This window comes from Achroia grisella, unplaced genomic scaffold (genome assembly GCF_030625045.1).
Source record: "Achroia grisella isolate CSIRO2021 unplaced genomic scaffold, CSIRO_AGI_Agris_v1 utg702, whole genome shotgun sequence".
NCBI classification, from domain to species: domain Eukaryota; kingdom Metazoa; phylum Arthropoda; class Insecta; order Lepidoptera; family Pyralidae; genus Achroia; species Achroia grisella.
Genome location: NW_026712999.1, coordinates 1174121 through 1318299, shown reverse-complemented (window position 1 = coordinate 1318299; position 144179 = coordinate 1174121). Strand labels below are relative to the sequence as shown.

General features: G+C 30.5%; 1 protein-coding gene across 1 annotated transcript; it reads right to left on the bottom strand.

Annotated features, from left to right (window-relative positions):
• Window positions 1-56627: 56627 nt before the first annotated feature.
• LOC131850163 (uncharacterized) lies at window positions 56628-117529 on the bottom strand. Its single transcript, XM_059200337.1, has 8 exons — window positions 117403-117529; window positions 77055-77425; window positions 76087-76589; window positions 75446-75547; window positions 73015-73123; window positions 72293-72439; window positions 66001-66135; window positions 56628-56997 (listed from the first exon to the last, which is right to left on the bottom strand). Exons 2-8 carry the CDS (start codon window positions 77269-77271, stop codon window positions 56861-56863), a joined length of 1350 nt encoding a protein of 449 aa, XP_059056320.1. The 5' UTR covers window positions 77272-77425; window positions 117403-117529; the 3' UTR covers window positions 56628-56860.
• Window positions 117530-144179: the final 26650 nt, after the last annotated feature.

The following is a 144179-nucleotide window of genomic DNA, read 5'->3' as shown; positions in this document are numbered from 1 at the left end:
AGGGCATCCCATAATCGACATAACTTTTAAAATACCTTGAAAACCTTCATTAAAGATAATAACTGCTAAGTAGCTAGCAATTTCAACAACTTTGGGACCAGAATGAAGATGTTTAGGAGCGAAAGTCCAAATCAAAGAATTCAAAGATTCGTTATTGTTTTGTCACTTTTACAAGTTTTACATATAACTATTTCAGAGATTGCAGCAAATACAGAAACAAACTCCAAAATGCAATATGCGAAATTCGAAGCGATGGGAACATTCATGTTCATGTTATTTTTAAGTTTTTTGGCCGAAGCTGATGTAAATATCGTATCATTTTGGTGGGTAAAACGGTTTCCACTAAACTTTCTTTTTTTACTACGACCAGGATGAACATTTCCACTCGTACTTCCTTTCCGTCCACTCATTATGAAAAAAAATAATTTGTAGCTGTTGCTCTCTTCGAAGTTCAACCAAGACTAAAATAACTTCGGTAAAATATTATAACAATAGAAATTTCTGTTTAAGTCTGTAGAAACGTGTCTAAACTTGTATAAACAAATATATTAATAAAAGGGAGGCCAGGTATAAAGCCGACGGTACACAATAGGCCCGGTCTCTAACTGCCAACTCACCGCTCCGAACCGCTCTTTCTTTTACCTGCTGTACCTTTAAAACGACTTCGAATTTTCTAAAATCGCTTTACTACCGTATTCTAGACATGTTAAGGGAGCAATTTATAAAAAAAAAAAAAAACGATTTTTTCAACCCATCACATAGGAAGACCCCCTTAAAGAAATTTTTGACTAAAATTTTTTTTGTCAATCAAACAACTTGATTATATATGTCAATAAAAACTATACAGACTAAATCGAGGCGTATATATCAGCGAAATGTATCTCGTATTATATTGTAATTATAAACTAATAAGAATAAGTAACCAGAAGTTCAATAAATAAGATATAATAAATAGTAGCTAAGAACCATCTCAATCACATTCGTTTGGGAGCTACGATACCACAGACAGTAAACACAACTATTGAAAGAGTTAAACCTCCGTAGTATATTTAAGAGGTACAGGCGGGTTAAAATGAAATACGGTCATATCGACCGCTCGTTGAGAAATATTTTTTTTAAACGCACATCTTATGAATTTGCTCCTAACACCAACTAAAACTGTAACAATTAATAATACCGTTGACGTAACGTGCAGTCTGTTCACACGAATTTGGACAACGATTTTGAGGATTGTGTGGCCATTATTCAAGGGATATTTAGGTGCAAATGCCGTTGTAAAATTTGAATTAGATCCAAAGTCTATTGATTATTAGTTTCTACAAGTAGTAATACTGCAAACATATCAAAGATAGGTATATTCTAAATTTAAATTCTGTGCTGAAACAGCACTGAATTAAAATGCTCAATGTCCAAATTGCACAAACATAGTTTTACTGTATTCTGAACATTAAATAGTCTGGATTCGGGCTCCTCTTGAATTTCATTCATCATAATATACTCAGACAAACTCTAAACAATGAATCAACAAATTTCATCTATGTAACAATTCTGTTATTTATACGAAGTTACTACTGTAAACTAATTGCCTTCTTTTTTTAAAATTAAAGTCACAGAGTTTGATTTGATAAATTCTCGATATTTTATATAATATATGTAGATAACAAGACTAAACTATTATTTATCTAACCTTTCTATTCTACATATAATTCTAAAGACTTTATTTAAGGAAATTTACATAATACATTAGTACAAATAATCACATAAAACAATCATTGTAATCCAACGCGGCACATCGAGGCAGCGTACCCAAGATACTGGCAGCGTTGCCTCTTTGAATGGCTATACTTAGCCTTTGGGCAAAGTAGCTACCAGCAAAAACAGTAAAAAAAGAAGAGAAGAAGCGTCCAGATACTAAATAGCAGGGAGGTTTCTTCATTTTAAAGACAAACACACTGCAATAATTATAAGTATATAGAGATATGGGCCGTATGCTTGATTGCCACAACAGTAGTATAAAAAAAAATATAGACTTTGCACAAACTCATCTGCGTGGGTTTCTTATGTCCACCTACTTTAGCTGCCAACCAGCTTGCTTCGTAAGTTTCAATTGAAGGGTAAGATAAGGCATTGAGATTACAGAGTGAAGAATAGAATAGAATAAAATAGAAAATCATTTATTCAAATAAACTTAATTTAAGTACTTTTGAATAGTCATAACAATTTGTTTTTTATCTGAAGATATGACATCTTAGTTCTCCGGAATGGAAACACACGCTCGTGCTACCAGCGCAGAGTCACATAATGATGTGAGACTGTGATACTGTTCATGTATGGGTGACGGTTCTGTTTATGATCAGTTCGGCACGTCAGGTTGTTATGCAATGCATTAGAGACATTTACTTACCACTCACAGACTACCACTCGTTTATAAAAAGCAGATTTAGTTTTTACTAAATTACCAGCGCAACTTCGTTTCCATCACATTTACTTGACATATATCATTAAATTTTGCCCAATTTACATAATATTTTTTTAAACTATAACCTATATGTTATTCTGATGTATAAGTTATATTACTGTAAAGTTTCATCAAAACTCATTCAATAGTACTTGGGTGAAAGAGTAACAAACATCCACCCATCCATCTATCCATCCATACTTATAAATATTCGCTCTTATAATATTAATATGATAAAAGTGTTAAACCAACTTAACTAATAGATGCAGCATAATTGATGTTCGATATAAACTACCTATGTCAATTACATTCAATATGCACTATCAACAATGCGATAAAACTTTATTTTATTAATTTGCAACACCGAATGTGCAGTTAATGCGAAATATTGAATTAAGAGCGATAATTTGTGTTTAATATCTACGAGTAGCTTATGTACATGCATAAATCGTAACAAGCTGATCAAATTGCTGATTGTATTATTAAATCAACAAACTTCTCAAATTTTGACTTTGACCATTCTTACTGTGAAACAAACTTCTTACAAACATATAACATTCCATGGATTTACCATACGGGAGCCGGGTTCATTGGGTGTCATCAGCCACCTAGTACAACTTTAGATACACTTTATGGTATGTAACTTACTGTAGTACTAGATAGGTCAAGATCTTTTAGAAGATTGTAGAGATATTTCATTGGTATACTTCTCACTCCCACTTCGACCACATAAAAAATATAAATGCGAAAGTTGTCTGTCTGTTTAAGGTTGAACGTATTTTAATGAAATTTAACATGAATATAGATATCACTTGCATATGTATGTATTATTAGTAGGCATATTTACGAGTAACAAGATTATCATTACAGTGAGCGAAGCCGCGGGTAAAATCTTCACTCTGTATGTTTTTTAGCTTTCACGACTAAACGGATGAACGGATTAAAATTTAATGTGAGGATGGACTGTTCAAGTGTATGTTCATCCTATATTATATCCTATATCCGTACAATTACAATAACCCGTCATTGTAACATACGGATATATGTATATAAAACATAGAACAATCATAAGGCATGTTTTTTCTAAAAAAAGCAGACGAAATCGCGAGTAATAGCTGTTATCCTATAATCCGATAACCATATACACAATTTTGATGCCATATTGGATCTCCATAATATATTCAGTAACATAAATAAGAAATAAAGATGCCGTGTGTCATAAAACTTATGTTTCTATCAAATATTATACATATTGACGGTGCTGCTAGTACAGAATATATATTGTAATTTTTTAAATGTATACATGTTATATTTACATTTACATGTTATATGATACATTTGACGACCTCGGTGGTCCAGCGGTCTAGTACACCGCTTTACGACCGATGGTCGCGGGTTCGATTCCTCGCACGGCACAAACATTTGTATTCATGAGTATGATTGTTTGTATCGGTCTGGGTGTTTTCTATATATAATATGTATGTATTTACAAAAAAAAAATATCTATGTATTTGTATCAGTTATCTAGTACCCGTAACACAAGTTTTAGCTAGCTTAACTTGGGTCTAGATGGCGCTGTGTGAATTGTCCTAAGATTATTATTATTATTATATTCGTATAGTATAATAGTAGTTTCTAATGACTAAAACTTTGTGGTAATATTATGGACCTAATTATATTAATATTATAAACGCGAAACTTTGTGATTACGGAAATGTATATTTCTTAATCTTTCGCGCAAAAACTACTGAACGGATTATGATGAAACATTATAGTAATATATATTAATTACATATAGGTGATAATTTAAGAAGAATAATATGTGAATTAGGCGAAATATAAAAAGCTAACCCGCGAAGGTAGGTACTACATACTTATGCTTACTCCGTGAAAACACTAACGAATTTTCTTTAGTAGAACGAACTCTATACGTCCTACTAAAGAAACATACCCTATGGCTTGTATGATATACCTTTTTATTTATTTCATTTAATCAATCAGAATAGTATCTGATATCACGTTGTGATACCAGCGATACCATTTATTTGTTGGTTTAATTGTTGGTTTATTATTCTAGACGATTAGGATGTGATATCTCTTATTTTATTGCATAAGCTGCACTATACAACTGAAATACAACTTACAAACTAAGCTTATTAGCGGCTGAAACAGGTGAAACTGATGTACCAACGTAGACGAGTTTTTACATTCTACCTCTTACCTCTGAACTTTAGGTATAGTTAATATATATCGTCTAAGTTATTCTCGATAATTTAGAAACCAAAAAACGGTTTGAAATTCTTCTATTATGACCATAATTAATTAGATGACAATAGTGACCAATCTATTACAAATACCTATAATATGATCTATATTAGAGGTATTTGTAATAGATTGGTATATTATTGAATATTTATATCGTAATCGAGCAATGTAAATTATACATTATGTCTTAGTATTAATGTCATTAATACTAAGACATAATGTATCATATTATGTACACTAATATGGAATGGTAAAATCGAATTCCGAAGTCAACCTGTTAAGCCATTCACAACGTAATATTCCCACAAAGTGTTGTACACCTCTGCATGCCACGAACACATTACTGCAAATGTTCGTCGCAATCCGTACTAATGGCGAATTAAAGGAGCAGTCACTGTTAACACTTCAGGTGTAGTCAACACGCGAGAATATTGATTATATAATGTGTACTCTTGAGAATATTGATGTATATGATTATAAAGTTTATACTTATTTATTAATCTGTAAATAGTATAAAGAAAAGTAGTTTTTTTAGCTTCTCTGTTCCTGTGCTAACTTGTTATAAATCACACAAAGTATTTTGGTACATGTTTCGCTACTTTAAAGATTTCTTCGGGAAGGTTTAGATGTATAATTCATAGATACCCATATGACCTCCATGTCATGCAGAGCAATATAACAAACTGGTCGCTAGTGCACATTATAAAATAATATATTCATGTAGTGCACTCAAAACTAGGAGGCGTTGTCTATTAGTTAATTGGGGAACCAGAGATATAGATACGCAGTGCATCTGCATTTAAAACATCAGTTAAATCATATTTGTTGAGCAAAGCCTAATTACTCACTAAATAATTACTTAAATGACAAACGTGCATGGCAAAAGTTTTCATGCACGGGTAATATATAATGTAAATTAACTGCCTTTAAAAAAATCAATCGAGTTTCTTGCCAGTTCGTCTCAATTTAATCTATATACTAAACTGGATTGTAGGTAAAAAATATGAATTGACGTTCATAAGCGACTAAAATGTCCTGTATGAATAAATTATTTTTGATTTGATTTGATTTCATTTCAATCTATCTGTTTGTTACTTTACTTAGTCTATTAATAACTTGATGGCCCAGTAATTTATTACTCTAACAGACACCGAAAGATTATATTTCTGATTGACTTTCTGGTGATGGAAACACCAAATTAATCCGAGAAAAGATGACTCCCTGTCTTCCAAGTTAGGTTCAACTATAGCGAATGAGCATTTCATGTAATGCGTTAATTGTGATGTCAATAGTCATCAATATCTTTGACTATAATACCTTCTAGGAAGTCTTAAAGATACTACTTATACCTTTAAGACTTATCCCATTAATGTGGACAAAAACCTCACTTTATTGACTCAGCAAAGAATGCGTTCAGGGTAGTACTTATCTGTAATCTCACTATAAATGATCATTTGGATTCCCTATGGTACAAGGTAAATTATCTGTCATTAGGTACCGTTCCAAATATAGAATGCGGTCGTAGGCATCAAACGAAACAATTATTTACATATACATAGATAAACTTTAAAATAAAATATTTAGAGATAAGATATTATATAAGGGAAATTAGCATATTTTTCTGTTACGAAATTTAAAAAAAAAATAACTCAATTTACAGTTTACTCTGTATTTTTTTACCCGCCATCAGTAGACCATTTAAGAGACTACATCTCTTAAATGGTCTACTGATGGCGGGTATACTCATGTCAAATTGTTCACGATTTCGCTACACACGAGACGAACTAGGAATTGATCCGGGGTGCTCCACAATATTGTTTTGATAATGATAATTGATAATTTAGTGTCGTGTGTAGGCCATTTTAGAATTAATGTGTCTATAATCATAGTAGATCTAGGTTTACCTTTAAATTAGTTGGATGTGATCGATTCTTCTCTCTTTTGTTACTTTTTATCTATTTTTATCTTTATATTGGAATGTCGTTATAATTTCATAGACGCAAATAATCCACACTTTTTTATATATTGCGATATATTTTCTTTATATTTTTGTTTGTGGATGATAATGGAATGATGTACCCGCCTGCGCTAACGGTTTACGTTGGCGGGGCACCAGTGGATAATGATAGAATGAGCATGAGGTCAGGTTAGTTAGCAGTTAGTTAGTCGTGACAAGTTCACTAGGAATTTATCAGTATGGTTTCCAGGGCGAACTGCGTGGAGGTCAACCTGACATGGGACATTGCTAGTAATGGGGTCATAAATCCACATTACTAACAATCATCATTCCCGTCTCTGTATATATTTTATTTCTAATATTATACGATATTCTTTTAAAATAATTTTAAACTATTTAATAATAGTAATATAATAATTATATTACGAATGGCAGTCTTGTCACTATAAATAAATTCTGATAGACTCCTATATAACCTGTGTTCAATCCCTCGTTAATGTAGATACTAAATTGACATAGCAGGGACGAGACAGAATAGAATAAATTAGTACACTGATCTTTTATAATTGAATCTTGTACCAAATTAATTGAGTCGCTAAGTGGTTCAACGTGTGATGGGCCGACATGAATGTACTTTAATTTGATTTTACCGACCCCTCGGTAACTCTAATCTAATAGGCACAGGTTATTGTTTAGGAGATATTAGGAGTTACACGGAATGTTAATTTATTGTGACAACCTCAGTGGACTTGAGCATACCGATTTTAGAGACCTCCGATAATCGCTATTTCGAATCTCGATCGGTACAGACATGTAGTCAATATAATGATTTTTTTATATTTAGGTGTTTTCTATGAGTTGTGTAAAAAGTAATATATTACAGACAAGATCGCGAATCTCACTCGGTACAGACATGGAGTGATTATAATCATTGTTTATGTCAGGTTAGATGTTTTCTATGCGTTGTGTAAAAAGTAATATATTACAAACAAGATCACGAATCTCACTCGGTACAGACATGGAGTCATTATAATCATTGTTTATATCAAGTTAGATGTTTTCTATGCATTGCGTAAAAAGTAATATATTACAAACAAGATCGCAACTTACCTGCTGGAATGTAATAATGGTCGCATCGTTGTCTCATAAATTATCATAAACTTATAATAGCTGGAATTATATAAAATATTATTATTAAATATACCTATTATCATCTATAACATTGTCAACATTCCCAAACTCCTGTAATACGTAACTAGTATATATATTTAAGATTGACGTCGTACATTTTCGTTTTCCTGTTATGTTGACGACATTAAAGGAAGAACTATTATCAGGATTTTGTTATGATTTCATTAATATATTATCACAACTTATCTGAAACGTATATATTACCGACTAATATGCGTCGGTCCGTATTTTCGTGTTTCTTGCTGAAAAAAATTGTAATAATCCAGGATAATTGTGGCATCTAAACCAAATCTGAGTAGAGTCTGTACTATGAACATTAACCCATAGAAATATTTATATAATACGCATATTAAACATTTATACTAATACAAATATCTGTATTTAAGAAAAATATATATATTGAACACACTGAGAATAGAACCCACGATACACTGAGACCATCAAATATAGACGAATATTTTATTTTTTTCCTTTATCTATTGCAAATAAAACAATCAAACATTCCACAATACAGTATTAGTATACATAAAAATATTACTTTGACTGATTGATCGAATCCATTAAAATTTATTCCAATATTAACTAGTGTTTCAGTCTGTCTGTTTGTTTGTTACCTTTTCGCGGCTAAACTACTGAATGGATCTTAATGAAACTTAACACATATCATAAGGATGGCTTTGGGCTATATTTTAGCTGGAAAAAAAAAAGATCTGAAAAGGGTGAAATGACGGGATGAAAGTTTGTACAGGTGAAGTCATGGTTTTGCGTTTAATAAAACAAAAATCTTATACCAGATGGGAGTTTCAAAATGGAGTTACTTAAATTCCTAAGAAATTAGGAGTTACTAGCAATACCGAGATAAACAGTCATTAATAAACGAAATGGAAAAAAAAAGACATTCGAATGTTACTCACAAAAAACAATATCACAAACAAAACAAAAGGTGTAAAAGGTAACATTAGAAACAAAATTCATCGGGTAAACGAAATGGAGTGAACCTAATTGAATTTTCCTCCATGAAAAAGTTTTTGCATTTCGCCGTTGACCTTTATAATGGCAAATGTCGGTTGTTTTATTAAACTTAATATATAGGTGTTTAAATCTCTAGAGGAAGTTAAGGTGTTAAAATTACATGCTACGTGGGCTGTATTCGTAACTGAGTATATGGCGATATTAATTACTATAAGTATTTTAAAATACTACTTCATATACACTATGATATTGGGCCTATGTGTGTAAAGAAATAAAATAAAATGAAATGGTATTTATTTGGCACCATCTAGTCCCAAAGTAAGCAGAGCTTGTTTTATGGGCACTATACAACTGATAGACGTATTTTGTTGTAAATACATACATATAAAACACCAAGACCAATACAAACAATGATACTCATGAATACAAGTGTTTATACCGTGTGCAGAATCGAACCCGCGACCATCAGAAGTAAAGCACTGTGATTAGCTGCTAGACCACCGAGACTTTCAAAATTTAAGAATAGTAATATGACGTATTAAGAATGATTGTATACATATTATTATATTTTCAATATTATTCCCTATTGAGGTCAATAGCTTGTATTCGTACGTTATATTTAGACATAATGATAAATAATGTTGGTAAGAAATGACTCGCGCTGTACCAAAACGGTGTAGCACCTATTGTTAATATATTTTTCATAAAACGCCAGGTTTTGAGTTATGGAAACCTCAAAGATATATTTGATTCTAGATATAGCAAGATAAATAATGAGTAAAACGGAATAGGTAGTAAAAACAATATTTTAAATACATCTGAGAAGAAAATAATGAAACGTGCAGAAATCGAACTCAAGACCGCGACGCAGCAAAAAAACACTTCTTAACATATAAGCTGTGTTTTTTTTAATGGGTGATACACTCGTCTGCACGGATTACGCTGGCGGGGCATCAGTGGAGGATGATAGAGCATGAAGTCAGGCGAGTTTGCTCATCATGGCAAATTTCCAGGATTTCCCCGTGGAGGCCAACCTGACATGGTCATGGTCTCCACTTCTGGAAATTTCGCGGAAATGTTGGCAATAGAGTCCACACTACTAACAATTCTCTTCCCTTCAGTTAAGGTGTATTAAATTACTATATATAACTACGACCATCAAATGAACAATGAAGTTCGGTCAAGAAGTTGTAGCACAATCAGTGAATTATCTTGGTCAATACATTTTCACGGGACATTTCACACCCCAAGTGTAATGAAGATGTTGATTAAAGGGAAATCTATTATTAACTGTTTCATAGCTACATAGCCTATCTGCCAATTGCATTGTGAATAAGTACAATGTTACTTAAATCTAAGAAACGTATCAAAAATATAGGTTTATTACCCAATAAATTAGTTTAATTTACGAGTATTTCTGCATTAGTTGATAATCTCTACAAATAAATAAAATTTAAGTGTCTGTTTATAATTTCAAATTATCAGCTATTCACTAAATGCAGAAGAAAGTATACTGTACGGTACTTAATACGAAAATAATTTTTTTTTCTGTCTGTGTGTTCTGATAATTTATGAAACGGCTCGACCGATTTTGAAGGGATTTTCATTAGCAGATAGCTAATATTATAAGAAGTAATATTATTCTAGAAATTTTATGTCATCATCGTCTGCTTCTTTTTTATTCCAATTATTTGGATTTGGTACCATTTTTTTTCTCTTCCATTCATCCCTGTTCGCCGTCATCTCGTTATTTACTCCCTTTCTTACTATATCATCTTTCACACAGTCCATCCATCAATTTTTTGTCCTTCCTCTGCCCTTATAACCATTCAAATTCATAAGTAACACCTTCCATAACGATGTAACGGTGTATTTTATTAAAAAAAAATAGTTAAATTCCATGAAATTAATAATAATAATAATAATAATCTTTATTTACTGCTCACAAGGAAACTTACAATATTAAACAAAGTAACAAAAGTATGTATTTAATCTTGTGAGAGTCTGGAGTCTGAACTAAGTCGAAACCTGTACTACAGATCTCCAGGCTCTCTCCGAGGACTTACTGTTATGTAATAAATCTAATAAATAGTGAGGTAAAGTTGTATAATTTGTTACTAGGTGTAGTATATAATGTAGTGAATGATATGTGTGTGTCTGCGTGAAACCTTTCTGTGTAATATAATTAACAGCTATATGTTAATATAGTGGTACTATACATATTGAAGCTTAATAGCCCACCTGATACAAATAGAGTTAGACTTAATACGAAGTAGTCTACGTGGGTACATCTATCTTACCTATTTCTGCAGCAAAACACCTTGTGTCATACTCGTGAACGAGTGCTGCTTGTAGTCTGGTCTGGTCTGGTCTGCTCTTATCACTACGACTGATTTAATCTTATTGTATATTTATATTTGACCCAAAAAATTAGTGCTGGTTGGTAGTTTGTATTCATACGTTTCAACTTGTAAATGCAAACTTACAAGGATTATTTAAAAGAGCAACACACAAATTTCTTGCTCGTTCTGCTAGTGATGAGACAGCTTTCCGAACGAGCGGTAGATAAAAAAAATTGTTATAATTATTCAAAAGTGCTTAAATTAAGTTATAAAAGAATAGAATTCTTAAATATTCTTGCTTTGTAAGCTGTTTTGGTTGAAAGGTGAGATAAGGCAGTGATATGACGAAGTATAATGGGCATGCTTTGTAAGCTGTTTCGATAAGGCTAGAAAAGGCAGCAAAATGTCAAAGTACTACGGTATAACATTTTAGTCTTCGGGATTGGTACGAAGTCATATCAAATCAGATCGTAACGTGATTTGTATGGTGATGTTCATGTATATAGGCGATGGTTACCGTTTATCATTACCAATCAGCTTGTTTTCCATTAAAATTATACAGAAAAAACACTTAAAAAAACCTGTCTCTAAAAAATGTTTTAAGTTATATCCAGTAAAACTTTACAGTCTTAGCAAACAAAGGCGGCGTTTTATATCTACGAAGCGGTAAACCATCGCACCAGGCACCAAAATAATTATTTCTGTTGCTAAAACCTTGTGGAAATAAGGTAATTTTGTATGGGAAAGCGGTAGTTGATAATACTATTTTGAACAGCTTACATCACTATTATTGAAGAGCTCTTGAATGAAATGGGCAATTTAGTAAAGTTAGTAAACAAAAATTTCAATTGATCAGTATATTAATATGCATTTGGTTTTGTTTATTGTATACTACGACACAGCTCGACTTTGTACAATTATATGTGATAGTGGACTATTTATATACATGTATTGTCGTCCTCGGTGGTCTAGCTGCATAGTATACCGCTTTATTTCCGATGGTCGCGGGTTTGATTCCTCGCACCGTGCAAAAATTTGTATTGTGTATGATTGTTTATATCGGTCTGGGTGTTTTCTATTTATATTATGTATTTACAAAAAATAAATCTAAGTATTTATATCAGTTGTTTAGTATCCATAGACTAGATGACACGGTGTTAATTGTTTAGGGTTATTATTAATATATCAAACGCGCTCAAACTTAGAAATTAATATATATATATATATATATATAAATATCTCTAAGTCTAAGTCTAATTAACCATGTATTAATTAGACTTAGACTTTAGACATATGTGATTATTACAGCTTATCTTCAGGCTGTACTACTGTTAGTCATTAATATAAAAACAAATATATAGAAAAATTAAAACAATAAACAAACATAAGTATAGGTTGAAAACATTTGAAATGCTCATCTATCTCAATCCAATATCTCATTCCATAAAGAAAAGACATCATAAATTTTGAATCAAAATGTTATATCGTCTGCTACATAGTTGACTTCGCAAGTTTTAAAGTTATAAGGACTCACTCCACAAGTTTTGGCGAGAATTGTCCTCAAATTTCGCTGAATGTCTGAAATTAAGATACTACACTGGATACCAGAGAAGAAACAGAAGCCGCATCGGACCGGCTATAAGTTGTATTAAATTCATGAACTTACTGAATAGTAAAAACAAATTTTACAAGTACAATAAAATATGACCCAAAGTTTAATACTAATGATGACGGCGTCGTCGGTACTCTAGCGGTATAGCATATCGTATTACTTCCGGTGGACGCATTTATCGTATCGTACTCATTAGCAAAAATATTTATATCGTCTGGATATTTCTATGTATATTATGTATGTATTTACATGATTTGTATAGTATCCATAACATAAAATCTATTTAGATTGGGACTAAATGGAGCTGTCTGAATTACTATTCAATAAGAAGATATAACGAGAAGATAAGTGGGCTATCTTTTATCTAAAATATCATAGAGGTTGAAGGTTATAAAGTTGTATAAATGAAAAAATATATTTATTCCCACAATATCATATAAATATATATCACCGTTTTATCTAAAGCAACACAAATGTTGTCACATTTGAAAGTAAAGTTTAAAAATATATAAAAATATTTTTCTTCATTATTATTTTAAATTTGGATATATGTACTAATATTGGTTTGGAAATAACTGAAAGGTAACAAATGCACATTCTTTATAAGTACTATTATTCATAAACATTGTATAACAAGATATACTTTGTAAATATTTCTCTGAGTACATTAGTATCACTTTCTTCAACCGCCAAGCAGCCTGCTTTTGTGTTTCAGTTGAGATAAAAGAAGAAACATGAGATCGTGATCCTCAGGAATATATGAGTAGTATCCAAGCATCACATATTAACCCAATGGCCGTAGTGCTGTTCATGATCTCGTATATAGGCGACGGTTACTTACCACCCGGTCGCCCACCGATCGATCCCAAATTCAAATTGCAATTCAAACGTGGATCAAAATTACAACGATCCTCTCAGACTAAAGTTGTGTCCGTCAGGCAGGAGATGGCCTTCAGCCACTCCATTAGTGCTTCTGCGAGATTGGAATAACATCTGCACTCGCCCTCTATCGTTTGGTGAAGCTGTAAAGGCTAGCTGCAGTTAAAAGCATTAGAGTAGTACGAAAAAATTGCAAATTCAGCTTGTTTGCAATTCTAATTACAAAATAGATAGTCGTCAATATAAAGTTTTTAAGTCCGGGTTTAAAGTTACTAGTAGGAGAGTTTCGAACCTGGTATATTAAATTATACACATACCTACAGATACACCTTTTCAATAAATCTAATACACGCAAGGGATGTTACGACATGTATAACATATGAGATTCGGACCCAAAATTTACCTGTAACCTAATTCTAAGGGATTCATTTGGCTCAGATTTATAAGCGGAATTGATGGTCGGGTAAGCAAATCCATGAGTGTTCAAGTATTAATTAATTTAATAAAAATACAGGCCCCTTCGAGCTATACTACAATAAACATAAAGTATGTTTATTGTAGTGTTTAATGTTTACTGTCATAGATAATGAGAACTTTTGTTATTTACTTATGCCAAAATGTATAATAATAAAATATTTTTTTGTACTACGATGGTGGTGAACAATCATACAACCCATCTGATGGTAAACGGTTACCGTAGCCTATGGGAACACCTAAGACAGCCATGGGTGTCACGTGCGCGGTGCTCACCCTTAAGAAATCTTAATTATACCCTTATTGAAGCCTCATGCTGTACTCACTTGGGGCACATTATTTCCTCTTTTGCTTTAATTTGGATTGTTTTTAAAATATTAATACAGTTTTCAGAGGTAGATTTAGTTAAAAGTCATCCGGGTAGCTTTGTTTCACATATTTCAGCCGCCAAATAGCTTGATTTGCAAGGTTTCGATTGACGTCTTCATGACGTCTTAGTTCTGAGGAATATCAACGTATGAGTGGTATCATTCACAATACAAAATAACGTGATATCTGCGATACTATCCATTGACTTGTCATCCTTTCGAGTTACGTAAATAATAGTTTGGAATCATTAATATTATTCATTTTAAACACTACGATCTACATTGAGTAAGTCTGTACGATTTACGTTTTTACAGATACTTTATATCAGAATGCTGATTCCAATTTGTTTTTATATGCCGTATAAACATGCCGTTTAGAAATTTTCATTACATTAGTAACTAAATGGGTCTCTAAGGCTTTTGAGAACATAATCTTAAAAGATTTATTATGCTTACTTACCTGAAATATTAGAGTACCTTACTAGGTACTGCAGCAGAATTTCAGGTCTAAAATCTTACTCTAGAGGTTTAAACATTGTTCTGGCGAGATCTATTTCAACCCTTACAGAATATTGTATACAAAGGTTTATATGTAACTAGTGTTAGCTTCAATACCTAAAGAACACTCGGTTGACTAATTTGTTACTTACATTTCATTCATTAAAAGCCATAGTAAGTCACGTGAAGTTGGTGGCGTCACGATTATGCCGCCACCAATAGGAATAGAGATAAAGAGGCCGGGAACAAGGAAGGAGCGGGCTGCTCTCTTTGTTCGAGGCGACCGAGACGACCAGTCGTGAATGTACAGCGACGCAATTTATGTGGAGTGTAATTTGAAGAAAGGAATAAACTAAATGTACTACTGTATCGACATATCATTTCTGAAACTTCCCAATAGTTTCAGAATTGGGATCAACAAGATCTATATTGGATTCTTGCCACGCCTACAAATGCAAGTAACATTTTTATTTTCTTTCTCCATAAGAAAAGAAATGGTTAGAATTTATTGTACACTGAATTCAATAGTGACGCCACGGAATGTTCGAGAAGTGAAAAAACAAATGTATAACAGCAAAACGAAATAATATCAATGTTCCATGCGTGACGTTCCAAATATGACTTTTATAATTTTATTTTTAAATTCATTATTTGGCTATTTGCGATTGCATGATATAGTATCAGTTTATGGACGTACAGGGATGGTTACGTTTGGATCTTACCAGGGCTATTCTATGGCATGCAAATGCGTTGTGCCGTAAATCTCAATTCTAAAAAGTTATGCACTCTAAATCATAATTTATACTTTCGGGTCAAGTGAACCAGCCTGAAAATAAAGTATATTTTTTTTAAAGAGCCTTCTTAGTAATGATATTTGTGAAAACCGCTAGAAACATACGGCAAATACTCGTAGATGGACTACCCTATAGCATTATACAATCGTCCTTTAATATTGTGAATATCTTAAAGATGGTACACAATGGGAAACTTTATGACGGTAGGTTGCGTTCTTTACTTTTGGAACAGTAATTTTATAGTGTTGATAAATTTATTAGTAGTAAAAACTGTACAAATGCTAACACATTGTAATATGTTATTAAATAAATAAAATAATAATAACGTCTAAGATGCGGCGATGGCCGGTTCCGACAGGATACCAGGACTCCCTGGACAGTAGTTCGCCCGCCATCATGCGGGTTGTGGTAATTGAATATATACATATATGAAATATATATCGCGGTGTCTTGTAATGGGCACAATGGATTTTGTTAATATCAATAGAAGCAATAATAATGTTTATAAATTTTAAGGTACAAAAATAATAAGAAGTACCTGTTGAACGCGATTAGAATTGATATGATAGGATAACGATTGTGTGGCTTTAACACACTGTTCATTCCATCAACCGAACTATCATATTGTTATTCCTCCTTAATATTTAATTCACTTTCTCATTGATGTGTTCGTAATTTTATACAGTTAACATACGTGATATAATTTGTTAAAACATTTAAAAATATATATAAATTCGAATATGTCTATGCCCTTAAAGATAGGATTCTTGCGAGTCATTGCCTCTCAAATGATTTGGCCGTGCTTTTCGAGAACAAGCTAAACTTTCGGGACCATATGACAACATTGTCAAGTGCAGTTATCGTTTTACTGTCGTCATTACTACATCTACCACACATATTCGGCAGCATTCTTCCGATAAAGTTTATTTGCATTTACTACACACGCGACGCTACCTAGTGTACTTGAATATAATTCAGATATGGAGCTATATTATTGTATGGTACACATATAATTCAAAATGTTCAGACATTGATTAAAGACTGGGATATATATCTGGGATTGCCAATTTGCAGATTACAATATATGTATATGTGGAATGTTTCAATTTGAGCCTTTTATGTAAAAGACAACATAAACTACCAAAAATTATTAATTGCGTTGCAGTACTCCTATATTATTTATTTTCCATATACATTTGATTATTTAACGTTATTTACCGTATTGAATGTAAGTTCTAGGTATATTGTGGTATGGGTCTACAATCCAGTATTATACTAATTGCAGGCTTTTGGAAAATTCTTGTAATGGTAGTAATTTTATTTTGTGTGCAAATAAATAAATAAATTATTGACACACTAAACGGCAATAGAAAATATTTGTGTACGAAATAGACCGTGATTTGTCAATATAACAGTCTTTGATTCATTACTTAATAGGCCTATATTATTTTGTGTATAATTTTGCTATTGTGAGCATGTTTGAGACCACGTATGTTGAGTGCGGAAGTCTGATCACTGCTACTGGGAGCGTTACGACCTTCTTTATTAGTGATGGAATTTAGACGGATCGACTCGAAAGTCTTGTGTTAGACTATTCTGCGAGTAAACTGCGACAATAGAAGTTTTGTTATATAGTTTTATATTTCAAATTAAAAAAATGCATCAATCCATTGGGCGTAGTAACGAACGTCCAATCTTAGTGCTGGTACACTTTGAATATGGACTTAACTAAATTAAATGGAATATGGACGAAATAATTCCTCAAACATAATTACAGTTTGTATCAAAATTGATGTATTACTATGCAATATATATTTTAAACATACTTATGGTATATTCAATTGGACCGTTATATTGTGTACTGGTATATTGTATAGACTTTTGCTATTGCTACCCTTATGAGTTTTCATAAATAATGTTTAACTGCATAGTAGACCCGCTAAAACGAAGAGGAAGACTGGTTCATACTTAAGTGGTTATATATGTGTATATTGTATGCGAAACAGTGTATAATGGATTAAACTTTTAAGTTTCAGTGATGGAACAAGACGAATTGTCCATTGGAAAATCCAAGCAAATCGATGAGGTAGTTGGTGGATACGATAATGACCCAGGAGAGCCCAGGTGACAGGGACAGGGTCCAGGTGATCAGGGTTGACCCAGGAGTACCAAAGCGAAAGGGCCAGGGTACCCAGGAGTGCCCAGGCGAGAGGGCCAGGGTTGACCTAGGAGTGCCGAGGCGGGAGGCCTAGATTTTACCCAGGAGTGCCCAGGTGAGAGGGCCAGGGTCCTAGTAAAGGAGTAATCGTGTAGCCTCATGGTCCTATTTTGTATCGGCGAAGTACATCGCCGTTGGGCAGCGCTGCGAAGTGAACCGAAGGAAGGCGTAGCTAAAGAAACCACGGCATCAAATCCAGCTCGTCATTTAAAAGTTACGTATCACCAGGTACTCAGTCATTGCATATGCATAAACAAGTAATATTATAATATAAATTACAATATTTTAATACAAACCCTGGTTAAAGGGTGTATGTACTAATAGTATAAAGGGTGTAGTAGATAGATAACCTATTCTATGTTAATATCACAAAAACAAATCTATTTGTTATGGGTTTACGACAACTTGGGTGTTAACCAAATTGAACAAGACAAGTCCTCTGTAGAATTTGTTTAGCGCTTGCAGTAGGTATGTTACGAATACGTTACTGAATAATATCTTCTTGTAATTAATAATTGGATTGGGAGGACAATCTTTTAGTAGCGAAACTGTCCTACAGTTAACTGTTAATAACCGGAAATTGACTATTAATGTTTTGTAATACCTAAGCTGTTACACTGAACTTGAGTGACGTGTAATGTATGTGGTTTATAATGATATGATCATTCTTAAACAAAGACGGGATTATTTAAATAATTTCTATAAACCATATACCGTACACCTATAATTGTAATAAATTGTTTTAATGTTAGTAAAGAGGTCGTCGTGATATCAATGGTTACCATTAGTTTTCAATATTTTTTTGGATCTCGTTTAAATCATTAAATGAATTATTATCACATTCTAAGTTACTACAGAAATAATTAAACAAAGCACATGAATAATCGATTGTAATATCGATCTGTTGAATCTGACTTAAACTACCTAAATTACTGATTTTTCTTATTATAAAATGAAACACCGCTGAATCTAGGATATTTTTCACTGTATTAAACAAAAGTACAATTAGCGCCATCTAGCGAAAAAACACAGAATTATTCCCGACAGTATGATTTCGTAAATATTTTTATTCAAATGTCATATCTCGAAACTAAAATTGACTAGTTACTCATAACTATCAGCTGTAATAGGAATATTATCTAAGTTACTAGGTCTCACCACTTAAATAGTTATTTAAGTAAAGCAACGTTTACGCGCTGCTTATATTCTGCCATACCTTTAAGTCCTTTTAAGTTAGAAATAATCCCTTAAATGGAAATCTATTCATTATCTTTTACCGTAGAACAAAAAAAAAAATATTTGCAATATTTTCCACTGTTCGTGCTATTAGTAATCTGGAATTTTATTTTGCCAATTTTGAGGAAATTACCATTCATAAACATTCTTCAGTTTGAATAAATATCTTAAATGACATAAATACTAAGTTGTACCTATCTCGCGGATTTTCAGACGACTTTCGATATATTATAGATGATCTTTCTCTGAGACTTTTGTTTAAAAATTAATAAATATGCTTTTTCAATTAGTGTAGAAAATCTAATCCATTAAATAATTCTCTTTTCAATACAATTAAATTATTTATTCAAGAAACTAAACGTATAATACTGGTAGAGCTCCCTGTGTTATGGAAAACAAATACGAGTGAAACATGTAATAAGAACAAATAAATATTAAGAACTAATAATCGAATTAACGAAATATGACTATGCGGTTAATCTATAGTTATGGTGGAAATGAGAAGTAAACCAGAAATCTCACGACGATCTTCCAAAAGATCTTGGCCTGTATAGAACTATAGTGAGTTCTATACTGGAATGTGTAAACTTGCATTGGCAGGTTCCTACCTGATTTGGTTGGGCAAAAAAAAAAGAGTCGCGAGGGTTGAGGGTGTTGACGTATCCGTCGACAAAGGGGTCTCTAACTGCTCGGAGAAACCCTCACTGCCACACGATGGACCAGGTGTCCTCACGGTGGTGTATCCATGGAATGTTGGTATCTTTTAAAATTGCTCTAACCTCTTTCATTAATATATTATTTCTAAAGTTCATGAACCCCACAAATGTCTGATATATGCATTTTTGTATATAGACTCCACTTTGCGTATAACTATGTATATAACGTGACACTTCATATAACTATGTATATATTAAAAAAAAAATGTTATAGGTTTATTACTTTATTAGGTTCTAGTTTGTTTTGTTATTTAATCTTCTACAAATTTTCGCAAACTCTTACAATTTATCAATCGTGTGCAGATCAATGTAACCTAGTGCCGACGACTAATGATCTATTAGTATTACGGTAATTCCTTGACAATGGATTGAATGAATCGTTGACTTTCCATGGGTACACATCTATGTATACGGAATTGCGGATGGACTGAAAAATATAATATGTCTATTGGATGAGAGAATTATATCTTTGTATATTTTATTATTATTATGTATATTTTAAACAAACTACAATTACTAAGCATATTTCAGGAATCTTGAAAACATGTGACGATTTACATGATAACTGTTAACTAATTTTCATGACTGTATTAAAGAGACAGTTATTTGACGTTAAACAACTACAAAATAGGTATACCGAACTAATTAAAATGTTAATTATGACAATCTTGCTATTTGAAAGTTTGTATTCGCACAAGATCATAAATATGTGATGCTGAGCAATTGTTTGAAAAAGCAAAGCGCTGGTTACTTGCTCGTTCTTTTGACGAGCGAATTGTTGTGACTGTTCAGGGGTATTTGTGTTGGGTCTGTATTTCTTATTTGTTACATTGATCATTTTTAATTTTACATTAGGTATTTTATATGGTTAGATCTGTAGAAATCAATATAAATATAAAGACATTTAACGATTTACTAAGATGTTTAAAATGTGTCTAGTGTGTTGGAGGTTCCCCCTCCAACATACTGGCTTTTGTGGCACAGATTTACCTAATTCGAAAGTCAGGGCTAAATATAATAAATTATTATATATTTGTTAATAAAGATTATCATTACCATATAAAAAAGGGAAATAGTTGTTCTTTTGAATGTTGTATGAACTTACCAATTAAATTGGCACACCTCATGAGATAATATAAACGAAATATATAGCAAAACTGTTGTAACACCTTATTGATTATCCATATTTGCAAATAAAAGGTTGTTATTATTATTAAGGAAAATAATATCTTTGTTATTCTATTATATAATTGTTTATAAATGTTTCAGTTTATATTAATTTTCGTATAGTGACGTTTTGAGTATGTTAGCGTTATTGTTGTAAATAATAAACATTACATAATTGTTCAATTTATGCTGATCATAAACATGCCTGGTCGTAATGGCGCGCAGGGACTCGCTTCGAACAGGATGGCCGAGCTGTTAGCTTCAATACCTAAAGAACACTCGGTTGACTAATTTGTTACTTACATTTCATTCATTAAAAGCCATAGTAAGTCACGTGAAGTTGGTGGCGTCACGATTATGCCGCCACCAATAGGAATAGAGATAAAGAGGCCGGGAACAAGGAAGGAGCGGGCTGCTCTCTTTGTTCGAGGCGACCGAGACGACCAGTCGTGAATGTACAGCGACGCAATTTATGTGGAGTGTAATTTGAAGAAAGGAATAAACTAAATGTACTACTGTATCGACATATCATTTCTGAAACTTCCCAATACTAGTTGTTACCCGTGTCTTCATCTGTTTTTATTGAGGTAAAAGATCTGAGATCTGTTTTTATTGTCCGATGGAGGGAATTGTTAATAATGTGAGTTACCTTTCCTTCCTCTAGTAACACCTAGTTGAATTGACTTTATCCACATCTTATTATCTTCCACTGCTGCCCCAGTGAAGAAAACCAACGCAGGTGAATGCACCATTCCATTATCGTCCAATAAAAAAATATTCTATGTCCGTCCTTATAATACAATCTATTTTCATGTCAAATTTCATTAAGACTTGTTCAGTTTAGAATAGACAAATGTGACACCTTGGCATTTATAATTTTACTACGAATATTGTGTGTATTTATTAGACATGTATTAATTAAAGGAACAGAGAACATTTTTAATGGTACCAATTATTTTATCTGGTATATAAGGATGGATTTAAAAATAATTTATTTTGTTAAAGAAGTACAAATTAAATGAAATCGTGTAAAATCCTAAATCAGTAAAGTACCTTGTCTTGTGACCTTCTTCAGCAGCTCGCGAACATGTACCAAAGACCAAGTTCAAACACAGATAGACATGTGTATATCCTTTAAAACTATTAAATACCTACCTACCTACACTACCTACCTACACGCAATTAGGTTAGGTGTTTGCATATAATGTTAGAGGTTACTTTAAAATTGAAATACAGACTACCCACATTATTAAACAATTTCTAAAAAGATTTATCATATAACCTTTAAAACATAATATTACTAATTTACTAGTAAAAAAAATGTTCGCTGCTTCACGAATGGAGCTTTTATACGAAATAGGGACTATTTTTAATATATACAACATATGGTATAAAAATATGAGAAAATGCCAAAATGTAATGTCGGTAAAGTAACAACCTTGAAAATTATTGAAGGAATATCAAATATTATAATAATGATATTCATATTAAGTACTCTATATATTTATTTTAGAAGATTAGCCTTACATATAAATAATCAAGTGTAATTATTCTACGCCATTGAGTAATCTAAATAAAATAAATATAAATAAATAAAATAATATATTATTCTGATACACTATGTATTTGTGAAAAAATAAGAATTAATAATTCTATGATAGATGTGAGATCTTTTCTAATAATATTACTTCAACCAAGAAATTTCAAATCAGTGTGCAAATTTTTAATCAGATTTTATTGAAAGTGCGTAGTTTCTCAAAGAATATGTAACTGAAATTGCGAACAGGTTGATAGTCCTATATATCAGATCGTCGATTAAATAGAAAAATACATTTTTAAAATTAGATGCTAGAATTGCCTCCTATTATGTAAGTCAGTTAAATTAACTACGCCGTCTTAATCATTATATAAATACTTTTAAAATGATATATAATACTTCTGTGAAAATTTAAAACTTTGAAGAAAAAATAATTTAAATCAATTAAAAAAAAAACTTTAAAGTCCTTGTCTTGTAAAAATGTACATTTTGAATACTACCATTTTTCTATTTACTCGACGATATGTACATGAACAGCATCATGAACATCATGTTATCATGAGTTAACCCATTCGTTGAATTTTGAAGGACGAAGATTTCATGCCTCCAAGACCTGTAAATACTACATGAATGTCACTGCATTATTTCAACCTCATACAACCTACATAGACAATTTACATACAAAGCAAGTAGCTTGGAGAATGATGTAGGCGATACAGAGACGACTTTTTACAATTAATACTTTGTTGAACAGAAATAAATTCAAATGAAATATATAATATATGTAGATGATATTTTCTTTACCACATTTCTACTCATTTAAGCACAAATATTACACGCTGAACATTCATTCGTGCGAAATAATACCTTCATAATATATAAACCTTTCCATATTCAGCCTAGCATAAATTGCGAATGTATCAAAGACAACACTGTTGAATGCGTTCGGATTGATCATCCATTAGTTCCGCTTTGTGAAGACTTCAAAGATATCACTGGAAGAAAGACGCAGGTGAGTACAGGTTTGACCTGGTGTCGCTTTTATGTAAAAGAGTTTATTCCATTTACATCACTACGCCGAAGTAGAAATCATTTGCAGCGTAGTGATGTAAATGGAATAAACTCTCTTATATACTCGCTCGCTTATTTCTTGGTACATGATACGAGTATAATGCTAGAATGGTGCACCCGTCTGTGCTAATAGTATACGATGGGGCACTTGTGGAGGATGAGGGTGTAGTGTCGATTGTATTTATATAAATAATACTAGCTATTACTAGTAGTTTAGCACATCGCTTTACTTCCGATATTTGTATTCATGAGTATGTATATATATAAGTATATATATAATATATATGTATCCGTCTGGGTGTTTTCTATATATAATATCTATTTACAAAAAAATATCTAAGTATTTATATCTGTTGTCTAGTACTTATTACACAAGCTGTGCTTACTAAGGGACTAGATGGCTCTGTGTTTATTGTTCAGGGTTAAAAATAAATATACTCTCGACTATTCTATATTAATATTATAAAGAGATACTTTTTACCACGATGATGGTAATCAAGGATAAGGGCCGGTTACTGTAGCCTATGGACGCCTGAAACACCTGGAATGTCACATGCGCGTTTAATATACGTAATCACATAAACTTATAAATAAATGTTACTGCATGTTTATCATGATTACTTAATACTTTCAGATTGGTCACACAGAACTTCAATAAAATCAATTTAATAATTTATAGGTAATTCACATCAAAATAAAAGAAACTTACTGATTATTTTTTTTATTTTCTTAGAGTTATTTGTTTTTGGTACTAAATATCCTTGTATGTATCCGATTTAAAACATTGTATATTTCAAAAGGAACCTTTATGTCTCTCATCCATCCTTGTCCATGAATCCATGGGATAGACCCTAATTAATATCTGTTAGCCAAGTAATCCCATCATTTAGAGTCTCGTCATTCCAAGTACTAAACCACTAATCGGATTGCAACATCCTTAACATTTGTTATTAATTAATTGAATTAAAAAATAAGTTCTATTAAATTCGTAACTTGCCTCTTTGACTTCTAGAAAAGAAATGAGCTGTGTGAATGAGTTTCTTTTTATGTAATTATAATGAAAAAAAGACTTGACTGCCCATTTGATGGAAAGCGGTAATCATCGCTTATATATATATACACATATATACACCACGTATTACATGAAAACAACTTATATTCTGCTAGTCTAGAGGACTAATTTGCCATGCTTGTTATACGGCATCTAACTGCCTGATCGTACTCGATAGCGGAAATGCAGTTTAGAAAAAAAGATTCTTAGCGTCTGTCAGACGCTGCATTTCCGGTGCGACTGACGACTGTTTACAGACTACTACTTAATATATTATATCTAATAAGATAAAGTCCAGAAAATAAACAAACGACTTTTGATGTAGCTCAAATAGCGTAAAGTTAAAACTCATTATGTGTGTAAATATTTGAAAATCGTACATCTATTTACATTGTTTTTTCAAAGAAGCCATTTGAATTCATCGGTTAAGGTTTCGAGGAAGTGATTTACTCATGCAAAATGGAGAGGCATTATTCCTGATTCAATTTGCGATTGTATTAACATCCCTACAGGGATATACCTAACTGCCAGTATTTATAGACCAGATAAACGCGAAACATTTGTATATCTTTAGGAGTTACAAGTAGTAATTCTTTTTTCTATTTTAAAGTAGACAAAAAAATACTGATTATGCAATCAGTCTTCCAGACGGATTAGTTGATTATATCAAATCTCGTGAGAGGTGATTCTCCATTGAGAATCCAGCCTCAGATAGTTCAACTTATGCCAGGTTGTTGAAGTCTAGTATTTTACGTCTCTTAAGACGTGCCATATAATCAGGCAATGTCAGTTGAACAGCAAGTTTATTCGGATGTCTGTCCAGTTTGATTTAATATTTTTTTATTGTCTGTAAGATTTTCTCTTTGACAGAGTTGAGAGTGACAAGTATTAATTAGTAAAAATTGTGGGAATCACATAGATAATTAATATACATTAAAAATACAATTATATTTACAAAGTAAAAGAAAAAATAAACAAAAAAATTAGCCGTTTTCGTTATTTACATAAAATTTTATTAAGTCCATATAGCCGTTTTGTCATGTAAAGGTAATATACAGACAGACAGACATACTGAAACATTTAAAACGATAATTATGTATGAACGAGCTTTTGTACCCGAAATTTGTATTTCGATTTCAACGACTTGAATATACGAGTGCGAGAATTATTCAATGGAATCCAAAGAATAATATTTATATCGATTCGGCTGATGATGAATTAATTTTGTCGAACAAATTGGTGTGAATTTTATTCTACGAATTTGTACACATTCGTAGAATAAAATGATTAAAAATTAATTCATCATTTACAAATTAACTCGTGTAGACGTGATATGATTATCAATCATTGATAGAGTTATGAACGTTATTAAAACTGTTATTTTACGCTTGTTAAAATCAAATAATTTATTGGGATAACATTCTTACCTAATTTATTAAAATAAGTTATATTATTTCACGTCAAGAGTTGGGCAAGAACTGCTAACAATACAGACTACTGGATACAGTTGGAGGAGGCCTATGCTTGTTAGCAAACAGATATATGTATATATGGTAGAAAATGTAAATGTAAAATAACAAATATCTGAATAAAGGTTTTATTATTATTATTTCACTTCAAACTTAGTTAATAATGCTTCTACCCCATGTAGAAGCATTATTGACTATCGAATTCGTTTAGTTGTCATTCCCAAATTTCGCTACCTATATTTGAATCCAACGTGATAATTTATTTCAATAAATAATGTAGACTTTTTATGAATAAAATGGAAGTTGATATTTCAGACGCGGCGAAAGTATTATTATAATTCTTATTGCTTTGTTTTATCTTTGTCTGAAAGTCAGAATCCTAATGAAATATCGAATATAGAAGTCTATATGTATAATATATTTTAACTCCTACTTATATCAATAATCAAAACTGTATATCGATTTGTTCCTAATGATATACATACATAAAATATAGAACTAACTTAGACGATACAGACTTGCCTTAGGACTATATTGAACTTATCAGAACCCCAATATTCTAATAAAATCTCCCACTAAAACTATTGTTCTCCCATTATCGGAGATCGGTGGTGGTATTATGGTTATGAAGGTTTCGGGTAAAATCAAATCGTCCCTAAAGTCTTAGCATTAATGTTGATTTTATAACAGAACCCCTGTTTTATGACTTCATAAAAGTTAGCAAAACGTCTTCCAATCGTATAAATTTACCATTAATTTACTGGAAAATTTTAGTGCCTACTCGTTAAAATAATTTATGTTATTTCCGATCGACTTTCTCATTGGACGTAACTGTCAATACTCTCTTCTTTAAATGGGTTACCTTTATTCTGATGTGTCATAAATGGGAAAGTATATTTCCTGTACTTGTGATGTTTCTTCATCGGTGAAAAAGGTAATACCACTGACCATCCTTTGAACCTTCATCTCATGATTCCTAGTATTCAAGCTTTAATATAATCATTAGAAACTATATTAGAATACCTTCATGATCTTTATACTAAAGGGGGTTGTCAGAGGCCCATACCTTTTACTACCTCTATTTATCACTTGACAAGTTAAATGTTTGCATTATGGTGTATGGGACACTTTATTTGCCCACACTTCGCGGGATTTATGTATTAAATGCCACATAGCGAGTCTCCTGCTATCTGTCGAGTTTAGTTTATTATCAGTTTCTATCACTGGAGCTTTAGTCATCTGTAAATCAAAATAAACATATTTTCTTTATCTCTGCCAGATTAGAATTCGTTACCTTTTGGTACTTACACCCTAGTGGATTAGTATCAATGGTCATGAATTATTTGTAAAATAGAAAATTAAATTGTGCTGTACTTAGATAACTTTCATTTCAGGGTTATTTGTTTATACGAATTTGTTTAATAGTTTTATGAGTATTGAGAGTCTTTGAAATGGTTTAAGAGGAATTACAAAGGATTATGAAATAAGTGATCTAAATATAATATTTAGATAGAAGCTTTGAACATATCTGTCTAGGGTATAATGAATCAAATATTAATACCAAGTAAGACATTTCTGAATGTCTGTATAAAAATTCTTTAAAATATTTAATTTATAATAATAGCTTCATTTTATTTTTACAATAAAAGAAATTGCTGTCAAATCGAACAGAATGATGGAAAATGTCTTTAAGGGCAGTTTTGCTTTCAACTAATTCTTTAATATTTAAGTGCCGCCTGTCATCTGCAAAGATATATAAAGAAAAAGAAGCCATTTAAACCAAATGCTCGTCGCACTTTAATAGATCTACGCTCCGGCGACCTAAACCCAAACGTGAAAGAGCCCTATCATCGTTTACTTGGAAGTGTTTTTCTTTTCACATATTGGAGCAAAGAAGTGTCTAATTAAAATGGTTATATCTTTTAACGATCTGGAGTCCCTTGTCAAGTCTCAGTACGGTGTAATGGCGGAAGTTCTACTAAGTTGTACCATCAATTATTGACGCTGTAAGTTCTTGGTCCTTTAGTTATAATGAGGCATAAATGGTTAAGTTGTAATATTTATTCCGGAATAAATTACGAAACTAATAACATAAGGATATATTCTCTTTTAACTGTGATAAAAAATTGCTATAGAATTATCGTCTTTAAGTTACTGAAATATATAAAAATTATCTAAGTACCTGATCTACAAATTTACAAACAAACTCCGACGTAGTAGCATTGTGTTAGTTTATTTATTATCAAAAAAGTTACCCATAATTAAAAAAATTGTATAATACACTATTGTATTTAAATATGTATGTGTCAACATTTATAATATCTAACCTAAACAGTTATTCAAATCAAATTAAATTAATATTATTTGTACTAAAATGGCAATAATCTCATTTATCTCTATGAACTATTGTCCATAGTTTGAAAACTATTTCCTGTAGAAATTTTTACACCGAAATTTAGCTTGTCAGTGTTTTTAGATTTCGGTGTAGTTATTAAGCATGTAGTCTCACTGTTTTACGTGTATAAGATATTGGCAAGTTATATGCGATTTGAAGTAATGGTACATTATTTAGATATTCAGATTGATGGTAAACAAGTTAAAGGTTCTAGTTACTGTAAAAAAATATAATAACCTACGTAATTCAAAAGTATTTAGATTATAAATAGATTAAATTCAATTTTTTATCACTTCAAATTTAATATTCGAGTTCATCGATTTTGGTCAGGCTTCGTATAATCATTTCACGGATCGTAATGTAATCCTTTGATTAGTTTAAAACTAAGATTAGAATTTTCTCTAATCGCTATTGCTCAGTACAGGTATAATCATTTCATGGATCGTAATCTATGACTTAGTTTAAAGCTAAGATCAAAGTAATGTTATTAATAAATTATATATATACATTAATCAAGGTTTTCTTACTTCTAATAACCAATATATACTTGGTTATGCCTGGACATCTCTGTATCATCATTTCTGCTAATAACTATCTTGATCCATACGTATTTTTATTGAAAGTGAGATAAGACCTTATATATCTAGTAGCACAGCCTCTTTTACTGAAATATATTCAAAATTGGGCAGACGATGATAAAGAAGTTCAAGTGATTCCACAACATCTGTTTTACATATTATAGTTCATCCAGTAAGGACTTAGTTAATAAACATCATCGTAAGATTGTAAGTTTTTTTTATATAGTTTACGTCGATCTAGAACCTACGCTAGTAGTTTAGGAGTTTATAATATTAATACTTTTCTCATAGTAAAACCTTTTCTCTTTTTATAATATTAATACATTATTAAATCTAAAGTTTAAAGATCTATTTCATAACAATATTCTTGTCTTCGAACGTATTTATTAATATTAGGTAGATACTTGATCTCGTTTTACCATAATATAATATAATATATTGAAATTCACTTAATCTTAATAATATTAGAATTATATAGATCGTGTTTACCAAAACCAAGTTTAGATTTTCATTCATTCACTGGTAATTTAACTCAAATAATTTAAAAATTATATTGAAATTTTTATTGATAATTTAATGTTAAAAGAGTTCAATCATGAAATAATCAAAAGGATAACAAGAAGAGTTAACTGTTTAGTTTTTTCGTCTGATTTTAATAATTTTATTTAATGTTGACTACAAAATAACACAACAACAACCGTTACTTATAAACAAGGTAGTGATTTATTAAACATTATTTTATGGTGGATTTTTTTATTACAGTTCGGACTACGTTGATCAATTTTGTTATTATTCATTCATTCACTGGTAATTTAACTCAAATAATTTAAGAAATATTTGAAATTCAATCATGAAATAATCAGGATAAGTTGTTTAGTTTTTATTTTAATAAGTAATGTTGACTACAAAATAACACAACAACAACCGTTACTTATAAACAAGGTAGTGATTTATTAAACATTATTTTATGGTGGATTTTTTTTTTACAGTACAGGCAATTTTGTTTTTATTCCCATTATATTCCTATTATATTGTCAAAAATTTGATCGATGACTATTTGACAAGTGACTGCTGCTTTAATTTCGTTTAAGAGTTAACCGTAGAAAATCATGCGTCTTGAATTTCTAAACGAGTTTAGAGAAATCTAAGTTCAGATTGTAGTGGTGAAATGCAAAATGAAGCATTAAACTCATGTAAACGTTTGAAATGAGTTCAGTTCGACTTCGTAAACTCGATTAGTTTATTTGATGAAATCCGGCCTTAATAACACAAGTATCTTATACTTCATATTATATTATTTTACTTCCAGAAAATCTATATATTATCTAGCGAATTTAGCAAACAATAGAACCATCTAAAAGTGATTCTTTAGTAAAAACCTTAAGAGTCTTCCAGTTAGCTCTCAAATTCACTTTTCTGGTCTAAAAAATCCTTCTTGGCGATAAAACAGACCGTAAAAATAAAAAGCTCCACGCTTAGAAAATAAAAAACACACTTCCAGGGCTTATACAAATGAAAACTGTTTTTGTAACGTTTTCCCAAAATTGTATAAAAACAGGCTATGATAAACTTGCTTTATTTACAATGTAATTTACAATGTTTGTCATTGGATTTAATTACAAAAGATAAACACTAATTAAGGATTATCCTTTACTTTGGTGTTTACTTACTTTTTCCCTACGTATCGAGTATACACATATGTCACCGTAAGATTGTGATCTGCATTCGTTATTTATTTATAATCTACGAGATTGTAATTAAATCAGTAATAAATTGTGAACTGTACAGAACAATATTTGTTTTTATTGTCATTAGGTTATAAATAAAAATAAAAATAAATAACTCGAGACTATTAACACAATGCCATCTAGTCCCACGGTAAGCAAAGCTTGTGTTATAGATACTAGACAACTGATATAAATACTTTTTTTTTTGTAAATACATACAGAATGTACATAGAAAACACCCAGACCGATACAAATAATCATACTCATGATTACAAATGTTTGCACCGTGCAAGGACTCGAACGCGCAACCATCGGAAGTAAAGCAGTGTGCCAAACCGTAGACCACCGAGGCCGTCAACAAAGAACACAATAGGTCAGTTATTAAAAAAAAATGTGAATATCAAAAGGATAATACAGTAAGAATGTTTTACATGACGCTTTGAAGGCATATGTCGTCTTTTCAGTGTGTAAATGTAACAGGAAAACAGAGCTGTCACCCATTACACTGGGGCCACAAGAAAGGATTTTTTATTCAAACACCGAAGCTGTATTTATTTGCGGATTTTTTCTTTTTTCTTATACAATATTGAATTCTCTAACAAGTGAAAGGTCGATTTTATTTTACTTTTGTTACAATGTTTTATCTACATATTCCTAAAGTAATATAATGAATGTGAAGATGTCTTCGCGCTTTAAAACTATCGTCATAATTATGATAATGTACGTATATAAAAAGGGATGAGGTAGTTTTTTATTCCAATTAATTGAATTACCTCAGTCATCATCATCATGTAGTAAATCAGATTAGGGTAAATCATTATCATTGGAATTATAAGTGCCATAAATTATAGCTGACTGATGTAGCAGCGAATGTCAATGTTGTTAGATGGTGGCAATTTGTTCAACCACCTTCACTAGATTGTCAGTCATTTTAATTTTCGCGCGTTTTCGTCGGTCAACTCATGACCAGAGCTAATGTACCCTAGACGAAACGTCGTGACAGGTAAATACTTTTATTTACCATAAAATTATTCGAGTAAACACTGTTTAACTATATCTATGTGTCCTAAATATGATCGTTTAAAAATAAGTATAGTAAGAATGTATCTGAAAAATTTGATGTGAATTATTTTTATGGAATCGAGTATTTTTTTGAGTTTACAAATAAACGGACGGAAAATTATTACATATAGGTATATAGTATGCTGCAATGATAAATATACTATAATATGTTTGTTTCATACGTGAGTAGCGTAAAAAACGGGGTAATTTTGACTATGCGTGTAATTTTTTACCCGGTCTCCAGGGAAATATTTAAAAAGCAATATTACATTTAAAACGATGGTATCTCACTATGATTAATTAACTTTAACAATACATACCAATTACTATAAATCATATTGGCCCAATATTGAGACAAAGTTCTGTTCAAGTATCTATCTAATGAAAAAACTTTGGAAAGGAAGAACTTTCGTTAGGAGTTTGGAAAATCAGTACAGGGTTGTTAAGTATCTGTATTAACTTATAATATTACTACTTATGTATACAATGAAGTTACGCAAACAAATCTACTAATGTAAAGCTATACATATTCGACTAATATAAACATTGTATATATATATTTTAATAATTTTTATATTAAAATCTGTTCTATTATTATATATGTAATAAGTAAACATTACCTATTTTACTACAGAATTCTCCACCATACCTGTTCTTTTGTCAAAAATTACGTACGTTAGATTTTTATGTGTTTTTCATTAATCAATAAAATATTTTCTAAGAAAAGTTTAGTTTTATAATACGGTATGGTTTTGTGTAAATTAAATAAAAACCCGGAGCGGTCGTTAGTAAGTATTTTAATATTTTAATTAATTAAATTTATATGTGATTAAATTAATTTTCAAATTAATTAGTTACATTACATACGTAATTAAGAAGATTAATAATTTTGATGTAAAGAGTCATGTCTCTTTAGATCGCAATAAAAGATAGCTATCTTTTATCTGGAATATGTTGAAAAGGCGATGATGTTTTTTTAAACGAACTAGCATGTAACAACTAGTGCATAAAACTTTCTCCATGTGATTTTCAGAGAAATATTTATAATTTTTTGAAAATAGTAAAATTAAAATATTAAAAATGTATATTAAAGTAGAACAAATTTTTGAAATTATGAATAATCCTGCTTGCTGCCCTTCCGGCTCTCACGGTTATGAAAAATTCCTGACGTAACAAAAAATTCCTAAAGTGAGAATCATGAAATGATTAAGTGTAACACCCACACATCTCTGTTAGGTTCCGTATATCGCAATAACTATATAAATTTAATTTATAAAATATTCCATCTTTCTATAGCATTAAACAGAGTGAGGTTCTCAATTAATGATATGATGCTTATTATGGGAAAAAAATTTATTATGAGAGCAATGATAATAAACTAGTTACATATCACTATTATCTATTGTCACAATGTTAGTTACTATACTTATCCGAAACGGCTTGACCGATAATTATAAAGTTTTATATTCATGCTTAGTAGGTCTGAGAATCGGCTACTATCTATTTTTCGTACCCAAAGGCATATATTTTTTATATGTTCTACATGATGACATGTACAAAAGAAAAGGTAGATTTTAGTCCTGCGATATGAGTTACGGCGTCGTATGATCACATGATATCCATGTTGCTATTCATTTACGCTACGGTTACCACGTACTATTAGTTACAATTACATGAAAAAACCTACCATGGTTTTTTCATGTAATTGCAAGTAATATCAGAAATGCTAAAACAGGTTTCCTAAAATTCCACTGTCTTATTTTGACTCTACAACTGAAATTCAAGGCAAACTGCGACGACTTCTTACAAAATCTCTCGGTCATATTGTCTTTAATCTCTAAGTTTTTGTAATAAGTGTCAGTACTTGTTGACAATAATAATGAGGCTAGATAATTTCAGATAATGCAGAACCCAAAAAAGCGAAAGGTTTTATAAGGGGTGGGCTTTCAAATATGTTCGCATGAACCAAATATCAGTATAATGCGGCAAAGGGTTACCTACAAGTTCCGTTGCAAAATAACCCTTAAGCTATATATTTATAAGAATCACTCAGTAGGTAGTGAGTCCTTTATTAGTTATAGCCACCATTATTGTCCGTACTTCAGTACTTTTCTCAGGAACGTAGCTCACCTAAAATATTTGATAGAAACATAAGTTTTTTGGCACACGCCACCTTTATTTCTTGTTTATATTTCTGACTGAATATAGTTTTGTAGTTCGAGTACAGCATCTAAATTTTGCATATGGACGTTGAATTATTCAATTACTATAATTTAAAACTAGTGAATATCGCGACTTCGTGTATATTTTTTAAGATGGCAAATATTGATGGATCAAACGACAACATTCAATAAAACTTTTATATGAAACTACCTATTTATTAATAAACTTAAAATTAGTATTAAGTAGTAATAGCAAAAATACATCCCAATGGCATGAAAATAATTTTATAAATAGTTTCAATTCGAATTAAACTTATTTATAAAATTTTGTTTTTTTTATAATTTCTGTTCTGTTTAAAACTATAATAAAATATTTGTTCTCAGCTTTTTTTAGTTGACTCCTATTTGATAACGTAATCTTTTATTTTATTCAAATATCTCCGGTAGATTTTATGCGAAAGTTTAACATATAAACATACAAACAGATAGTTTTCTCCTCGTTACGATTTTACTAATATATATATTACATGTAAAGATGCTGGTTTAAAAAGCTATTAATAGCAAATTTACTTATTTTTAATTAAATAAAAATATGTCACAAATACTGTATAATTGCGCCACCAGGTTATGTACTCATGATATAACGACTGGATAGACTCGCCGAGCGAGTTCTCAGCAGTTACAGTATTTAAAATTTATTTATGTAATTTCAATAGCAAACAAGCCTACAGTCCACCTTATGGCAACCGGCAACCTTCGGCTCTATACATGAACAGCACTACGAACATCATATTCAAATATCATTTATTCATGTAGGATATTTTAGCCGCTTATGAACGTCAAGTTATTACATTATATTTTTTTTCTCTACCGTCCAGTTCGATATGTAGATCCAATTGAGAAAAACTGGCAAGAAACTCAATTGAATTACTTTTTTTTTAAAAGCTAGCTTATTTATAATGCATAGGTATTTATATAGGTGTCTATGCCTAACATTAAATGAAAATCCCGTACATTAAAACTATTGCCATGCACGCTCGTGATTCAAGTAATCGTTTAGTGAGTAATAGACCTTGCTCAGTGAATATGATTTAACAGATGTTTTGAATTTATTTAAGGGTAATTCCAATATATCCAATATATCCATATAATATGATGTTGAAATTCATGATACTTCTCATGTGTCATTCATATGTCATGCTTCTTAACCTATAATTTCATACTTAATTTATTCCTATAACCGAAATTTAAAAAAAAATCTAATAAATATTATTACAATAATTATTCTATTATTAGTCCATAGATAATAGAGCCTTTAGAATTGTAATTTCCAATTCGGGCTGGGATTATAAAGATATTATTAACCGTTGGAATTGCCGAGTTCCGTTTTATCCATTGAATGGGCTTGTATCATTGAATAGTAACCATTCATCATACTGAATTGTGTGGTTTGTAGTTAAGTCGATTGTAAAATACCTACTTGATTATTAATAAACAGTTATAGTCATAATCAGTTGACTACCTCTGTAGTCTAGTGATTTAACACCACTCTTTTCAGCTCTTTTCAGTCATAAGTTCGATCCATCTATAATAAAAACATTTTGGATTCATGAGTCTCTGTCTGTCTATTTGTACATCTCGTCGGTTAAATAGAAAAATGGCAGTATTCAATATGTACACTTTTTACAAGACAAGCATTTAATGTTTCTTTTTTATTTATTTAAATTATTTTTTTCTTTAAAGTTTTAAATTTACATAGAAGTATATCTATCAAAGTATTATTATCATTTTAATAATATTTAGATAATGATTAAGACGGCGTGGTTAATTGAATTGACTTATATAAAAGGAGGCAATTCTAGCTTCTAAAGTTGAAAAATAACATTTTTCTATTTAATCGACGATCTGTTATTTTCACATATAAAGCATTTAACAAATTTTGATGTATGTTAGTATATAGACAGATCTGAGTTTGCAAAGGATTTTGTGTGCGAAAATAAGATTCATAGTTGTTGAAATAAGGGATGGAAAAGATTATTCTCAAGTACTGTATATTGTGATATATACAAGCAATGTGCCTTTAAATATATATATATAAGTAGATATAGAGGTGGCTGCGTCTACCTAATAATAAAGTGGTTAACAGATCGTCTCTGTGTCTGCTTATTTTGCCCCCGTTTATAACAACAAAATAAAAAAAGCAAATTTTTCACAAACAAAGTCAATCAGATAATCTATATGTTTGAAAACGTACTATCTGTTTATCTGTTTTTTTAATTTTTACGACTAAACCGTTGATCAGATCTTATTGAATTTGTGAAAATAGTTTGTATAGTAAATACGAAGATAAACTGTCTTTTATCTCAAAAAATAAAGGCGAAGATGACGGGAATTATTAAAGTTATATAAATTCCTTTTGTATAAGAATTTCATATTACGTGCAATTTTAGTAGTATATAATTTACAGTAAAACATACATGGACATGAATATTTTTGTGTAAGAATCCAGCCACAGAAAACTAAATGAGAGTACTAAATCTAAAGTTTAATCAAAAACAGGTGCGCAGAATGGTTAGTTTGCGGTATAATGCCTAGCTCGTAGATTTTAACTGAACGCCATTTCTAGACACTTGTGTGTTCTTCACTAAGTATCATAGATTTTTTTTATTTCAATATTTGAGCGCGTTTGACAGCAATCGCACTTAATGTTAAAAGATTATGCGGTCTAAGCACGCAAGCTCAAATAGTGCGAAATCACTCTTGAAAGACCCAATGTTGTAGGAGGCAGAAAACACAGACGGTGTGAGAGAGTTTCACTCCTTAACTGCTTGCATAAGGAAAGATGATGCAAATCGGTTGGCACGAGCATCAGGGGTGTCAATGGTGTATTGGGTGGAGTGTTACAAGTAGAGGGTGGAGAGGTATTTTTTTTAATGTAATCATGTAATGGGAGGAGGGAATTCCTAGTCATGAGATAACTGTATTGTTAACAACGTAAGGCACATCTGGTCGCTCTTCACAAGATCGCCATTTTTTTACTCATTTCGACATGTTTTTTTATAGGACAATATTGTCAATAATTTACAAAATACCTTCTTGTATCCACTGAATTCTTAAAACATATTTTTTTTATTAATTTACAATTTAATATATTAAAATCCGAAAATTATATCAAAAGAATTCTTGTCATAACTGAAATGTTGCTGGTTTTATAAAATATACACATCATATAGGAGTACAGTTTCCATCGTAGAATGTAATTTTATATCTAGCGCGCTTTGAAGCAAATTGAATTTTAGTCGTGTACTTTAGACCTAAAGCAATAAATAAAAGTTAGTTTAATATTACAAGGGACAGCAAAAATTGCTGTTTTTTATTTTCATAAAGATTTATCACTACATATTAATTTTTCAAAATTTACACATAATACATTTTTAGTGTATTATTTCATTTGACAACGACGTGGCTTAGTTGTTTACTACTCAGGCTTTGACCGAATGGTCTATAGTTGGAATTCTGTCGACAATATTAAACTTTGCGTCGATTTAGAAATATTAACACGTTTGAATAGTAATATTTTTTCTATTCGGAATACAGACTCATCACAAGAAGAACTAAAAAGAAACTTGTGTGTTCTTTTCTGAATAAACGTTATAAAAAACGCTTAAATATTTCTAAATCAGTATATGGTAATGGAAACACCAATAATAAATTAACAGTAAATCCGTGAGACCGCGGTAGGCTCGCTTCTTGCCACGAATACAATCAAATATGCATTGCGAGATACGGGTATCAAGTACTTCGTTTATCTGGATGTCGACAGTTGACTACCCTTTTTAAAATAACAGTCGTCATACTATGTTATCATTTATTTATGTGTTTTTTCTTCTATAAAAGAGATACCTTTACCTAATTGGTAATAGGAGGCCAAAATTTGTTAGGGTTCGTTTCTAGAGCTCAACTTGCGGAGAAATATCGTTACTTTCAATCTTTTCACCAAAATCTTTGTATGTCAATTTATATTTCTGAATTTCTGATGATAAATACACTGATAAAAAATAATTTATCAGCGAAACGACAATAGATTTCTCATTATTGTGAATTCAATGCTTAACATAACTCATTTAAACGAAATCATGTTAAATTTTCCATTCGCAATGATGTCAACAGAATTGTCTCTAACTCTGGGTGACAGTAGTTACAGTCAGTGAAAATGTTATAAATATTATATTTCTTACACATGACATTACAATTCTTACTAATATTATAAACGCGAAAGTTTGTGAGTATGGATGAATGGATGTTTATTACTCTTTTAAGAAAAAACTACGGAACGGACCAGAATAACACATAGTCTATAAATTTCATGCAGCTGAAACCGCGGGCACACCTGGTCTGATATAAAATTATTATATTCACTAAAGTTTGACGAGCCTATTCGTAAATAAAGTGTGTATTTATGAGTCGAAAATTGTAATTGTAAATTTCATTTGCGGCAATCTGTATTTTCCGACTACAATAATAAAGTAGACATAATTTTGTACACTGGAATCAGCGACAATGGGTTAAGGTGAGGTGAAAATTATGAGGTTTGTTGTTACTTGTAAATTGTTTCCGATTTTACGTCGAAAATTTGCCTCGAACTTTAGAAAATCTGAGTTCAACAGAGATTAATGTACAGAGTTCGCGTTGTGCCTAAATGGGATCGTAAGTTATAAGCTTAAAAGGTTTTCAATTAACTTAGTTATTTAATACTACTATTATTATTTGATGACAATGACAAATAAAATATTCAATCGGTAGACGATTGAATATTTTATTATATATATTTATTATATATATATTTTATTTTATTATATATTAGCATGTAATTTGAAGAATTTAATTATAGTTAGTATTATCTGATGATACTTCCTATAATAATAACCATAATGCATTAATTAATTTTATTTCTATTAATTAGCTCGGTAAGTACGAAAATTAGATGTTTATTATCTAATGAAACCTTGATATGATATAAAATGTAATTTATTATTACTGGTGATCCTTCCTGGCTTCGCACGGTTGCATTAAGAATCTTTAAATTCTCAGCTTTTCTATACTACTATATTATAATACGAGTATGTATGTGTTATACACATATAAACCTACCTGAATCACTATTTGTTTCTAAAAATTACAATAAAATCCGATCTGTTATTTAAAAGATGAAGTAGAAGGCAGCGCTCACGCCTTTGTTTAATACTATTTAAAGATTATTAAAAAAGTATTAATGTTCTTCTTTATTTTTTATTATATCTATGCTATATATGTACTCGATTTATATGATGAAGTGTTTGATTTATTAACATATAATTTTTGACTATGTGACATTAAGGGAAATAATATAGGTGACCATATTCTCAAAACTATGTTTAATAGTTTGATTTTTGTTGACCCTATGATGTCTATACACGGCAGAAAAGCAAACTAGAAAATATGATTATAATAATAATATTATCTCAGGACAATTCACACAGCATTATCTAGTGCCGAGCTAAGCAGATATTGCTTTATGCGTACTAGATAACTGATATAAATATATATTATTATTTTCTAAATAACATCCATATATCCCAGACCGAAACAAATAATCATACACATAAATACAAATGTTTGTAATATGCGAAGAATCGAACCTGCGACCTTCGAAGCGAAAACGCTCGCATTTTAGCTCACTGTTTTCATTTGAGAACAGTTCATTATTTAATGATTTTTAAAAATTGAGATTTGTATAAATTAATTACTAATAATAACTCTCTCTTCATTTGTACCTTATACCAAACCATAGGTCAAAAGTTAAGGTCGACAGGGGTTCCAACCTTTTGCTGTGTGATGGGACATTTCGAGTTTTATTTTTGCATCTAATGGTTTTTGTGTTTAATTGTCCTTCCAGTATTTTGTTTGTTACAGAGCAAATTGCGCAAATTAAGTGTATTAAATTATTCAAATGAGCTTAAGTGAGTTATACCTTAACCTATACTTTTATGTTCTGAGCATGATCGTGTACTCTGATGATTGGGTTTCTTTTAATATAATAATCTTACTGATCTTGTAAATACCAAAATTTGTCAGTATGGATGGATAGATAGATGAATGGACGGCTGTTTGTCACTCTTTCACGAAAAAAAAAAACTAAACTTTACAGTACAGTAACAATACAACTTATATATTAGAATAACTCATAGGCTATAAATTTCGTGCAGGTAAAACCATGGGCAAAGCTAGTAATAAAATATCTCCTTTAATAATACACTAATAACCAAAATTAAACTCGTTACAAGATAGGTAATGAAATCAATAAAGAAATAATTAAATTAAAACTTTAAGGTATGGCCGATATAAAAGTTTCACAAATCAAGTCATCACTTAGAAAATGTATTGATATTGTTTTAAACATCTGGCCAGATCTTCATAAGTAATAAATAAAAATAATCACGATCATGTTGGTTTTAAAAATACTCATAAAAATCGGTCTTTTTATGAGTCTTATTATATAAGCAGCAATTGTGTTAGTTATTATTTGAGACAAATAAAGATGATTATTGTTATTATTATCAGATTCATCTAGATGATTAGGATGGTCTGATAGTTACTTGCGCGTAGAACGATGGTGAAACTCAGCAACTGGTATTACTGAACGATTTCTAAGAACGCTCTCCGTGATATACATATATATTAAATGTTTATTTCTCATTCCTGTTTATCTGGCCTCGTAACGTGATAAGGCATGCCTTATCTTAGGATTCAATACGAAAGATAGGTTGCAGAAAAATAACTTGATAGAAAACATAACCATAGCATGTACACACTCAGACATTGTCTCTCCAGGAAATTCCAATACAGACTTTGTGCACTCATCTCGTTCAGTAAACATATGTACATATATACATACCATACTGTGCCTACACTAGAGAACTTGATTGAAGTTACGTTGATGGAGAGTAATCACTTTACAGATGCCGATGTGCCAACTACTTACGAAGTTAACTGGAATAGCCAATGGCAGCGGTTTTGAGTACCTTTGAGCATTTATCTTGCGTATAATAATAATATTAATTTCCCTGGACAATTTATACAATGTCATTCAGTCCCAAGCTAACTTGAGATTATGTTATGGGTACTAGATAACTGATAGATATTTTTATAAATACATAGGAAAGACCCAGATCAATATAAGAAATAATACAAATTTGTACAGTATACAGTTTGTAACCCGCGACCATAGGAAGTAAGGCAGTCTGTTAAACCGCTAGACTATCAAGGCTTTCAAACTGAACTGAATTGTTTATATCAATGGAGTTTTATTTTTATTTACATTTATTATTATTTGATTTGATATGATATTTGATATACATGATCAATATTATGTCGACATGTGATGCTCGTGGCACGTCCCATGTGCTGACATTCTTGAGAACTAAGGTTTATCTACCTGTATCTACGAGTATATCTGTATTCTGTAACTTCGCCAAATCTAACCCTTTATACTGAAAAGCTTATAAAGCACAATTGCTTTATAAGCTTTTCAGTATAAAGGCTTAGCTTAGCGGCTTATACAGGTGACATAAAAGCTACACGGGCAACTTTATACAAAGTGTATTTCTACCAAATTTATTGAATGATTCAACTTATCTATATATACGACTCGAAGCAACTGAACGGGATAATCTACACCGTGGCTAAATACGATTACCTTAATGGTGGAAGATGATTAGGGAAAACGTTTTCGGCGCGATTTAACACGGATAATTTTGAAGGTTGCTCATTTTGTTTACTTCTACTCTAAATATAGAATTCAATGAGATGAAAAACGCTTTCTTTATAATGTGTCCTATATTCAAAATAATATTAATAAATTTTGCCACTGTAGTCAGATTAAAATAATATGTTTCATAGAAATCTATATAGGATTAAAAAAATAGGTCATAATGATTTTTTTTTGGTAAGTAAGTAGTTTTTTGCAATTGTAATAGAAAATAAACTAAAACTTGATGGTGAGTGGTATCACGATATATATAAAAATCACGACATGATGTGTCGTCCGTAGTCCTCATATCTTGGCACTATGAGAGGCCAAGTTATTCTCTGTATTCATGTCATTGTTATATAATATATAAAGATAAGGAAAAATCATTAAAACTTTAGTTCAAGTAAAATAGTACACTTATAGCTAATATCCCACAAGTTGGTAAAATCATTAAATAGAGCAGTATTTTTTTCCCTGGTCAATTCACCCAACGGCATCTAGTCCCAAGATAAGCAGAGCTTGTGTTATGGGTACTACACAACTGGTATTTGTCAGATAATTGTTTTATAAATACCTACATAATATACATAGAAAGCATCCAGACCGATACAAAAAATCATACTAATTAATACAAATCTTTGTGCAAGGAATCGAACCCGCGACTATCAGAAATAAAGCGGTGTGCTAAACCGCTGGACCACCGAGGCCTTCTCATATATTATTTAATAAAAATAAATATGATGATATTTATATATTTTTTGCATACGTAACAAAATGTAAAGGTACATTTGGCGTACTGGACATCTTCCGGCGTTTCATTCAATCCAAAATTAATTATCAATACCAAATTACCGAGTGCTACTGACAGCTGAATTTTCGCAACGCGTCCAAACCTACCCGTAAGTTTTGCACGTTCGTCCACGGGTCTAAACATTATAATATATGTTGAATTTCCAAGCTAATTTACACGAAATTTGCACCTAATTGCGACTGAGTTGGGATGTACAAACACACCTACAGTACGGATATGTATGTATATTTCAATTATAATTTCCATCTGTTGAAGTCACAGGTGTTTTTATAAGTATAGACGTGTATTGAATATGGAAATCGTTTGACGAATCTAATAATATGTGGATTATGTCACATGTTATTATATTCAATAAACGATTTTCTTCTACGACTTCAGTTCGACTGGCGCATTTGCTCATATTCGGTCATTATTATCATATGGCAACTACCTGATCTTCAAGTATCTACACCACTAGTATCATCACTATAGCTATGTATATAAATACTTTCACGACAGTCATCCTAAGGGGGGTAGTCAGGGACGTCGATGTCATATGCATAGTTCACATTTGAATCCAACATTAATTAATTGAACTACACCATAGACATCCGGGTGCGTTATTATGTGTTTCATCGTTTAGTACCGCTATTCCAGACTAAGGTGTTATGCCTTCGTAATTCTGTAATTTTACACCTACAGCTACACATATCCCTGTAATTTTGACGGCCTAGGTTATCTAGCGGTGTAGCACACCACTTTACTTCCGATTCCGATCCGAACAATGAATACAATGTTTATACCAGCTTGATTCCTCGTACAGTACATATATATTATGTATGTATTTACAAAAAAATCTAAGTATTTATATCAGTTGTCTAGTACCTATAACACAAGCCCTGCTTACCGTGGGACTAGATGGCGCTGTGTTAGTTCTCCAGGGTTATTTATTTATTTAGTACTCTGAATTATTTCACTATTAATTCGACCCTTCAAATACAATATTCAGTATGCGTTACACTTTAAAAAAGATTAATTTAGAAGGAACAAAATTTTAATTTTGTCTACTGTTTTTGTGTCACTCATTTTTATAACATGTTTGAATAAACCTGTTTGACTAAATCAATGGCAATCCACGAGAAAACTATGAATTATGTTTTTAATTAAAACAGGACTAATAATTTCTTTACAAAGTCAAAGTCATTGCACTATAATATAGATAAAATAACAATGGAATAGAATAGAAAATCATTTATTCAAATAAACTTACATTGAAGCACTTTTGAATAGTCATTACATTTTTTTAATCTACCGCTCATTCGTAAAGCTATGAAAGTTAGTGAGCATGACTACTCAAACCACTAGACCACGTCAAAGCTACTTACAATTGCTATCTGATAGTTATAGTATTCACATTTTACATAAGAATGCATGCGGAAATCAATACAAAAACCGCTACGCTTTGATATTTATAAAATAATTAAATCAAGAAAGCAATGAGAAAAATAAATTATAACGTTGTATGCTAATAAACTAATTATTTACTTGATATGTTGTCATCTATGAATTCGTCTACCCTGTAATAGGCTTTCTTACATAAAAATTGTTTAATATAAGATTTGAATTGCCTCTCTGTCAGATTTAGTGCAGATTCTGGCAGTTTATTATAAAACCTTACGCAATTACCGTAGAATGAATTACTAATTTTGTGCAGACGGCATTTAGGTATAATTAGCTTATTTTTATTGTGTAAGTTTCTACTTGTACAGTTTTTGAGTTTTTTAAAACTCTCTAAGTTCTTCCGTGTATACATGATATTTTCATAAATGTATTGTAAAGTAACGGTGAGGATATTTGATTCTTTAAAGCACTGACGTAATGACTCTCTTGAACCCATACCATAAACAGAACAACATAATAGTTATTCATATACGAATATAGCTTGAGACTAGATAGCGCTGTGTGAATTGTTATATATCTGTATTTATATTTATTATTATATACGGGATTTTAATATAATGTTAGACAGTCACTTATTAATTAGATAACGAATTGTTTAAAAAAAAAAACAGTTGAGTTTATTACCTGTTCTTCTCGATTGAATCTATAGAATCGAATAGAATCTATATGTATCTAAAGAATAGAATATATATCCAATTCAGGACGGTAAGGAAAAAAGGTTAATAAATTAAGAGTTAAATAAACTTTACTTGTATAAGTGATTAAAGTTTGTTCATGTAGGACACATGAATAAATTATTTATTAATTTTACTAATTTACCGACCTTCTCTCCCCTTCCCCTTTACGTATAACTTAATTTATGGACGCCCCCTAAACTCTAAAAGGTATACGTATGATATGTATATAGTATCAAAACCAAATTTCATCAGACGCAACCGTATAAGTAGTCTTAAGTATATATTTATAATTTTAGTAAGATTAAGGAATATTAGTATTTATGGAGCAAAACACTAAAATATTCACAAAATATGATAGATATTCTTGAACACGGTAATGATTGAAATCACTATGAAATAACATAAACCAAAGCGGAAGTTAAAGTAACTCTACTATCACAGATAATCCCCTCTTATCTCCTAAGCTACGGGTTTTCGGTTTTAGTTACTGTCTGGTAGAAAATCTTGTTTAAGTTGCTTGTATTATTACGAACTGATATTAGATCTTTCATATTATTCTGTTTACTATTTATTATTAATCTTTCTTTATGTTTATAACAAATATAATATTATTATTTTTTATTAAATATAATATTGTTATTATTTTAAATTTAATATAATTTATGTCATTTGTATTAGCAGCGATGTAATAGAAGTTGATCTAATCAATTTACATGATTACGGTGCACTTTACATTCGTTCGCTTAGGATAATTGAAATTTTAGCTTTAAGTATCAGACCCTAGATATCAGATATTACAAGTAATGACAATAATACTACACACATGCTAACTTTAAAGTTCAATGAAGCAATACAAGAAATATTTGGTTTTGGATCTGTAATACAATTTCTAAACTCAAAAAATATTAGACTGATTTTAAAAATTATTTCAACTATCCAAAATTACATAATCAGCGAGTAACCATAGAGTTTTTCACGCAGAAAATACCACAGTTTACGACTAGTTTGTAACATTAGTAGATATTTACGTAGTCGATCGTTATCGACCTATTTTAATAAGCGAGGTCGAAACTCTGCGACGTTGTTCAGCAATAAATCATGCATTGTTGTTGTCGACAAAAGAAGTCATTTTTGGTTGGAAAGTGCCCCATTCAAGAAAGGTGGCTTATAATGTTTGCTATGTATCACAATGCTTTGCTTTCCCTAAGGTCAAGCTTAATTCAAAAGATACAATGGTGGGGTTTAAAACAGTGGTTGCTACAAAGGAATCGATTCGCGTGTTTGACGTCTTCCTGATTTATCTAATTTGTAGGAAGAAATTGGCCCCTTTGCCAATAATGTACCTTTTCAGGTATAACTCTATTATACTTAGCTTTTCCTGGAAATCGTCGAGGCAAATGCAAGATGAAATTAGATGTCAGCTTAATGCTCATTTTGCCATCCTTCACTGGCGTTCCACTAGCGTATAGCGTTAGCGCAGATAGGTGCAAGATTCTTTAGAAGTCCACAATTGCCAATCTGGATCTGCTGATAACTGGATTGAGTTTTATGCTCCTGAATTCTTCTCCATAGATCGCTACTATTACACACGAATGGTACAGGCTATCAGACTTTCTGATTTCAACCAGAAAGATGGATTAAAACTATCATCTGCGTGGAATACAGTATAAGTAAATAGTAATAAGTTTAAATAAAGTTTGGAAGTATTAGTTGATAAGTGTACCGTTACTGCGAGTGCTGTATGTAGTGTATCTTTCGATGAAAAATATAGTGACAGTAGTTGATAAAACAGCTGATACCTACCGAGATTGACATCACTGTTCTCCAGTCAGTTCATGGCCACAGTTTGAACTAGCTAGTAAGACACCATGAGAGGTAAATGCCATTGTTTATCATAAAATTATTCCTATTAAAATACAATAAACTCTAGTATTAGTACCTTAAAAATAGGTTTCAATATAAATAAATAAAAAAAATTAAAACAATGTTTTCCTGTCTTGATTTGTAGCTACTAGTAGTTTCACAATACCCTTGTTATTGACATTGACATCCACTGGCACGGAAAAGGCTCGTTTTTGGGAAGTTTACCCACCTGAGATTTTTATACAATTGAGTCCTCGAGTGAATTTAAGGCGCGTTTAACATAAGGCAGTGATTTGAGGTTCAGCGAAGCGGATGATCGGTATACGGGGGTAATTGTGTGAGCAAAACAAAACACTTATTATACTGTTGAACTGAGATCCGTGGAGGATATTCGTATTAAATCTCAATAAAAAAATATTATTACATATGAGTGTATTCATAAAATACTTATTCCCGTAGAATATATAAGAGGAAACAGTTGGAAATTTGTAGCTAAGATAACATGGACAATCCCTCCGTAAATATTGCAAAAGGGATTTTTTTCATGTAATTGAAATGACAAACTGACTGACTGTTTGGGAATATTTGGCGCGTTATAATATCATCACCAACATCATCATCAGTCCACAGCAGTCTACTGCTAGACGTAGGCCTCTCCCAAGGCACGCCACTGGGCACGACCTTCTTTTTCAGTACCCTTTCGCATTTACCTATTCGCGGTCTCCACTCGAGAACACGTCTACTCCAACGATCATCGAATCTGCGATAGATATAACCCACTGCTACTTCAACTTGCAAATACGAAGAGCTATATGTCGATGACCTTAGTTCTCTGGCAAATTACTTCATTTCAGATTTTATCCCTTAGAGAAATTTCAAGCATACCTCTTTCCATAGCAAGTTATTATATACCCCGTATTATTTAAATAATTTTTATTTAATGTACGTAATACAGAAGTAAAAAGTATTATTGCGGACTCAACACCTAGTGGCATTTTCTACCAGCAAACCAAGGGTTATATAGAGATAAGCTGTTGGTGGTGCAAATAATATTATAATATATATTTTATAAAACATACACAAATAAATAAATAAATATATATATATATATATACATACAGAAGCATACCATACATAAATATATACCTAACAATTTAGCAATGAAATAGTGATTTCAACCGATTGTAAAAACATTTTACAACGTAGTAGTTGATACAAAAAAAATATATGTTTAGCGTTGAAGTAAACCTATATAAATGATAATATGTATAGGTACACAAAATTTTCATTATTTGTCAGAATTTCTCCAAATTATTGGTACTATTTATATATTATTTATACTATTTATATTAACAGAATACTGTCACAGTCTAGACCTAGGAAATATGACTTCGAAGATGGTCACCCAGAGTTCTCCACCACAAACACTTTGGAAAGTGTATTTCATAAAGCTTTTGTACAATAACAGAACGAAGTAATGACGACATCATTATTTATTGAAGTCGTAAGTACATACATGGCACGGAAACAAAATTTATACTTATGAATATATTATTTTAAATTAGTTTTTAATATATATATAATACTAATATTTAATATTTATGAATACTATTATTTCCTGATAAAATAAAAATAGACCTTCACGACTGATATCTTAAATATGGTAGTCAGAGGCATTTACACACATATACATACATACACATTTCGCTGTGTATGTTTGAATCCAACTTAGCTGGAAAGCGAGCCTATGGCTGTATCTCGGTTTGGTTCCTTATTGATATTTTTATAACCAAAAATTGACTAATAATCTCAGGATTATTGACACAGCGCCATCTTGTCCCAAGTTAAGCTTGTGTCATACAAACTACTAGATGACTGACACAAATACGTAGTTTTTTATTTATAAATACATACATATTATACATAGAAAACACCCAGACCGATACAAACAATCATAGTCATCAATAAAAATGTTTCTGCCGTGCGAAGGTATGAACCCGCGACCATCGAAAGCAAGGCGGTGCCTTGCTTTCGATGGTCGTGGCTAAACCGCTAGACTACCGAGCCGTCAAAAAAGTTAGAAGTTAACAAAAAAGTTAGTTTATAGACACTCAAAAGTTTTATTTTGTGTTAGCTAGATTTGAAACCATGACGATTCGCTGTCTATTAAATAAAATATATCATGATCATCATTCTCTCTCTCTCTCTCTTTGTCCAACTCATGTCCATCTCCTGTATATCTGCTTCTGAGAACTCTGTTCTGGTTTGTCTGAGTATTAAGGTTGTCCTGGTCCATCTACTTCTTCATATTGTTCCACCAAGTGGCGCGTAGCCTGTGGCTACCTCTGGTTGAGTTTGGTACCTTGAGCACTTTCTAACCACGTAGTCGTCTTCGCGTCTTTGGACATGGCCTTACCAGCGTAAGCGATATATCCATTTTGTCCATATCTATCATGAATTAATAAATATTATTATTTTAGTTTATAGGTCAACAGTTTTCTATAGGTATGTTATAATATACGTCAACAATACGTTTTTATACCCATAATCGGCTTGCGTATTCGGTTTCGCTACGTAGAACACGACACAAAACCTCGTATAATGAAAATTGGCGAATATTTTATAATATCCGCTTCGAAAGAGCATTTCGTTCGCATCATTTAACAATTTATATTTTTACTGAACTTTAGTTATTGCTTTCACAAAGGGCTTTTTACAATCCAACCTACATTTACATGTCTGTATAACATTTGCTTTACAAATAAAAAGCATAAAGAATAATACCAATTTTTTTACGAGCTATATTTTATTAAAGTCTGTTTCAATAGTAATAATAACTAACATTGAATATACAGCAGAAAGGTTTATATGTGATACACGTTCTAATATAGAACTTATTTAGAGGTATATTAAAACATGAAAATAGGTACCTTCTTTTCTTTTTAGAGTTATTTGAAAAGAATGTAGATATGGAAAAGGATTTATGACAACGTAAATCAGTATACACAATTATTTAAACAAGTCATGTTTCTAAATCACCTTAATTGACATTCTGAGAGGCTTCTCTCGTTATTATCCGACAAATTATGATCGGAAACCTAATTCAGCTTCCCCGTTTTAAGCGAGAATATCTTTCAACGGTCCTGAAACTTTTGTCGCTGAAACAGTTTCTTAATAGAGTTCCACCAATTCGAGGTACCTATTACACTAATTAATGAACACGCCGACACTTTTATTTTCTAACTGAAACAATGGTTGATGCTGACAAAGACAAATTACTTGCTCCCAGGAAGACGCTGAACGGATAATGGACCCGAATTTGCGGAAGCAGAACGAAGGTATTGGGTTATGATTGAAACTTTTATATACGTATGTTTTAAGATTTATTGCTGTTTAACAAGGTTAGTATATTAATTATAGAAATCCATATTAAGTGTCAATTTTTAATAACAATTAATTATTTTTCACGGCCATTGATTCCTTAAAATTATTCATATACAGGGAACTAAAAAATTAATTAAAGGACATTAGCTATTACACGCGACTATGACTGTTTTTTTTTTAATAAAAGAGTAACCTATGTTTGTCCAACTTTTATTGAGATCTGTTTAGCGGTTAAGTCGTGAAAAAATATACGAACAGGTAGATAGTCATACTTTCGGATTTGTGATATTAGTGTGGAATAGTATATATAGCATCTCTTTCCAAAAGTTCTATGTAAGTAATTGCTTTGGCGATAAGACGGCCTTTTCCACTCAATTTTATTTTAATAAATTTAAAAGTATATATACAAAATATTAAATATAAAATTTTACAAAAAAAATTGTTTCATTTTCATAATACAAATATAATTTGTAACTATTAAGTGAAGATATTATAGTTTGTAATTAAAAAAAATAATTGTACAGATATCTTTCATTTGTGACAATTATAATTTAATTTTTACATTATCTCAATACTTGCCTGTTTTCTAACAATTTTCGTATCAACATGCAATCTATGGAAAAACTATTTTATTACTATTTAGATAGTACTGTCAGTTGTCTAATATCCATAATTTATAGTAAATTGTCTATTTATTTTGGTCTAGATGGCACAGTATGATATGGTCAGGACTAAAAGAATATAGCAGAAGTTACAGCGAATATCTACTGAACAGACGTGACCTTCGATTTGTCACGCAACATTGACATTACATGGAAATCAATACAAGTTTTGCTGAATGTAACAATTCATTAAAAATTCAACTCTATGCAAACGTACGAAGGTTTGTCCCTTCCATAAAAGCATAGAAATATAATTGGTGAGAACTGTATTTGTAATCAAATGTCGAAAAATACTCGAATATTTTCAGGGTTCTGCACCCAATTTGTTAAAACTCATAGCTTTGTCTCATTTCTCTCTAAGTTTTTATTTCAGTAAGCTTGTGCTTGGTACTTTTCTTTTTTTCCTGTATACTTAGTTTTTTCTTTTTTTGTTTTTATGCCATGTCTACTTGATACTGTTTGATGTAAATTCATTATACAGTTTTCTTAAAAAGACTTGTTTGTACTGTTATTAGGAAATTATCACATAATGTAAATAATAATGCCTATATTCTAGTATATAAGGTTGGTACAATCTGTCAGAAAGGTCGGTTGTTTGCTATTCTAGTTACATAAATAATTGGTGTAATGATTCTGGATCTGGAGATAATGGAACGTGTTTATTTCACGGGGGGTATCCTCCGCGCTTGCTAAATATAATAAGTTTGAAACATGAAGCCAAGTCAGTTCAGTTACCAAATCATGGCGGATTCACTAAAAATTAACCATCATATCCTGGAGGGAAGGTATAAGATATATGGAGGTATTTTTTTTACAAATTTCCTTTTGACATTGTAATAGCAGATATCGGTGATCCCTATACATTATATTCTGTCTAACTTTGAATTAAAAAATGAAACTGTATATTTGGAAACAGGCACATTTGAAAAAAATAAGAGCTGAGTTTCTTGTAAGTTCTTCTTAGGTCGAATGCTATCCTAACTGACGGTAGTTTATGATATATCATAAGAGTCTGTAATCCTAGATTAATAAAGATATTTTGAATTGATTTGATTTAGTATCGTACATTATTAGTAATGGGACCTATTACTAATTTTGTTACCCCTGAATCTGTATATCTATAGTAATCTATACTAAGACCGGATATAATAAAAGCGACACACTTAAAACTGAATGAGTGTATATATATAAAGACGTTAATCTGTTCAAACGGGTCAATCCTTTCCCCACAAAGCACCAATTTACGACACCAAATGGTACTTACATTAAATGAAAACCAAGTCAAAGTTAAACTGTCTTTTTATGGGTTTGTAATAAAAATAAACCCATGGCTGGCCAACATTTAGCTGTAAAGTTTCAGCATTTTACTCTGATGCTCGTAAACTTGTTTTGTGGGCGATGGTGTTTTGTAATAAATTATTTTTCGACGTTATAAATTAAATTATCCGTATTTTTTTATATTCACATATTAGTAAAATACTTGGTATAAAATGAATTGAGGTTATAATATCGATCGTCACAATCCAGCATACGACTTACTTGTGTATGTGTTTGTGTAATTTAATTCTAAAAGCTACAAAATTTCAAAAGGATTACATACTTTAGCCTCTACGTATACATCGGTTTTGGAACTGTCGAGTATAAAACATCTATAAACAAATCAATTGATTAAAGTTTAAATAATATTATTAAGCAATAACATTTTAGATTAGGTAAATATACAAAACGTGTCGAAATTCTAATTTTAAACTCTATTTTGAATTTATATTTCTAAAACGATGTTTACAATTACTTTCTAAATTAACCTAATATAATGTTTTAAGCGTTTTACTGAGAACTCTGTGGAGTCTTTACTCACCCAAATATATAAATCTCAGAGTTCTTGAATTTACCAAAAAACCTTTATTTATCAGTTTATATTAACTGAATCTTCGGTGATGGAAATATCAATAATATATAGCACCTGACAAACCCAGGTACTCAGATTTCCACGTACGCTCAGGCTGCCTCTAAGATTGTAAATTTACTCTGTGTGATGAGCATTTGTTTTCTGTTTTTAGTAGTCTGTGCCTGTTGGCGACATACCTCCTTTTTATATCCCTTTCTTATTTTGAACCATGTTTTTTATTTTCAATTTTTTACATATATATTTACTGTTTTTCTATTGCTGTGTCAAATATGTGTATGAAATATATCGGTAAGGATCGGTTAGTAATTTATTTATTTTATTCTACTATATTCATCGCCGTATTAGTGCTGAATAGCATTGTGTAGCAAAGAGCTGGCATCTTTTGTTTATTATATTTAACTAACTGTACCCGCGACTTCGTTCACGTAGAATTTAACAAAAAAGTTAATTAGAGAATTTTTCGAAAATAAAAGTATCCTAAGTTACTCCTTATTACATCAGCCACATGCCAAAAGTCCCGTCAATATCGGTCCAGCCATTTCAGAGATTAGCCGGCACAAACAGACAGACAGACAAAAATTGTAAAAAATGTTATTTTGGTGCATGTACCGTATTTATATTCATATACATGTAGTAAAAACTGGTTATTTCAGTATTACAAACAGAAACTCCAATCTTATTTACATGTATAGATTATAAATAATTTTATGAAATTTTAATAAAATAGGTACCGAAATTGAAGAACTATAAATATATGAACTATGGGTATGTAAGCGAAATATAGACATGCCTTTTCAATTTTAAAAACAATTCTTTTTATTTAGTTTTAATGTTATTTAACGTTTCAATTTTATTTAAGTTTCTTTCTTCATTTATTTTTAATTTTTTTCTACAAATCATCTCTTTCCAAAAGTTCTATGTAAGTAATTGCTTTGGCGATAAGACGGCCTTTTCCACTCAATTTTATTTTTAACGTTTTAACTTTTTCATGTCCATTCTATTTTGGTGCAATAAAGTATTGTATATAAATAAAAAAAACTGAGTTTCCTGTATTTTAGATTGGTTATATATTTTCCGAGTATTTAATAGCTCAACAATGGCATTATAAGTAAAGCACTTACAGCTACTAGGAACATCTGCAGTGCAGTCTTACTGGGTATCAACATTGTATTTTCTAAGAATGTATTTATTTACAGAGTATAATACTATAAAGGAATACTTATTTTTTAGTCTTAATAGAATAGAATAGAAAATAATTTATTCAAATAAACTTAATATAAACACTTTTGAACAGACATTTTTTTTTTAAATCTACCGCTTATTCGGAAAGCTGTCTCATCACAAGAAGAATAAACAAGAAACTTGTGTGTTGCTCTTTTAAACAATCCTTGTAAGTTCAATACAATTATATACCGTACTGATAACGATCATCTAAGTATTATACTTGTTAAAAAGCGTCTGTGCATTAACTACATGTAATTTTTTAATGAGACTTTATAATACATAATTACACAAGCTATTCTTACCGTGGGACTAGAGGGCGCTGTGTTAATTGTGCAGGGTTTTTTATTATTAGTTTATATATATAGGCGATGTTTAGCACTTACCATTCAACTGCCAACTTGTATACCTGTCTAATTACATAAAAAAAGCTTATAGAAAATTATAAAATTTATACAGCTAACCATTGATGGGAATAATAAATAAAAAAACGAACTTGGCACGTTCAATTCAAAATTGTTATTTATTCATAATAGTCCAGAAAACACGTCGACAAAAATGATAAATATACATTTTGAATAATAAGCAACAATATTACATTTGTGAGTACAGAATAGTTTAGAAATTACAAATAAATAATTCAATTTTAGAATGGTTTTAACTCACAATTAAGAGGGCCTCTTCCATAATATGATATAATAACTCCATAATATAATATAAGTTTCTGAAATACATAAAAACTGTATTTGATTTGTAATATAATATTAAAATATTAATTAAAAGATTATTATATAATTTTTGCAATTATATTCAAAAGTCATATATTTTATTCTGTTATATGTTTTATTTAAGTTCAAAAACTATTTTTTTTAAAACATTTTAAATGTCATTTTAGTGACATAGAATTATAGTACTAACGTTTCATGCGAAGGACCCTCTTAGGTTTATTTTACATTTACTTTATATGACGAAATAAATTTCTATTTATATCTTGTATATAAACTTAAATATTTAGACAATATTTGGTAATTCTTGATAATCCTCACGAAACTAGGAGCATCTCTACAATAACATTTCTGGTGCTTAGTATTTGCAAGTCATATACTATTAAAATATCTGGGATTACGATACAAATATGAACGAACATTTTTCAATTTTACAATGTGTAAAATAATACAAAAATAATTTATTTCAATAGATGTAAAACATTTTGTAGCTTTTGAAATAAATTATTTTTTAGCATCAACTTGCAGCTTAGTATTTTAAACTTATATAAGACAATTTTAAAAATATGAAGACAACGACAAATTACATTCTTTGCACATAAATGAGGTTTTAATGAAATTGTCCAACTACTTTAAACTAAACGAGGACTTTGTAGGCAAAATATAACATTGAAGTTACTACAGAGGTTTATCTCAATGTTTCCGGTATGGTGCGATGCGGTGCGATATTTCAGTAACGCTTCCAAAATTATTTAAATAATCGCATCTCACCGCATCTAATCGCATTCCACCGCATTAGACTGCATGGCGCTGAGATGTCCTCTTAACATATTTTTTGATATTACTGGGTATAATGACGAATTAACTGGACTAATTCATATGACAGATAATTACATTACTTATACATGACTTATGTATTATATTACACATTTTATTTACATTTATTATTATTGTACTCAATTGGTATACTTCTTATGTATTTTTTTCTTTTTCTTTCAACTGTGACAAATTTCAACAGTTGAAAAAAATATTGAGCAGTTCTTAACTAAAGGCAGGTTTTATACAATATTTTATGTATAATTATACATAAATACTCTTTAATACTCAACAATAATACTTTACAATAATTCACAAAATTAAAGTAATTATATAATTTTATGTACATTCTACTAGATGTTTAGGCGACTTGTGAAGACTCAATCAAATTAAAATATCGAATACGTTATTGCTACAATTTTAATTAGTAATATATATATATATTAAGAAAACATTCAATAAATAGGCGGGAACAGATAAATATAAATCCATACTAACACACATTAAGAAAACCCTCTTTTTCTATTCTAAAAATCAGCAACATATCTATACTAAATGTATCCTAATATAACCTAAATTAGCTATAATAATATAATAGCAAATTTAGGTTACATAAAAAAATTAAATCATATACAATTAAGATATAGTTAAGATATACGATAAATATATACAAAATAAAAATAGCTAAAATAAGAAAGTGTTAAAAAAGACATAAAAATTTGTCTCTTCGGAGTTGTCCATCTATTAGAGTTTTTAATTTTTTGTTCAACGACAACATAACATGTACTGTTTATAGTATTTGAATTAATGAAGTATTAAATAAATATTGATATTAAATGTTCACTTACATTAAAAGAGAATAACTAAGTATTTACGTTAGGATTAAAAATATTATTTTACCGACCAAAGTAATACAAGTTAAATACACATTAATATTATATGAATCGCTGTATACTGTTGTTTTGTTTGAAAAACAATACTAGTAACATTTTTTTAATAAAATAGTAATTTTTTAATATAAAATTAATACGAAGTTAGTAAACAGTAAACAATCATTAAACTAATTCGTATATATATTAAGTATTTCAGGAATATTTTTTTTTCTGAGAATAGGTTGTTATTTTTTAGGTGTTAAGGGTGGGCTATTAAGAAATAATGTATATGACAAAACAACGGTTGAATAGTTAACTAGTATTTTAATAGAAGCCATGCCAAACTTGTTAATTTACTCAAAGAAAACAAAAGAAACTAAATTAGACTGTTAGCTACAACCCCGTAGTTAGACTTACCTGTCTCTAGTTAAAACTGCCTTTTGTATCTGAGTGATTATTATCCACAGTAAACAGTTAACTATAAAGGGAACGTTATCCAAACTCTTGGTAGTTCTGAGTTAAAATTACTGCTAGTGAAACCATTATGGTAAACAAATGTATTAGAGAATGTATTTGTTGGATGGTCGCGGACGAGTTATTCCCATGTTGCATGGCTGCCGGAGTCTCACCTGGAACAAAGAAGAATATTAGTCTATATTAGAATAGAATATAATAGAAATCATTTATTCAAATAAACTTAAATTGAAGCACTATTGAATAAACACAGTTTTTTTTTTTAATCTACCATTTATTTAGAAAGCTGTTTGACCACAAAAAGAACAAGCAAGAAATTTGTGTGATGCTCTTTTCAATAATTGTTGAAACTTTACATTTTTAATTATTAAAAAAGCAATAAGATTAAATCAATCATAGTGATTAGAGCAGACCACTTTTTAAAATCTATTTCATTTATTTAGTACGTTAGTTTGTTTTTATTGTATACACGCAATTAAAAAAATTAAAACTAAAAACTTAATACTAGATCAATTCTTTGGAATAAGTATACAAATGATTCGGAATACAATTAAAAAAAATAGAAAGAAACTACCTTTTTTAAAGTTAGTAAAACATAAATCGCTAATATCAAATCAAGACAAATGCTTGATGTAAGTCAGGCTGAAATTCTCGCCGTCCGAGGCGTGGCAGTGGACTTAATAACACAAGTCACGAAACTTTTTTACCGTCGATCCGGAAATATTAAGTAAATAATAAATGAACATCACAATAGTTATACTTAGTATTGTGAAGTATTAATTTTTATACTAATTACATGAAGTATTAAGTATCTTAGAAGGGTTTGAATTCGAAAAATTCTTTTAGTATTCTATAGCTCATTTATTGTTTATGGCCAAGGTCCTCACCATATTGTCCACCTGTGCTGTGCAAACATTTGCAAAAGGGCGAAAGTTTGTTCCTTTCGAGAGAGATTTTTCTCTCTTATTAGTTTGAAGTAGTGTAGGTCCGGTTGGTAAAAATATTAGAATAAATTTTATCTGTATTGATTATAGTTTATTTTAATATTTATGACCTTGACTAGGCTAATAAAATACTATTTATTCTCATCTGAAGCTTCCAGTTTAATATTTACTGAAGATAAATTATTGATTATATGTGAATTATTCAGACCAGAACTTTCTAACGAAGGGGGCGCGCAATTAGCAGGGCCTAGATGTCAGGGGGATGTAATATGTTTAAAATTTCCGAATAATAATTAACTTAATGCTTAAATTGAATACAATAAAATTTACCTAATAAGTTTAGTAACATATTATTTACGTGGAGTTAAAAAAAGAAGATACAATAATTTTCAATGTAGACCTTCTTAATTGATTTGAGATAGTCTCAAAAAGAAAGAGTCAATATCAATCTAAAAAAAAAAGAACTTCGATTCCTCGCACGATGTAAACAATTGTATTCTTTAAAATATATATATCTAAGTATTTAAATCATATATAATCTAAGTATTGTGTTAAATCAAAGTTTGTATTGAAAATTGACATTTTTGAAACTAGAACATAAATACTTTTTATGTAAAAAAAAAACAAATATCTTTGATAAGCTAATCTATACATCTATACATATAAATAAAATTGGAGTGTCTGTTTGTAATATTCTTATCTTTCTTATCTTTATTGTCTAAAAATTTTTTTTTTACAAATACAAATACTTAAGAAGTCCCTGAATTCTGAGGTAGGTATATTTGTCCTGGATTTGTGAATTATTTATTTAATTAATTCCATAAGAAGTTCATCTAAGAAGTTTCAATACAAATGATACATCGTAATATAATAAAAATTATCGACGTAATATAATATGTTATATCTGCATACAATAACATAAATGTAGAATCAGCAGATAAATACTTTATCTATAATTTTTTATGGATATTATTACTGCCTAATTTACAGCAAAAATATTATCTCTATTATAGTTAAGTTTAATAATAAATGTCCCTATTCTAATAATATTACTCGTAAACTTACCCCGGCTCTCTTCTCATTAATCATAGAAATAACCTAGGTCACTTAATTCAAACAATTTAATTACGTAAATCGAGGAACAAATTACTTTGTAAATAAAATTTACTCGACCCTCGGGCGTTATAATAAAATGTGCCTTGTTTCTTTACTGAATTATTGTAATAACAAAAACAAAGGCGAGACTAAATTAGTTTAGGACCATCACTCATTTGTTGAAACGAGAATACGACTTATTTTCTGTGCAATAGGGGTGATAATTATTGTATTAATTCTTCAGTTACAGAGTCCGTTATCTGATAGCTTGATGATCTAATTATCCTGCTTTACTGTTGAAATAAGTTAATACCTAATTAAGATGGCAGTCCGTTATATTTTCAGAATAATGTTTTTATTGATAAAACTTCAGTAATATACTGTATTACTACAATATATAATCAATAAAAGTACTGCATACTTTGTCTGTACAATAATTTTATATAATCTATACAAAAAAAAAATACTCATGTCATGATGTTTGTCCAGGATAAAATGTACAATTATGAGCTTTAGGTGTTTTACAGTACTTTATAGTTACAATATATTACAATCTAATACTAAAAAATAATACTAAGTATTTCTTGCAGTTGCTTAGTACCCATAGTATAAACTATGATGAGTTTGGTGGTAGAAAGGCCTGTGTGTACATGTTTACCTGGATTATTGTTATACTATTCAATCAATTTTTATGATATTTCAACCATTTTGTAATTTGTTTCTTATTAAAACATAAGTTTTTGTCCCGATGAGGGACTTCATATTTTTTATAAACAAATAATAATAGAATAAAGGCGACCAATAAATAAGTAATAATAAGAATAATGATATATATATAGAATAACAAAGGACAATTTACACAGAGCTATGTAGTCCCAAGTCAAGCAGAGGTTGTGTTTTATTTATCGGTACTAAACAATGATAGAAATTCTTTAATACATTATATTACTATCTAATATTACTATATTCAGTTGACCTCCACGCGGTTCCCTGTGGAAAACACGGAGATAAATTCCTGGTAATTTGCTATCATGGGCTAACTGACCTGACCTCATGTTCATTTTATCATCCTTCAATGATGCCCCGCCAGCATAAACCGTTAGCGCAGGCGGGTGCACCATTCCATTACCATTATTAAAAAATATATACCTATACCTGTAGGTACATAAAAAACACCCACACCATTGTTTATTATGGATTTGCTCACACAAACTCATTGTACATGGATATTTATAATTTATTTCTTAGTGGACATGAATGATGATGATGTGTACAAAACTGGTATAAAATAATTAACCGTATACTTTAATATATTAAAATTATCAGGTAAATACTTCACGGATTTGCTATCTTGTTGGTGGCGACTTAGAGCGTAGTTTAACAAAGCAATTCCGCCCCAACAACGGTGTTACAAACTAACTTCGTACCGGAGGACGCAATTTGAAACTCGAGAGCTTATGTGACAATAGTGATTCCAGTACACTACACGGACAATTCGTCTGAGTTTAATGGCATGTGAAGTCATCGGGAGTATCGTCAATGTACAGATAACAAATTCATTCATAAGTATTGGAAAGTAATGGATTACATTGTTTTTAAAGTTTTTTTTATCAAATTTCTAACTGACCGGCGCGCGGCGCAAGCAAGTAGGCAGCGCGGTAATTTAAAAAAGTAAAACGGAGGGAGAGCAGCAGTGTGCATAAGAGTTTTATGGCTGATTTTATTTAAAATAAAGTGTGTTGAAATACGTCGTACGCCATACGTGTTTATTTAACTTGTAACGTGTATTGGCTCTATTATGCCTTCGCCTTCGACTCGGGCTGAAATTCCACCTCGCGTGTTATAGTTATAACCATCATATCGCTCTTATATCATAATATAATTTTAAAAGATCACAGTGTACATATATCGTAAGCGCAGTAGTGAGTACCACTATTATCCATAAAAATCATACCACGAATCGATTTAATAGAATGGGTTCGCGAGGCAAAAAGTTTTTATAATAAATGTATGATGGAGACTTCCCATATATCCAGATGGTATAGATATGGAATGATATTCTTTATTTTGAATTGTATGTATTAAATCCTGGTATTACAATATTTATGTATTATCTAATTAATTAAAAATATCAGAAAACCATATATGCTCTTTTTAAAAATTGTATGAATTAAGTAACTTTCGGGTTCGGAAAATCAAGATTTTTCTACTATTCCGGCCTAAATCAGCGAAAGAACTTCATGTCAATAATATGAGAAGCGACAAATTTATAGCGACTCATTCAAGCATTACAATAAAGTAAATTTACATAGTTGATTCCTTGTGAAACCGTAAGCTTCTATCGCGAGCTATTAAGTACTGTTTACATGAGCGCTTTCAAACTACGAACCAGGTCAGCGCCATTAAATTTTGCGAATGTCGTATTCGTGTATGCCGAGCATTAAAAGGTAAGCACAATACTAGCTTTATTGACTTATGATTGGCCTAATAGAATATAAAAAAAAAATGTAGCTGAAAGTTGTTATCATAAACGATTTAAGAAAATATATTCCTACTAGAAATTAATAAGTTTTAAGAAGTTATGTAGTATAATTAATTAGTTATATAAATTAAAGTTTTATTCCTAAATTTCTATATGTTATGTTTATCAACGTGGAATTATATCTCCCACATGTAAATACTATGACTACTTATCTAGAAACCCTACCAAATACCTTAGTATTTAATTCAATTACTAGTTACTACTACTACTAGTTTAATTCAATTCGAGGAAATAGTTTTATCCACAAATTCTATAAATTTTAGTATTAATCTTAAATTTCTGTACGTTAGGAAGTTCATCAATGTGATATCATATCTTCCGCATGAAAATATTGTGTCTACTTAATTAGAAACCCTACCAAACAAGTAAGTAATTTCTTTCGAGAAATCGTGGTTTTATCCCCAAATTCCTATCTATTAAGAAGTGCTCTGGCTTCATAATCAGCTTAACATTGTGCGATATTACTCTGCGATACATTATTGTTATTATTACATTAAGTGCGTCAATTCTGAAAAATAGGTTTACAATTGACTATAATGTTGATGAAAATGTATAAAATAAATTTAAATAATATCATAGATTTGTAGCGCAGTGGTAATAACCTTATCACTGTAATATTCTGTACGATCTGATAGGGTATCGCTACATGTTATATTTATTTATTGTAGTCTGTAGGTAGTGAGTATACCGGTGAAATAATTGTATTATAGACTGTAAATTAGTAAGTTTCAAATAAGCCATGTGGCTTATCAGTAACGCGTACATTTGATATGCAGTCGGTACGAGGACTGACTTTACACTTAACTTACACTTAACTAAATTGCTAGCATTCATGTATTTATATGGGGCTATATCCTCATTATTAACAATCCCCTATCCCCTACTCCCAAACGTTTGAAATAATAACATCTGTCCAATAAGTTCTCGGTCATTTTTGTTAATTAAAAGAAATATACTAGACTTCTTAATTTTTAGGTGCAATCATAATACATGGACGTCCAGACGCCTCTCTAATTAATTTTAGACAAAAGCACCGAAGGGTGCTCGCCCTTTCTATTCTGACCGAGCTCTCGATGAACCTTTTGTAAACAAAAAGTCCTTTCATCTGGACTTCAGTTTACTTAAGTCGAAATGAAATAACATAGTTATAAAGTCAGTAAACTCAATTACTTACATCTAAATTAATTAGCGCCTGCACCTATAACTTTATATAAAACTGAAATGTAATTAATGACATTCTAGTCGATTGTAGTTTTTTTGTCTATTTTATGGGACTGGAATGATGAATAAACTTACGGCTAAAATATGTACCTATATATCCTGTGTTAACGTGATATCCGCGGTGATAACATTGATACCTTGATAAGTATTGCTATTCCAGAGAAAATCACGTGTACTAATTACTAGTTACTTTAAATTTGTTAAATCTTACTAATAATATTAACGTGAAAGCTTATGAGGATAGATGGATGGATGGATTACTTGGTGATGAAACTTTAGTGTAATGTAGCTTATTCATCATCATACATACATACATAATTATACAAATGTATAAAAATATACCAAAACATACATAAATTTCATATGGATAAAACCGCAGGCACAGCTAGTATTATATGTTTCTGGTAATCCATAATAATTTAATTAATTTGATAATAATTTAGTATTCTAATTTTGGAGAATAATGTTAGAAGCACAGATAATAAATTTAATTAATATATGAAGTTTTTTGATAGATTTTATTTCAAAGTTATATAATTTAATAATTATCGTCGATATATTTCATCTATCTATCTATCTATCTGGAGATTACATATACGTATACCCGTATACATTTTTATTGGCGAATTTACATAAATTTATCTTGAAGTCATTTATCACTATTCAAAACTCCTAAATGAATATACCTATTAAAAATAAACAACAGCTCTTCAAATAATTCTTGAGAAGCAACAGCTTTTCACTAATCTAAACGGATCATATTACATTTGACGGTTCTAAAAAGAAATAGTGTACCGTTAACAAAACACCAAACTTTGCTAATCTATGCTGATCTCTTAGCAACTTCGGCCGTGACGCCATCAAAATTTAATGACAGTTACTTAGTCTGAAATCACCGACCACTTGTGAATTATAAATTGGCGGCAGGTGTGTAATTTCGCACAAATTGACAGTAATTATGTTCGTATCTTGACGACCTAGGCAATATAGCGAAGTGGTTGTATTTTATTTACTAGAAACATTCACGAAAGTTCGAATCGCATATATCTACCAAATTACGCAATTATTATTTAATTAGCTTTTGCCCGCGGCTTCGCTCGCTTTAATTTATCCCCTTAGTGGTGGAATTTATCAAAATGCTTTCTTAGGGGATGCCTACATAGTACATAGTAGCTTTATGAAATGAAATGAAATGAATATTTATTACTTAAAAAACATTTTGTCATTTTATCACACATTATACATGCAAAGTCTCAGCCCGATCGATTTAAAATTGACAATTTTCATATAAACTTTCATCCTCTATTTTATCCCCTTGGAGGTAGAATTAATCAAAATCCTTTCTTAGCGAATGCCTACGTCATAACATCTACCTGTATGCCAAATTTCAGCCCGATCCGTCCAGTGGTTTGGGCTGTGCATTGATAGATCACTATGTCAATCAGACCTTTGAGTTATATATATTTACATGGTATTCCCGTTTAGCAATGATCAAGTCGTGCCAGGTGATTTAATTACTTCATTGTACTTTAATTTTATATACGCTTCTTATTAATCTTACAAATATTACAAACACAAAAGTTTGTGAATATGGATGGATGAATATTTATTATTCTTTCACGCAAAAACTATGAACGGATTTTGATGAAATTTTACAGTAATGTTTAATAACCTTACACATCAGAATAATACATAGGCTAATTTAAAAGATATTATGTAAATAGGGTGAAATATAATAAATGTCAAGTAAGTGTGATTCTATCATAATATTATTATTGTAAAAACGTATAATCTTATTTGAAAAGAGTAAAGGCAGAGCGTCGTGTTAATTTCTCTAGGCTCGAAACTATAATACTTTCCTAACTGACGGTAGATTTGACATACAACGCCCAGGAGAGACGCCTTGCCTCAAATTCACTATTCTTAATTCTATGATTTATGTATATAGGTTTATAAAGGTGACTGTACATCAGGAGGAGAGTGGAAACACACTCACGATAATACCCTAAATCCCATAATAGTTCATTGACCGAAATCCGTAAAGTAGATTGGCAAGGGGCTGTTACGTTCCGAGTAGTCTATTGATGTGTTATATCATCAAAAACAACCGAGTATATTGTTGTGAATAGTTGTATATTCAATTAATTTATAGGCAAGTTTACTAAAACTATTCATAATTAGGAATTGTAGAATAGTTTTAACAAAGGAATTCTACCAAAGTACAACTTTGAGCAAAGTAGACGACTTTGCGTGGGTATCACAGTATTATCTATTTCAATTGGTTGATTTCGAGAATCAGATATGGCAGTGAAATTACATGGTACAGCGACATGGGATTTTTATCCTCTAAATTGGCAACACATGAGAAGTATCACAAACAACATTTGATGTTGGTATATCTCTGTGGTGTGTTTTCCCATTAATCATAAAGTGGCCCATCAATTTAATTGCTAGTTTAGTGACACAAAAATACAGAAACCATAGAGTAATGGTCATGTTAAAACTTCTAAATGAACTCTTCACAAAAAAAGGACTTGAATAAAGTAGTCTATAAAATATTGCGTGTATGACATATATGACGATTGTAATTTTTCATCAGATAGACCATCACTACGTTTCACACTGCAGTTACATAAAACAAAATGCAAAAATTAAAACTATTGTTTTAAGCGGAGTTCATTTTATGTGGAGTTGTATATATAGTGAATTTATTGGCAAGGCAAAACTACTCATCATTATGTATTGTAAAAAGTTTGAAAAGAAAATTTTAATTATTAGTTTTATTATTGATCCCAGATCCAGCTGCATTCTTTGATCTTTGGTTTTTGTAAGAGTTCACTGAAGTGTTATTAATACGAGAAAATGAACTTTGATGTCATACTTCGATAGCTTTAAGTAGATAATATCAAGTTTATATTGTGCTTGCTCTTAATTTTCTTAGCCCTGTTTGATCAACTAAAACTAATTTACAAAGGCCTACCAACCTGCAATGGACAGAGTACTATAGCAATTTACTATACAACTTTTTGTTACTTAAAAAGGTCGTCTGTGCGTGGGTTTTACCTCAGTTTTACCTATTTCAGCCGCCAAGCAGTGTGTTTTGTAAGTATGTTTCATATATAGGGTGTGATTAGCCAATGAAATTACAGAATACTAAGCATTACATCTTAATCACCCGACTAACACAAGCATACATATGATTAAAAATGTCTGCATCGTGCGAGGAACCCGCAACCATCGGAAATAAGGCGATTTAGTAACCGACTAGACCACTGACTCTCAAATTAGATCTGTGAACTGCTCTGAAAAATTATGAAGTATCATTAACTCGTATAACTTGTAGAAATAATACTCACTTTGTACAACGTGAACGGTAACTGAAGCAGCTTTAGCATTTGCCGGCACGCAGGTGTAGTTACCAGCATGCTTCGGTTCTGCTTTCCCGATGACCAGTTCGCTTGTCTGCCGTCCATTGTGGACGTTGACTCCATCTGAACGCAAATAATGTTATCATTAATTATGGTCGCGAGTGATTGACATTCCATCATTAATTATTAAAATTCTAAGGAGATTCTATTGTCAAAGACTATAAATAATAATTGTATTGTAAGTATTGTAGATTTATATACGTATCAATAGTATAAGAATATGTAATGTCTTATTTAACCTATTTATAAGCATTATTATAAAACAGTTAACTTTTTAAGGCAATAAAAAGAAATATATGTTTTGTAAGAACACACATAATTGTGTGTACAGTGTCAACACTCAGATTGATATAAACATACATCTTTATGAATACAAATGTGTATATAATGCAAGAAACCAAATCCGTGACAATAGAAAGTAAAGCTACAAAGCTTTACTTTCTTTAACATAAGTTAAACCGCTAGATTATCGATTTAGTTAAATTTAATACAATAGTTCGTTGTTAAGTCATAAACGAATCTATCAGTTAATACGCTTCTCGTCTAAGCATCCACAACAATACTTAGAACTCGATCGGTCGAGTCTATCGCTTTGAGATAACGCATTGTCTCTAAATGCACCAAGTTTGCCCACCTAACTTCGGCTTAGCTTGTTGCAATAACTCTATACTGTTATCGGGTTGCGCTTTTGATCGATAACTTGTAGAGTTAAGTCGCACTAGCTCTCATTTATCAATTTGTTAGAATTCTAAAGGTTGACTCGACGAATTGGGTGCCAAAACATATAGTACAAAGGCGCTTCGCTAAAATTATAGCCACAAACAAAGACTTATATAATCATTATATTATATAGATCGCTCTTATTTAAATCTCTTATCTCTAAGATTCTTACGATGAAATACAATAGAAAGATATCTTCATATTTATCTTTATTATAATCTTTATATGTATATAAAGTCCTCTGTTTATCTACTTATGTATTTAGTTATTACGTAAAAACGACTATAGGGATTACAAAGAATATTTCATGGTTCAACATATAGGTTAAAGATAGCTGAGTAAATAGTAACCCTTACTATTATTCTTAGTAATTAATTTCATTTTAAGAATGTATACAGTCTTCTTTATACTTCAATATATACTCTATACTTCAATACAGCAGAATTAATTTATATTAAAATAGTTGATGGAGTCGTATAGTTGCTTTATTTATGGTCATTGTTCCATTATCATCAATCAAGACATCAAGGCTTCTACCAAAGCACGATTTCGCGAGCAATACGACTAGTACTGATTTATACAATGTCTAAAAAACGGAATATTAAAGTCAAGTTCAAACGGAAGTCAGTCATAACTTTTACGTTCAATGTTACATATATATCTTATATGTTATGACTATAAATAGAAATTAATATTAAAATAATCTTTATTCAAATATACTATAAGCACCTTTATATAGTCATATACTTTGAGTATACCGCTCATTAGTAATGAAAACTTAACACAAAAATAACGAGAAAGAAACTTGCATGTAACTCTTATAAATAAATATACTCAATACTCAATATTTATTACATTACATAATATAACAATGAAAGATGTTCATAATTCGTTTTAGATCATTATGGACCCTGTTAGGGCACACGACAATAAATTAAAAAAAATTTAATCAGTAATGTTGTTTAACATTACATATTTAAAATTTTGTGGTAATAAACACTACCAGCTACTAACAAGATTTACAAAGGTAAATAAACATAATATCTTGAGTTACAAAATCAATCAGTTATAGTTGCGCGGAGCGCGAAGAGCAGATGGATCTTAGAGGTCAGATTTGCACTCTTTGTAACGATACTCCCCGAAACGGCTTGACTGATCGAGATTAAAATTTCAATGACGCTCGACCTACGGCCCTCTATCGTTTACTATGAAAAAGAAATCTGATCGGTCATGATTGAGTTTTTAAAAATAAACTCTCTCCGCTTAACATGTGACTTAGTGTGTAAACAACATACCAGTAACAAACTTAGTTATCAGAGCAGACCAGTCTGTACAAGCAGACCCATTCACGAGTGTAACTGGTGACACTGTCGATGAAGATCCCGTTTCAAATGAAGTATATGTTAACAATATGTTAATAATATATATATATATATATATAACCGTTCTGCACCTATGTGTTGGTTACTTTGTATGAAACGCTCCCAGCTTAGTTGAATGATTTAATTGTTTAGTTCAGTGAGCCAAAGGGTATTAAATGCGGGCATTGTTTCGAGGGGTGAATGTATTAGGGACATAGTGTTAACTTACTAATAATATAGATGTAAAAGTAGTTATATGGCGATATTTGAGCGTTTACAACTGAATCTCATTTAGACCGCTAATGTATATTAGAAATAGTTATAGATCTTTCATTGAATAAACTTAACGGGCTAAGGAAGGGGTGGGAGGATGTAATTGTTAGAGACATGATGGAGTGCGCGGTCTCTAAGGTCGATGGCCGTGACAGGGTAAAGTAGCGAAAAAAAAAACAAGGAAAGCTGACTCCACCACCATATGGGATACATAGGTAGGAAGAGAGAAAGAGGAAAAGAGTAAATACTATTGATTCATAGTAATAAATGTGTAATTTTTTTTAATGGATGATAATGGCATCATCCTGCGCAAATGGTTTACCAGTGGTGGATGATAAGATAAGTGTGAGTGTGAGTTCAGACTTCAGACCAGTTAACACATCATGTCATATTCATCAGAAGCTTATCATGATCGTTTCCAGGAGCGACTGCGTGGAGGTCAACCTGACATAGTATATTACTAGCAATGGGTGTGTCATTAATAAACATTATTCACAATCTCATTTTCATTAGTGGAAGTTCTGCGAAACAAATAATAGTAATAATAATAATATATTTCTTGCCAATTCGGTCAGCGCACTCTAGTCCCAAGCTAAAAGCAGTGCTTGTATTATGGATGCTGTACAATCGATATATATACATATACATAGCAAAAACACCGGACTGATATAATGAATACAAAGTTTGTACCATGCGGGAATTCAAACTTGTGACCATTGGAAGGTAGGCAGTGTGCTAAACCGCTAGACCACCGAGGCTGTCAATGTAAACTGATATTATTATATTAATAAAATAAGAGCTCGTCATATTTTGTTGCTTTTATTAAACAATTCTATTTCAGATATCTATATTCTAAGAATATAAGAAAATGTTAAATAAAAGGTATCTTGTTTCTAGTTATTTTTAAATTTTCGCATTTAGTACAGATTATTGAGATCCTATTAAGTACATTAATAATATAATATTTCAGTAGATTAATTTGTAAAACGAAGTTAAACTGACTTATTAATGAACGACCAAAAAATGAGAAAATATAAATTTTTGCTCTTTGTATATCATAATAAGCAATAAAGAGATCAGAGGTATACTTTGTACAAAGACGTTTGCGGAAGTACCTGTGACTCACCTAATTCTGTCGCTAGCAGATTGTTTTGAAATCTATCTTCCGGTTTGACGGTTAGGATGGTAAAAAATATAAAGTATGAATGGAAGAAGGTCGAAACAAATAGTAATAAGAAATAAGCAATACTGTAACACGTCTTCCTGTATTATATCATAACCATGGTGGTGCTCATGTATATAGCTCTATTGCCAAGTGGCATTTAATTTTCCTAGTTATAGAAAGTTCTATGACTAGGAAAATAAAATTATTGCTATTAAAATTTTATAAACTAAACCTTTACACATTCACCCTAGCACGGGCCACCGGTGATCTGCACTAGACTGTCTCATAGGGCGATGCGGCCCACTGATGGCCCAAAATAGTTCCGATGCAGTCAACAGAGCAACGAGATATAGAAATAGAGATGTTAAAAATTAAACAGCTTTGCAATAAAAATTAAAATAATCAATAAGGCAAATAATAAGATAAAAATTGATGCTATTAGAAAAGAACTATAGTTTTCCTAAAAAATAAACTATATATCGCGCGCCTATGGTTCTAAAAATAAATCCATAATAGTAAGTTTCGCATCATATATAATGGAGGAGTTTATAGCACCGCGCTCACAGCATTGGACATCGGATTCTGTGGAACGTCGGAACGTAATGGAACGACCATCTTAGTCGTGAACGTGTTAATGCCTCGAAAGAGAATGAGATAGTCAGGAAAAATACCAAAAATGACAAATCACATGTACATTATTAGCAATGGGATTTAAACAAGTAATTAACCTGTTGTATATAATATAAAGATTAATCGCATTTAAAGAAATTACAATGTTTATAAGTATAGAAAATTTTTTCACAATCAAATATTATTTGTTAATAATAATCATTCTATCACTAGCCATGTACCAAGTGCGCTATTGTTCTCTTATCGGTGAATGTTACCGTAGACCACACTGGAATACACAAATATGAACCTAATTGCCTTATTACTTAGAAATCATCATATAAACTATTTTATATTTATTGATAAATTCAATTATACTTGTGAATTTACTGCTGTCTTTACACTACACTACTGATGGACGAAAATAAAATATCACACTTTTTTAAGTTCTACCCACTTATCATTTATTTCGTTTACATTATTTATGCCCATTATTAAGTAACTATTTATTATTTTGTTGCCAATTATTAATCGATACAGCAATAGTTGGTGTAGTGTTTTTATTATGCTTTAACACAACAAAAGCTTATTTCCGATGGTCGCAAGGGAAAATGGGCCGCGTCGTGAACGTGTTAATCCTCAGGAATGAGATAGTCAGGAATACCAAGAGCGTCACATGACAACATTACTATTCAGTATATAAATAAAGTATGAGAAATGTAGTATCCATGTACCAAGTCAGGTTGACCTACACAGTTGTTTTAAATTAATATATATATATATATATATTGTTGCCAATACACGGTCTCGGTGGTCTAGTGGTTTAACACAACGCTTTATTTCCGATTGTCGCGGGTTTGATTCCTCGCACGGTACAAATATTTATATTCAGTAACATATGATAGTTTGTATCGGTTTAGTCGTTATATATATACATAACTATTTATATCAGTCATCTAGTACCCATAACATAAGCTCTGCTTAACGTGGAACTAGTATGCGTTGTGTAAATTGTTCAGGGTTATTCATTATTATTATTATATTATTTCCACTACTAATAACTTTTTTACTTACTTGAACTATTTCAAAATCTCTTTATAAAATACTAGCGACCCTTTCGCACGGATACATTACAAATCTTTGAATTTCTCGGCTTGTTCTACGCTCTCATATTATGAAAACTAACTACTAACCTTCCTCTTCAATCACTCTATCTATTGCTAAAAACTGCATTAAAGTCCGTTACATCCATTAAAAAAGGCATCCATTTGTCATTAGAAAACTTTAGCTTGTTATTTCAGTTAACTACAAAATAGGTTTGTAGATATAATGAATAGGCCATAATAAAACTGTTGTCTCAAGTTGACACAATAGCGCCATGGCATCACAACAGTCTATTGTGTATCAGCGAGAATGTCGTGAATTTCACGAAGTTGCATCTCCGTACGCTCATTATATGAGTACACGTAGCGCATTTAGAATGGTTGAAATGTAAATATCATTTGCAGATGTTAATAAGTAAAATACAATGGTTTTTACTGCATTATTTACAGGAAATAAGATGATATAATTTATAAATTACAACTTTGTAAAAATAATGCACACTATTCTAGCGGAACCTCTGAAGGTATAAATAATGACCGTGTCGAATTTCAAACAGTATACATATAAATAAATAATATCCGCATCCTATTCCCATAATATATTATCGCAAAATAGTATATTTCGATTATATAGCATTTTTTATTTTTAATAACTATGAATATGAATTAGTGCTAATTGGTGGTTGGGTACACTTAAACTTAAAAATGTAAAATAATAATAAAATTATTTAAAAGACCAACACGCAAGTTTCTTGCTCGTTCTTCTTGTGATGAGACAGCTTTCCGAATGAGCGGTAGATTAAAAAAATGTAATGACTATTCAAAAGTACTTCAATGTAAGTTTATTTGAATAAATGATTTTCTATTCTTTTCTATTCTATTCTAGATCAGCTTGCTTGAAGAAAACCAGTGTCATTCTATACTAGTCTAATTTAGAAATCAATCAGATGATATTGAAATATTTAAAACAAGTGAGAGGTAAGACTTACTTAAGTCGTAGTTGATCATCCTGTTCTCGAAGTACCAGAAAACATATGAAGGTGGTTCCGTAGACCTCTTCACTATGCACACTAGCCTCAACATTGAGCCTTCGTGTATTATCTTTTCTGATTCTCCAACTATTTCTGCGTACGCCGCTGTTAAACAAATATGTTATCTATTAATTGTGTAAAAAAAATTAAATTTGTGTAACATTATAGAATATGTCTTGATATACATTTACAAAATTACAATATTTAAGTATATATAAATTATATATATAGTAACTGATTAGTTTTTCTTCCTACATAAAATAATATTGTAGCACTTTCAATAAAAGTTGTATTTCAATCAAAGTAAACGTTTAAATGTTGTTAATACATATAAATTTATACATTTATAATAATATCTCTTTAGCTCTATATACATTTTATTCGCTATATTATTTTTAATACCCATATTAATTTTTGTAATAATATTTTATAACTATTAACGGGCGTCAGTACGTCAGTCAAGATAAGACGTTGGGATGAATACGTCGCTCTCACCCTGAAGAAGATATCCAGATGAAGTCGGAATAATTATAGAGAAAGATAATAATATATTAAGTTCATTAAATTCTCGTACATAGTTATAATAACTACAAATATACAAAGAGTATTAAGTAATCTACAAAAGGTATAAAAAAGATCTTGAAATCTAATATAAATTGTTATTAAATTAAATTACTTACCAACAAGTACAAGTTTAAAGAAAATACTTGTTGGTGGATGTGTAGGGACTTGACATTCATAATATCCGGCATCCGCTGATGTTGCGAACCTTATGTGCAGAGCCCAGTCCTGTGGCAGAAAAGAACGATAAATTTGATCAATTAATTGATTATTTTTTACGTAACTGGAATGGCAATTAAAATTGACAAATGTTGCCATTTTATATGAAAAGGATGAGGACATCACGTCTTTATGTGCATATGTTATTATTCCTATATTGTTATTCCTGAGAACTAAGTTGTTATGCATACGTGACCTATAATTTTACTGCTATAACTCAATCTTTAACAATACAGCTTAAAAAGCGACCTATTTACCAATTTACCAGAACTTGGCGACAAAGATACCCAGATATCTTGGAGAGGGCCGGTAAATTTTGAAATTCGATTCCCATACTTTGAACCTTATTTAGCAACAAACATAGCAAATAAAACAATTTCAATTTTATTGTGATTACATTAATAGTATCTAAATAATGTTCTTATAAAAATTGATCTAAACTCGTTGGCTACTATATTTCAGCTATTTAACTGTTCAATGTTGTTATTTCTAACTATTATTAATTTGAAATGTTAATATTGTGATTTTACAATCATAATAATGTCATATTATGGTTAATATGTAATAAAACTTAGTTTTTATCAATGACTCGTTTCGTCACAATCTATAGGTGAATTTTTTTTATGGCTATCTAATATTTTTGACTATATCCAACAAAAAAGAAACATAAAAAATATTTTCAGTATATAGTATTAGTACATAAATAATTATTTTGTAATGAAAATTATATAATCCCTATATGTTAATAATTATTACCACTTCAAACTATCCTAATCGATACACTCTATAGCACCCAAACATAACAAGTTCTAAGCATCAGCTTCTGTCTTTCGGCTTTGGAACTTCTAACAAAGGCATTTCAAGTCTTTTACTTTCAACTTCAAAGCTATAGCATTTTGATTCAGTGTTTGAAGTTGTTACTTAACTTTGGAGGATCATTTTCATAGAGTTCTCAACTAAGAAGAATGTCGAAAACAAGTTTATTAAAAATTAAAAATATTCAAAATATTCATTTTTTTTCTTGGAGAAGCAAGAGATAAGGCCTCCTTCATGCATTATTACAAGATTACAAAACAATCTGTTTAGCGAAACGTGAGGTTCCACGTATCCACGTAGATAAATTTTTACAAAGACTGGATTACACTATGCTTAAGAAAACTGTTTAGCGACAAAAATGGGAAGTATCTACGTGGATATATTTTTACAAAATTACTGGTTTAGAAACCGAAATCTACATTATTATTACATTATACTTTATATTTTAAAATAAAGTTATTTATAGATATGCAGATATTTACTTTATTTATATGTATATAAGTATCTTACTACGCGTTTCCGTATGATTAACGTACACTGACATTATTACACAGATTGGTGCTAATAAATCACGCAACACAAACAGACGTCGTCGTTTTACTTCCATATATGGACGAGAAAACCGTATATCAACAAAAAATACATTATGTATTGGATAAACCTATCGTTAAATTCAAGTTAAAGTCTTATTAAATGGTAGTGAATTAAGAAGATAAATAAACTCAGCGTTATTTGATCATGCATCTGTAATAAAGCTGTTTCTGCATATTGGAATAAAGCACCCAGCGCTTGTAAAGTTGTATACTAACTTGTTAGTATACTATGAGTGCAATTTACGAGTTCAAACGAGTCTGTACTAAAAGTATGAAGTACGTTAGTAACATCGTGTTTTCACTAAAACTAGCCGTGGTATGCGACGCTACTTGTGTGGAATACAACCATAGATATACATCGATTTTATAGTTTGTAACTGTATCTAGATCGAAGAATAAAAATCTATTAACATTATTTTGAGTGTGTAACAAGCATATATAAATTATACCTGATTATATTTTTAACAAAGGCTACCTATCATATATTTTAAGAGTTTATGACAAGTAAACACATTCACTAACTAACGATTGTTCCATCAACTCAAAGCCGCTCAACGAGATATAGAAAGAGCTATCCTTGCAGTTTCGCTAATTTGTTATTTAAAATAAATATGATACTATAATTATGATAATATAATTAGCTCTAATAAGCATTTGAATTACATCATCACCTTATATTTCAGGTAACGCTTCCAGTAATAAATACAAAAATAGCTATGCAAAAATATAAACAATGTAATATTTGCGTATAATTACTTGCACACAAATTCATTACATTCTCCCATGTTTTCTTACCGAAAATTAAACTCTTAGAAATTAGACTCTCCAATTTACATTCGTTATTTCAGTAAGCAACAAGAGAAAATAATTCATTCCACAGGGTATATAAATACACATAAAAGCTTGTCAATGCCCGACTCACCTTGACATGCCTCCCATGGGCTGAAAAGAATCTGCTATCGGCGCTGTATGTCACAAGTCCCACTGAGAGTAAGGAATAATCTTTCTTCCTTATCCACGTCACCTGAAATTATCATACGTCAATGGATTTTCGAGATTTTTTTAGAAAATGTATTTTATGATTAAGTACCTATCAATAATTGTTAAAAGAATAAGATTTTTATGCCATATACAAAAGTAAAGATTTTTAAAGGTAAAAATATTTCTTTATCAATCTATTCAGCTGTCACTTGATATCCCCAGACACTGAGAATAATACGTGAATATACTTGTACTTAACTTGAAAACATTGCAGTATTTTATTCATTGGTATATACATTAATATTGTAAGCAACTGAATGTTCATTTATATATTATTCCATTAAAATATAAAAAATGTATATTATATTGTATGAATGAATTTTTTGTATGGAAATGTTATAAATAATTATTCATTAACATTATTTTTTATTATACGATCTCATTGTCAATATGAATCAATTTACGATCGAAAAGTAAAGTCATATCTATCTTTGTCTTAATTTAACTATTAATTATACATAAATTTTCTTCATTCAGCATTAATCATTGATTTCATTATCACAGCGGTTAAAGTATACTTACAGTATTTTCCGTGATATCACTAACTTCACAGTGTAATATAGCTGTCGTTCCTATTTGAGCTATAACTGTAGTACAATTTTCAGTTAAAAAAATCCCACTTTTCGAACCTTTACCATTTACTTTATTAACAGCAAAAGCCGTTGAGTCTCTGTACATTTTTTTAACTTTATTCATAGACTTGGACAATGATTCTTCATTAAGTTCTTTGAATGTTTCTTTATTATCATATTTTCTATCATATTTCATATGATATCTTTCTCTATCTATTAGTTGATTAACCTCTTCTTTAATTATATTATCTATATTATGTACATCATCACTGTAATCTTTATCTAAAACCAAAGATGATAATCTTAAAGGTTTCGGTAGTCTTGGATATGATTCAGTGTTCAATATACTTTCTGTTGTAGATTTGTATGGTTCAGTCGTTTCTTCATCAGTATCAATTGTTGTGTACATTACAGTTGTTTGAGTTGTAGTTGTTGTTGTTCTTCTTCTATGACCTATAAATAAACAAATAATAATATACCATTCCCTAAACAAGTATAATATAAATTTTGACTCAGGCTTTTCATGAAAAGTTACTAATTGTACACATTATACAAACGAGATGTTTAACATGATAATATTATCTACGAAATTTCATTACATTCCTAGAATACAGAAAAAAGTAATTAAAATTAACAAATTTTTACAAATTTCAGTAAGGAAAACGGTTTCAAGTTGCCCAACATCCAATGTTAGGTGTACTTATAAATAAGTATATTTTTTATGTAACTGGAATAACAAACCAACTGACAATGCACGTGATGATAAGTGGCAACCGTTACCTATATATGTACATATATGAAGAGAGCCATGTAACGCCCGTAGAGCCCCATTCGGAAGATATTTGTTATGCCCCCGTACTCAGTAATTTCATTGCTTATATCCCTATATTTTAATTATAACTAATGATATAAATTTACCTTTTTTATGATGTCTAGTAAAATTTCCAAATACACTCCCTAACCGCTGCTGGTTCCGGGACGTGCACAATTCCAATGATTTCAAATCATCTGCATTCTGTGCGACTAATATGGAAGACCTCTTTGACTCCATAGCACCTGTATTCACTAGTAACTCAGCTTCAAGTAAAAGAACAACAGTGGCGTACAATAGTTTTAGTTCTTTACAGCAAAACATTGTTTTGGCACTATGTGGTGTAAATGTCACATTGGTATTATCATTTTTTAAACTCACTTAAGTTTATAGTCATTTTTATTTGCACATTTATTTAATTAGATGCATAAGCTATCTGCGGCCGCTCGCGGAGATGACATCTCGTTGACACACCATTCTGAAAAGATAGAAAAGATAACTTTATTATTTTGATACAGAACACAGTGTCTGTGTTTACATGAAAGAAATAATATTTTATATATAAAATCTTATAGTGATATATGTATATACTTATGTAACAAAATAGAACAGTCGTTTTTTATAGGAATTTATAGTTTTATTTTGATTAAAATCGAATAATAAGCCTATTCCCAATCTAAAAGTAATTAGAACTTATTTGTAACAATATTCTCTCCCGAATTCCTATTAATTTTAAAGTTTCCATAAAAAAATTCATATATTTTCTTTAAAGCAATGTAGTGATTTTTTCTATGAATCTGAACAAATTTCATGTAATTATATATAATATAATAATTTCCTATTAAAGCAGGCTGATATCTATAATTAAATCTAGTACTTTTTCGATTTTATATTTTATAAAAGAAAGTTAATAAACACAGTCATTTAAAATTAAATTACTAGTAGCAAAATTACTATTAACTTGTCTCTTATTTCAATGAATGATATTTATATTCGTAACTGGAGTGCAAGTCGTTACATGCTCGTTTACACTTAATATAATTAAATTTCCATTAACAACCCCAAGTTCATCCTTTCAAGAGCCACGACCTTTTCTGTTGTCTGAATAGGAAATTACTTTCGCATTTCTGTTGAAATGCGTGTTACACTTTTATACTAATTACATAGTCTTTACAGTTAGTTTATTTAGTTTATTGTCCTCTAAAATTATTATGGCTATATTTGGACAGAAATTAATGTATTTGTTATTTGCTAATTAACTTCTTTATTTATGGTCAACTGATCTTAAAAGTTATTCTTTTTAATCAGAACTAGCGACCCACCTCGGCTTCGGACGGATGTATAGCATATCTCTGAATTTCTCGGTTTGTTATTTATTAAATTTTTTGACAGCTTCGATGGTTTAGCACACAGCTTTACTTTACAATTGTTGCAAATTTGTTTCCTCAAAGGATGCACACATTTGTATTCACGATTTTATAATGTAGTACAACAAATACTTATATATTTGTATCGGTTTGCGTGATTTCTATGTTTCTATGTTATGTAAGTAATTATATTAATAGTTTAGTACTCACAACACAAAACTCTATTTAGCTTGGGACTAGATGGCACTGTTCAAAGTATATTCTGTACTGACGGTAGACTTGACTTATCATAAGTGTTTGTAATTATACTGTAATATGACATAAAGGTCACATGATGTCTTGTACTTAGTACTTGTATGTTGTAAGTTTGTACTTGTATTTAGATTTTTTGACATACTACACCTACTCTAAATAGTGGAATAAAAGCAAGGCAGTGACGAATTTTCTATGTAAAAATCAAATTTCTGCTACATATTTAATGTAAAAAAAACGATATGCTTCTTATTTAGAACACTCAAATACAAACACAAACAAATAACAATTGTTCTGTATATATAACACTCATTTATCAAGGTCAATAAAAGTTTGTAATACAAAAATATATCCATACAATTATTATAAATGCGACAGTATGTCTGCTCAAAGGAAACTGCTGAACTGATCTTAATTAAATTTTAAATGAAGATAGATTATACCATGAGAAGATGCGACTATTTTTTGTCTCAAAAAACAGACAAAGTCGAGGATAACAGTCTGTAATAGCGAATACGTAACTATCTCATTTTTACTCGTATTTGCGACTAAACGGTTGTACGAAACGTAATGGAATTTTATATGAATCTTTATTACTTGGACGACCATGTAGGTACTAACTGTTGTATGAATAACAACATTATAAATACGAAGCCTAAAGATCTTAGTGAAATTTGATTCGAAGATGGATAGATATCTCGGGTTCGGGTAGGCTAGGCTATCTTTTATATAAAAAGTAAGGACTGTAAATAAGGGATGAAAGTTGTGCAGACAAAGTCTTAGGTAACAGCTAGTTGATTATAGGTATAAATATAAACCAATCGATTTTATTTTCAGTACACATCGCCCACTCAAATATTCAGACCCATGTTTGTATTTAAGTCGGTTGGACGTATCGATGTCGATTTACGAGTTATCGAATAGTCATTTCGATACATCGAAGGTCGAAACCGAAATAAATATGATTGATGATAATAACATGTTTGAATATTTTGTATTGAATAAGGTTTCTGAAAAATAATTAGTTATAATTAGATCGTTAGTAATGACCTCACCGTAAATTAATATTTTAATTGTCAGCTAATATATAATAATATAACTCTTTTAGAATAGAATAGAAAATCATTTATTTAAATAAATTTACACTGAAGCACTTTTGAATAGTCATCACATTTTTTTTAATTTACTAACTACTACTACTAACTCTTTACTTTATTGTGGACATTAAAAAAAATATTTTCAAAAATAATAACGAAGGAGGCCTTGTCGCTGAAAACAAACAACCTAAAAACTACTTTTTAAAATATTTATCCTGAGGTAGACTATAAAGTTAGTAGTTAAACAGGTTTTAATTTAAATTAATTCTCACGAACTTTCATCATCAAGCAGCTTTCTTTGTAACTTGTGTTTGAGTTCTAGGATAAGATTAGACAGTAAAATTACAGGATAAGAAGCATATCGTAATCCTACTGGAATGGTATTGCACGAGTCATGATGAGTATCACAAACGTCACATAATAACTTGATGTCTGTAGTGTTGTTCTGAACAGCAATCTCTTAAATTAATTTAGTTTGCTGTTGGATTTTCATTAACGGAGAGTTAATCAGAAATAGGAATTGATAGATAATTTTATTTTATATTGCTCACTTTGGGTCTTGGGGTCAGCCAAATCTAATCAAGATATAGTAAAATGAATGAATGAACCGTTTGCATGGAACATGGTTTAAGATCTTTATTTAAATTCAGACTAATTAGAAATGTATATACGTTACTTTGGATTAAGAAGTAACTTTATAATATTGAAAAATTACAATATAGTACTTGTAAATTATTAAATCTCTTTATTTTGTTACATTCATAAATACCTAAATATGGCAATTTAGAGAGTAAACGATGCCAGAATCTTGCCGTAACCGCATTATGATGATTATTATCGTTAATGTTAATATTTAATTATTAAGTACCTAAATTTAGAAGAACATATATGTTAGATTAAATGAAGTACCAATAAAATAATCATTGTATACCAAATCACAATACCGTCAGAGTCTCTCCGCATTGCGGATGAATTTTAAAATTAGACTCCATCAAACTCTTTCTGTACGTCGGCATTGGTTGATCAGATATTTGAAGATAACAATTCATATTCTTCATTATATATTTGTGTTTATGTAAATAATCTTTCTGGGTTTCCAAAATGGTTGTATAGTTTTATAAATACATTTTTATTTTTCCTTTTCATTTCTGTTTTATGTAGTTACAAGCTACCCGCCCCGACTTCACACGTGTGTACATGTATTATACATATAAACCTTCCTCTTATCTATTATTAAACTGCAATAAAATCCGTAGCGTAGTTTCTTTTAAACTATCTATATATCTAAGCGAACAGACAGCGGAACCGACGTCATTTTATACTATGTTGAGATATATATATATTTAACTTTATACTAGTTACAATTAATATATTGATATACGGTCTATGTTGGAGGGGCATAAGATTAGTTAGTCATCGAGGTGATTCTCTAGTAATTAAACCCGATGATTATAAAGAGGATTACCTGAAGGGTGACCTGGCAAAGAGCTCATAACTTCAAAATTATTTGAATGAAAATTAAACTACATATACAGAACTATTAAAACAAGCTGCTGTTAACGCTGAATCTATATCAACTTATATAGATATGATAGATATGATATTAGATAAGATAGATATGGGTTATAAGTAATAGGAACTAGTTATCCCATTGCTAGCAATGCCATATCAGGTTGACCATCATGCGGTCACCCATAGGAACTATCGTGGTTGTTTCCTGGTGAATTCCCATTGTCAGTTACCTGACCTGACTTCAAGTTCATCTTTTCATCCTCTACTGATACTGCTCCAGTATTCTGTTAGCACAGGCTTTATTATTAATCATTAAAAAAAAAAGTGAATCTACCCAATTTTATAATTTAGACAAAAACAGTTCGCTAGTGGTTAAGGTGACAGTAAAAATAATATAATAAAAAAAGAAGTATCAATATGTATGTATTAAAAATTGGGGAATTTTCGAATCGTGTGTTATGCACCACATACCACCACTACACACTACTATACCTACATTGTACTTGTATATTTGTTTATATTATATGCTCTCCGTCAAGTTTTATCTACTGAAGCACGCAGCCATAGAAATCGAATTTCGAGAGACAGAGTACATTTATTTTTATTTTTATTTAACTTTAATGCAAACAATATAATATATAGTACAGTACATTTGGCGGACTTAACACCATGCGGCAGTACATGCTCATTAGTAATTTTATATGAAACCACAGAATAAAAAAGTATTAAAGAAGTAGATATATAGTTAGATATATTTATCTATATATCTGTCTACATATCCATCTATCCATTTATCTATCTACTTTTAATGTATGATGATTAGGCCATTTTAACGAGATTTATTGTACGATAAAGTTATAGTCAGATCGTTAGGCCATTTTAACGAATTGACTAAGATATTACAGATTTATTGAGTTTTTTAATAGCTAATATAAATATAATATTACAATATTTTTTATATCTGTGTCTGATCTAAAACTATCATAATCTTCTGAAAAAAAAATTGCTATTGAAAGAAGAAGCAGACTTTTGCACCTATATGTTTATCTATATACATATAGATGCGAAAATGTGTAAAGATATAGATCATATCTTCACATATTTTTGCGTCTACACGGCTCAACAAATATAAATTAAATTTGCTACACAAGTAGATCATATTCTAAATTTACACATTTTTACTTGAATATTTTTTTCCACGAATTGACGTTGAGTAATACCGCGTTCATGCACGAAAAAAGCGAATTTAATCATATAACTCATAACCAACTCGTCAAATATTGATCAAATTTATAAGGGACTAAACGAGCACCAACTGATTTCAAGTAAAAGAGAATCATTAAAATCGGTTACCTCAGAGTGAAAACTTTTCTTATATTAAGCCGGACGAAAATGAACTTGTATACGAAATCTTATAAAAATGAAATCAGTGCGCCCTTGGAAACCTTTTATGCGTTACAAACATCACAAATAAACAATGGTACATCCTGTCCACAAAGGGAATAATCCGATAACAGTGTCAAAATAAAATATATATATATATATATAAATTTGAAGAAAAATTGTCGGTCGGTCGAAACAATCATGTTTTATTCATGCACGGTAGTAAGAAGCGGAAATACTGTAACATATTCGTGTACCATTTTGTGCGTGGCACTCGTGTACAGTCGAGAAGAAAAATTGTATGAATACGTAACATTATTTTTATGACGCAACCCTTGAATTTATACCATACTCGTGTTTGATGTACTGCTATGTATTTCTGGGAATTTGTTTAAGCTTCGTCATTTGTTTTAATAATACTCTTTATTTCGTTATGGTATATTAGCTACAGATAAAATACAAAATTAGAGGTGCAATATTTTTTTTTAGGTAAGTAGACGGTAAGTCATTATCGTCATCGACGCCAATGTTATGTCTGGGCAACATACCCTGTCATTTTACTACCATATCTTATCTTTCAACCGAAACATAGTATAAATAACTTTCTAAGAAGTCTTTCTATACAGGCTACTTCAGTAAAACATTAATTTCATCTTAAGTTTTACTGTACCACAAAGTATTACAAACAAACAAACATTTATACTCATTCATGTTTATGATATTAATACACATAAAGATTAACAGTTTCTGCATAAATTGGTCCCCAGATGGTAATATCGTAACAATAATTAAGAAACATTATGCATTAAAGTTTATATGGCGTCGAGCAATCTGCGGTCACATTGGCAAATAAATGTCATAACGAAGACTATAAACGATCACTGAAATTAAAATCATATATACAGTTTACTAGAGTAGTCTTTACTCTGTGAGACTGCTTGACCACAGGCTGATAATATTTGACATTACAATACACTTTAACTGTTTTGGTTTAATTATTATATTTAAAACTTTGTATATATATATTTTAAAAAGTTAATTGTATTTAAGGTAAAATATTAGTCTATGTTCAAGCAGTCTCACAGAGTAAAAAATATGTCTAATAAATTGTTGTCATAATAATATTCAGAGTCGCGATATGCATGGATTATAGCTAAAGAATATATATAATAATATATATTATATTACAAGTAAATTAATTAAATATTTTTATAAAAATCATTATACAAGCCCGAGCCTAAAAAGGATCGAAATTAACATTAAATATGGGTGAATATCTGGGCACTATTCTTGTTTTAAAACTGAGAGAAATAACTAAACAAATTATTAATACATTATAAATATTTTTAAAACATTATATAATAGTTCATTCATTCTAAAAAAGGAGCGGGCACAATAACTCACATGTTGCAAATATGTTAACAATTAAATAAAATATATCTATGGATCTTTTCCTTTTTAATATATCTAAAAAAATATTTCTCATTTGTGACGTAAAAAACCTATAAATATACATAATCTTATTCTAATTGTTTACAATAAAATGTCCTACATGAATGATTGATTTGATTTGATTTGTAGGTATACAATTTAATACATTGTTATTCACATAACACAACACATTTATTTTTAAACAACATTAAAAAGTGTTTAAAAAATAAATGTTATACAATTTAATACACTGTTATTCACATTTATCCACTGTGTTTATCCCACATAGTGAAACATTTATTATTATTATAATAAAATTATTAATTAAATTGAAATGTGAAACATTTTTTCAAACAAAAAACGAATGCTAAGTCTTGATACAACACGCCGAGAGAAATGCAAACCAGCCGCCTATAAATTGAAAGGGAACGAAATGCGCAGACTTGCAAATCTCATTTCGTTCGTATTTATCTTTCTCTACTAACCTTATTATATAGTAGACCTAGAAAACTAACTGTATTAGTCTACTTTTTTAAAAATGAAATATTGTATTAAGAATTAATGATAGAGGGTCATTTCATATAGCATTATATTAAGATGCCTTCTACTGTTTAGTCGTGACAAGGTAATAGACAGACATTTTCGCATTGGTAATATACTAGTTATATAATATATAATATCTCGCAGTTTTTCTTGTAATTAATAGAAAAGAAAAGGCGATTACCTACCTCTAATCTTCACGCATTTCATAATTTGCCGGCAGTATAATAAATAGCTATTGCATTTTTATAATTAATATAAACCAGTAAAGTTTAAATCAAGCTGATTTATTTTTGAGAAATATTTTTGAAAAATATTTTGTTTATTTAGGTAATCAATAGCTGCGACAAATTATAGACATTACTTAGTACATCACTATTAGTAAAGAGAAAAATATATACCTCATGAATTAATCAAAATGTATAATCAGAATGACAATTTCAGTTACATTAAATTTTACAATACAAAATATAACAACGTTTTGTGTAACAAAAACAAAGAAAAATAAGTTGATCATTTAAAAACAGTCGATGCAGTTGAACAGGTCAGAGCCAAAAGTCATAGGAGAGGGCGGATAGAATAAATAAACTATGTTACAATGTAATACATAATGGTCATCCATATATACCTATACTAGCTTTTACCCACGGCTTCGCTCGCGTTAATTTATCCCCTTAGGTGTGGAATTTATCGAAATCATTTCTTAGGGGATGCCTACGTCATAGTAGCTTTATGCATGCAAAGTCTCGGCCCGATCGGTTTAAAATTGACAAAGTTTCATACAAACTTTCATCCCTTATTTTAACCCCATGGGGGTAGATAATTAATCAAAATCCTTTCTTAGCGAATGCCTACGTCATAACATCTACCTGCATGCCAAATTTCAGCCCGATCCGTCCAGTGGTTTGGGCTGTGCGTTGATAGATTACTATGTCAGTCACCTTTGAGTTATATATATTTAGATATACATACTTATAAAAAGTCTTTCTGTGTGTCAGTTTAAACTACTACAATATCACGATACCTCAAAGAAAGTACTACATATCTAGCAACATGCAAGTTTTTAATTAATTTTTCCTCTTTGTCATATTATTTATTAGTATAAATAGACGACAAGAACTTAACGTAACATAGCTTATATTAAGCGCACGCTTTTTGCTTTCCAATTCGAGTGATAAACTAACACAGTGTCTAAAATAAACTTAGCACTCGCTTGAAATATTTTCCGAAGCACCATCGAAGTTTAGAGCCCTCAAGATTCACTGTATGTATGTATGTAGTCGCGAATTCGCTCTGCTCTAGAATACTTTACTTTTTACAACTTTTTACACTTTACTACAATTTTTTGCCTCTGATGGTTTGCTATTATAATTAGAATAACAAACAAGCAGACGGCTCACGTTATTATGCATTATATCTGTCATATCTCTAATCCTGTAATTTGGGGGGAAAGGGGATTATCAGTAAAGAGGACTGATGATCCCATTACTTATTAGCAATGTATCATATCAGATTACCTCCACACTATTGCCCCTCGAAACCATCATGACAAATTCCACCAGGAATTTGTCATGATGAATTTGCCAGGTAGGCTAAATGACCTGACCTCATTTTCATCTTTACATGCTCCACTGGTGCCCCGCCAACGTATCCCGTTAGTGCAGGCGGGTCAAATCTATTATCATCGATTATAAATCCTGTAATTTTACTATATATATCTACCCCCTACCGAAACACGGAATAGATGGAAATATCTTAGTCGCTGGCCAAAATAGTTAAGGCAAAAGTATCTAAAGATCTCCTTAGGAATTCCTGTCTTACTTTGTACAAAGTCTAATTCAGGTAAAAAGATTAAAAAAAAATTACACTACAAAATAAAATATTTTAAATTAACCAAAAATTGACTTATTGTGCGATAGCCGTACATAGTTTAGTATTTGACAGAACTAAAATTAAACATAACATTTTAAATTATCGTGGTCGAATTTTAAACCATGCCAGCGAATCCTAGTAAATTGCTAACAAAAAATATATAGGTAAAATTTCCGATAAAGTCTCGTTCCAATTCAATTTCTATATTCATTGATGCAAAAATCTCTTGTTCCGTTAGCAAACTTGCCACCCACTGTACTGGATTTAAGATTTTACGCTACTTTCACTTTTTACTGAGTTTCTTATTGTTAACGGGGATTTAAAAGTTATTTTATGGACAACATCAAGCGTATATTTTGCTTCGATTCTTCAGAAATAATGGTCTCGGGATACCAATTATGGTGTTTCCTGACCAATAAATTTCACAGTTAAAACTCTTTTGTTTTCTATAAATTTGAATATATATTTTTTCAGCCTGAAAGAAGTTTTTATGACCTCAATATTAGAATTATTTAGCAACAGCGTTGTGTGGTAACTAGTATAACTATAAAGTAAAAGAATTTTATTAGCTACTAGTGGAGCTCGCGATTTTGTAGGCTTGTATATTTGGATACGCCATTTATTGATTATCAATCGAACGATAACAATAAATTAAACAAATGATACTAGACACAATAAAACAAATGTTATCCTAATTCCTTTGGCCCGTTTTGCTCGAAAGCTTAACACACAAACAGACAAATAAATGATTTTCATCTTTTCACCAATTTTACTATTTTATTAAATGTAAAGATATAGATATTTATTAACATGAAATATTTAGTAATATTTTAGCAGCACAATATTATTTTATAATGTATAATATACAAAAGGATGCCTAAAATTATTGCATGACTGAAATTATTCTGATAACATGATTAATAAATAAACATTTCTACATTACAATAATGGCTTCAATGGATTTGTTTATTTAATAATTCTGTGAATATTCGGGGCCATAATGCTCAATCTAAACTAGAAATGCACGCGTAAACTTCAATAGAATACAGATTAATTCTATGAAATTTGAATATTGATTATTTAGTTCGTGAGATGTGTAATAACACAACTTCTGATTGAGGAATTTAGGATTAAGTTGAGAGTTCCTGAATAGCACTCGTCATTTCATATTGAGCTACGATCGTAAACAATGAAGAGCATAGTCTACAACTTTATAGCTGGCCGCATAATTGCAGATTAACGTTATAGAGGTTGTAGATCTTGCATTCTTATAGAAACTTTCTCATAGATTGAAATTTCTTGTTCTAAGATGAATGTACAAGATTTTCCATTAACAGATTGTTTATGAAAGGTCATCATAATGGTATGAAGAAGAATTTGCAGTATTTAATAATTAATCTGAACTTATATAACAAAGAGGAAAAATTTCATTTTTATTCGTAATAATTTGAACTTATTTAACTATAAAAAAATATTTAGTGAGTAAAATCAGCTGATATTTATTTTCCTAAAATTAGAATACTTTTTCATAACGGTACCCTTTTTATTATAGCGCAGGGTACAAACGAGCTTGCGGCTCACCTGATGGTAAGTGATTAACAAGTGCATTGCCACCCATTTAAGAAGGTATAAGCTATTATCTTGAAGGTTTATATATAGCGTAGAGGATCGGGTATATATTAGCGTATAGGATCGGATAATCCATTGCTGGAAGGTGATTCCACAATAATGATTGTGCGTTGCAAAAAGTTGAAATCCCTATCCAAAGCCAGTCAAAACCTTACTTTAGTATATACTTTAGACTTTAGAGATACTTTGTTTGCAGATAATCAAATCGATTGAGAGTATTACAGATTATATGCACTAATTGAAAATCATACAGGTATATATATTCTTCTGTAGGTGCTATCTCCTATCGGAGGTTGGGGATTATTATTTTGTCCACGGCAGTCCTGAAAAGGGACCTAGTGCTCATCTTAAACCGCTGCCTGAGGTTTTCGACCACTAAGTACGGCGTCTGCCTGGTTTTCGGCAACCCTGGATTTTTCACTGTATGATTAATTACGGAAAACTGTGTTGTAATTTGTAATAGTTAGTAGATAGTATTGTTCTGTTAGTTATCTTTCAATCGTCAACAGTTTTAACGTATCCATATTTTTATGTATATTATGTATCTATTCAAAAAAGTATTTAAGTGTGTATATCAGCTGTTTAGTATCCATAACTGTGTTTAGCTTGGGACTAGATAGCCATGTGTGAACTGATCAATGCACACTCGAATTTTGACTGCCGAAACGTAGCACTATTTTCTTTTTTTTTTTCTCTCTGGCAACACTGCCGATAACAGTCTTTGTCAGTTGGCTCTTATTTATTTATTGTTTTTAATTTATTACTTGTGAAATAACGATACTAGTGTATATAATCAGTGAGTTTTGGGCATAAGTAACGTCGATTATTGTTGGTGTGCAAATCTGTGATTTCTTTGTGACAAAAATCTACGTTACAAAATTTGTGGGACCGCCAACTGTCAAAGTATTGGTAATTTACAATAGAAGTCTTGGATTTCTATTGACTCCTTTAATAATTAAATACAGTTATTACACTTCACTATTACTATATCCGTTTACAAATAAACAATAATATTAAAGTTAAATATTCGATAGTTATGATCGGTTGTTGTTGTTGAGAGGAAAAAAAAAACTACCCACTAACATAAAATATTATTGTTATTGCAATACAGCTCATAAAATTTATTTATTATCATATTGATAATATATTCCAAATAGCTGTGCGAAACTAAACTTATGTATTTTATTAAATAACAATACAATATTAGTAATCCATAGCCATTGCTAGATATCATATGACAAATTAAGACATATTTACTGTAGTGGTAATATATAAGATTAATTATTTTTTTGTAACAGTATTGGTATTTAAAGTTTTTACTAACAATATTTATTTATTTATTTATTATTAAATTATTTATTGTATTATTTTATTGAAGGGAAATAGCGCACTTTCAATTATTATTTCTTCTATTGAATAATATTCATTGTTGTCTTGTTTCGTAGATATTTAACATAATAATTAAAAATGATGTCCCGCAGAGCATGTGATCTTGATGCTAAGCTCAAGGTGACACTCTTAGAGTTAAAAAAATCCAATGAATTAAATAAGGCCTTATTACAGGAACGAGATGAAAGTGAGATTGAAATTAAGTTGATGTCTGATAAATATGTGGCTCTGAAGAATGACCTAGTGAAGATCAGTACAGACTTTGAAGTTCTACATATCGAAAATGAAAAACTTCAAGAAATTGTAAATAAATATGATCTGTGCAGAGACACATATGAGTCAGCATTGCAGAAAATCACTCATCTAGAGCGGCACCTTGAGGAAGTTCAATCACAAAATAAATCTTTGTTGGATCACAGGCGGTTGAGTAGTTATAACGAGACCATGGATCTGTATACAGAAATGTTAAATACTACTAGTGATCAAACATCTGCTCTGCCCCTTGTGACCATAGATTTGACAAATACACCAAGCTCCTATAGTCCTAATAAAGTACCTATTAATAGTAGTAAGAAGTTAAAAAAATATGTAAAATTAAATAAATTTATTCGAAAATCAGAAAATTTAGTGAAAAGTCATAAAAAGTGTTTAAAATCAATTATTACTAGGAAGCAAAAAATTGACTTATCAATAGAATTAAATAATTGTAAAGAAAAAATATATAACAAAGATTTAGAAATACATGAATTATCACAAAAAATTAAACTATTAGAGAACTCGTTGTCCAATTTATCTTTGAAATACGAATCAGCTAAGAATGAAATACATGAATATTCTGATCAGTTGGATAATTTAATAAAATTAGGTAACTACAACATGGAGCGGTTTGTTTCTCTTACGGATAGATGTCACTGTAATTCACCAGAGTCTGATAACTATATCCAACCGTACCATAATCAGTTGAACATTGATATCTCATCCGTCACGGAACCAGACGTTTCATGTTTACCCACACGAAACAGTACAAAAGTAAATAAATGCAGCACTGTACATGAAACCATCAGGAGAACAATTATTTATTCAGATGAATTTGGCAAGGATTTAGGTAGTTTATTATCGAACTGTCTCTCGCAACAAGTAATAAATAATTGTTTTCCGGGATCAGGTATATATAAGATTATAAGAAATATAGTAAATGAAAAATATGATATACACACGACCCTAGTAATAGCGTTAGGGAATTGTTTGCATATGCGTAAATCTGATATAGTTAATTTAATAAAATCATTATATAATATAGTGGAGCTTGGTATAGGTAAAATATTATTATGCGCATTTCCCTACTCTCAATCCCTGACTAATGAACAGAATAAGTTCATTTATAGTATAAATAATTTAATTTATTCGATGACATATCATTGTAATGATATATTTTATTTTGAAAGTAACAAATTTGTTACAAATTATTATATGACGGGAGGTAATTTTTATCTTCCTAAAAAACAAAAAAAGACTATTGCTAGTTTACTAGCGTATAACATTTATGATCCCATTATAAGTAGTATAACGGATTTAATTAGTAATATTAGTAATAATACTAATAATGTGACATGTGTTAATTTAAACTAACATCTACGACATTGGTTAAGCCACAGGATATGGTCATTATTCATCAAAATATTCGTGGCTTCTCCAGCAAAGAATTAGAATTAAGTCTATTCTTAGAATCTAACAATGTACGGGTGTTATGTCTGACAGAACATTGGCTTAAACAATATGAAATAATTTGTCCTTTTGAACATTATAATATAGCTAGTTTTTTTGCTAGGAACAATGCCATTCATGGCGGGTCAATTATTATTTTAAAAAATGATGTAGAATATAAAAACCGTCAAGACATTGTAAATATTTCTATTGAGCAAACAATTGAACTATCTTGCGTAGAATTAGTTACCTGTATAATAATTTGCGTTTATCGTCCGCCATCGGCTTGTTTTGATTCTTTTGAACTGGCTATGGAGGAAGCATTGAGACGAGTCGCACGGAGGAATAAAACATTATTTGTATGTGGCGATTTTAATGTTGATTTATTATCGGAATGCTCAATAAGCTTAAGATTGATTAACTTATTTAAATCATTTAATTTGCACAATCTTTTTTTAGAACCCACTAGGGTCGCAGGAAATTCTGCCACTTGTATAGATAATGTTTTTTGTAATTGTGAAGTAAAGGTGAAAATGAATTTCGACTGTCTTGGATCTGATCATTATGGACAAAAAGTTATAATTGAAACTAAGGGATCCAAAGGGACTCAAACAATTACATGCAGACAAATAACACAAAAGAATTTGGCACGTTTTAAAAATAAAATTGAACATAAAATATCTAGTGTCATAGTACCTCAATATGACCCGGACATTGTATGTGAACATATTTTTAATTTAATTGAACATGAAGCTAGCAGTGAATTTAAAACAAAAACCTTTTCAACTAGTGTTAAATCAAAGTTTTGTGACTGGGCCACGTTTGGTATTTATAAGTCTAGGGCTAATCTTTACGAACTTTACGAAAAACGAAGCTATATATCCGATCCCTTATTTCATGAACATGTAAAATCTTATTCGAAAATATTTAAAAAGGTTTGTCATACAGCTAAGTCTCTCTATTTAGGTAAAATAATAACTAAATCTAAAGATAAAATAAAAGCCACTTGGAAAGTAATAAATAGCGAAACTGGAAAAGTTAATTTTCAAAATAGTAAAATAGCTTTAAATATTAATAACAAATTGGTAAATTCCGACACAGAGGTCGCGGATACATTCGAATCTTATTTCACTAATATTCCATTAATTACGACACAGGCTCTAAAATCTTCCCCGTCTGCTGCTGAAACTTTACTAACAGACAATGTTAGCAAGTCATCAGCTGTATTTAACTTTAGACATACATCATCAGTAGAAATAATGAAAATATTCAAACAGCTTAATAATAAAAAAACAGAGGATCTATGGGGTATATCTGTTAAAATACTAGATAGTATAATGGAAATTATTGCGCCCTCTCTTGCTTTTATTTTCAATAAATGTATAGATGAAGGTAAATTTCCTAACATAATGAAAATTAGTAAAATCATACCGCTTTTTAAATCTGGAGATAGGAGTGACCCAATAAATTATAGACCTATATCTATACTCCCAGCACTCAGTAAAATTTTTGAAAAAATAATCCTTTTGCAGCTTGTCAGTTATTTCAATTTAAATAATTTAATCCACAATAGTCAATTCGGTTTTTCCAAAGGTCGTTCAACTACAGACGCAGGTACAGAGTTGCTTAGACACGTATTTGCTGCATGGGAAACTAAAATGGATGCGATAGGTGTTTTTTGTGACCTTTCTAAGGCTTTTGATTGCGTTGATCATAATACATTGCTAAAAAAACTTACTTTTTATGGCGTCAAAGACAATGCTTTAAATTTAATAAAATCTTATCTATCTGATAGAATACAGAAAGTGAAGGTTAGCAACGCTACGTCTGACGGGTCACTTGTGCAAATGGGTGTACCTCAAGGATCTATTCTCGGTCCATTTTTATTCCTAGTTTACATTAATGATCTCCCATATGCCATGCAGGATAGATGCGGCATAGTATTATTTGCAGACGATACTTCATTGATTTTTAAGTTAATAGAATGACTAATAATTATGACGATGTAAATAGTGATTTGCGGCGTCTCCTGCACTGGTTTACAACTAACAATCTTATGTTAAACGCTAAAAAAAAAAAATGTGTTAATTTCTCTCTGTCTAAAAGTTTTAATACTAATTGAAATATTAAATTAAATTAGAATCTCTCGAATTTATAGAATCTACTGTCTTTCTAGGAATCACATAGATAATAAAACACAATGGGGTGCACAAATTCAAAGCCTTGCAGCGAAACTAAGTTCAGCAGCTTTTGCCGTGCGTAAGGTTAGACAGTACACTGATACTGATACTGCTAGATTAGTCTATTTTAGTTATTTTCATAGTTTACTCTCTTATGGAATATTACTATGGGGAAAAGCGGCAGATATTAAAAATATATTCATATTACAAAAACGTGCCGTTCGAGCGATCTACTGTATGAAGAGTCGTGACTCATTAAGAGAGAAATTCAAAGAGGCAAATATTCTCACCGTTGCTTCTCAATTTATATATTCAAATATCCTATATGTTCATAAAAATCTTGATTTATTTCCAAAAAACAGCAATATTCATAATATTAATACAAGATTTAAAGACAAACTTGCTGTCCCCAAGTATCGTTTAGAAAAAGTTAATAGGTCTTTTATGGGAATAGGTATAAAAATTTACAATAAGATACCAAAGGATATGTTGGAATTACCCTTAAATAAATTCAAAACATCTGTTAAATCATATTTACTGAGCAAAGCCTATTACTCACTAAACGATTACTTGAATGACGAGTGTGCATGGCAATAGTTGTTCATGCACTGAATTTTCATTTAATGTTAGACATAGACACCTATATAAATATGCATTGTAAATAAACTGGCTTTAAAAAAAAAAGTAATTCAATTGAGTTTCTTGCCAGTTCTTCTCAATTGGATCTATATACCGAACTGGACGGTAGGGAAAAAAATAAAATTATAATGTAAAAATTTGACGTTCATAAGCGGCTAAAATGTCCTACATGAATAAATGATTTTTGAATTTGAATTTGAATTTGAAACAATTTATAAAAATGTATACAGAAAACATTTTCCAAATTGTTTAGTGCAACGAGAGATAATGGATTCCAACAAATAAAGCAGAAAACCGTTTGAAGTTTCCCTCTTTGTGCATCGACGAATATTTTTGTGCATCTTTTTTCTGTACCGATTGACTAGACATTTTAAGCATATTGCCCTATTATTAAGCATCCATTAAATCAATTGAATTTTAGGGAATGAAACAAAAGAAAGTCAAGGAGTGAATATAGGGATCGTGAGTCTATACTTTCATACTAATATTATAAATTCGAAGGTATGAAATTTTGAATGATTATTAGTCTGTCAATTGTCACATTTCGTTGTCAAACCTTTTTACGACTAAACGACTTAATTTGACATAAAGATAGATCGTATCACGAGCATGGAATTGGATTTTATAATAAAAATAATATAATTTCATAAAATATTATATGAAGGGGCAAATTAGGGGATGAAAATTTGTGCGTCGCGGTCGCGGATTCTAGCTAATAATTATTAAACAAGCAACAACTGACGATAATAAATATTGATAAAGTAAATCATATTCTACAAATTATGTTTTATAATTTTATAAGGCCACATAATATACCAATTGGAGATATACATGTATACTATATATTTACTATATTCTGAGTATTTTTTTTATAATGACATCTGACAATTGACAATGATAAAATGACAATTTTTAACCATCATGACAGTGTCCATTTCATGGTAATATATAGAACACATCGTAGAACTAATTAAATGGTTTATTTTCTTTCTGCTTTTACTCCAATATACTGGCAACAAGAAATTTAATGAAACCGTAGTAAGGCCCCATTTTGTTAGCCAACATTTTAACTGCTACTGTCTCGCTCTAACGCATTTACAATAATAGTGATAGCGTCCTATTATTCCATGCCATTCTCAGATGCACATTGACGGAATCGCTCGGAGCTAGGACCCGGATAAAACCGGTTTAGTCCGGTTCGCACGTCCGAACGATATAGCCAATCGCGTTGGTAGGAAATTCTGCTTCATTGATGCTAGGAGATTAAGCGATTATGGAGATTATTGCTGGTGTCATATCGTGAAATTGTAACTTAGCAAATTGGAAACGAATCTACTCTATCATATAGGGCAATCATATATGACGAGCGATTTTTGAATATAGTAATTTGGAATCACATTTCTTTTTTTATTAATAGAAGAATGGACAAATAGAATCACATGAGAAGTTTTACAACTTTAAAATAAAAAAACCATTAGTGTAAGAAAGTTATGAGTCATAAAAATGGAATCGAGAACCTCCTTCTTTTTCGAAGTTGGTTGAAATAGACCCTATTTTATATGTAGTTGATTTTAGCGCGGAAGTAGCTTTCTAATACTCCTTTAAGGACATGGCCCTGGCAACGGCTCTATGATGTAATAACTTTTCATGGTATGGGTTGGTTTGACACCAATAAAATATAGATAAAATACACTCTATTTGTAGTTTATGTACTGTATGTATATAGTAAAGAAACCACATAGATCCCATATAGTTATCGTATATAGAAAGTGGCGTTACTGAAAGTAATCTAAAAAGTGTGAATTTATTATAATAAAATTATTTATTTTCTGTTAAGCACTTAATAGAATAACTCTTCCTTTTCAAGGCTCTCCAAAATACGATCCTCATTTTGTAATCTGACTTGAAAATCTAAAAATAATATGTACTACATTATAAATCCTTAAAATATGCTCAGTAGGAAGGCCAGATAAAATATCGTCATATATTTTTGCCCGTTATGAACCACTCCATCATCATAGGTTCACGTTTACAAAGATAGGAAAATTAACTAACTGATTTACAAGTTAAAAGAGTTCATAGGAAATAAGAATATACTAAATGAAATCAGCTTATTCTTCTTCGTCTTCTTTTAATTTAAACGGCTTCCATCAATAAACTAGCTTAAATAATGTAGTAGCTTAAAGATGTATCAATAAAAGAAGAAGTAGTGAAAGAGAAGAATAATGAGACTTTGTACTTCTTTATCCGTGTTCTACGTTTAAACGTTAGTTTTTGCTTTGTTATACAAACAGCTATTAAAATGCATATTAATTATACTTTGTAAGAGACTAACTTGTCTAAAATATGATGCTCTTCATTCTTGTTCTAAGTTTTACGTTTTTGTTTTGATATATAAATGAATACTCGATAAAAATGTATATTAATTATGCTTCGTAAAATACTAATATAACGTTTTAGAAAAAATCTATTATTCAATATTTATACTTGAATATAACTTCGATCCAGTATTTATAACACAAATAAGTAAATTGTACTTTTCTGTTTAATACAAGGATTTTCGCTTAATACAAATAAGCTGGAATGTTAGATATAATTCATAGAACTTGAACCTGTTGATAAATCTGATAAAATATATGAAAAAATTACTTAAATTTAACGCCTATTAAAAAAATAAATTCTGATTCAAACTGTCACTAAAAATGCCAGCAATTTATTTATTTACTCAAAGGAAAAAACAGTCTTTATTTTTTTTATATTTAAAAACACATTTATTGAAAACAAACTTTGGGAAATACATGTACGCCCATTACTTATACCAAACAACACCTTTCACTTAACAGCCTTACGGGATCAAACAAACTGCGTAGATACGCACTCCAGGGAGAGATGTGTTTTAGTTAGATTGAATTTTATTTCGCACAGGGATTTCTTTTAAATACCAAAAACTGGAAATATTACACGGATGTTGGGCTAAATATTTATTTACATTTCTAATTTAATTAAACTTAAACTGCTAGCTATATATATTAGTCAAATATTACAACATATTTAAATATTTCTTCTGTCTTTTCTCCTCCACCTTAAGCAATAAGACCGCCATTTGTACCTTCTTCTGAAAAAAATACAACAAACACAATTTATTATCTATATATTGTATTTGCTGTATTTTTCTAAGAGTAATAAATAAAGAAATAATATTTCTATCAGTTATCCAATACCCATAAACCAAGCCGTGCTTAGTCTGGAATTAGATAGCATTCTGTAAATTGTATCATTACAATTATTATACAGTATTGAAGTAAATAAATTACAGCAAAAAAGTATATAATTGCTTTATACATGATAGAACTGCGTCATAATTATAATAAATCAAGTAATTAAAACAAAACTGACATGTGTTCCTAACTAATTGGAAACTACAAACAGTTTGTAAAGCTATTTACTTGTGTCGCGAACTTTGATTAGCTCTGTTTCACTGAAGCCTCTGGAGCTAAATTGTAATTTGAAATTGTTATTGGAATTTTGTTTCATTAACAGACCTAGATAAATTACTGACTGCGTCCAAGATTTACTATGTGTGGTATTCTGATAAATATTAGGGGTTGTTTTTTTTATTTGTAACACAACAGCAATACATTCATCAAAATCGCATTAAATCATTTAAGCCATTTCTGAGGTTAGCTCACGTAAAGAGAATCCGACAAAAAATAAAAACTATGACTTAGGTAATAGATGCGTGCAATTTGTCTTTTTTCTCGTTTAGTATTTTATTAGGTACTAGTATCTATTATCTATTGCTAAAAATTGCATTAAGATCTGTTGCATAATTTAAAATATTTAAGTGAACAGAAGCGAGCTTATTTTACATTTTATATTATACAGGGTATATAGAGAGAAAAAAGTTGTATTGATTCCTGTACTCATACACAACACTTATTTTTGTTTCTGTATTGTATACAAAGGATTCTACACTTACTTATTTATCTGTTTGTTATATATATAACGTTATGTCCACTATATGTACACACTATATTTACTTTATGTTGTGCTTTAATCTATGCTTGTCTGAAATGCTTTTTAGTGATAATTGTTACTTCTTAGTCTTGCATATGTTTATGTAAATGGAATCATACAATCTGATAACTTATATATGTACATCAACAACACTACGAGCATCATGTTATCATTATACCACTAACGCATTATCATCAAAGATGCCTCTTATCCTGTAATATTATATATTTATACATAACAGTGTATTAGACTATATACAATCTATCTACAATCAATCTATCTACATAGATAGGTATTTTTCTATGGGAGATACAATAAAGAGTTTTCATTCCATTTCATATAAACAGAAATGTACCCACAAAAGAAACAAAATTATCCCCAAGAACTAGTTGGCGAACCTGAAGTGGCAATTGGCCGGTCACGTACCACCAAGAACCGATAACCGATGAAGAAGGTTCACGAGCGACAACTTCAAATGTGTAGGCAGCAAATTGATTGCGAAATTCGCCGAATATCGTACCTCGTAGTTGTTTTAAAGGAGGCTTATGTTCACAAGAGAACAATGTACTCGTATTACAGATTACATATGGAATTTGGTACAGGAAAATTCACTCTATAAAATATTTCAAATCAAAAGCAGTTCTAGTACCAACGCAATACGATGCAATTTACCTTACATGTCGCTTTAGCGAAACTATTATTGCAAAAATAAACTCCCGTTAGGTATATATTTTCTCTTTCAATTCTAACTATTGTAGTTACATTGTATGTCACCTGTGTGTATAGTAATAATAATACCTTTGGATAATACTCACAACACCATCTAGTCCTAAGGTGAGCAGAGCTTGTGTTATAGGTACTAGATAACTAATATAAATACTTATATTTTTTTTATGTAAATACATACAGAATATACATAGTGATATACAAAATCATACTCATGAATACAAATGTTTGTACCATGCGAGGATTCAAACCTGCGACCATCGGTGTTCTAAACCGCTAGACTAACGAGGCTGTCTGATAGTGTAGGTACTGTTTATTTAGGTCCCGGCAGCTAGCGCCTGCCAAGTCATATGCATATGTAAGGTGATGATTATGTCTCAGAAGTTATTTAACATCACATTCAGGGTTAATTGCATTTGCACTAAGATGATAAGATGAGGATGACAATAGGCCAATTAACTTAATAATCAAAATTTAATAAAAATTAACCATGTTCATATCCAGGATAGCACGCGTGGAGGTTTCATAGGACTTTTAATCCGTTTAATAATAATAATAATAATAATCTCAGGATAATTCACACATCTAGACCCAAGTTATGCTAGCTAAAGTTTGTGTTATGGGTAACTGATACAAATACATCGTTCGTGCCGTGCGAGGAATCGAACCCGCGACCATTGAAAGTAAGGCAATATGATAAACAGCTAGACCACCGAGGCCATCATAGTAACCGTCGTCAAACAATGTATTCCACATTGTTATTAAGCGGATTACGAATCTTTATTACAAACAATGGCCTTCAGCATAAGTAAATAAGTTAAATTGTAATATTTTTTTATGTGTATTACAGAATATAAAACGAAAAATACGAGTATATCCCCAATATTGACTTTACCATATTTTTTTATTAAATTTCTTTCTTGAAAGGTTTTAATATCATTTCCTGTTCTACATAATTGTCATATAATTTTTCAATTTACAGAGTAAATGAAAATAAATAGGAATATTTTTGTTTACATTATTATACGTGAACTACAATATACACAGCTGGCTGGAGAAATATTATGTAAGGAATTGTCTATAACGTAACTTTTTAATTGTCAATTTATCTACAATTGTTTGTTGATTCTATTGTAGTATATATATATATTATATATTTATTATTACGTATTTATTAAAAAAAATATCTAAGTATTTATCAAAGTTGTCTAGTACCCATAACACAAACTCTACTTACCATGGGACTAGATGGCGCTGTGTTAATGTCCATGGTTAATTATTTATTTATTTAAAATAATTCATTTTTATTATTACAGACAGTGTAGATTATAACTTAAAAATTCTATATTCTTGGAAATCTTACACTGAAATAACAACTCATGCAGTTATTATTTCAAAGGAAGACTTTAAAAGTTTCAAATTTCCAATACATTCCACTCCTTCCGAATAACAGATGAAAGGAATTCACTTCAAGTTTTTTAAGGCTCCAATCCATTTCATTGAAATTCATATCATACAAGCAAATCTATAAAAATACTCGTTCAAGAAACTCGTAATACGATTATTGAGTTTTATAACTTATAAAAATACTGTCGTGAGCATAGAATATTATTAAGTTAGTAGAATTTCTTGAAGAATGTACCTAAATACTTTGTAACAGGAAATCATACATGAAAGTAGTCATAGAAAGACAATTGTTTCGTCATTATATATAATGGATCTTCAAATCCATCTGATGGTAAGTGGGAACTCTTACTGAGCGACGGTTACTCCTGAGCATTACGTGAGCCGTTAGCTTGTTAGTCATTTCAATTAGATCCGAAAAGAAGGTAAGTATAATCACATAAAAAATGTCTTTATTTTAATAATTAACTCTTAATAGACAGTTCATGTAAGCGACGCACTACTTATATATAATTTATTGTATATTTTTATGTCATGTTACTCTTAAGATGTTCTTGTTTTGCCCTATTGTTTAGAAATGTATGTATACCTGTATTACGCACCTACGTATGATTTTTATTAAAGGTACAGGTATGTGCAATGACCCGCCGTACTGTCCGTATGCAAGTCCCCACCTAATTGCTTAGTAGCTTCCCACCAACCAACGCGAACGCGGCTTTTGCACGTCCTAGTTTTAAACTACGTATCTTTTATTTTCATTCCTTATAATCTGAATCTAATAATAATACAATCATGTTTGTAACACCTATAAACTCACAATAAAAGAACACGACATTAGATAGTGCTAGTGAACATGTGCTCGGCTCAAGCCGCATGGTATGCCGAGCCCCGCTAAACCCACGGCTCGCAGTGATATTGTTCATGACCGTAAAATGTCTACATCGCGTCATACTATCAAGAATGAATCGGTTGTTACCAAAGAATCTACGTCGTTAACTCGACGCAAGCAACTGGAGCTGGAAGCTGCCAACGCTAAAGCTAAAATACAGATGGAGCTGATCGACAAAAAGCTGGAAGTCGATTTGGCTATGCTTGAAGAAGACGATGGTGTCGAGTCTAGATGTCCATCCCGAATAAGCAGGACTAGCAGCCGGAGGAAGGCGCAGTCTCATAACAGTGGTTATAAACATACAGCCGACAGAATTGAGGTTCCAGAGGCGGCAGCAACGACGAACGAGGCAGGGCTGGCAGCTAATGTTAAGGATATAAGCCATGTTCCTGCTCAAACAGTATCTTGCAGCTAGCTCACACATTGAAGGACATCATTATTAACCGCCTGTTGATTGTCCACACCACGACCATCTTTATAGAATATTTCAAAAATGCTTATATAGAATCCACTAATACATGCCGGTTTAGTGATTCTGAAAATTTGTGGAGACTATCGAGTGAAAGGTGACGCCAAGGAAGCCGTCACTGACTTATTGATCGGCAACACATCACCAGAATTTTTCCATCATTAGAGATGAGGTTTGGGCGCCCTGATGTCATCATACAGAATATAAAACGAAAAATCATCATGACCTAATTCATTTTTCTGTTAAAATAAATAACTGCATTGCAACGTATTGCATTCAATCAATTAGATTATTTACGCAGTCCAGAATTATTATCTTTTATATCCAAGTTGCCCAATTCTTATAACTAAATGAAAATATGCTTACAAAAGACTTTTAATATCACATTTTTAAAGCAGGAAGCTGAGATGGTGATCGTTGTTCACAGTATAAAAAATCAGAGTACAAAAAGATTGATGACAGATCATAATTTTTTACACTACATAGATTATATTCTGTAACTTTTGTAACAAGTCCGCTCATTTCCTAACCGATTGAAAATAAAAAGGACCGGTGGAGATATGAATATTTTTGTTTACATTATTATACGTGAACTACAATATACACAAACAAATACACAGCTGGCTGGAGAAATATTATTAAAAGTGATAAAAGGAATTGTCTATAATGTAACTTTTTAATTGTCAAGAGAGTTTATCTACAATTGTCTGTTGATTCTATTATGTACAAAAATATATATATATATAATATATATTATTATTACAAAATATTTATTAAAAAAAAATAAAAAATCTGTGTAGTGCCTCGCTTAAGTATTTATCAAATGTTGTCTGGTAATGAAAATGAACCTTATGCGACTCGATCGATACTGACCATAGGACTAGATGGCGCTGTGTTAATGTCCATGGATATAATTATTTATTTTTTATAGAAATAATTCATTTTTTTATTATTACAGACAATGTGTAGATTATTTGTTAAAGATAATTTTATTATGCTGATAAAATGCACGATCTATATTCTGCGCCTACGCATATAAGTATAGAAGGGAGATAGACAAGCTGTTCCAGCACTATGAAATAACTGAACTCTCATAGTCACATTTGGTACTTTATTTCAAAATCCAAATAAACCGGACAAGACTTTTTGAAAAAGTTTCAAATTTCCACTGGCCCTGACCTATATAATTCATTCATGTTACGTTTTCGTGAACATAAGTTTGTTATAATAGGAGACATAAAGGATATGTTCCTTCAAATTAAAATTCCGAATATTACGTTTTCTGTGGCAACAGATGAAAAACGGAACCGAAGGTTCACTTCAAGTTTTTTAAGGCTCCAATCCATTTCATTGAAATTCATATCGATTGTTTACAATAGTGAAAGTAAGACATTCAATTATTGCGCGAAATAACATATATACTATAAAAATAGCAATCGTTCAAGAAACTCGTAATACGATTATTGAGTTTTTATAACTTATAAAAATACTGTCGTGATTATTATGTCGGTACAGAATATTATTAAGTTAGTGGAGTTGAGTGGAATTGCCGCATCCATACCGACGAACATGAATTATGCGATTTACTTCCACGGTGCTAAATACAGGCGACTGGACACGTTGTATGAAAGCGAGCAATGTATTAATATTAGTACAATAGTTAGACATGATATTAGTACAATTGTCATAGAAAGACAATTGTTTCGTCATTATATATAATGGATCTTCAAATTCATCTGATGGTAAGTGGTAACTCTTACTCAGCGACGGTTACTCCTGAGCTTGTTAGTCATTTCAATTACATCCGAAAAGAAGGTAAGTATAATCACATAAAAATGTCTTTATTTTAATAATTGATGTCTTAATAGACAGTTCATTAATTCCATATTATACTCCCAAAGTATACTGATAGAGAATAGTTATTTTAAATGTCAATTTACCAAATATATAAAGGTTTCTTTTTCTGTATGAAAATATTAATGACACGTAATTCTACCATTATCGTAATGTATGTATCTAATAATAAACTCTGTAGCATGGAATGCATTTCAAATCCAAAAATCATTTATTTCTATACTACCTTCGGCCGATCACAGAAGACATGACTTTATATTACTAACTCTATCGTCCAATTCAGGTATTAACTTCAATTGATAAGAACTGGCAAGAAACTTAAATTCTATATATAGTTTTATATTTCTAAACAGTATTAATTCAAAACTCAAATATTAAAAACTCTTTATTTATGTAGGTCCATTACAGACACTTATGACTATGTAATATATGTTTATCTATGCTTATCACAAATTTAATTATCAATTATAATTAATTTGCGGTGTATAACTAGGTATATGTGATATTGTAACGATTACACTATTACTTCTAGTAAGGGATACCTTACCGTAATAGCTAATACATCGAGGGACAAATCTTAAGTCTAATTTTACATGACAAAGACAAAAAACAAATTAATAAAATTGAGGCCGCCCATGCTTCATCACTCTTTAAATAAATAACATATTATTAATTCAATCGATAAAATAATATACTTTTCTAACATATCCAAAATATCGAAAATTCCTTATCTGACGCCAGGTCATCTCACAATTAATATGTAATTTACAAAATAATAGGCTTTATTCAATAAGTATTTCTTAATAAAAAGAGATGAAAATAATTCCTAAAATTCAGATAAAATAATAGCACCCTATATTGTCCAATCAGGGGCTGTAAATTGCTAAAGCAATGTAATCTGATTTTGTCACTCCCAGTAGATAAAATAAAATTGTGTTTATTATTTTACTTTGATATGTACACGAACACGAACTGTATTCGTATGTATAAAAAATATACGCAATTAAAAAAATGCAAGAGCTGACCGTTTTAAAAAGCAAATAAAACATTAAATAACATCGTTCTGTTAAAATAAAACGTAACATTCATATTTGCTCAGGACACGCAAAAATTGTTAATTTATTTTCAATGTAACGGTAACAAGTGGCCGTGCACTTGTTAAAAGGAATATTTATAATAAAATAAAAAAGGTTTGTTTTGGTAGTATTATTATATTATAACTTTTATTTACACGACATAGAAGCTTTCAATTTCGTTTGTCTATATATATGTATATATATATGTATATGTATCTATATAATGTATGATAAACAAGCCGTCGCCTATATAGATTAACAACACTACAGACATCACATTATCATATGACACCCGGGATACCACTCATTCGTTCTCATTCCGGAGGACTACGTTGTTATTCCTCTTAACCAGTAATATCACTGCCAAATCGTACCCTACAATTGAAACATAGCTTACAAATAAGCTTAGCAAGCAAGCCACTGACATAGATGAGAATTAAGCATACTTTTTACGAAGTCTACCAAGCAAGCTGCTTAGCGAATCACATGGATGAAACTAAGTTACGCAGACTTTTTGTGAAGTATATCTTGGTTATTTGAAATATTCCTATATTTTCAACAGAAAACGGGAATATTTCAAAGGAATTCACTAGATCGTACAATAATACTGCTTAATTTTAATTACCTATCTGTAACTCTATTATTATGGTTTCCAAGAAGCCTTAATATGAAAAGGAGGGTACACTGGTAGTTTGTTCGACTTTCCCACGCCCAAGTTGCAAATCATTAGGTATACTCGTAAAGGATTTGTAATTTATATTCCAGATTGAAAATACAGTTTCAGGCTACGAAAATCCTTCTTTAATTACATTATTAACTGTATATTAAACAGCCGATTAGATTATCTGATCAAGTTTATAAGAGACAATATAAGAAATATAAGATTTTGAATATAAAATAGTTATTAAAATTAGTTTACGTAGAAAAAAGTTAACAAAGTTTAACAGACGAATTGAGAAATTTCTGCTCCTTCTTTAAATAATGTTAAAATCCATATATAAAATGTTTAAAATAATTGCGTACGTTAAATATATAATACTACATATATAAATATATATACTATACTAATAATCTTACTGATATTATAACCGCAGAAGTTTGTGACTGTGGATGGATGAATGGCTGTTTCTGCTGATGCTGCTCTTTCAAGCAAAAATAATTGAATGCATTTTAATAAAACTTTACAATAATATAATTAAATATCAAAATAACACAGAGGCTATAAAGTTTAACGCGGGTGAAATCGTGGACACAGCTAGATTAATTCATAAGGAAAATTAAAAACGTTGAAAAAATGAAAAAGTAATTAATATAATTTAACAACTGTTGCCTGTTATCAAAGATATTTTGGATCACTGTTTAATAAATTCAGAGTTTTTACTAAGAAACGCTTGCTGACGATTACTTATTAAGAGACGACCATTGCTTATTACGAGAAGTTATTTTTGATAATTTTAAATATGTTAAATATATGCACTGCTTAAACTCTATGTTACTTTATTTAAATATTGAAATTTATTTTAGAAAAATGGTGCGGTTCACGGACGTACACGGACTAGTAGATAAAGTGATGAAAAATATTGCACATAAGTGGCCGATAGTGTTCTATATTACTGAATGAACAGCTGTTCCCTCGGTTTCACCCATATGAAAATTATAGCCTAGGTGTTATTCTGATGTATAAACTATATTACTGTAAAGTTTCATCAAAATCCGTCTTGTAGTTTTTGCGTGAAAGAGTAACAAAAATGAATTTAACTATACTCACAAACTTTCGCGTTTATAATATTAGTAAAATGAATGATTACTGCAGACTAAAATCTATACAGAGATAGCTAGGTACTTCTCAGTAAAATAACTATAAATAATCTATATTATTAATATTATAAATGAGAAATTTTGACTGACAAGCAATAGTGGTAACACGAGTATCGCATGATAATGTGATGTCTGGAGTGCATATATATGGGTATTATATAATTATATTATTTCACTGGGAACAAACAAGCTAACCGCTTATCTGATGGTAAGTGATTACCGCCGCCGCAGCACTTCCATCCGCAACACCAAGGGAAGTACGTTGCCGTCCTTTTAAGTAAGAATCTCTGTTTTTAAGGTATCTTTTTTTATCGTATGGGTTCGGAAATACCATTGCTGAAAGGTGATTCTACAAGTTGTGCGTGGCAAAAAGTTACAGGCGACGGTTACCACCTACAATTAGATAGGCCATTAGGTTGCCATTGGCATTCCTATTACATGAAATAAGATTTGAACATACAACCTTCAGGGTCACGGTCGGATATTAAACCGCTAGGCTACGACTCTCTTAATCGGATCCTCAGAGTTCGGATTAGATATTTTTTAACGTTCACCCAAATTATACTTACACGAACTTTTAACGAGTTCTGATTTACTTTGTAAATATATTGATTTTGTAATGATGTTGTTGACTCACCTTGCTATTGGCATTGCCCTTTAATACTAACATACAAACATACTCACTGCATTTTTAGATGCTGTCCAAGTGAAATACAGCTTAAATGTCCTTATTATCGTAGTTTTATAGGAATCTAAAGAATTGTTATAATAAGAATAGTAGTATTTGAGTTTTTCCTCTACAACAAACATATGAAAATAAAACAAAATATCTTTACTATATGAAATTATTAAATGTAGTTCAGTTTGTGGTAAAGATGATAAACACTATCACGTCCATGTAACATTGTTGAATATTTTTTTACATAAGTCTCCATCTTTCAAAGCAAACTGTCTGGCGTCTGAAATAAGTGAGGCTTAAGTACCATACGCAAGTATATAATATGCAAAATATTAAAAAAAATATATATAAAATTATGCTTTTAATAATTATTGATACTTATAAATTAAAATAAAATATAAGATGAGTTTCTATGTACAATAATATTTCCTTACTCTTGATTGAACAACCGGTAACCTTCAATTCATTTCGATATTTTCATTGAAAAAACCTCGAAATAATTTCAACACAATCATTTGTGCTTTCGAATTAAAATTGCCTACGGAAATTCGGATTGCTTTCGTATACCGCAATTTTTCACAATTCAATCCCGACCGATCATTAGTTGGCATTGAATTTTGTAATGTTTTTGTTAAGGCATTTATTACAACTTTATTGTAATAAATAATGTAAATAATTACCTACTAGAATTATCGACTGTATTTTGTTTGAGAAAAATGAGACCTTGAAAAATTGTAGCAATAAAAACTCGATTCAAATCATAAATAAGAAAAATCTATTTTTATTTAATCACCTTTTGCTGGTCCACGTAAAGATCTTTCTACTTCTCCACAAGACTAATTTATAAGTAAATAAAAGAAATATTAATTCAGTACATCCACTTCAACTTCAATAAAATAGAACATTTCTATTTTATTTCAGTATTATTTATGTTTAGTTAAATTAATTAACAATAATGTTTCTATTCATTTAAGAAAAATTACTTAATACATTACTGGGGATTCCGTAAACGAAAACAGTAAGTGGCAAGTAATTGGAATTTATAAAAAAAAGCATTTTTAATTAAGTATGTACCATCCTCGTTAATTAATTTTAATAATCACTGCTGTTGATATAAGATATATCTCGTTTCATGGTCTTGACAAATTGTTTTAGTTATTTTTGAGTATAGTCCATATTGAAGATTTTTTTCTGCTTTTTAGAGATAAAATAACTTTTATAATTTAAAAAGTAGATATAGATAGAGCAGAAGAAAGCCCAGCAGAGAAGTAGATGGAGATATTTAGTACTAAGATAGAATATTGTCTCTCTATCTAATCTCTTAATCTATGTTCCTATAATATTTCATAAACTTCTCTTGAGTCATCTTCATTTCTTAAACGGAAAGACAGACACACTTTTTCATTTATAATATTTATTTAGAATTAATTACCTTTTCGACTGTAATTCTGGATTGGATCGGTAATAGTTAATAGCCAAAGTAAATCTTGAACATAACGTGGCAAAAGCCGAATATAGCCGTCTTGCGGATTTATTTTGTTTGTTATCAGTACTTTTATAACCAGAGACTTAGTTAAATATCTACATTGACACTAAATGTGGTATTAGCAAGATTCGAAGTACCTAACGGGTTTTAAATAACCGACTTAATTTGATAAAAAAATATATTATCGTAATATAATAGTATAATGTGTACTCTCTGAAGAAGGTAATTAAAAGAGTTATTAAAATTAAATTAGTAAAAGTTAATTATAAGCAAAAACTTTTAATATTCAATTATTTCTGCCTAATCCGAAAGGGTCATAGCGTAAAGATAGATAAAAGAAAGCATATCTAGTTACCAGTAGCTCGTTAGATGAATTCGTACGCCCACATAAACGTGAATTATGTCTTCCACTTGGGCTGTTAACGAACTTAATTTAAAGGAAAATAAGGCAATCCCGGCCACCAGCCTTAGTAGATACAAGATATCGGAACCCAAAACGCAGGAGACAGCAGAAACAAGATAAACAGCCATTTAGTGGCACGGAAGAGAAATGTTACCTTCAAATAGTGATGTGACGTGTCGATCTTTTGGGGATTCAAGTATTTTGGTATTTGTTAAAAAATCATTATATGTGAGGTCATGTGTTGACACTAATAGTCCTATTGTATACTTACTTTCTTTAGAAAGTAATACTAGTACACATTTAATGACTGATAAAAATTAATGAAATTATAAAATTTAATATAAATTTATTAATTTATATTGATAGAAGGTGAACATCTTTTTTGGTATTCAAGTATTAGACCGTATTTCTGTAGAAGGTAATAACACAAGTAATTTTTAATGATAGAAGTGAATAAAGTAAAACTATTAACTTTCAATAACTTATGCCTAATCCAAAATGGTGCTAACATTAAGTAGATATAAGAAAGCATATCAAGTTACTAGAAAACCGCAGAAGATAAATGCTAGCTTGAAATAGTGATGAGACGGGTCGATCTTTTTTAGTATTCGAGTATTTTGGTATTTACTATAAATATATTATATCGCTGATTATATCATAAAATTAAGCAGGACATCAATACCTAATATATAATGAAGGAGATTTGGCAAATTAGAAATAAATACATACCACATGGCCAATATGCTAAGCACTGAAATTTTCTTTCATTCCAATCAATATTGATAACAGAATTTAAATGCGTAAGTGTTTCTATCTGTTAGTTTGTTACTTTTTACGACTATATGATAGAGTATATTTTAATGAAATAACACGTAAAAAAAGCATGTATGATGAGGACAAAGGTAGGACATTTATGTCAAAAACGAGTCAAAATCATAGGTACATAAATAGTTAATCTGCTATAAAGTCAAAGCTAATATAACAATAGAAAAATATGTATTTGGAGATCGAACTCGCATCCATCGGAAGGTAAATAATGTAGTTAACTACTACACTTCAAGAGGTGTATATGACAATATGATTAATCGAAAATGGTAATATTTATTTCAAGCGACCACTTAGATTGTTTAGAAATCGAAACATGTCTAACACAATAACTAATGGTTTAAGTACATGATTAGAATTCGAATTACATAACCTAAAAATAGAAGGTTTTTATTATTGTAGCTTATATTGTAAACCTGTTTGTTTGAAATTGGTCGTCTACTTACACGAACTAGACCCCGAATAGTGTTCTCCTATTGTTATATATATTCATTATATATATATCTGTCCAGAGAATTAAATTATCAAGATATATTTAGTAGAGGCATTACTCTATAGCCTGTAATTTCACTTCCATATATCACCCTAAAAACAAGAATATTGATTACAAAGCTGATTGTCGTCTATAATAGGTAAGATGGAGGTCAAATAATTTTTGATATTTGTAATTCGAATTTAGTAAAACTCAGGTATTGGGTATTCAAGTCAGTACTCGATCCGGTCTCGGCACGTCCCTACGTTGAAATGCAATAGGGGTGTTTTTGCGTTGCTCGTTCTAAGAAATTGCTTTTTAGATCAAAGGTAAAATTATAAGAAGAAAATAGAAATCGATAAGCAAAGAGGAAATGAGCGAATATATTGAATTTTTATTAACCAAGTATTGAGGCTGGTTGTAATATATTATTATTAATATGCAATAGGTTATTGTAATAAAAATTCTGTGCACAATTCTTTTGTAATGAATTGTGAATTTGTTTCGATGAAATTTCTACATTTATGTATATCAGAGAAGGAAGCCAATACGAGTAGGGAAGGTGGGGATTTGTATTTTAAAAGAACAGGCGCAAATATCTGATTGCAATAAGACATTTTATCATGAATTTGACGTAAAGTTCATGCAGCTGTCGTGTACCAATAGAACTAATGACGAAACATTGAAATATTAAAAAAAAGTTACTAAAAGCTTTTTAGTAATTCATTATATACTAGCTACCCGCCCTGGCTTCACACGGGTGTACATGCACATATAAACCTCTCCCTTGAATCACTCTATATACCTATTGTTTAAAATTGCATTAAATCTGTTGCGTAGTTTAAAAGATCTAAGCGAACAAACAGCGGTAGCGACTTCATTTTATGCTATGTAAAGATTTTCAAACAGAGAACTCTGTGTTCTCGATGGATGATCGTTTTTTGTTTTTCTCTTCACATTATTCTTACACGACTGATTATATTTAAATTATTATAACCGTATGTAATTACGATTGATAGTTTTTAATGGTTTTTAATGATTATATCTACACATATAGTTGAGACATACACTAACTAAAAGAAATAGTTTTTATATCTTTTAGCAAATATTCAAAGTAAGAGTCATGGAAGTACATCTTAATTGTAAACATCAAGAGCACGACAGCATTAAAACCTAATTTACGTTCTGAAACTCATTATAATTTCATGCATCATGCATGGAACTAGTTTCGGAACGTAAGCTTACCTTTTAAGGTGGAGTTTACATTTGTAATCAGAATACGTAATCAGCTTATGATAAATTTACAAATGTATACTTTCATGTAAAGTATAGTAATGTATTGCGTATGAACTTTTCTCTTTTTTCATACCTAGTAATTGTAGTAATAGTGGCATTAAGTGTACAGCTGATGATAAACTGTTACCGCAGGCTATTGACGTCTGAAACACGAAAGGTGCAAATGTTGATATGGTAGTGAATTTACAAGACACCTTAGTCTTTCGGAATTTTCTTCGAAATTCGCATAAGGGTAGGTGTCATATGATAATTAAAATCCCATGGTGACATTAATATATAGTGATGGTTTCCACTCAGTACCCGTAGATCTTTCAGTATATTTACTATGTCAGCCACAATAAAAAAACTTGTGAATATATTTTAATTTTAATTTGTATACATTATGGTTATTATATTATTTTAATTACATTAATGGAAGCCACAGTAAACTAGTATTACTTGAGTATTTCTATAATAATACAACATACTATTAAAAAAAATGTTGCTCAGATCAATCGAAAACGTTTCTATTCTAATTTATGTAAATTCTACTCAAGTAGTAAGTGAAACTTACAAGTTGAGACTTTAAAATATTCAAAGAGTATATTCTAAGTAAGTACTAGCAGAGCATAATCATGAAGGAGTTATCTGGAAGTCTTTCTAGAATATTCCATATAAAATACGTATATAAAAATATTCGCCCAAGACTTCCAGGAACACCGATGGTTTGCGTTGTGAATAATTTAAATTTGTGACAATTTGTGTGTTGAGTATTCTTGTAAGCTTTATATTATAATATGGTTTCTTTACACCTCTTGACAATATACTCGATATAATACATGTTTAAGAAGATTCACAAATAACTTATTTACTTTGAATATATACGTATATTTTCAGTTTGTTATATTTAATACCTTCAATGGTGTAGCAGTTTTAGATTCTGCCACGTCTTCTGTTGAAGCAAATATTTTTTTTATTTATTTGAAATCGTAAACAAGCTGAGGCATCATCTGATGGTAAGTGATAAACTTCTATATATATGCTACATAGAAAACAGAATCATAAACATCACGTTATCATGTGATACCAGTGACCCATTTATTAATATAACATGAGTCCTAATTAAGATAATACAAATGTTTATTTCTCGTAATATATGTTATCCTAATAAAAATATATACTAATAATAATAAATTGTATATAAATATAATACATCTATTATTACATTTATTTACGTATATCAATAATAATACATAAGAGACAATAATGAGAGTGCTGTAGCTTAATAGGTTATTACCCTGAATCTTTAGTATGCAAGAAAACCTTCTGGAAAAGTGAAACCTTTTGGGAGTACAGGAGGTTCAATTCTAAATGATACCAGAAACAAAAATTTATGTGTGAATTTATATTACCGACTGACTCTCCGGTGAAGACGACGGTAGATGGTAATACAAGTGGCAATAGGTAGTAGTGTACCTTTCGAAATATGGGCGTGTCAAGTGTTGCTTCCACCACGACATCGACTGTTGACAATGCCTCTGATTATCCCATCTAGGATTGTAGTGATGACAGTATATTGTTTTTTTATAGTAATATGCTAATAATAAACAGTTTTAGGAATTTCTTTTTTTTTAAGACATGTAATTTTTTCTATATAAATAATAATACTCTGGACAATACACACTGCGTCATATGGCCCCAAACGAAGCAGTGCTTATGGCAAGAGTACTATAGAACTGATACAAATGTAACACTTAAATACATTTTTTTGTAAGCACATACATAATACATATAGAAAATATCCAAACCGACACAAAAATATACATACTCGTGAATACAAATATTTACACTGTGCGAGGGATCGAACCCTCGACTGTCGGTAGTAAAGCGTTGCGCTACACCACCAAGGCCGTGAAATGATGTTCAATAGTTAAAATATATTGGCAATACAGTATATCTATTATCTATGTTGTATTTCTATTATTTTTGTCATTAGTTTGTATAAAGGTTTTTGAAAGTAGCGAATATCAGAGAACGACGACGGCCATTAAAGGAAACGACTCTGGTAGAAGAAAAAAATTTAAAGATTCGAGCAATTTTACGATTGTGTACTGTCATCAATCTTCTTGAGAATCGTTTTCAAATTTTTCTTTTCTCTCTCCGTTGGTTGACCTTTTATGTATTTTTTGCTTTAGTATCATCCATTCATATATATTTGATTTAATATTAACATTGTACCTAATCTATATCTATTCTAGAGTAGATATCAAATTTCTTGTTTGTTTTACATTTTATATAGTGATAATCTGGGACAATTCACACAGCGCCATCTCTCCCAAAATAAGCAGAGTTTATAATATTTGTACTAAACATAGATAGCAATACTAAAATACATTTTATTTTGTGAATACAAACATATATACATAGAAAACATTCAGACCGTTACAAACAAGCATATTCATGAATACGAATGTACGGATCGCGAGAGAATCGATTCAGCGACCACCGGAAGTAAGGCGATATGTTAAACGCTAGGCTACCGAGGCTGTAAATATAAAAAATAAATGAAAAGGTTAAGTTATTTTACAGGCAGGATAGAATAATGTATCTAACTAGCGCTGTTTGTATATTTTAAAATTTGTATATTTTCTATGATGTCTCTATCATAGAAAATATACAAATTTTAATCATTTATAAGTATTTATATTGTGATAGTTCCAGAACCAGTAATTTTTTAACCATGGAAATTAGGTATCCATGAAAATTTTCCAATTTTTACATTCCGATAGAATGTCATATTTCAATTTAATAAATCAAATGTGAGCTTAATGTCGAGCGAAATTTCCATAGACGTTCAATTGTTTTAAAATCGAATAATGCAATTCTGTGACTTTGCAAGTAACTTTTTAATAAAATCTGAAATTAATTTTTCACTGTTTTTTTTTTCTTTATTCAACCAACATATATATATTTTTTTAATGACAGTAATGTTTTATTTGGTTGTAATCGATAATTAAAAAAAATGTTCGACTGATTAATAAAATTGTTTCACCTACACAACTGTGACATATGTACATTATATGAATATGCAATTGTTTCAAATTTTTTATTTACCTTTTTGATAAAATCAAATATCAACCGAAACTGTACACTTTCGAACCTGTGTTCTTTACTAATAATAATAAAGAAGAAAGTTTTTTTTTTCTATATTGTCTTATTTATATTTGACTGTACATTCCGTGTTTTCATTCACTATTTTAGTTAGAAGATAGTCCGTCCGTTCTCGTTTATAATATATCTTCATGTCAAATTTTATTAAAACCCTTTAGTTGTTTCGACCTAAAAAGGTAACAAACAAACAGATAGACACATTTTAGCATATATAATATTTATATTATAAAGAAGTGTATATTATAAACCTTCCTCTTGAATCACTCTATCTATTAAAAAAATCAGCTTCAAAATCCGTAGTGCAATTGTAAAGATTTAAACATATATAGAGACGGACGGACAACGACAGCGACTCTGTTTTATAAAACAGTACTATGTAATAATGATGAATGATATACATGAGTAAACTTAATAAATCTTGAACAGATTTTAAATGACATACTTAAAAGATGTACGACAAATAAAGGTACAATTACTTTAAACTCTAATCTAAAAGTTCTATTTGATAAAACCAAATATGAATGAATTTTCAAATAGTTAGATGAATAAACTGAAGAAATTTTGAATAGATTTCGATTCAATTATTTAAAAAAATAAAGATACAATTATTTTAAATTCATATCTAAAAACCTTATAACTTTATGATAAAACCAAATATGAATTTGGAGCTATCTTTTTGCCGTTTTTCAACCAAACTGTACAGCTCCGACTGCGAAAAGCTTGAAACTAACTCGCTTTCAAATTCGTAATTGTTATGGTAATTTTGAATATCAGCTAAATTGCCGCTATTCTGAAGAGCACAAGTTTTGTTTTAGTTCGTAAAAAGCGGACTAATTTAAAAGTCAAATCCGTAGCGAAGCTAAATGGATTATTCAGCAATTATTTTGTCTGCAAAGTGAAGCGTTAACTACTTAATTAGGCTGATCTGGACAAGTTAAAACCTACTTATTAGTTTAATACGATGTTACCGAAGTAGACTGTAAAAAAGTCGTCTACGTGGATATTTCTATTCACATATTTCCACCACCAAGCTTGCTTGTAGGACAGATAAGGTGAAATTACAGGATAAGATGCTTGATATTTTAGTCCTCCTCAACACATGAGTGGTATAGGGATATCACGTCATAACGTGATGTGCATAGTCCTCATTTATCATTATCATTCATAATTACATTCTATAATAATAATAATCTCAAGACAATTCACACGGTGCCATCTAGACCCAAGTTAAGCTAGATAAACCTTGTGTTATGGATACTAGATAACTGTTACAAATACATAGATTTTTTTCGTAAATACATACATATTATACATAGAAAACACCCAGACCGACACAAACAATTATACTCATGAATACAAATATTTATGCCGTGCGAGGAATCGAACCCACGACCATCGGAAGTGTGTGTTAAACCGCTAGACCACCGAGGCCGACTAACATTTAGTTTAATATTATGTTATCTGTGGTTTTATATTGTTTGTTATAACAATTACCAATTACAAATGTATTCAAATTATAATTTCTTATAACACCATCATGAGATTATTAAGAAATACAGAAAAAACTCGGTTACTACCGTTGAAAGTAAAAAAAAAAATCCTTAAAATTATACTTTCGTGGATATATTCAAAAATAAACTTGGCACAGGCATTACTGATCATAATCTCGTTTCGTAGAGTTGTCAAACATAGATGAGTATTAGGGACAGTATTAGACTAATTAAATAAAAATGTTTATAGCATTTAGTGAACTTAAGTCCTAAAACAGATAACAGCTGTTTTATAATGATTCGTAATCATTATATTAATACATGAAGCAATAACTTTGTACCCCTTTTTACGAAAATAGCGCGAAAAGAGGAGTATAAGGTTTCGCACAATTATGTAAACTAACATAGAGAAGGAGTGCAGAATGCGAATGTTTCCTTTAAATTATACATAAAAAATACAATATTTTAATAAAAAAAACATAACACACGTCCATATATTTGTAACATGCATGCATATAAACTGTTTTGAGTATTGTTATATGTATATTTGTTATTGCTAATTCAAAGATCTTTTTGTATTTTTTATTGTGATCGATATATATATATATCATCATCATCATCATCATCATCGCAGCCCGGAAGACGTCCACTGCTGGACATCGTTATATATATATATATATATAATCCTATAACGGCCATCTGTCCTACGAACTTTGCCATACAATTATATATATATATAATCCTATAATGAAACTTATAGAAATATTTCAATAAGGGATTACTGAAATATTGCTATATAACTATAGAATCTACAAAATCGATTACTTATTAACTATTGTATAATGCGTAATATATTATAATCCCTTAACTCTAACATTATTCTTAAATACTATCTGATTCCTGCGGATTTGTCTGCTAATTTAGTGATACAATCTATCATCACACCGAATTTCATTAAGTTCTATTATGGGGTTTAGTCGTAAATAGGTAAAAAAATTACTATTATAGAAATAAAATAAAATGAATGATTAGCATATTATTCGTTTCATTCTTTATTTTTTTTATAACTTAAATATTCACAATTACTTTTCAATAAAATAATTATCACTCATGAATTAAGTATAGTAGAGCAATAGCTTAAAACCCAATACACTGTTCTGAAATAATATATTAGACGTATAATTAATATACTACCTATATAAAATTATGAAAGAATAGAATCTTCCTAAGTTCATAATGGCATATTGGGAAACTGTAAAGCTCGCTTAGTGTGACGTAAATAAATAAATAATAAAAATAATATAATAGTGAAGGGAAAATTCCCAACTGATTTATTAAAAATTAAGATGTCCGTATCGTTTAATACTTACAAAGTAATAATGACATAATTAACGAAATGTTATTACCTTCGAAACTTTCCAAATCATCTCCACAAAGTTTCTTCTTTGACAAGTAAATTAAAATCACATTAACGTCTAACACTTTTACTAATTTATTATTTTTAGTCTACACTTTTGTAATTGTTTTAAAATAATTATTAATTATTTAATTTTAACATTTCACACACTACACTGTGATGTCAAATTATACGCCCTGTAGTATTAACTGCCAGTAATTTTCACATACAAAAATAATACTGAAGAATTAAAAATAATTAAAAACACCACATTCGTAATTTAAAAATGGAAATCGCGATCTTCCATGATGCGTTTGAACGAGACGCAGCGTCTGAACCACACGGGGTATCAAAACGCACTGGGGTTGCTCTGCGGGTTGAGGTGCGAGCGAGACAACATGACAGAGGGGTAGCTGGTGAAATCTATATAGAGTTCATAAACTGCCCACAAATGTATTATTATTTATTTCTAATATTTATCTACCAAAAGAAAAATACTAAATATTTTTCTTATATTTTAAAATGGGTTAACCTATTGCCATTGAATTTAAAGAGTTGCTCAGATTGGTATCCTCCGTGATTTTCTGATTTTATTCTTACGTAGAATGGAAATGTGCGTGGGTTGTGATATAGGTAACTTCAGTTTTGCGATACGCGACGTTATTTGCTTTATCTCAAACTACGTGAATCTACCTTATGTGACATTCACGATTTTACACGAAGAACCAATATTTTCCTTCGGTATATTGAATTAATCACATAAATTATTCGCACCTGGGATAATTTATAAAAGTATTTATTTAGAATAATACTGTGGTCACTTTTGTAACATTGTGGTATTGAAATTTAGGTGTTAATTTAATTATAATATATTAGTAATTTTGTATGAAGTTCGCTTGAAATAGGCTTTGCAGAAAGTCGTCTATTTGTTAACCTCCATTTCGTCAATCTTAGCCGCAATGTAACTAGTTTCATATACTACTAGCTGACCTGCGCCACTTCGTCTGCTTTGCAGTTACTTGGCATTTATCATTATATTTCGCCCAATTTACATAATATCTTTTTATATTATAGCCTATATGCAGGTGTAACACTTTACAATTACAAAAAATTCGGTCAGTAGTTTTTCCGTGAAAGAGTAACAAATATCCATCCATGCATCCATAACATCACAAAATTTCGCGTTTATAAAATTACAAAGATACTTCATTTGGAAGGGTGATATATGGTAGTAGAACGACAGGGTACAGGGTGTGCCACTTTAGTCTTAAAGAATGGGAATGAAATAAAAAAACCTGCACCCTTCTAGAGGCTGCTGATGACCTGGTACATCACCGAAACCCAGCTTACAAAGAAAATTGCTTGGCGGCTGATATATATTTTTATAATTATTATATTAAATACTTATATATTTTTACATATTTTATATCTTATTGAAGTAAAAGTATTTTTTATTAAAATAAGCATTTTGAATATTAATATTTTTTATTATTCCACCACTTATCACGAACGCAGACTTATCACATGAAGAATATACAAGAAACGTGCATGATGATCTTTTAAATGAGATAAAGATATTTTAATAAAAACCTCTATCAATATTAGGAAAAACAAAATTTACTCAAATTTTAATCCTGAAACAGTAACTAAATTTGAACATCGAAGCCCGCTATTCCGATGCTTTCATGAAAATTGAATTCAAATACCTATTTATTTTGAAGTTATGTTTAAAATTTCGCAGAGTACTTACGTAGTTGTTTTACTACTAAACTGATGTTATAAATGTGAAAGTTTTCAAAGATATTTGGATGTTTAGATGTTTACTATATAGTAACTGTAACTTCAGAAATATATTTATGAAATATAATATTTATTTTCAGGCATAGTATACGCTATACGTGGTAGATTACTGGTATATTGATATCAGGTGTTGGTAGTGTGGACTGTAGATTGCTGGAAAAATATTATAAACTCCTTCCCTAGACCAAACTAGTTATATTCAAATCTTATATATAAATTTTCTTGTGTTACAATGTTAGTTACCACATTCCTCCGAAACGGCTTGACCAATTTATATGAAATTTTATATGCATATTCAGTAAGTCTCTGAATCTACTATTGTCTATTTTTCATACCCCTAAGTGATAAGGGTTATCCCTAACAACATTTTTATTTTTTGTACTTTTTTATTTTACTTTAGTATGACTTGGTATTAAAAAGTACATACAACTCTAAATTTTCACAAACCACAAACTACTAAACTATTTTTTATACCGATATACTTCAATTTATATGGCAAAATAACGGTTGTGGGTATAGCTAGTAACTTTTAAATTATACTGAGCAACGTATTGTATGCGAATCGTGGACATAAGCAGAGAGAAACAAATTAATGCTGCCACCCTGTAGCACTCCTGTCTTACAATATACTCAAAACGTAAAATAATTACATGATGCTAGCAATACCAGGTACATTACAGAGGCATGACAGTAGTAGTAGCTTAGTTACGTATTCCTGTTATAACATAACATGGTAACACTTAGAATATAACTACATTTATCTTGGACGCTCTTAAACAGATAAAAGATTGATAGCTCGTATCTAGAAACAATTCAGTGAAATGGGTAAGAAACAGCTTTCCAGAGAAGTTAACAGATGTCAATAAACTCTTCTTCATCATAAAACCCGTTACATGTCCGCAATTCTGTCAACAACTATATTTCCAAAATGTAAATTGTCAGGTCCTCTGCTTATTTTGCCGGCTAGGAAGCAGGGCATCACAAATTAATCATATTATCGTCAGATTCAATGACGTTGTAGAAAGTGCTCGAGAGTTTTGCAATCCTTTCTATTTAGCTCTCGTATTCCTTTCTTGATAAATAAAATAAATTCAAACTATGTATATAAAAGAAATATTCGGGTTAGTATATCTATGGTTAGATGGTTAATGTTTCAATAAAGTAATGTTTGTAATTTATAATTAACAACTGTTCACTAAATGCTTATGAAAGTACATATATATGGTACTTACATCTAGAAAACATTTTAATTTTCTTTTGTATGTCAGTCTGTCTGTTTATTCTTGCTAATATCTGAAACTAACTTAGGATTACTTTTATTTTAGAAATGTTTAATTAATAATAATAAAGTTAAGTCACGGATAACAGCTATTTTAATATATATAATATTCACGTGTTACAGAGTTTATTATGGAATTCTTCTAAAACGGTTGGACTGATTTTTATGTTTGTGGTGTATATTTGGTAGATCTGAAAAATAGGTCAAATACAATTTTTTTATCACTAAGTGTGGTTGATAAGTTTAAACAGAAATTATTTTGTTAGAAGTAATTTATATGAAAAAATAACGTTTGGCTGGTTAGCTAATAATAATATTAACCATTGCGACACTTATTGTCAACTTTCGACGTCATGGTGAACGTAACATTTGGTATACATGGCATGATGGCAGGTGGCGAGACTACCGACACCCATCGGATCAATTTGGTTTATCAAACAAGTAAGTCATAAATATAAAATGATACACAAAGATTTTGTTGCCGGTCAGATTCAAACTCAGAACAATAGGGGTCCAGTCGAGATACTACACTGCTGCCATTATTACACCATATTACAGCCTGCAACGCTCGCATAGCTGTCGTTAAATTTTTAACCTACTGCACAATATTTTAGGGATGCTTCTTGTTTGAAATCTAACTACTGAAAATGTATTTCCAAATGTTTTAAAAGCAACACGATTGAATCTAAATATAAATAATTCGTACCCTTGACACAAATATAGCTTTGCTCAGTGGACAGTGGCTTGTTCAATGAACGATTTAAGGAAGATTGGTTTGTCTGGGATATTTTTACTCTGTAACATATTTTGTTAATGGATGATTGTAGAATGATGCTCTCAAACACGTACTAGTGGAGCAGTGGTATTTGTGGTGGTAGATGGTAACATGAGGATATCATTCAGATCAGTTATAATTCATTACAATTGCATGCGATAACTACAAAATAGTAAGATCTCTTCAAGAGGTCTTCAAACGCCTTTTTATTTTCGAAATCGTATTTATAGAAGAAAAGATATTTGCGTAGTTAAGATTAAGTTAAGTTACAGATTAATATATGTAGATTACAGATATAAACTCAATACAGAGTAGACATACTTTTCTTTTTTTTTTATGTTTCTGGAAGCAGTCGTGCAGACAACAATAAAAAACTGATTTGACTTCAACTTCTCTTCTTCATCATTTAATCTTAATTCCTCGACACTCGTTTAACTATCTTAATAATGTGTATTAAATACAAAAGTTTAAAAATAACTATTGAATGGAATCCGTACCAGGTGTCCATATACTAGGTTCCATTAATAAGAAGAAAACAGAAAGGTATTTGAAAAATGTTCGCTGCAATCTTAGACTGTAGTAGGTAAAGGGATTGGACGTTGATAAGGGTAGACGGTACTTATCGTAATAATACTTGTAACCTATTCCAGGAAGCGTTGCATTTTGTTTTTCTCAACCAACTGCAAAGTGAAATTGTAAACATTATATAAACGAGATATATGTCATGATAATATTATTAATGAATTCCCGATATTTCAACGCTATTAAACGTCCTGATCAACCGTCGACTGGAAATGGAGGTGGATATAAACAATTATTACGAGCAGACAAATATGTCTACTTAATGAATTTATATTACTATTTAATGAATTTATATTATTTTGTTTTATATTACTACTTACAATTTATATATATGTAATGAAGTTATATTATTATTTATTCAAAATTAGCATGTGTGAAATCACAAATATTCAGTGCATTACGATCTACTCTATTGGTGATAAAATTCCGACCGTTATGGAGTCTACACCCATATTGCGACACGAGGCATTATCAGGCATTGAATAGAGTTCGAATATAGCTTGGAAGCTCAGTGATGACGGTTCGGCGACCAAACTGCGACTCAAATCTGTCTATCAACTTTCTTAGTCTTTTTCACGTACACTGTCACCACTACTACTGGAAAACACTTTATCACTATAGAGATTTAAACTTATTTTTAAGCACTGGATTCAATGTGCTGGACAACTTGAAATCGTCTTCTCTATTCATGGAGATCATGATAAATATCTCTATTGGTAATTCAATTTGCGTTTGAACTGAATGCAAGTTTAATTTCTAGTATTTATTAATTAATTAAAAAAGTCAAATCATAAAAAGTAATAAATACTGTACAAAAGTATCGGCAACAATTTTGTTCATAAAATATCCACAATTGTGAACAACCGAAAAATAAAAATAAAGAAAAGTGCAAAGAGGAAGTTTTCAGTTCAACGGTCAATTTTAATATCGGTGCCAAAATTCAGGGGATTTTATGGATTCCATCTGTATTTTTTCGGAAAAGTGGCTCAATTCGACTTCACTCAGTGCATATAACATATAAGCCAACCATGTACGTTTCAAAGAACGAATAATTTCTCAACTAAGTGCCTTTTTATTCCGCTTCTTTATAATATAAATGTAGATATGAACCGTGTATAAAAACATCTCAATAATACTTTTAATAACAGATAATAAAATAACTATCAAGAATATATTACAGACTGAAACATATGTATGTACAATTTTGTAACGCTACACACATAAACACAGAACCATAATAGAGTTGAGACCGATTTTTCCAACTGAAAAGACACATCAAAATTGGATGACCACATAAAAATTAGAGATATTTTTTTTTAATCTTAGATTTTTTAAGGACTTTTATTATAATATGATAGCGCCAGTCCCTTCTTTTTGACAATCAATGAAAGCTAAGTTAAAATATAATACATTGTATTAAGTAAGTGTACTTTAAAATAAGTTTATTGTATGTATTTGGATAGCAAATATGCTGATGGTTAAAGGATTGTCATTCAGAATCCTATTATATTATTATAATAATTAACATATGTAAACTCTATACCAAAGTTTTATGTAAAAAGTGTATCAATACTTGGATACAAAAGTTAACTTATAATAAAACACGAAACTTTATACAGTAAATACTGTACAAAATATACATGTAATACTATAAAAAAAATAGATTACGTGATAATAGTTATATAATGATTGCGTGAAAGTTGTAACTGGTTTTAAGTATTTTTATTGTTTCCTTTTTTTGTATACATACATATACACTGCACCCTGGGATGTGACCTGAGATACAGTAATTGAGTTCTATATCCTATAGTAATTAAGTTTGCACAATTATATGTTTAATTTTATAATTAGCAACCCCTCCCCCCGCCTCATTCCTGAAGTACCCCTCACGCGTTGCCATTTCAGAGGTCTAAGATGCCTTTGTGTGGTATTAATCAGAATGATGTCATTTTTAAATTACTTCTATTTTGTTACAATAACATTTATATAATTTGAGTGTCAAGTTACAAAGAAATTGTGAAGCGTTTCCTCTTAAATTTAATTTTGCAGTTGAGTTGTCCGGATATTACGCGACACGTTTAACGCATGCGCCTTATATACATATATAATGTTTATGTGTATCTTACGCTTCATATCAATTTATACATATGAAAACATACGCTATTTAGGCATAGGCCGTGGACTAAGGAGGTTACTTACAGTATATATAATTTCAACGAAGTTGATGATGTGTATATTTTATTCTTCTTTTGTAGGCCATCTCTTATCGGAGATTGGCGACATTATGGCGATCTTTATTTTCTCCACGGCGGTCCTGAAAAGGAACCTGGTGCTCTTCCTAAACCAGTGCATTATATATTTTCATCAAAATGCTTGTATTATTATAGCGTCCAATAGACAGACAAAGACTATCGCATTTATAATGTTGTTATGAATATAAAAATATGAATACGTAATGGCCCAGTGGATTACAAGCTGGAATTGGGCTCAATTACTCTGAGTTCGTACCTGGTTGACACCAAATACTTCAGGTTTTAATTTACATTTCTGATTAACAGCTAGTGATAGAAACATCGACATCAAACTAATTGAATCCAAGAGACCGCAGTTAGAAATTTCCTTGTAAAATATAATTTTTGTTACTTACAAGATCAATTCCGGGCTGCGATGATGATGATGACAAGATCAAACTACGTGTTCTTAGTTTTTGCCCGAAAATATAGTTCGTATATTATTATTAATTGTTATGAGCATTCATAAATTTTAATACCATTCAATTCAAAACATATAACATATTATCAAACTGAACATTCGGAAAACTTCAAATTTAATAGTTCTAAACATTCTATATAATACTATCTTATATAATTATATCTTTAATGATATTTAATAAACATATTATATTTATTTTGCAAGATTTTGCAAAAATATATATTTATATTTCTAAAAATATATTTCGTACATTAACGATTATTAGCAGCTATAAATTTAATTAATTGCCTTCAATTCAGAACCCACAATGTAAACATTCAAACTCATATTATATGTGGGACCGTTAGGTGAATTCCTCTACGTTTTCATTCAAACAACGTCCGCAATCGAATTGAGTGCTTCTAAAAGATGATTAATTGGTGCTAGAAACTGAACGATCGAGTTAAAACATGGAATATTCAGGCTTTATCTTGTTTCGATAAATTTGGAATAACCACTACATGGGAATTGTACGGCTTACCTTTTCTGTATCCTAACGATGCTATTTCAACCGTCTAGCTGTTTGCTTTGTGAATAGAATTTCGGTTAAAAGGTTTTATAAATAATATGGAACATGCTTATGTCTTAATATTTTGTTGTTTTATGTTAACGTGTATCCTGTAATATAATAAAATAGTTGTGTATAAATAAAGTAGTAGGAAACCTGAAATTGATATCCGGGGCTATCCAAATTAAAAAAAAACATATATCCCTCAAGTCAGCCCAATTCTCCTGATGTCATCAATCCTGATGGTAAGTTATAAGTATCCCTTATATACATGAACACAACGATGGCTATCACGTTATCATGAGATGCTTATAATACCGCTCACGCTGCTATTATACCGTTGCCATACCGGAAGTTGAGTAGTCATGCCTCTTATCCTATAATATACAACTTCATGCAACTTATCCCTTTTCACAATTCGACCTAAAACAGCTAACAAAACAAGCATTGCAACATTGCGGCTGAAATAGGTGAGAATGAGTTAGAGAGGTTCCCAAACTTATTTATAACCTTGCCATATATTTCGGTTTTAGGTAGACTCCCCATTTTTACCTGGTACTGATTTTTTTGTAAATTTCAACTGTAGTAAAGTTAGTATTAAAACATAAAGTAAAAACAACAAGATGACTGCTGTCGTAGCCCCTTGCAGTTTGTCATAGACCCCTAGGGGTCGATATAGACCACTTTATAAATCACAGTAGTCTTTTTACGCCTTGGTATAGAATTTCCTACATCAATATTTATAATCCTATTTTAGTGTATATTATATTTTATTACTACTACTATATACATGCAGTATAGTATACATTTTTCATTATTTTATTACTATTACTATATACATGTATACATGTTTCATGACAATTTATATATATATTAATTTGACAACTTAAAATTATATCTACGCCATTGGAATCATTAATATAAATAATTTATTCTCTTTCATTTCACTGCGGTATAGTTAAAAATATCTTAATAGTATCATTTATATTGATTTGTACCCAGGAATATCTATTAGACAGAATCACTTCGGTGTGTTTCTTAAATTACCGCTATTACAAGTTTTTTTATAGGTCTAATAAGTTGTACAAATACTACCCACTACTCCACCACTATGTCGACATACGCTTTGACCAAATATACTTTGTATTTGAAACCATTGTGTCATAAATTTTAGTAATATCGATTCTTATATACATATCTTTACATAGTATAAAACGAAATTGCATCCGTTGTCTGTTAGCTTAGATATTTTAAACTACGCAATGGACTATAATGCAATTTATAGCAGTAGGTAGAGTGATTCAAGAGGAAGGTTTATATGTACCTGTATAATATATTATGTACACCCGTATGAAGCCTAGGCGTATAGCTAGTAATTAATAATAATGTGGTAATAAAACATATCGCTTTCTGTACATGGAATGATGTATATCTGAGGAATTCATCAATTTAGTAGAACCCAAAGCAATGAGGGTTAAAATGTTTGTTTGTCTCTCGTATGCGTTTATGCGCATTAATATCAGAAACGGCTCAACCGATTTGAATGCGGTTTTCATATATTGTAAACTTCAAGTATTTTTTTTTATTCTTATTTTTAGTTTACGATGAAAATAACTATAAATTATTGTTATTCCGAATAGTATAGTTGGATACAAATTAATAATATGCTGCTTTACTATCTCCTATTAGACTCTAATATGGAAAGATGTTTCAAAATTATAATAGCAATGTAATAATAAATAATAATAATAATTAGTTAATGACTTTTTATTTTATCTATTACGAATAAACACAACATAATTTCACTTTATAATCACAGTTTATAAATTCTTTTTTTTTTTTTGGACAATTCACACAGCGCTATCTAGGCCCAAGTTAAGCTAGCTAAAGCTTGTGTTATGGGTACTACATAACTGATACAAATACATAGATATTTTTTTTATAAATATATACATATTATACATAGAAAATACCCAGATCGGTACAAACAATCTTACTCATATATACAAATGTTTGTGCCGTGCGAGGAATCGAACCCGCGACCATCGGTCGTAAAACGGTGTGCTAGACCGCTAGACTACCGAGGTCGTCAGTTATATTCAGGAACGTCCAAAAGTCGCAGATTCAACTTATACACCCTAAAATAATTATCCATCTTTAATCGTTAGCTAAAAACAACATGGCGATCGATGTTTTAAATTATTTATTATGTAATACAATACTAGTCTATTCCGGTACAATTCGGTCGGCGAATGACGGTCTGAATAACGTTAAGGATAATATGACCATTCGTCCGGTTTCAGGCGGACAATCCTTTTTATGTAATTTTAATAGCAAGTAACTGCCGGTCCACCTGATGGTAAGTCGTCCGTCGTTTATATATATACATGAATAACACTAAGGATCTTAAACACAAATTCATTTACAAATTCAGATTTGGGTCTTTCATATACATTATATTTTTTATCACTACCCCTACTAACCAGTTCAGTTAACTTCTACAGTTGAGAAGTACTGGTCAAAAACTTAACTGGTATATTTTTTATATCACTATTTTAGTTAGTTTTGGTGTTTTAATATTAGCTACATAGCATTTAACTAGTGTAATATAGTCTAACATGTTGAAAATAAAAAATCCCTTGTGTGAACAACTAACGGCAGGCAAGGTCGTCTCTTAAATAAGTATTTATGGAATAACGGCTTTATTGAATAAGTATTTCTTTTTTTTAAATAAGAGAGCAGAAGAGAGTCATATAATCAAAAACTCTTGAACCTTAACACTGGCCCACAAGAGACGAGGAAGACCCCTACTAACTTGGCAGTCCGTAATCAATAACGACATAAAGAAAACTGAAATAAACGTGTCGATGGTCCAGAACAGATGTGCCTGGCAAAGAAGGATTATGAGAGCCAAAATGAAATACGAAAAGGCTAGGCAGAGAGAGAGAGAGAGAGAGAGCATCGTTATTATTAAAATAGACCTATATTCCATATTTCAGTTAAAGAAAATAGAAATAGAAATAGAAATAATCTTTATTCAAATAAACTCATTACAAGCACTTTTGAATAGTCATATTTTGATTCTACTTGTGTGTTGCTCTTTTTAATAGATACTTTTTTTTTATATAAATAATTACAGTATAACAAGTAAGAGGCATGCGATAATCAACATAGAACTCTCTACGCACTCATTATTAATGTAATCAGATAATATTGTCAGTATTTTTAATTTTTCTATAAAAACATTATTATTGTTAAAGCATTCTTCAATTTTATAGTAAGCTTTTTTGCAAAGGAACTGTTTTATTTGACATTTAAATCTTTTTTGTGGCAGATTTATAACAGACTCTGGTATTTTATTGTAAAACCTTACGCAATTTAAAACGAATTACTAACATGACATTTAGGTAAAAAAAAAGCTTTTATTAGTGCAATCACTAACTCTTTTGAAACATATTCCTTCTGGCATATGATATTTCCATAAATGTATTGAGAAGCAACGGTGAGGATATTTGATTCCTTAAAACACTCTCGCAATGACTCGTCTACTATAAATGGAGCGAAAAGTAAATATTGTATTTATATCAGGAATAACAAAATACCATACGACATAATTATTGAATAACGTCTGTTAATTGTCTAATTTTTTAAATAAGAGAGCCAATTTAGTAATATGAGAGTCCATAACTAATCCAAAAACAGTATCGTCAACAAAATTAACCTTTATTGTCCAATACGATTTTTGAATCTACCGGCCTTACATTGGGGAGAGAAATTTGAGTTTTATTTGCATTTAGAGCATATTATTTGCCGTAAACCATTTTAAAATATAAGAGAGAGAACCGTTTACTTCGTCCATATCATCAATATGTCGATTGACTTAAATAAAACTGATCATCATAAACAGAACTATGTCAGATCTTTTCTACCATATAAGGAACGTTTATGTAAACTAAAAATAAGAAAGGACCTGAATAGAGCCCTGAGGAACACCCATTTTAATACTAGTTCCCTCAGACTTTACACCATTTATTTCAACAACTTGCATTCTATTATTTAGATATTTCATCATGCATAGTGCTTCATATCTAATACGTAATATTCTAATTTGAGTAAGAGTGTTTCATGATCAACGCAGAGAGAGAGAGAGAGAGAGAGAGAGCATCGTTATTATTAAAATAGACCTATATTCCATATTTCAATACAGAAAGGAGTTACATATGAATGTGGACGATTATAAGGGCAGGGGAAGGCCGAAAAAGAGATGGATGAACTATATGAAAGATGATATGGAGAGTAAATTTCGAGATAAATGCGAACAGGGATAAATGGAAGAGAAAGTCATATTACGCCGACCCCATAAATGAGATCAGGAAGAAGCAGATGACGATGTTTCATATTTCAGTTTTTTATTAGTACAGCTCGATAATGATAAATATTCAACCATTTCTCTTTATAACCATGAACTGGTGCGTTTATTGTACGCATACAATAAAACAATGAGGTGTCATCATTACTATAACGATCCTCATTGTTACAAATGTTTCAAGACGTAGTAACTGAACATGAATGACGCTGAATAATAAATTTGTTTACAGCTTATCAGAATTTGTTATAAAAAGGTTTAATGATTGTAATTACATATTCTTACGACTACAGGCATAGATAGGGTATTTATAATCATTTATTTGCTACATAAAACACAAAATCATTAACCGAGTAAAACTTCCTAAGTGAGTTTACTAAAAAAATGTTTTCCTGTAATAATTTAAAGGATTTTTATTCTTGGTTAAATAAAATAAAATTAAAAATTAACATTAGTAAAATCTTATTATTCTCTAATCTCATTATTGTAAAATTAAAAAAACTTATCTGAATATAATAATATTTTTCTAAATTGAAAGTATTTATGCTCATTCACATTCATTGCTATAGAAATTGAAGAATACAAGTTTTAAAAAGAATTTTACATTGCTTGGAAACGTTAGAAAATATTAACAAACTAGTAGTCAGCATCTTGTAGTGTTTGAAGAGTGAAACTCGTTGAATTAGTAAATACTGAATCAGCAGTTTCATTCTTGGAACGTTAAATTTCTTTTCGTCTACTTACTTTGTTTTGTTTCACAAGAGTTTCGCTATAAAATTTGCTCCAGTCACAAAATTATTTTATATACTCGATAACCATAAATTTAATATGCAATGAGAAATTTAGATCAGATATTAAAAATTTCTAATAGCGTCTGGAAGCGGCTTTGCATATAAACTTGACACTTTTTTTATTTCAGGCTACTAAAGGTACAAAATCCTTGAAACTTGCATTGTAACTTGACTCCAGCTGCGTTATCAATAATGTAATCAAACTTTACTGTAACTTATTCATTAAAATAACACATAAGCTATAAATTTCATACGGGTGAAACCATGGGTACAGATAGTTAAAAATAATTGTAATGTAGGTGACTTATATGACCGACATTTGTCACTTGACCTAACTGATAACCAGACATCAGCTTAAACAATTTATTTTGAATAGCACTAAAATATTGATACAAAACGAATTAAATACATCAATATTCTCTCAAAAGAAAGAGATTTAAAATACGGCTTTTTATTATCGAATAGATCCGCTGAGTGCACGGTAAAACACTTAAAAGCTAAAAGTTTCGTAAAGAAAATTGAAATAAAATGTATTTATTCGTGACTGATTAATACTAAGGATTAACTCAGATTCGACAAGAACTTTTTAACTTTTCTTTATATAATTTCATTGACCCTTCTAAATGTAGAAATGTAATAAATAAAAATGTACCCTTTTACTTTACCAGTAAGTATTTCTTTTGCAACTCGACAAGGAGTATTTTTATGCAATTTACGGCTCACCTGATATTAGGCATCACTGTAATCGTCAGTAATCATCAGATTAAACTGAATAGTACCACGTACATTACGTCATCATACAACATCACATTACTGCTATTCCTGAGTTATTTCACTGCAAAATACACCCTTTTCTATAATAAAGAGAACAAAATTACTAGACATAAAAAATGCATACAATACCTGAAATAGCAGTGGGCAGGATACATTTGCAGAATGGAAAGGATAAGAAGAACACGGGCTAAACGAGTGCATACCAATGAAACACAAATGGAAACAAGGACGACCTAAAAGATGATAGAGGGATGTTGCACAGGTTGGAGCAGACTGCGCGAGGAAGGCGCGGAAGAGATAAGTGTGTAGTTTAGGGGAGGCCTACACCCTAGAGATGACTATTGCTTAGGATATTGATGTGAATTAATCTTAATCTTAATAATATTATAAACGTGAAAGTTTGCAAGTATAGATGTTTGTTACTCTTTCTCGCAAAAACTATTGAACGGATTTTAATGAAACTTTACAGTAATATAGCTTATGCATCAGAATAACATATAGGCTATGATTTTTATTGAAATTTAACGCGGGTAAAACCGCAGGCACGGCTAGTATAAAATAAGGTTTTAACAAAATTATAAACAATAGAATAAAGGGCTTTTTTATTTATTTATACACCCTTTTCACCAAAATACAGATTACAATCAAGCTGCTTAGCAAACCCAATAGATGAAAAAGAAGTACCGTTGCTGATGACTTTGTTATTCAAAATTAAGCTCAATAAAATGCATTTTAGTAAATAAGTAGGTTATTTGATTTACAAACATTAGCAGGAATATATGTACATTTAATTTACGATACACTGATTTCAGTTGGCAGAAACTTTGCAAAATAAGTATAAAAGTAAATTTCAATAAGTCAAACAATTAGTTCGTAGCAGTGTAGAATGAACTACCTGCCAAGATTTTCTCTAGAGACTACAGATTGGAATTTTTAAGAAATATTATAGATATTAAGGTTTTTAAAGAGTCTGCATCGTACTTGATGGCATCGAAAACCTGTTTCGGGCGTCCATAGACTATGGTAACTCTTTACTATCAGACGGACTAAATAGTTAAATCGGAAACAATAATTATCGGAAAGAATACAAATATGTGTATCGTGCAAGGAATCGAATCCGCGACCATCAGTAGTAAAGCGATGTGCTAAACCGCTCAACCACCGGGGCCGTCAAAATCAATTTTTTTATGTTTAAAGTTTTTCAAATCATGAAATCGCGATGAGGTGATCTGCTTCTGTATTAATGTTTCACGTTGAAACCTTATATAGTAAGTATGTTTAAAACTTATAAATATTTTTATGCAATTCGTCAAATCTAATTGTAATTGAACCGTACCTTAAATCTGTGCCAGAAACGGACTTAAACCGGGCGTTAGACGCGACAACCTGTCATATAATAATCCCGAACCTTGATATAGGTTCCCATTGAAAACCCTCAAACCTCAACCTGGGCTCGGACTGTGTCCAATTTTTGAGAACACAAAACCATTTATCACACCGCTAAAGTAAACCTCCTGCTAGGAACCGATGTATTACAAGGGTTTGAGGTAATACTTGTTTATTTTATACGAAAAGTAAATAATTGCAATGTATGATTTATTGATGAAACCTTTTTCAAGTAACTGCCGAATAGAGACGGTTATTGTTTCTCTATTACAATGTATGTGAGAATTTCCGACGCAACAGTAAACTGTTAAATAAATTGTTATTATAATTATTCACATTCACGACTGTAATTCCAGATGATAGAAATAATCTTTATTAAAATAAATCACTTATTCAGAACGCAGACTCATCACAAGATGAATGTGCATAAATCGAATTGCTAACTTTAGTTTAACGGCAAAATCAATTTGTTATTATTACGTAAGCTTTTGTTAGTGTAATCACTAACTCTTTTGAAACTGTCTATATATATATATATATATATATATATATGATATTTTCGTAAATTTATAATCTGTGTAACTCTTATTAAATAAAAAAGTAAAAGAAGGAGTATCCTTACTTCCTTATAATTGATTTACAAGACTATCTATGTTTCATAACATATAGATTATACTTACGTCTTAATTCCTTACAAAGGCGTTTGTGAACAAAAGATCTGAGAGTGAAATATCGACTGGGTCTATTGTCCGGCTATCGTTTGATATATTGACCGCTGTAGGGTGGGCAGGAACCATAGTGAATTACAGATTTCTGTGGCGTCAGGATGAAATATGATTTAGGATTAAATACTATCTTTTTAATTAGAATTACCATTAATCATTGTGATGTAGACGTTCAGCACACCGGCTTAATTATGACTGTCGCGATTACAATTATTAAATACAAAACATTTGTATTAAAAATCAAATTAAATTTATTTGCTATAAACATAGGTATGATATTGGTTGTAATTTTAATAAAGTCCCATTATGTTTTGTCTCAATAGGCATACAAATAAGTATGTTATTTTTAATATTAAGTGTAGTAGTATAGTATAAATGCAAACTTACAAAAGAAGATACGCTACCCTCTATGGTACCTCTATGGTACAGTACCCCCTCGGTCCTACCATTTCAGCCGCCAAGAAGCTTGGTTCGTAAGCTGCGTTTCAGTTGTAGAATGAGTTAATGCAGTAAAATTACAGGATAAAAGGCATTATATATTAGTCTTCTAGATAATGTGATGTTATACGCAACATTTAGCAAATACCATCTGATGGGCCATTAACTTGTTTTCTATTCCATTTAATAAATAAATATAATATTTTAAAAGAGTACTATGGAATCTTGTACAAAACAGTAAGTTTAAACATGATATGTAAGAAATGACAGTATTTCTATACATGTTACACATAAAAGGAAGAAAATATCACAATAATTGAAGCGGTAGACGTAAGTGTCAGAGTCAAGAAATTGTTTGCCATCTCGGAATCGGTACAAAGAAAATATTTGACTTGTTATTGACCGATTCCTGCCACTTTTAGAGCCACTTTGTAACATCTGACTGCTATTTTTTTTAGTAGGTGATAATGGTATGATTATCTTGTTGGCGATGACGGTATACGCTGTGGTTGTGCAGTAAAGATGATGGGATGTGCATTAAACCAAGATAGATAAATTATTACAAGTCGAATTTATGATCGCTCTTGACATTAATCCCTAGTACTAATAATCACTTTCCTTCTGATTTTTGTTGTTATATATTTCAATAGATGTCATTGCTTCTTGGCACGAATTAATTGAGGAAATGTATAATAAATAGTATTGCAAACTCAATATATTTAATGGAGATGTTATTATAGCAAATTTTCGCGTGGCTATTTGTTTTTCAAACTTTACGTTCATATAAATCTTAGTCTACCGATTTGTTAAGCCGCTAGACTATCATAGCAGTCAAATACCTATAGCATATATAAATTGATGGTTTAAAAGTCATTAAGTTTTATCGCTATGTTATATTTTAACATTTGAACATAAAAATTATATATAAGTGGTTAATGTAATGATTTGTTTTATATTTAATCATTTTCAGAATAGAAGTCGTGGTTTGTAATATCATGTTTTGTTCTACTTATAATTTGTCAAAAGAGACTTTTATTTAAGAAACATTTAGTATGAAAATATAATTTTATTAATGTTAAATATTTGCTTTTATTTAATGTGTTATATTTATATAACAGAATTGTCTGAAATTTATTAAAAACATTATTGTTTGTTTTTGTAACTAGAATCCACTTCTGTCATATTTTAAAAAATATTTTTACGATTTTTTTCTATTATTTTTTTAGAATGAAAAAATTAGTCAAATTCATTCTCAGATTATTAAACACTCGTCTGTCTATCTACTAAGCATACCAAATCAGAGTGACTAATGTGTTATAATTTATGTAGGTCTAGATTTGTCGTACTGTAAATGTATTTAACACTTACGATACGACAAATCTATCGTCAATTTGGTATGTATTCCGGTCGAGTAGATCTGACAAGAAACTGTCCATTCTTTAAATTTGACTATTCAATTAATAATTTAGTTAAATTGCGAGTAAATAGTAATACAATTGGCGAAGGATAGTCTTAATTCAATATAAAAAAAAACTAATAAAAAAATTACAAACTCTGTTTTGAAGTCGGTTAAAGTACATTGAGAACGCAGAAAGAAAGTGGTGTACATGTAACCGATAAGAAATTACAACGACATTTTACGATGTGTCAAAAGTGATGACTCGCGACGGCTTATCGCGAATTTTATTAGCATCGCATTACAACCGTCCGTCTGTGTAGATAAAGCTAACCAACCATAAATTGTAATGGTTTCCCATCCCATTTATCAGGGAGATCGTTATTGAATCCCACTGCTTGGGAAGTACACGTACGATTTGTCGGTACTTTGCTATGATAGTATACAATCAACTGTAATCCCGCTTGCAAAACGGCACTTTATGTGACGATTATACTTTGTGAGATGCTCATATAAATCAGACTATATGTAGTTTTATTATTTCCTCCTATATCATAAACAGGAGGTTTATTATTATGATAGACAAGGTAGAAAAAGAAATATATAATTAAAATTGTATAATAGTTAAAACATAATATTAGCGTGTTGCTACCCACAGGAGTCAAACGACCTTTCACATGTCACAGCTAAATAGTATTAGTTTTTATGTTTGCTATATTTTTATTATGATGCTGAATAATGATTATTATTCTTATTAAATGCAATACAATAATAGCGTGGTGCTATCCACAAGAGTCAAATGACCTTTCAGTTGTCACAACTAAATGCAATACAATAATAGCGTGGTGCTACCCACAAGAGTCAAACGAACTTTCACATGTCACAACTAAACGCAATACAACAATAGCGTCGCTCGTCTGCAAGCGTTGTACATAATCCAAGAGGAATCGTTCACTGCCCGTCCACGACAGCGTGAGGGGCGCAATGTCCGTAATCCGAGACAAGAGCTTATTTATCATGAAATATGGTATGATACATCTCCCACCAATATGTCAGATTTGGACGACCAGTCGTTAACTACATCCAATCGAGTTATAAATTTGATTTGTGACATTGAATCTGAATAATGGTCAAGTGGACACTTCTAATTTGAATAAATAATGTCTTCTAGTTAAACTAGTAATGCATATGATGTAGTCCTAAGATAAGCAGAGCTAGCGTTATGGGAACTAGACAATTTATATAAATACTTTCTTTGTAAATACGTACATAATAATTATAGAACCGAAAACTTAGACCGATACAAACAGCCGTACTCATGAATGTAAAACCTTGCACCCTGCGGCGGAATAGAACCAACGACCATTGGAAGTAAACAGGTGTGGTGACCACGGAAGCCGCCCTTTAAGTAGTATAAATAGATTACTATAATTAAAAAATTGATTGGGGAAAGAAAGAATTTTTATTTTAGTGTTACAAATGTGAACATATTTGAAAATACATAAAAATACAAATTAAATAACTAATTGATGATTACTTGACTATGACTAATTAAATGGGTTAATAGATTTATCTTTTTATCAGTGTTTGTAATAGACATGAATGAAGATATGTTGACTGATTAATTGATATCATAATTTATCATAAAACTTAATCTTTTCATCATGTAACCGTAGGTAACCATCGCCTATATACCAGTACATTATCATGCGACACCTGTGATACCATTCATGCTTTTCAATTCCAGAGGTCTAAGATGTCATACCTCTCCTGTCAAAGTCAATTTTCGGCTTAAATAAGTGAGACTGTGATATGTTTCAGACTTTTTATAAACCCTACCTCGGGTATATATATGTACTTATAAGTCGTACTACATTTTATGTATGTAATAACTCAGATCCACAGTATGTCATATTCCGAAGCTACTTATCAAATATCAGAAGCACACACTTTGCGCTCCAAATCGCATTGCCCACATCAAAATAGGGAGACTAAACTCAAAATGACATCACGGAACCACTGTCTCCCTTGGGATCTATGCGTTACGCATGCGGTATCTATCACATTGTATTATCATGTAAACCAATGTAATGTGATCCATATTACAAATACCAATATACAGTTCGAAGGGTCTATATTGAACGGAATGGTTCCCCCATCGAATTTTGTGAGCATAATATTACTGAATGAAATCTTGTGTGTCGATTTGAGGAAATAGTGATAGTATTCTGATACCTATATGTGTAAACTTGATACATTTTGTACGTTCTATATTTTGACGAGGTAAATATAGCCATGTACTGACAAGATAATGTTAAACGAAATTTATTTTTACATTGAGAGTATCATGGTCTAGCGGACTACTTTCTCAACTTAAAGTTTGGCCGACACAAAAAAAATATATCTCTAATTATATTTATGATGGACACATGGAGAATGAACTAAAACAAATTAAAAAAAAACAGCTTTAGATTAGGTCCCTTGCATTGGATTCAAATCAACAGAGCGAAATATAGAAGTGAATATAACACTTGATATGCCTACAGCATGAAGACTTGTAATTAATATACCCTAATTGTAAGCAAAGAACCGAAACATTATTTTATCCTTCAGTTTTTTTTTACTAAGAACAGGAAATATTTAGCAAACAGCTTTTTACTTGTATGTTTTTGAATAAAAAGTTGAGGTATAGAAGTTTAATTACAAAGTATGGAGACCTAATAGCTGAGTCCTTAGGAAGTCCAAAGCATGTAGTACAACGGAAGACACACGATGACGCGACGCTACATCCATGTTGCTTATACAACTACAGTTGCCAGTGCACTTACATAAAAAATAACTAAATTTTAATTCTAATAATATGGCAATAAAATAAAAAATTGAATCTCGTTTCCTACATTTATTTCGCCTTAACGCATAGCTAACGATACAAGACGCGCGGTGGCTGCACGCGTCCGAATTTTTTGTCTGAATGTCTCATATCCCAAGATATGAAAGTGATGAATGTGACACGCGACTGTCTAACTTGTGTAAGTACGCATATGAAATATTTTGTAAGGATTTAACAAAATAATATGTTTACATGACTTCCGATGAACGTATGAAGTCCTTAAAATATTTTACTAAGAAAAAACATTCAGTAAGAATCGGATATATTCTATACCGTACACACATCTAAAACAGGAAATGTTTTTTAATATTATTATTTCTGTAAACTCTTTGCACATTTTTATATATTTATTTTTATCAACCACCAACTTTAAGTGTATTTTCTATACAGTTTTTAGAATTGTCCTATTTTTTATCGTTACTTTTGCCTTGTTACTATTCGTACCTTCATTACAAGTATTTACTATTTTGTATCCATTTTTTTATTAATATCACACATAGAGTTCATTCATTCTATCGCCCACATTTACCTTTTTAGGACTATTTCATATGGTTACACAATTTTTGTGATTTTGACTACATTAATAACACTCTGATAACACTAAATTCTTCCTGTATCGTAATGTTTTATCTAAGATTACGGCCTGTAGAAAGGAATGCTGATAATTTGGTAGGATTATATATAAAGGGAGTTTACCCTGCTTGACTGACGATCAAGGCAAAACCTGAAACCATTAGGCCCAGATTCTTGGCAGGAAAATGGCCGTGAGAAAGATTTTAATTTTAGATATATCTAGAAAAATATTAATATTATTTTTATTAATTCATAAAACTTTATAACCTCAATCCTTCGTTGGTAACCCAGTATATACTATCTGGCATATCTGCGTGAGTATCATTGTCTCACCTATATATTTATACCAAGCAGCATGCTTTGTAAGCTTTTTCTGATGTAGGGTGAGGTAATATAGCACTGAGATTACAGGGATATACAGGCTTTACGTCTTAGTTCAAGATCATCTCATGAAGGCTTAATGTTCGCCATGTTTTTTATTTATTATAGGTGACACTGACTACTTACCATCAAAGGAGACGTTGTTTATTTGCCAATTACAAAAAAAATCAAGACTTCGTTCTCTAATTGATCAGAACAGATTATACTTCATGTTGTGACTTCACACGCAGTTTTAGTAATTTCAGACAGGTGGATCCGTCAGATTGTTTGCCATTCTAAACATGGGAGTTAGAAAAGTATCTTGGAGTGTACGCAGATTTGGTTACATTTGTTTTCCTATAAATTCGTTGAAACAGATGGTGCCCAGTCCACACATGATGGATCGACATAATATGCCGCCCCTAGAAACCTTAATGCCGCTGTAAATAATAATTTTGACAGCATTACGTGTTGGAATCCTGAAATTTGGTATTTATAACCCAATCATAAACGAAATGGCTTTTTTTTATTATGTGTTTGTCTAAACCTTTGAGGTCGCAGACGTTATAGCCAGCCAGTGCCAAAAGTCAACACCTTTGCAAAATCCTACACGATTATAACAGAACGTTTTCCTTTTATATGGTCACCATATTTGTAAGAATTATAGAAATCTTCATCAAAAATGAGTAGATAATACAATAGTATAGTTTTTCAATTTCAATATATTCAGATTTAGATGGTGTTAAAAGTTATATTTATATTATAAACAATACCTTGAACGTCATCTAAATATTACAAATAAGTAAAATTACGAATTTTAAATGTGTTAAAAATTTAATTTATTATTTATTTAGTAGCTAAGATTCAGTTTAGTATAATAAAACTAAATAAAAAACCCGTATTCAAGGTTTGAACAAACATTTGCTCTTTGGCATTACGTGTCGGTTTATTATTTATTACACACAAAAATATATTAAGTTTGGAATCTACGTACTTTGAAACATACGAGTACCGTGACATGTTTAAAAAAACTTTCAAATATCTACAAATATGTGTTCAAGCCTTTTAAGTTGTCTGGCATAGGTCTACTTTAAGCCCATCGATTTTGTTCAAAATTTTATTTCGATTTATTATTGTTATTAGGCCAATATTTTCAACCTTGAATTTCCTATTCATTACTGTTTTGACACGTTAATGTATTAAGGCGAGTTTATTCAAAATTAAGTAAAAACAGTATAATTTAATGTAATAAACGTCGAAGTTTGTTACAATTCAGAGAATTTAATATATTAATTCGTAATTTAACGGTCGGTTCGCATGGTTTACATACTTTCTAATACCCAGTTAACTAATTATGTAATCATTTTGTATTTAATATTTATTTAAAAGTATATATTTAGATTTTCAGTATGACGTCGTAATAAATGACATGCAAGGCAAAATTGCCGACTTGGTTTATATCTTATGGTCTCAGGTTTGATTCTCTACTGGCTAATTTAGCAAACAAAGTTTTATGAACTCTCTTGGGTTTCGATGCTCTGATGAACAGAACGACTGGATCGATTATATAGCAACTTCTGTGTATTAGATACGACTTGAGTCTAGGGGTTTGTATCTAGATTTAGCTTTTCGAAATTTCGGTTTTCCTTCAATCGATTCGATAAAAACTAAGTTATGATAAAATTGTATAATAAGTTTAAATTTCAGTATAAGAGGCATGGCATATTAGTCCACTGGAGTAACAATGAACGAGTGGTATCATGGGTGTCATATAGTAACGTTATATCCGTAGGAGGCGGTTACCACTTACCATCAAATTAGGCCATCAGCTTGTTTGCCGTTACTACTCTTCATCAACTATTCCAATGAGAGCCTACAAAATAATATATTGTGGTAACTATTACACGTGTCTGATAATGTACTTAATTAATATGCAAATTTAATTCGCCACACAGCACTTGAGTTCAGATTTAGTCTCGCTTTCTCAAATTAGAGAATAATATACAATAACAACACGTTACCCATATACATGTACAAACATGTATATGTCTAGACATATTATATATAGTAAAATTTGTAGTGGTAGACTGTATATATTCTTTTTCCACCTCTATTATCTGCTTCTTCCTTATCTCATTTATTTGGGGTCGGTGTAATATGTTTTCATCTGCCATTCATCCCTGTTCGTTATTTACTCCCTTTTTTGCCATATCATCTTTCACACAGTCCATCCATCTCTTTTTCGGCCTTCCTCTATCCTTAAAACCACTCACAGTCATATGTAACACCTTCCTTAAAATACTATCTTCTTATCTATAATAATAATAATGCCTCGATCCTCCCGTTTCTACAAGTACGTTGCAGTTTCGAACTTAGATTCGCTTCAGATCCACTAATTGAAAACAATCAAAGGTGGTAGTTCCAGTAGTAAACTAACGTTTAACAAAACGTCTATTAAAACTAAATAGGAAAAGTCTTGAAATAATGTAAACAATAGGTGCTACAGACAGTCATCTTTGTCGATGCTACTTTGAAGCCACAGAAAACTTATGTAACAGTACCTATTTATTAAAATAAATAACTTTCCAGAAGAAAAAAATGTCCAAATTTAAGACTAATTTGAAAAGCCGGTATATAAATTATGCGATCACTGTATTAATTTGGTATAGAACGTTAAAAAAAATATTTAACTTTAGTAAAAGCATTTCAGGTTCATGAGTATCCTATTTAGTCCTATAGGGTTATAGTACTAACTCTGTATATACTTAAAATCATGACAAATTAATATACACTTTAAATTTAATTAAAATCATATGAAATGCACGCGCAAATTATTGCAGCATTTGGTTCGGACACGTTGATAGCAATTAAAGGTACTTGAGTATGTAGGTTGATCAAGTATTTGGGGGAGTCAATAGGCAAGTCCCTTCAACGACTTCTCTATTGATATGTGCCGATCATATATTTCTGATTATATTTCTAATTAAAATTTTACTTCCTACCGCTAATATTAAGAACTAGATAGTAATACGCCCTACTTGTTCGCATGTACTATTTATTGATAAAAATCAAACGACAAGAATAACAAAACTATTTATGAATTTATACAACGCCATTTATTAATTAATTATTTAACTTAAAATTTAAAAAGAGTTAAAATTAATAAGTAAAACGTAACAATTTACTTTTTGCCCTTAAGTATTTCAATCAATTTAGACAAAATCTTAAGGATGCAAAACACACAAACCCTCCTCAGAAATGACTCTGTTGATAACAATAATAATATCTGAGAACAGTTCACACTACGCCATTCAGGCCTAAGCAGAGTTTGAGTTATGGCTACTAGACGGCTGATAGAAGGTAATTTTTTTTTATAATTACTACATAATATACATAGACAACACCCAGACTCATAGAAACAATACTCATTAATACAAATGTATGTGCCGTGCGAGGAATCGAACTCGCGACCTTTGGAAGTTAGCCGATGTGCTAAACCGCTAGACCACCGAGGCCGTCATGACAATGGATGTTAATGAAATTCAGTTGTAGGTAATTGAGAATATCGTATACATAGAGACAGGCGTGGCGCACACATAATGACACTGGAAGTAATAAACATCTAATTGTGTTTTCTTGTCTTATTTTCACCCACGCAAGCAAAACCGCGGTTCAATACTACTTAGATATAAATCGTGTTTAATGCTTCACAATTGTCGTGGATCAAGACGGATCGCTTTGTTTTCCAAATCTAGATTAACTGTGTTAAGACAGTGACTTAGTGAGAGTTGCGGGCCCTTTTGTTGAACGAATTAAGATTTTGAATTGAATAGATGTTCCGAATGAACATTGTTGGGACTTATTTGGAATTATGTGTAATTGTAATCTTAAATTATAACTAATAAATTACGTCACAGGTTAGAGAGTTGGGAAGGGTTAGGGAGTTGACAAAGTGTGATGACAAACGGTTCGATAACAAACGATGGCTTTCTTAAGTGTTACAATGCTCTGTTTTCGTTTACGAGTAACATATAAACTGTAGCAGTTTGTTTATGAAATGGTTTACCTGTTTAAGAAAATTAGAGGCTATTTATGTATATAAAATCACACCATAAAAAAATATTGACATCCATTTATTTATCGATAATTCATCTTAAATATATATCTGATGATCAAATATATATATATGGAGGTCCATTTTTTGTCGTTATTATATAAATAATTTTCAAAAAGTTTATATTAAAAATAGTAGCAAATAGTTCATATTAAAAGGTTCACTTAGAACCCTGCAATGGAATACATTGGAAATAATTTAACGTTCCGTTCCACAACATTGGAACCAATTTAGCGTTTTGTTCTATCATTAAAGCATGTACGATACAACAACGATAATGCATTTGTGTTGTAAAATGGAACGTTAGAGCGACCGCAGCGCCATCTGGACGAGGTCGTGTAATCTGATCAGTGGTAATTAGTCCACCTACATTAAAAGTAAATAGCCAATTTAGTAGGTAGTAATATTTGATTTTACTACTGCTACTTGGCGTTAATTTATAGTTGTACTCATTTACAGAGTGGATTGTTACTAATGGGGATGGGAATACTAGAAATGAATCATGACAGTTCGATATCCACAAGGGGACGCGTGGAGATTTTTTTCGAATGGTATTGCTACAATCAGACTGGGTGTCAGTAAAATATTATTGTTTGTATGCAATGCTAATAGACGGCGCTGTAACATAATTAAAACATGCTAAGATTTCGTTTTCTAGAAACTTCATATGTATTTTATATTATAATATTTTTGTACTTGTATTGAGACCAATTAATAAACTTTATTCAGAGTGAAGTTGTTCTGCAGTGGATGTCTTCCGGTCTGAAATGATGACGATGATGATGACAAGAGTGTAGTGGTGTTCTTTATAGTACCAGTACCCTTAGGACGTAGTTGTTTTAACACAGTGTTTGCCTTGTTATATTATTACTATTTTATCACATGACGATGTTTATCAGTCTTTTTTTTTATTTGCAAATAAAATATCCCATTACTTCCAATCCAAAGTCTTTCCATTAAATAAAATAACAAATGAACTATCCATTCGTTCACAGAAATATAAAAAATCAACACTATAGTCAATTAGGATTGTTTATTTTTCTTTAAGAAAATAAAATATAGTAATACATATAATATAATACGTATAGTATATACATATAACCCTACATCACACGCTTTATCAACTCACCGGGTTGTTATTAAAGAAATTATTCAAAAATAGCTAACATCAAACACTTTTAACTGCAATTATACACACAGTATAATTATAAGAAATTGTTTCACCCCTGCAAATGAATAGGTAGTAGGGTGTAATGCCCCTTAAAACATCGATGAACCC

Excerpts from the sequence above, each read along its gene's own strand:
- LOC131850163 (XM_059200337.1), bottom strand. The coding sequence starts at position 77,271 with ATGTTTTGCTGTAAAGAACTAAAACTATTGTACGCCACTGTTGTTCTT. Across the intron at positions 66,136-72,292 it reads GATGATCAACTACGACTTAA|ATGGAGTCAACGTCCACAAT; the intron begins GTAAGTCTTACC and ends ATTTGCGTTCAG. Across the intron at positions 56,998-66,000 it reads TACCGTTCACGTTGTACAAA|GTGAGACTCCGGCAGCCATG; the intron begins GTGAGTATTATT and ends TCTTTGTTCCAG.